This window comes from Meleagris gallopavo, chromosome 6, assembly GCF_905368555.1.
Source record: "Meleagris gallopavo chromosome 6, MGAL_WU_HG_1.1, whole genome shotgun sequence".
Taxonomy (NCBI): Eukaryota; Metazoa; Chordata; class Aves; order Galliformes; family Phasianidae; genus Meleagris; species Meleagris gallopavo.
Window position 1 is genome coordinate 32,360,654 of NC_139409.1, and position 126,360 is coordinate 32,487,013.

At 38.7% G+C, this 126,360-nt stretch overlaps 1 protein-coding gene across 1 annotated transcript; it reads right to left on the reverse strand.

Annotated features, from left to right (window-relative positions):
- Positions 1-40,590: 40,590 nt before the first annotated feature.
- HIBADH (3-hydroxyisobutyrate dehydrogenase) lies at positions 40,591-121,592 on the reverse strand. The gene is made up of 8 exons (XM_085226268.1): positions 121,388-121,592; positions 114,048-114,208; positions 109,538-109,647; positions 105,545-105,666; positions 53,532-53,665; positions 52,671-52,747; positions 46,030-46,186; positions 40,591-41,584 (listed from the first exon to the last, which is right to left on the reverse strand). Exons 1-8 carry the CDS (start codon positions 121,467-121,469, stop codon positions 41,426-41,428), a joined length of 1,002 nt encoding a protein of 333 aa, XP_085082394.1. The 5' UTR covers positions 121,470-121,592; the 3' UTR covers positions 40,591-41,425.
- Between the last annotated feature and the right edge of the window lie 4,768 nt (positions 121,593-126,360).

A 126,360-nucleotide genomic window follows, 5' to 3' on the forward strand; every position in this document is an offset into this window, starting at 1 on the left:
TCTTATTTGTAGCATCTCTTTACTTTTTGTTTGGTTTTCATCAGCCATGTTCTGAGTCACTACTGCAGTACTCTGCCAGAATAATTTTGACAGTATTAGACAGGGAAATAAGACTCACTTTGCAGAGGTTTGAAATAAAAATAAGCAAAAAGTAGTGCAAAATATTTATAACATAGTCAACATTGCACAGGAGACTATAATGGTTCTATTTTTTTTTTTTTAAATACCAGCATGAGTTCTGTTGTGTGTCTTGTACCCACTAATGGATTTTAACTTTATTACTATCCAGTTTTATTGGAACTAATCAGAAGACTGTAGGAATGAAAGGACTCCCACATTACTGAAACAGTTAATTTTTTTAAAGCCAGGCTACTGAAGTGCAAGTTAAAAGGGAGGAGCAGATCAAATCCATGTGCAGGTCATTTAAGAGCTCAGTCTCATTTTTGAGATATAGATTATCCTGGATAACAGGAATTCAGCTTTTCTATGTAATGTTGTTTCATTGATTGATCCCTTAGGCCAACAGGATTTAGCTGCAGATATCTAAAAATGAGTTTTAAAACTTTACCATCTTTTAATATTTTTACAGTCTGCCAAAAAAAAAAAAAAAACCACACCTGTCAGAGGATCTGTCTTTTCTCAGTTTCTGATATCATGGCAGAAGATCCTTAGCAGAAATGAGGTTTTTTTTTTTTTTTTTTCATACAGCTGAATGGTAGTTGCCACAAAAGCACACAGTGAGTCATGACTCCTAAGAAATTCCTGGATGAATAGTTGCAAAGGTGAAATGAATGGCTAACACCTGCCAAAACCTGCATGTAGAGTGCTGATGTCATCAGCAGGGCCATCATTTCACAGGCAAAGCCTCCGCTCAGGTCTTGACAGGTAAGGGTAGGAGGCTATGACCTTCAAATGGTCTATTTTAAGATGCATTTTCTGTGTGGTCCTTTTAAGTCTTGCTGAAGCCTGGGCAGGGCCCAGCCTTTTACTCATCAAGTCCTTATTTATGTTTATTTATAAGCTTTTCTATGGAGGTCATCCTGGTAGTACGCGAGTGCATTATGTATATTAATGGCCTTGTCCTCAAGCTATGCTGGGAGTGATGAAAGTGTGATGCCTCCTTTTAACCGCAGGGAACTGATGCATAGAGGGGTGAGGTGATGGGCCAAGGTCATGCACAGTGTCTGAGACAGCACCTCCTGCACCCCAGCCTCAGCCTTAACTACCATTCTCACTGTGTTAAGTTGCAGCTGTTCAGTTCTGTTGGAGCTGATGGCATTCATAACACTTCCCAGGGACAAGTCTAAAGTGGTTGTGATGTACCAGTAATGAGGTAGATGAACAGACAGACACACAAGCATGCCATACTATTTGCTAGGATCAAAGCCTCATGAAGAGTTTCACAGACAACTCTTAAGCTCTTCTGGCACATTCTATAAGCAGAATGGAGGCATTGTCATCTAACAAGCAGAACTGAGCATGAATCTCTGCCTTTCCTTAGGCTCAGCACAGGAGCATTGGAAAGCTGTTTAATTTCACAGCAGCATACTGTAAAACAGACATCCTGACACCGAAGCCAACTCACCAAAGCCTTTTTGAACAAAATATTCAGATTAAAAGCAAGAAGCAATCAACATTCCAAACATTTGTTATCCTAAAATACCAAAATGTGTGTTAAAAAACTGTCCAGTCAAGCACTGGGAATACGCAGTTAGCATCACAATGACACTTAATGCAGTTAAGTATCAGGAGTAGCTATAACAGCAAAGTATGATATTCACCCACTTGCCAAGACCACCATTTGGGACAGCCCTGCACATGGAACTAGTTAACCTACATGATAGTAAAACACTAGCAATTTTTATTATATTGACCTTAGTAACTAATCAAGAAAATGAGAAAACACAAAGGAAATTGCAACCTGCTCTGAAGGATACTGCAAAAAGTGTATTACTCTAATCTCTTAGAAGTCTAGTGCGTTGCAGCATCAGAACAGATAGCTCAGGCTAACCGGCAACAGATTTAAGGTTTCAGGACACACAGCAGCTGAAATTGAAAGTAATGTGAAGGAAGGTGATGTGTTTAGCCTCAGGAAGCATGGAATTAAACTGTCTGCTGGTAGGAGGCGAGAGGGGGAAAGGCTGGGAACACAGCAGTCCCTCATTTCAGCAACAGCAACCCACAGGAAGGTGGGAGGGGGAGGAAAGAGGGGGATGAAACCACAGCAAGTTTTCCCTTCGGTACACCTAGCAGGAGATTAACAAAGAATATGCTTAATTATTGCTTCCTGCCCACCTGCCTAGTTCCTTCAAGAACCAGAGCTCTCTCACTCAAATAACATACACTTCCTTGGCAAATGCCCTCTTAATGGAAGCAGTTACAAATTGACCAAGTCAGTTCACTTCTTTTAACTAAGAAGAATTCCAGTTACTATCCTTTTTTTATTTTCAAACAGACTTGCTGATAGATTTTCAGTTTTCAAGGATCACAATCTAGATGTCATGCTGGGGTAAATCAGCGTAACTTTTGTTCAAGGCAGCAGTATCATATCCATTTACACCAGTCAGTCATCCATCAGTTCTGGATGATCAAACTCACTGTCCTAGTTACTGCCTTCAGTAATTGTGTTATCCTAGTGGTGCTAGATTTATTTGGTTAATAATTCATGTGTTGCCTTCAACTTACGACTCTGTGTTACACAAGTGATGTGCAGTAATTAAGTACCTTTAAAGCATCTTGAGTGCTGTTGGCAGGAACAATAGCAAGTATTTAAAAGAATATTTAATATCACGCACTGCCGGCACGCATGCTGGGAAGCAAGCTCACATCCCAGAGCCTACCCTAGGCCAATCACAGGAGAATGGCTTAATTGGTTAATCATATAAATTACAGTCACTTAATCATTTTAATCACCATCAGCCAATTAGCTCAGAGTTATGGGCTCTGAGGTAACAGTTATGCAAATGTTTGTTCCACTGCAAGCTATTAGCAGCCATATTTTCTATATCAAGCTGACAGTGACTGATGTGAAGAGAGAAGAGAAGGAAAGTGAGCATTTGTTTCATATAAACTTCTCTCTGGTTAGAATGGAGCAAATTATGGGAATGACCTTAAAGCAGAGCAGTTGTCTTTTCAGCATAGAACATAGCCTCTGTAGATTATGCTGGTGTGGGCTTGCTGAGGTGCCCACCTCATTTTTTGTGGAACACTACGGTGATTGTCTCAGTGTCCTAGCATCACTATCACAATTAATGAACTGTTTCACTACTAGGATAGAAATACATGTTAGCATTCAGCTACTGGAAATCTACAATAATGAGTAGCTCAACAACACTGGACAATTTTCTGGGGTGGGGCACAAAACTTTCACTGTGTAAATTTGGGTTTCACCTGCTCTATTTCTATTAGAGTGACTCCAAAGTCTCATCTCCGTTAATGCAGTGGCACCATGCTGGCTTGAGTAGAAATACTACACATGGTGAGGATAAAAAGTTGGATACAGGCCTTTTTCAGAGGTGAAAATGGTATGGATGAGATTTTTCAGTATAATACAGTTCATTTGCACTATTTGGATAAAAACAGGTGACACTGCAAGAGCTCAGACACAGGACACACAGAACAAAAGGAGCATGATTTGTATAGGAAAACCCATGGTGCATCAGAGCTGGGACATGCAAGGTGTACATCAGCAGTATTAGCTTTGTTCAGATAATACATTATCCTTCGGTCCTGTTACCAACTCTGTCTCACTTGATACACATGCAGAAGTTTCAGAAATACACTGCTGTGATTAAGTTGATATGGAGAAGGAAAAAGTCCAGTGATACTATTTCTTATAGTAATATATTTATCAACCAAAACTACACATAGTAGATAACTACGGTGCAAATAACACGATTCTCTGAGGAAATGGAAGTCTCAGCTTGATTTGCCATTGAAGGAGTAACACATCTCTTGGAGAAACACTACGCAGCTGGAAAGCCTCATACAAAACTCTACAGATAACAAATGTGCAGCTAGAAGAATGGCATGGTTAGGATGGTATTTTACATGCTTATAGTTGAAAAGACTATCACGGTGGAAAGAGACAAAAAAAGTAAATGAAATACTCACCCATATCCTAGGCTCACAGTAGAGAACTCCACAGAAAAGAGATCTTCAGAAAGAGATCCTTCCCTAGTGGCAGGCAGCCCTTAAATGGGGTCTAGGAGAGCTCCACCCCTTCCGGTCACACAGCTGAATTGCCTTCACCTGTGCTCCTATGGCTGACTCAGTGCTTGCCTCAGGTGATCAATCAGTGGTTCAGGCCATGACTCAACAGTTTCCATACAAAAATGCACTTGTTATACTTGATGTGAGAAGCCACAAGCAGCCCATTTAAAAAAAAAAAGCCATGCTACAGTCAAGAAACTGAGATAAAAGTTTAAGGGCAAGTTTTCCATGAAACTTCACTAGCTTCCATAGCAACCATACCATTTTGGTTTGATTTTTGTTGTTGTTTCAAAACATTCTGGGTAGTAAAGTTCCATAACTGAGAGACTAAAAATAGCGATTACATACGTAAGTGTATGAAGCTCTCCATTGATCACTAACCAGTACAGGAACAACTAGTGACTGGAAGAGCTTTGCTTGGAGTGTTTCCTCTTGGGTACAAGGGAAGAGGAAAGAAATATATTTCAGAGTCTCAGTAATGCTGCTAATAAAGGTGCTATGCACGTATTTGAAATACCTCGAAGAACAAAGCTCTACGGATAGGTTGCCACCTCTGACATACAAAAATATCTGGCAAAGCTGGGGAAAAAATGGCCGATACCATTGCAGACGAGTCTGTACATGCAAAACAACTCTGAAGCCAACCAGTAAAGTCTACAGAACAGGCAGCCAAGCTGAATGGCAACCACCCAGAGGGTAATCCCATTCATAATAGCTCTGTGAGCTGGGAAAATATTTGCATACACGTTTTATGGAGGAAATTGAAATTGAGATTAAAGCCTTGATCTAATAAAAAGACTAGGCCAAACAGTGTTCTATGCCTGAGGAGACAAGATATATTTGTGGCACTGCACATACAAACACAGCCTGAGTGGCTGGGGAACCAGAGTTGCAGGAAAGCCGAGACCTGAGGCTCAATCCCAAATAAAATCAAGTTGGGAATAACACATCCTTTCCTTGCAAAGGAATGACATGCCTTATTTCACTCTTACAATGCCCCAGTGTTCCTGCATTTTTTGATAATATCAGTTAGGAGAAATCAGGTACTTAAATAATACTTTTACATTTCTGTCTTTAAGCAAAATCTTACCTTTCTGTAGCACCAGAGATGTTACCATTGCTGGCATTACCTTTCAGCTGTGTTGACAGGGTCCCCTGGTCTTTGCCATGCCCTCAGCAGAGAGACTTATGCCTGGTAAGCACTGCTTCCCGTCAAGGTTATTCTGCGGCTTCACAGACACACTGCCCGAAATAAATTAATAACACTACACACCTATCAATATTTATTACAATTACTTAGCAAGAATATAAAACAAAGGCTTCATCCACCGACATTGTCTCGTCAGACTTGTGCAATGACTCCAGGACCAGGCTCCCAAAAACTCCCCCTCCCTACAAACTATGTCATGTCCCATCAGAAGGTTGAGGTTGCTCTTCTGCTTCCATAAGGAAAATGGAGCACAGTCTAAACAGGAGATCTTCCCACAGAGGAATGAGAAAGCTGATAGGACTCTAGTTAGCCTTACAGTAAAATATTTCCTGGTGCCAAAGAGGATTGTTTTCAAGGATATTCATTTATTCTATCAGAGTGAAATACTCTAAAATCTTTCTAAGGCTGTAACTCGTATACAAAGCATATGCTCAAGATATTGGTTGTACAAAACCACTGCAGTTGATAACTAAGTGGTCACATTACAGAACATTGCTTTTCAGATATTAAGAAATAGGTACAGCTGTGATTTTGGGTGTGTCACTCTTCAACAACATTAAGGAGAAGAAGAGTTGTGTTATTTTTTTGCTAGTGTGTCAAATGACCATTACATTTCATATTTTGTGGCTGCTACTGAAAAAACACATTTCTCTGGATGCTTAAAAAGATGTCTTAGTGTCTTTAATTTTTCTTCTTTTCTTCCCCATTTCTTTATAAGCTCTATTGTTTCCCTGGTTCTTCATTCACTTCAACCAAGCAGTGCAAGAAGTGCTAGATCAGGCTTCCTGAAAATTAAGCTCAATTAAGCCAGGTGGCCTTTGATTGTTAACGATTGATTAGAAAGGAAAAGACAGATTTACAGCAAGTTCAGTCAATAACTGAACATTTTTTTTCCTTGGTAAAAGAGACTTCCTTTCTACCTATTGTTATTTTAGGTATTCTATTAAGATGCCTCTATTCATGTTGCTATGACTAGATAAGAAAGGCTTTTTTTATTCTCTTGGCAAACTTGTCACTTAGAAAAGAACATAATGCTGCTGGTGGTTTTACTGATTAGTGGTAGTGTTGACTATATTAAATATAGTAATGATGTTAATATATTGCTGTTTAGGTACACAGTGATGCTTGCTTTCTGCATGTAGGGAGGTCACACTCTACCACACTATTTGTTTTCATTAGTGTGGTGAGGGTGGAGAGGTACATCAGTGCGTAACCCCAGAGCAGGAGTAAACTGCAGGTAGGAACAGCACTGCAAAAATGTTTTCTTTCTGATATTTCTAGCCTTACAAAAAGTATGATGAATCTTTGACCTGACTTAAGCAACAGTGTGTCTAAGGAGTGGCTTGCATCACAAACTCAATATTTGTTTCAGGCATTTTATTCCAGACAGACAAGTTTTCTGAGGTTGTGAATAGCAGAAAATACAGGTGGATGGCTAAATCCAGGGAAGGGCTGTGGCAGCAATGCACAGCACCAGTGGCAGTTTAGTATCTCAGGGAACAGTGTCTTAATTTTCTGAATTGTAATTTTGGCCTGAACTCCTATTTGGATGCTGCTACATTTACAAGCCTTAGTATCAGTCATAATTTAAATTGCAAAGTACCTCTGAGAAAAATGATAGTCACTTCTAGTTTTAGAGGCCTAAATACTTTCGAAAATCTGATAATCAGCTGCACAGTAGAGCATCTTGCAACCCGCCGCCAAAGCTCGGGGAACAGGCATGAACAGGATTTTCTCTTTTCCTTCCTCTCTATCTGATCTTTCTGTCAGACATCCTCACAGGCTGCGGGAAACAATGAGCAGCTGAATTACATCCAAAAGCAAGGGAGGGATGCATGGAAGCAGATAAAGTAATAGGTAAAGAAAACCACTGGTAAAGTGTTTTATGATGAGAGTGAGTACCAAAACTCAAAAGTCTCCATCAAGCACCATCAAGTATGGCCTGCGTTTATCCAGGGCATGTCATTTTGATACAGTGCAAAGGCAGTGTACAACAGCAGTTTTATTGAGGGCACGGGGAACCGCAGATTCCCTACTGACTTTCTCCCTCTGCAGTGATTGAAAGTATGGATCTGAATGAAATCTAAGGGTGACAGGGAAATTAAGACAAAATCACAGCTGTACTGCTTAAGAAACTTAGGAATAGAAATGACATGGTCAAATTAATGGAGGTGTTCTGTTGTTCAGATCTGGGAACATGGAACACAAGCCAGGTCTGGGCAATGGATGTTAAAGAAGCAGTAAAATGGGTAGCATTAAAAGTATAAAAGGACTATTATAAACTCCTGATGTAGCCTTCTTAATAAAATCTGAAAACTGGCATTGCTTCCAGTAAGGGCTACTGAAAGTGTGACTGTGTTAGTTCAGGTGGGGCCAAGAAGAGGGAAAGGAAGAGAAAACAGAGCATCAGGAGAAAGTGTGTTTTTCTTGTCTGATTTTGGTTTTTATTAGCAGAATTTGTAATGGGGGGAAAAAAAAAAAAGAGTAGCTGGATTCCTCCACTTCATGTAATGAAGGGGAGCCTGAAGAGTTCCCACAAAGAAGGATCTTGTTTTTCTGACATGCGACCTTTTCCACCTTTGATTCCAGAAGTTTCAGGCCCCAGCTAGCAGTCAAGACAGAAGTTAAACTAAAAAGACAGAAGAGCTTCTCTCCTTATCTTTGTGCTGGCAGTAGGGAGACATCATCTGACTTCTCTAAAAACTCTTAGCTCATTGAGGCAAAGAAAATGACCTTGATTTGGCTATGGACTGGAAAAAAGTAAGCTACTGTTACCTCACAAAAGTCTGAGTCGCTCATCCTCTGGAAAGGTCCTTGTCTTTTTCCCCACTGACTGCACTAAAGCAACATGCCCAACAAGGCGCTGTGAACCTGGAGGCACTTTGTGACAAACCATGATCTCTCAGTATGCTGTGGATCATTCTTGCCAGTGCCAGTGCCACTTCCATCAAAGATAATGACTTCTTATTGTTGTGTGCTAAGTTTCTGGAAACGTGTCCAAAATTCAATTCTGGAGGAGTGTCCCTATCCCGTACTAGGGGCTAGAGGATTTATTCTTTGGTTATTACCGAGAGAACTCTGTTCTGTCCGTCCTTTTCTCATAAACTGTATTTTTAATTAACTAATGAATTTTCCTCTGAAAAACTCCATCTTCTTCTCATTGCTCTTACTCCTTTAGTCCTTAAATAATAACATGTAAAATGATTGAGAACTAGAAATAAAATAGATAAAAATGAAACAGCTGTTGACCCTGATCTTACAACTGTTCTTTTCAATTTTAGTTACTCTTGTAAAGATCTTTAATGAGGAAGACAGAGCAGTTTTATTATCTTAACTAATTCCAATCATTTTCTTAGTTGTGTCATGTAATATTCTGCTATTGATTGTGTTAAAGCAGATTTTTTCTTAGAAAGAAGTAGGTTGGATACATTTGTGACTCGTGAAGAGATTTGGTTTACTGTTGTTCTCTCTAAGTGAGAAAGTAAAGTAGAGAAATGATTGAAAGACCATTTCACACCAAGTTTGAGTTGGATAGTGGATTCACATTGACCTCAGTCTGCAGTAATGCAAGTGTGAATTAGGAGCACTGTATTTAATTAATTTCTGCTTCTTCAGTGAATGATAAAACATATTTATCTGCATATATTTATCCATTTACAGGATATAACTTCATGAACTGTCAGATCAGCTTCAGAGAAATCATATGATCTGATGACGTAAAGAATGAGGTAGGTGGCACTGAGTACATCCCCTCCCGCTCAGTGTGCAGCGTCTTGCAGGATTAATCCCAAACTGAGGGGTGTTATGGTTCACATTTATTAGAGTGAGCTGGTCATTACAAAAAACAAGACGCATTTCAAATTTTGATTGAAAACTAAATTGGTTGCTGGTCAATTAAGCAGAAATTAGATCATCATTCACTAGGCCAAGGCATCAACAGTATGTTGATGCATTTCTCAATAGCGATTTCTTGAAATCATTCTCAGCTGTAATCAGAGAAAGAAAGAGGTTAATTTCTCTGCTTTCTTGTAGCTCTGTCCCTTGTGAGTCCAAGATGTGGCAGCTGTGGTCACACTCTGGTGCATGGAAGCTCAGGAGATTTGAGGCTCTGCATAAGGAAGTCACATGATGAATGGAAGGCATGAGATGACAATTTGCAAAGTGTGGTTCCATACACACAGGGTCTCATGCCTCCCAGATTGGGAAAAAAAAAAGTGTTTTAAATAGACAAACAAACAAACAAAATAATCTCACCAACTATGAGGTAGAGTATGGAATAAGAGTAGGAATTTCTGTGGATTTAGCCCCCTGGAAATGAAAAGACTGGTAAGACATTACAGGACAAAATGTTCTAATCATTGCTTGAATTTTAACAAGTAACTATGGAAAGAGGTGAGGAATCAGCATCAAGGTCACTAGTGTAGTAAATACAGTAATTGTTCACTGAGGAATATAGTTATGTCAAGAGCACTTTGTAAAAGTCAGGAAAAGCAGCTGTTTGATCCTGTGTTCATGAGTAATACGTGTCTTACAGGTCTGTGACTGCTTACTATGCATCATACTCTCTGTATTTCCATTTTTATTTTACTTTAATCCACATAATTACAAATGGCTAATATTCCCACAAGTACAAAGCTACAGGGATGTACTTTCATCTCCTTCTGAGGGCTTTATGTCATTTTAAGAATAGGAAAACCTCCCACAACTGGATCAAGTGTTTGCTCTGGAATAAAATTATATCCATAACTATAAGAGAATGTCTCCCAGTCCGAAGGCTGTCTGAAGATTCCTCTCAAAGATCAAAGGACTGTGCAAAGCACTGTATGTGGGAATCTATGTGCACTTTAAGCTCTCTGCTGGATAACAAATGCTGAAGCACTGTTGCAAAAACTTAAAGATTTCCTTTTGATTGTGTTAACCTGGTTTGTACCTCCATCATCACCATCTTTCCTTTACTTTCAAATGAAATGACAAGAATCAGAGGTAGAAAAAATAATACTAGAGAATTGTTCATTTTAAAACTAGAGACATCCATTTCAGTAACATATTAAGTGCCTTGAAGATTCAAAACCATTTATCAGCATATTTACCAAAAAAAAAAAAATATTCAACCTCTGGGCTGGTGTTGGTCAAGCACAAGGTAAGGACAAAGGTTAAGTCAGCATAGTTCAACAGCAGAAACTGTCCTTTTTGACTCTATGGAGGATGAAGGAAGGTGGACCAATGTTTTCAGTACAGTGAATGTGGCATTAGAGGCCCGCAAGGAAATATGGAAAAGTACCCATGAAGACAATACAGTACAGAAGGTAACAAGTTGTGCAAGGAGTCAGGGTGTGCAGACTGAGAAAGAATCACAGGATGAGAGAAAGGAGACATCACATTGGTTGCAACATTGATCTCAATAGGCAATGAAAGAACAGGCAGATGACAGAAGTTGCCCATTGCAGTGAAGGTCCTGGGGCAGGAAGATTCTGCAATCTAACAGAGAGGCTGCAGGAGTCCTGGCCAAGAACCATGCTTTAGAAGGGGAGAAAATGAGGAAGATGTCTCCAGAGTCATAAATGGAACACAAGATTTTACTCCAAGCCTCCCTATTCCTCTGCCAGCACACAACTATGAGAACTGGTGAATATTCCTAGTACTGGTCTCGCAGAAGGATGCCCGCTTAGGACTACTATTGATTAATCCATGGGCTCACCTACTAGAGGTCTAAGAGTTCAGCTCTGCTGATGGCCCATAGAGGCATTAGTGTGTTGCCACGTGATGAAGTTTGTTTTTCCATGAGCTTTCCTGAAAGCCCTAGGAAATTACTCTCACAAAACCGTATTTAAAGGACTTTATTAATACAGCACAGCTAATCAGAGGACAAGCTAAGAAATGCCAGAAGTGCCACAACCAGTTGACTGTTACTCCTCTGGGGTGTCACGGTGCCCACTAATAAAATGTCACAACCAAAATTATAATAAAAAAAGCAATCAGATTCTCCTCCTTCACTCTCCAGTGCAAGAGTGCTCCTAAGGGACCAGTTAACTTCCGCATGTGTATGTACTGTTCTTTAGGTCACAGTACAGCAGACTGAGACACAGAAGTTCAAGCCAAAACTGTTTTGCAATTAAGAAAGTGTTGCAAGGTGAAGTTGTGAGGGGAAATAATAAAAAAGGAGGTCTTAAGTATCATATATATATATTTCTACTTCAGTGGGTCTGAAGCATATGTTTTACCCTAAAGTACATTCTTGAGAAATATTGTGTTGAATTAGGCCAGACACGGGTGTTTAAGAGAATTCATGAACAAGGAGCAAAGCCATGTATGCTACACATTGTTCAGTACTTGGCTTAAAGTTCTCCGGCTATCTGAGGACAAAACTGATATAAATCACATTAGAGACATGAAATATGAATAAAACTTGAGAAAGTACTGACTGAGGAGCAGCTCTAATTGCAGGCACCTTACAACTAATGGAGATCCTGCTATATCTCAAGGAATTGCTTTCCAGCAGGCCAGTGAGATATCAGCAGAAATTAAGAGACTTTTCCACTGTCTCAAAGAACACTTTGGATTGAACCGGTGTCTTCCAAGCCTTAGCCCAAACTTCACAGCCCTAAGCGGTTGTACGTAAACCCCTCAATCCTAACTATAAATAGGCTTAATACATTTTAAATGGAAAGATTTTGAGAATTGTGTTTTCTCAACAATACAGAACAAAGCAGAGTCCAAGATTAATCGCTCCAGCCTTGTAATTAAATGCAGACATACTGTACTCTGACTGTGATTCTTGAAAGCTTGCCACTTGATTTTTTTTCAGTGCAATAAAAAAGAACACCACCAAATTTTTGTTTGAGTAAATGCAGTTTGCAATAGCTGGTGTGACAATAGGTCATTGGCATCATTACAATTAGAAATGCTTTCATGCATTAGTTGCAAATAATAATAATAAAAAAGTCGGTAGTGAAGCCACTGCAAATTATTCCGCTTATTAACATCCAGTATTCTTTAAAAAGCAGTGAATGCTCATCTGTTTATTTTGTGGTTCTGTTGGGGAACAGCCCTTGGATCTGCTTTGGCGCATGCCTGCCCACATGAGCCCATGCTCATAGTTGGATGGATGTAAGCCTGTCTGGCCCAGAAGCCAAACCCTCCGATCAGAGTAGTATTGTCAGTAGTGGTGTGTATTCATCAGTCTGGAACAAAAGCCAGGCTATTTGCTCCCAAATCAAGGTGTCTGCAGCCAGAACCAATGTCAGTCTTCCTCCATTCATGCCCCATGATCAGTTTTTCCCCAGCCCAAAGCAGGTAGGTGCTGTTGTCCCTCTCCAGACCTGACCTTCACTGTTGGCTCCATCTAGGAATTAAATGCATGCTGAATATTTATGATTTAGCTGTGCCAAGATCAAGCCTTTACTTCCCACTAAAAATCAGGTGGATGGTTTAATAAACAAGAAATCAGTTCCAAAAACTGAATCAACACATTATATGCCTTCAGGGCTTGGACCCCCTAGGCTACCTTCTGCTTCTCTTTTATTTGCAACCTGCACATTTTCTTTGCAGACCTAAGGCATTCGGTTACAAACAAAGCAAAAGCTGAGATTTTCTTACAACAGCTTATGTATTCTTAAATCAGATATCGGATTTGATGGGCCACAGTAGCTTAAGGGCAATAATTTCCATTTTCAGGGCATTGCTTCCCTGACCACCTATAGGTTGATGAGTCCCCTGGGACAGCAAAGGAACCACAGTGCTCCTATTTTTGCTGTGGGGGCCCTCTGATGATCCCTGGGAAGCCCTGCCCAGCACTGAACCAAATTTTTACACTGTCAGATAATGATAAAAGAAAGGAGAACAGTTTTAAACTAAAAGAAGGGAGATTTAAATTAGATATGAGGAGGAAATTTTTTATTTAGGGAATGGCAGGGTGCTGAAAAAGATTGCCCATAGAAGCTATGAGTTGCCCATCCCTGGAGGTGTTCAAGGACACGTTGGATGGGTTCCTGCTCAGCCCCAGGACTACAATAAGCTGCCTCTGAGTAACAGCCAAGATCAGGCCAAGAGTTGGCAGTTATAGATCAGGGACTGGACCAATAAGGAACATGTCGTACTTGAGTATCCTCTGCTCTCTCTTCTTGTGTCTTCTGCTCCGTTTTCTTCTCTGAAATGCCTGTATATCAACACATGCAGCATATACCAACTGGAAGTATTAGAGATCTGTGTGCAGTCACAGGGCCATGTTCTCATTGCAGTCATGGAGACATGGTAGGACAGCTCAACGTGGTTGGAATGCTGTCATGGATAGCTAGGTATTTTTTAGGAAAGACTGACCAGCAAGGAGAGGTGGGGATGATGCTATGTATGTGAGATAACAACTGGAATGCATTGAACTCTGCCTAGAGATGAATGATGAACGAGTTGAGAGCTCATAGATGACAATTAAGGGGCTGGGTAATATGGATGACACTATTGTAGATGTTTAACATAGGCTGCCAGATCAGAAGGAGAAAGATAATGATGCCTTCTTCTGAAAGTAGCTGAATGTAGCCTCACAATCACAGGCACTGGTTCTCATGGGGGATTTCAACCAGTTTGATATTTGCTGGAAAAGCAGCACTTCCAGGCACACACAATCCAAGAGGTTCCGGCAGTGCATGGAAGATAACTTTCTGATGTGGGCGATGGAGGAGACAACGAGGAGAAGTGTGTGCTGCTGGGCCTTGTTCTTACAAACAAGGAAGGATTGACTGGGAATGCGAAGGCTAGAGGCAGTCTTAGATGCAGAGATCATGAGATAGTGGAGTTTAGGATTGTACATGGGAGGAACAAGGCAAAAAATAGGATTTCAACCCTGGACTTCAGGAGAGCCAATTTTGACCTCTTCAGGGACTTGCTTGGTATCTCACTGAAAGGTAGGGAGGTCCAAGCAAGGTGGCTGATATTCAACCAGCCTTCCAACCACTTCTTCCAAGCTCAAGGTATGTGTGTCCCTAAGATTGAGAAATCAGGCAAAGGTGGCAGGAGACCTGAATGGATGAGCAAGTTGCTCATGGAAAAACTCAAATGGAAGAAGAAAGTCTGCAGAATGTGAAAAAGTGGTCTGGCTACTTGGCAGGAATATAAAAACATTGTCAGGGCATGCAGAGATGTGACAAGGAAGGCTAAGGTCCACTTGGAATTAAATCTGGCAAAGTAGGTCAAGGACACACTTTGTTGAGTGTGTCAATAGGAAAAGGAAGATTAGGGAAAATGTGGTCCTGCTGCTGAATGAGGTAACAGAGGATTCTGAGAAGGTGGGGTTATCAAACTCCTTCTGCGCTTTGGTCTTTACTGCTAATGCTGCCTTTCAGGAATTCCAGACCCTAGAGGCAAGAGAGAGTCTGTGAAAAGAATGGTCTCCACTTGGTTGAGCAGGATCTGGTCAGAGACAGTCTAGGTAAACTTGACGCACACAAATCTGTGGGCCCCAATGGGATGCACCCATGAGTGCTGAAGGAGCTGGCAGAAGTGATTGCCAAACTGTTCTCTATCATCTCTGAGAGATCATGGAGAATGGGAGAGGTGCCTGAAGATTAGAGGAAAGCCAGTGTCTCTCCATCCTCAAACAGTGCAAGAAATAGGACCCAGAAAACTACAGGCCAGTCAGACTCACCTCCATCCCTAGGAAGGTGATGGAGAAGTGTGTTCTGGATGTCATCTCCAAACAAGTGGAAGAGAAGAAGGTTAGCAGGAGTAGTCAACAAGAATTCATCAAGGGGAAATCATGCTTGAGTAATTTGGTAGCCTTTTATGATGTCAGGACCAGCTAGGTAGATGAGAGGAGAACAGTGGATGTTGTGTACCTTGACTTTAGCAGGCTTTTAACATTCTTTCTCATAACATCCTCATAAGTAAGCTTAGGAATTGTGGGATGGATGAGTGGATGGTGATAGCTCAGAGGGGTGGAATGAGTGGTGCAGTGTCTAGTTTGAGGCCTGTAGCTAGAGGTATTCCCCAGGAGTCAGTAATGGGTCTATTTTTTGTTTGACATCTTCATCAGTGATCTGGATGAAATGATAGAATGCATGCTATGTAAGTTTGCTGATGATATCTTAAGCTTTACCTGGACTACTGTGTTCAGGCTTGGGGCCCCCAGCACAAGGAAGATGTGGGAGTGGGTCCAAAGGAGGGCCACAAAGATGCTCAGAAGGCTGGAGCACCTCTCGTATGAGGAAATGCTGAGGGCTTGTTCAGCCTGGAGAAGAGAAGGTTCCAGGGAGATCCCATAGTGGCCTTCCAGAATTTAAAGCATGCTTATAATCAGGAGGTAGACAGTCAGATTTTTTCATAGTCTGACAGTGATAAGACAAGGGGGAATGGTTTTAAACGAAAAGAGGGGAGATTTAAATTAGGAGTTAGGAAATTTTTCACTCAGACTGTGGTGAGGCATTGGCATGAGACGCCCAGTTTGTGGGTGCCCCACAAGGCTAGGTTGGGTGGGACCCTGAGCAGGATGAGCTGGTGGGCAGCAGCCCTGCCCACGGCAGGGGAGCTGGATGATCTTTAAGGTCCCTTTCAAACCAAGCCATTCTATGATTCTATGAAATGCATGTTGCCAGTGTGTAGGGCCACCTCTGTCCCCCACTTGCACCATCTGTCCTTTGACCAATTTACCTTCTGTCTCCGGATTCCCAGAGAGGGGCTAAAGCATTGCTACACTTGCATCCTATGCTAAACAGACTTTGTATCACAATGGTTTCTGCTATGCCCCTGCACTGGCTGGTAATTTGAAAGGTGCTTTATGATCCCTGCAGAGTGAAATAAACTCGTGAGAGGTAAAGCCTTGAGCCTGAATAGTGCCATAAAGCTGTTTAACTCCAGCCAGTTAGGCAGTTTCAAATAGTATCCCCTTGGGGGCTGAGTACATTCCTGCGGAAGAGGAGACAGAGGATCAAGATGTTCTGCAGGCACTGTGCTACTATCAGTGCTGGGACTTCTCCTGTCAGTGCAGATCATGCCCTTTGTTCCTCCATCCTTAGCCTGCTGGTCTGTACATCAGTCACAAAGTCACTCTCTAAGATTGTGAAGAGGTCTTCTGACTCTTACTTGGATTTTCAAAGCATCTCTAAATTTGATCTGATCCTTTGCTGACTATCCCAGTATACCTGCTATTTTTTTCCCCTCAGTATCAAAATATAATACAGGTAGTGAATTAATTGATGGTTTTTCTTCCCATAGCAGTACTGTCACATTTGCATTCTGCCTTAGATATTCATTATAAATAAGACACTAAAACTGAGGAAGCTGCTGGTGTTTTAGGGAGTCTCTGACACACTTGACAAATCCTCCCAGAAAAATATAAATTGTTTGCTTTTAAATTTATTTCAGATCAGAATAAAATCATTCTTCTGATGCTGTTAAATATAATGCAATTTCTAAAAAACTGTGGCATGCTCAGCCAAGATGCAACAGTATCATTCTGTATAGGTAAACCACTCCTGCAGAGTGTCTTAGACATCCTTTGAAATAAAAGTAAGTTCTTAATACCAGATCTATAACCAAACTGTTCCAGGCCCATAGGAATGCAGGGAGAGAGCTGACTTCTTCAGTGAGAGTTGCAGCCATTATTTTGGCAGCACTGAATCTAGATTTATGGTATTCCATTAAGAAGGAATGCATTAACTCTACAACTGTCACCACTGCATTGATGTCAAAGGAAGTGCTCTGCCTGGCTTTGCTGACTTGATTGATGGAAAATAGTATATCAGTCTAGTTGCTCTCCCTCTGATGAGAAAGGCAAGTATCCTGGATCCCTGAAGCTAAAGCAAAACTCCATTTTTTTTCCCCTCTCTTGGATAATTTTCATGCATTCTTTGGCCCTGGCCATGGAAAATGAAAAACAAGACTGTTGACTTTTTTTCACGTTGTCCAGAAAGGGAGCAACCCAATAGGCAGAGCAATGCAGTTGAGCCCTTTTCCTTTTCCACTCCAGTTCAGTTCCAAGCTTGCATGTTGCACCAAGCACTACCATGATAGCAGGCCAAATTGAAATAGTGAATTCTAGCAACTACAGATTCTAAGATAATCACAGGTTGAAACCCAGTCAAAATCTTGATTGTAGTGCAGAGATTTCTCACCACGTATCCACTCTCCCAGAAGGCTGTAAAAATATTGGATTCATCTCTGGCAAATACTTAAAATAGCACCTATTCCTGCAGCACATTAAAAAGGCATTTATTTTTGCAAAACAGGGAAGTCCTGCTATTGCTCTTGAGCAGACAGAGAATTAAGACACACAGGAAATGTCTAATAAGTAAAATAACCAGGGCCCATTCCCGGCCCCGAGGCCAAGCAGCACAGCTTGGTTCAGCTTTACATATCATGGTCTCTTCTTTCCCTTCCCCACCCCCTCAAAATGAGGGTATTTGAGTCGAAATTGCCTGCTGGGAGTAGTCCCTGGCACATGCTCTCCCCTGAAGCATGTCTGTGTGTTGTCTGGAGGAGCAGCAATCAACACAGCCAGAGCTCTGGTGCTGGTGAGTGTGCAAGCAATTAGAGAGCAGGGACAGTCACTGGCCTGTGTGCTGCCCTGCTCCGTCTGGCAAGCAGACAGCTAAAGGAGCTGTGAGCCCTGATATGGACCCATTAAGGACATGGCAACACAGAGGCATTCAAGTCCATGAATTTTGTTCTTGAAACTCTCCTCTAGTCCTGTTGGCTACATTTTGAACAGCAAACTGCTCCAGGTGGGTAACGTGTTGCGTTGGTGCTGTGGTGATCTGAGATGTTTGCCTTTCTGTTCTGAAAGACCTTGGTCTGGATGCCATTTGTTTCTCAGGGAACAGTGTACAGAAGAGATTGGATCCACGATGAGCTTGATCAGACCTGCAGATGAGATTCCCAGAGGTGTGCACACATGCATGCAGAACCCAAGAGATGTTGCCGAGTAAAACCTTTCAGATCCATCTAACAAACATAGGCAGAGAGTTTTTGTCCAAAACAGTACATAAGAGGTGGACATGGCAGTAGAACATATTTTTCTGATTATTTTTCTTTGCGTCAAAAAATAAATTCATATTACGGAAGATGTAATTTTATCAACATCTTGCCCATTGATGGCTTTGATTCCATCAGGATGTCTTCTGTTAGTTTTCTTCCTACGTTATTATTAGAAGTTGTCCCTGAAGACTTAAATGTTCTCTTTACAGAAATAATCTCCATAATTCATAATATTTTTGGCCTGAAATTAGACCTTCCACAAAGCCTTCCCTTCTCAGCTGAAAGATTAATCTCCCTACTGTCTTGTTTCACTGCCCTCTTCTGTTACATATCTGCTTGTACTTCTCATCCAGAGCTTTTGCAAAAGCAAGCGGCGTACAACGAACTCATTAATCAATGTTTCTGGAGTTAAGATGTAGGGAAGTCTCACCCTTGCACGTCCTCTCATCATTGCTGTGCTTATCATCATCTTAAATTGCTTTTTCAGACAGCCACTCACCTCACTTGCTGTTTCATGCTATGCCAGCATCACACCCTCTGTAAGAAATCACAAATAATGGCATGTAGCGAGGTTCCCATTCCATTCAGCCAAAATAATCACTTAGAATTGTTACCTATATTTCCCTTACAGCCTCCTGATCAAATCAGTATTTCTAACACACAAAATTTTACATTTTCTATCAGCCAGTTTTCATCCCAGTCTCATGCTTTTATTAAACTATGTTAGCTACTGAACTAATTTAGTTCGCTGAGTTATTTCATAAATTATTGACAAAGATCATTCTGAAAAACCGTCATCCCTTAATTCTTTACCTTCCAAAATGTATTTATATATTAGGTTTCTCTGAATTGCCCGAGTAAGAAGCGAGACTGCAGCTTTCTGATGGTGCTACTGGAAGAACACTTTTATTCACAGCATGTCAGATTCAGTACAAAGATCATAAACGTAGCTGTGCATAGAACAGTAAAAAAAAAAAGGTCCTTTCCACAGCAGGGGGCATTTTCTTTGTATTTGCTGGGCCACCATCTTGCCTTTTTCAATGCACTTAGTCATGACAGTTTGAGAGTCCCAGACAAAGTGATTCAGCAGTCTTAGGCAAAACATAGCACAGATGTGTTTGGTCAGTCTGCTGGTTAATTGATAACGTATCAGCTGGTAGCCTGAGGGGGAACCGGCTGCAGATGTCCTGTACTGAGAGCCATGTAGCTGTGATGACCATTAGGAGTGCTCTGAACTTCCAATTTTGTATTCTTGTAAAGAACTCTGATCACCTGATGAGCAGTTAAATATTCTGAAATAAATACGCTAAGCATCTTCTCGACTATTGGATTTTATTATCAAAATCTGCAATTTCCAGGGACTTGTTTTTAATATAGCCATAGAAAGTACAGATGGAATGAAGAAGTGAAAGCTTTATTTGATAATATATATTTTTAATTGTTTGCATAAACCCTTGTAGGAAACAACTCTGCACCAGCCTAGCACACACTCTCATCTTTCAGTTTGATTACAGGCATCCAAACAACCACTGGCAGGACTAGCAGAATGCAAGCATCTGCATGTCTGCATCAGTTTCTATCGCCGTGACAATTATTTGTATGAAACTGGTTCTTTACAATAATACGCGCTCTACCATAACAGACCCAGTCAGTTTGCTACAATGACTCTTCAGAGGATTTAACTTTTTATTATATCAAATCAAAAAGAAAGAAGCAATGTGACTGAATAACTGGCTCTTGATCTAAAACACGTTTTATCCATTCATTTTTCAGCAGGCTATCAAGACTGCGCTGCATAAAGTTTATTTTAGCTATCAAAAAAGCTATCAAGATGCGTTACTCATTTTAAGCAAATGTTCCTATTGTAGTGTCAGATTTACATGTTTTTCTGGCTTTGTCTGACTCAGATGAATTCTTCATGGAGATCAAAGTGATAAAGTTTCTTATATCAGAAAACACACTTAAATCAACTTTCAGTACTTCAACGAAAGCGAGTTTCCCTTGCTGGAGCAACTTAAAGTACGTACATACATTTTGACATTCCTGATCCCAGTCCTGTGATGCTCTCAGGCCCAAATACTCTGAGTGGCTCCAGAGACACAGAAAAAGTCATGCAAATATTCTGAATTTGTACCCATATAAAAACAGGTCACCATGTTGAGAGTTTGACAGAAACTGAAATTACTTAACTTTCCCACCAAGACCCCAATACATCATTCAGGATAATTTTTACTGTCTTCAGTGGGCTCTAGGTTGCATATTTAATGAGCTGTGTAATTTTTGGTATATCACAGCCACCTCCTATAGAATATTGCTGAAACTGTAACATATCTTCACACATACTCACCTACTTATGTAAATGAAAGAAAAATCAGGTAAAGAACTTAAAGACTGTTTTTAGTGGAAAAAATACAGATCAATCCATCAGAACATTTTGTGAGCAGTTGTCTTTTACACAAATACTACAAAAGTTGGAGGATCCAGAATGGAAATGGCTGGGTTTTCCTTGGTTACTGAAATGTTGTAAAATTCTGAGCTGGAATTTTTTTTCTTTCCTGTAAAATGGATTGAGGTTGAAGCCTCACTCCAACGTAAGACAAAAGCAAATGCCAAACACTTTTTTTCTTTCCCAGAATTTCTGTTTTCCATCCAGTCCTACCTGCACAAAAGTGACGGCAGAATTGACCCCTCCATCTTCTATTTGCACAAGCTCTTTGATTTCGTACCACATTATTTTGTTGGACAGTATTTCTACCTGAGTTGATCACTGTAACTCATGATTTACTAGTCAACAGTGTTTTCAAATAGCTAAACATTTCTTCTAACATCTTATTAGCAGTAATGAAGACTATGGTACAGCTGTCTGATTTGTCCTCAAATAGCTTTTTCCACCACATGCTCTATAACTTCTGGAGGGAAATTTTCTTGGACGCCCTTACCTAAATGGGGCTCCTTTTGCAATTGCCACTTAGCAAGCACTTCTGTTCTGTCGCAAAACTTCAATTTCTCTGCTCTAGATGCTACAGCAAATGGGCAAGCTTGAAGCACGTGGGATGTTCCATGCCATGATTAAAGATAATGTCGATCCACTGCTATATTGCTCAAACAAGTACCACCAGCCCACGTGACAGAAATGTACTGACCTGTGCAAAGACAAGTTAAGAACTTGGCAAAATGGCAAAGTTAGAAAGCAATGTGTTGAAGGCACGTGTTTCAATGGATTCCCAAAGTGCTAACTGTGAATGTCTTTAAGTGGTGCGTGGATAGTTTAGATCTAAGCCTAAGAACAGTCTAAGTACCTACATAGTTTTTCTTACCTACTGGCTCTTAAGAGTGACCAATGAGGACTTGAAAAATTAAGCTAAATAGGCATCAGTAAAGCTACTGGATGTTCTAAAACACTTTCTTCTCTGCTTCCAAACCTATTTCTACATCTGGCATTAAAACCAAGCCCCAGTGAGACTATCAGATATGAAACCCTGCCATCCAGATCTTAGCACTAAGTCTCATTCAAAGATATCTGTCTTTCACAACCTGAGGAGAAGCATCCCCTTTAAAGATGAGGGCAAATATGAGATTTGCAATAGAACAGATGATTTCATGAAACTTTCACAATGTTGAAATGAAATCTCATTGGAGACCCTTAGGGGATTTCTCTGCCTTTAAACCAGAATCTGAACCTCAGCCAAGGTTCAGCCTTTAACTTGAAATCTAAACCCTAATTTAAAGGTGATCTTGGACCACATCTGTTCACCATCTTCTGAGTTTACATACTAAAGAAATCTCAAGTTGGCTTTGTTCTTTGTAAAGGTGATGTGCTGCTGTTTGAAAGGTGAAGAACAGAGTGATTTCATTTTATTATTATAGTAACTTACATTTATATAGTATGTTTTCATCCCAGACGATCCTAAAGTGCTCTAGAAACTATACAAAGGAATCTCTTAATCTACTTCTGAAATACAGCACTTAATGCAATAACACATAGTGGTTGAGGAGAGGATGTATGCCAGAAATCTTTAATGACCACAAGCAGACAGGACCTTGGTTTTAAGTTTCACCCAAACACGGTAGCTCTATCAGCACAGTCTCTTAAACTCCAGGCTGGGTCAACAGTTCAATTCCGACTCCAAAGAGAGATTGCCACCTACTAAATCATGGACGCCATGTTCAGCAGCGCCGGCACATTCCACAGAACCCTTCTGCTCAAGCCCTCCTTGGCCACAAATCCCCTCTAACCTGTAAGATATGATATGCCTATGCTGGAAAGTGTAAGGAGTGGCAAAGCAGGGAGGAGTATCAGAGAAAAAATGTTTGCCACCCAATCTATACTTTTTTCTTGCCAGACTGGTCAACCTGCCAGATCTACTTTCAGTTATCTTGTTTATAAAAAGCACAGAAAGAAGCTTGCTTAAAACATAATACCACTGAGGCATAGTTGCTAGCACATAAAGGTTAATCCATAAATCACATTAATTCATGTATTGATCACATCATCATCTTTAAAAATAAGCATAACAGGCCCTCTGGTAATATAAAACATGAAGGAAAAAAAAAAGTATACATCTCAAATGGTACCTGAATTATCTCTCTCCCCAGAAAACCCAGATTCAACTAATACAATTGACAATTCACTGTTTGTTTTTCATAGAGTGTATCTGCAAAAATAAATTTCTGAATCAACATGCATATTTTGATGAAAGCTATCAAAAACATCTTTTAAGCACTGTGATACAACTCAGATTTATGTCCTAAATATTTTTTAATCACCAAACTTCTAGAAATATGCAGAGATGAAAAAATATCCAGGCAATACTTTTACAGTATATATGTCCTATCACAAAAGAGCAAATAATGAGAAAAAGTACTGTCATAATAGCAGACAAGATCAGCAAACAAGGCCAAAAGAGGTTTCAAGCAGCAAGGCTTACACTTACTAAAGCTAAAGACTAAGTTTTTCAAGACTAAGTAGCAGGTTGGGAATTCTCATTTTTGATTGCCCAACTAGGCAAAACTCTAGTTTTCACTAAAGATCTTGAATTTGGCACTCCAAATCACTTACCCTATCTTAATATTTTAGTTGGAAAGTGAAATAAAAGGAAAGAATGAACTGTTTTTGTGGATTTTATCTGTGATAAGAAAGTGGAAGAAGCAAATACATCTTAACAATTAACTGCAAGTTTTGAACTTGGCCATTTTCATTTCCCAAGTAGAAAGCCATGAGAATAATACAGGAATTGAATCTACTTGCACAAAACTAGAAGGTTACAACTACAATATCAGGCAAAGGCTGCAGAAGAAGGATCCAAGAGATAAGCAGGAATAATGCTGGAACTCAAGAACTAATGAAGTCAGTCTCATTTCATTCCCTTCAAATTGATCATACACTTTTCCTGTAAAGTAATTTCATAAGAACTTAGCTTGGCCCCTCCAAAATTAAGAGCATTATAATATAAGAAACAATATCAAGTCAGCTTTTTCCTTGGTAAACAATGCAAAACCTTACTGTGCTATTAAGGTACACAATCCAATTACTAAAATACGTAAAATTGAAATAATAAACATGTAGTTTTGATTAAATGAGGTTATAAAAATTGTGGTAGTAAAGTCAACATCTGAATCAATCATATTTATGAAAATTAAACTAGCAGAGCATGCATATTTTACTTAAGCAAGCTAGCATTACCAAAGGATTCAACATTTATTAGGGAAAGCTTTGTTTTCGTCTAAAATGATATCACCCAACACATGAGCTCCATCATTTCTTCAGTGCTAAGTAAGTGAGCTTAGTGGTAAATGCCTTTAGTAATTCTCATTGTTTACTACTTCCTATCATGGACATTTTCATTATTTTTGGTGCTGCAAAGTATTAAAATAATCACAATTTTACCCGAGCAAACAACGACTATCATTTTTGCACTCAGAAAGTGCAAAGGAAGGCCCATAATGCCGGTCTGCCTTACTCACACTGAACACAGCAATGCTCCTTCTGATCTATGAATACCTGTTTCTATGAGAGACTGCTTCTAGCTGATGCTGTTTGAATTTTAGCCCTAAAGCTTTCCCAGTTTCCAGACTTCTGCCTCAATTGGTTGCAACAGAAAAATAAAATTCAAAATCAAAATTTCAGGTTTGTCTTTGCATTCCATTTGGAAAAATGCATTCATAAAAATGTATATTTAGAATCTGAATGATCCAAAACAGATGGAGCGTGGATAATTTTCTCCCATGTGCTCCCATTTCTATCCCTAGTTTGCTTCATACGCAAGAGCAAAGGGTCATATATAATGCAAATGGTAGTAAGAAGAAATGCAGTATCAAGTCTTAGAACCCATCATGTGTAACAACACCTTGAGGGCCACTGTCAATTGCGGGAAGAAAAAAAGGGTGCCTGCTGCCTCGGGATGCATATTTGCTCCATTTATGGCCCTTCTGCTTCCTTTATTAGCCCAAATTGACACATTTTCCTTGATCTCTTTCTCCTGCTCCAGAGATCCATTCAAAGGTTATTTTCCCGATGAGGAAACAGGTCTTTAGGCAGATTTGTTATCCTGAATTTAACAACTATAAGGCTAATTCATCCCTCTTCGTGCAGAAGAGATATCTGTTCATCTGCTGGCCATCACAGTTGTTTTGTCCAACCCTTTCCTGTAGCCTCTGGCAACAGATTTGTGTCTCCAGTCTTCCTATCAGACACGTTAGACTATCTCCTCTAAACCTTGACCAGTGATGTCCAATTGCTTGAGGGTTTAAAACAGTTAAAAGGGATGTGTTTTTTTCTTTCTTCTTAGTAGCTGCTATTAGCCTTATCCTTATGTTTCAGTGAGTTTTCTTCCAGCAGGGAAACTGCCTGCTGCAGGGTGCTTTGTTGCTTTCAGAAATCTCTAATTAGGTCCCTATCTGATTTAACAAGAAGTCAGGCCTGTCCCCAGTCATCCTGAAAGCTTTACAAATCTTTGCTTTTTGAAGATCCCAGTGAGAAAACAGCTTCCCACCTATCCCACAGCTAATCTTTTCCACTTGCTTTGAAGGTGTTTACTAATACTTTACCCTCCTATCTAAATAAAATCAGAGCAATTACATAGGAAAACACTGTAACATAAATTTCCATGCTCAAAGGATGGCTGGGAATGGTTCCTTACCGAGGGTAAGGCCCTGAACTGGCAGTAACAGGGTTCATAAGGTAGAAACAGCTCCGCTACTGCTTTGGCAATGTCAGGATATTATTTGAACATCAGAGCCCTTGTTTTTCTTCTGCTTTTTTTTTTTTTTTTTCCTTCAAAGACTGATTTATTTTATTTTAATTTTTATTTTAATTTCTTTCATTTTAGTCACTCCTTGCCTGGGAAGTATGGGAGGAAAATGGAAGGAGCAGCTGTTTGAAAGCTGGAAACACAGTCTGGAAATTGAGACCAGTAGAATACAGGCATTGATTGTGTGCTTGAGATCCCCCTGGGCTTTTAAAAGGAAATGTAACATTTCCAGAGTCTGAAGAGATTATTTCTGTACATATAACACAAGTGGGATTAAGAACAAGATGTTTCTCTGATAGCAAAAACTGAAATAGCAATACTGATGTTTACCCCCTTAAACTTCTTTCATGGCTTTCATCCCCAAGGACAGTCCATCTTGGCTCAGTGATTGCCTATGTGGCCCACCTTTCTGTGCAGTTTTCAGCTCAAGCCACGGACCAGATAAGATTCTTTCACAAAGTCATACAAAACAACTTATGAGAGGTGCTGGGTGCCCTCATCTCACAGCGCCAGGTCCATAGGAAACTAGAAAAATGAGTATAAAACTCAGAGTGCAGGAGAGCAGGAAAAATGTCAGCCTGAGCTTTCCTTGTTGTCACATTGTTCCCTCCAGGTCCATCACTTGCTGCCTATGACTGGAGGCAGAGCAATAGAGTCAGACCTGATGTGGTGTCTATTCTTACACAAGACCACAATTCAAAGGGAACAATTTTGCATAAATTGTTTCACTGCAACTACACAGTCATTCATACAGAAAACAAATTGCTGTACTTACACTAATAGCCACATTTCCAAGTGCAAATTTTAAATTTTAAAAAATTTATTCTCCAGTCAATTCTACCAGCTCAGTTTAGTGCAAACAGGGAGGAAGAAGAGCTGGAGACACAGCTGAGAATACTGATTATATCAGAGAAAACTTCATCTCTCGACACCACTGAGAAGAAAGACCCAGAAATAGCTTTCATTGCTATGACATATCAGTAAATGCTGAAATCCATCATGAATACACCTGTATCTCACATCTAGCTATCACTGGGTATCTTGTACCATAAATTAATAGTACCAAAAGCTAAAAAAAAAGCCGCATACATTCTAAAGGACAAATGTATTGAATAGTTGTTATTGTGAAGTCTCTTCTCCCAGGTAACTAGTGATAGGATAAGAAGGAATGGCCTCAAGTTGGCCAGGGGAGGTTTGGGCTGGGTATTGGAACAATTTCTTCTCAGAAGGAGTGGTGATGTATTGGAAGAGGCTGCTCAGGGAGGTGGTAGGATCACTGTCCCTTGGAGGTGTTCAAGAATCATGTAGATGTGGCACTGAGGGACACTGTTAGTGGGCATGGTAGGGGGATGGACTGATAGTCAAACTAGATGATCATAGTGGTCTTTTCTGACTTATGTTCTTTGTAAGGCCAAAGCCCTTGCTTAATATTGAATTCAGATAAGACAGAAATTCAAGAATTCTGTCATCTATGACCCTGACTATGAAAACCAGTAGCTGAGTGACTGAGCTAGAAAAGGCTGTTAGATGCATTCCAAAGAATGAATTTGTCATTTTTCCTCATTAACTGCTTGATGCCATCAGAAAGCATTTTATTTGCCTCACTTGACTTCCTCAGGACTCTGTGCTGGTCACTGGTACAGAGCTCGTTCCTCTGCCAGGCTGCAGGGGCCACCAGCCTCGGTAGGCTCCCTGCCTTCATCAGGCCTCTCTTAGCCTCCTCTTTGGATACCCAGCTGATTCATGCTTCCTGAGCACATCCCTTACACGTGCTGTCCACGCACTGGGGCCACGGCCCTGCAGCAAGCACTGGGAGGCCAGGTGGGCTGTGTCAGAGGGGCCCTTGGCCAACACAGTGCTGCTGGCAGCCGCCCCATGCAGGTGATGGTCTGGCAGTGAACTTGTGCTCCATCTGATGTAATCTGTCACTCTGTGGCCGTCCAAAGACGTCTCTGCCTGTGAGAGAGCATGTGTGTGGTTAGCACCCTCCAGGCTGTCACTGTTAGCAGTAGTACTAATGTGGGCTCGGCACAGCTGGCCAAAATACTCCTGGAACTTTTGCCAAGATCATATCCAGCTTTCTAATGTGCGCATATCTCTAAATATCAAAGCTTATCCTAAAAGCAACACTGGGACATCAGCGGTGCTAAAGAGGACTGTGAAGACGTTGATGTGCAAATGAGCGGTCTGGCTAAATCTCAGGTTAACTCTAATTTGAAAGCTACTTGGTATAGAAATTGTTAGATGCAGCAGGTGACTCCTTCGGAGCTAGTTTCTGCATGTCAATACACAGCATGTGCTTGTGGTAATAACTGAGGAGGTAAGCTAGCAGTAAGCTGGCAGGTGGCTCTTTTGGGGAGGGTCTCCATGAGAACTGAGATTTAATTTTGGGGGGGTATGAGGTCTGTGAGTAAAGACATGGCAAAATTCCTGCATATTGAATGTGCAAACTGACAGTGCAGTACAAGTGAGATTTGTCACCTGGCAGTGTTTTAGAAGCACTCTGGCTACATTGCAAGGGGCTCGCACACATGCAAGTCAACCTTATGATCTAAATCAGAAGAAAAAGGCAAAGTATAAGGCTAGCTCATCAGCACAATAAAAACAAAAACCTGGAGACATATTCACACATTAAAGCTATACTCAAGTCACCTGTGAGAGTGATGAGCCAAAAAGAAGGGCTGAGAGGATATACTCATTCATGATGTAACATACGAAAGCTCTGTGAATGCTCAAAGAAAACAAGCAATCTATTTAAATGTATTGGGTCTGTTAAAAACTTGCATTCTGCATTAAGGTGATAACAGAAAACAGTGACATTTTGCTGCCTGGCTCTTGCCTCCTGCTAAGTACATTGTATTATTGCCAAACGGTGACAAACAAAATTGAACATTTCTCCAAAGGTCACATCTATCACAGCTTTTATTTTCTCATTTGATTCAGTGTATTAGGGTCTTGCTATTTATTCTATTTTATCTGCTCATTGAAGTACACCATTCCTTCTCTGGATAGAAACCAAATGTTATTTAGAGAGTTGAGTGAGTGTTTCACAGCAAATAGCCTATCCAGCCAGTTCAGATTTTCTTTCTGGTCATTATTTGTTTATGATCAGCTTGCTATTTGTTATCTCAAATTAGAGGCAGTACTTCAGCCTAGATCAATGGAAGATTTAGACTGCCAGGCATGAGATCATTGTACTTCAACAAGTTATGGCAAATGAAATTATTGCCAGTTGAATCTGGAGTATATTCTTCTGCATATTAGCAGAAAAGCCTCCAAACAGGACATTGCAGCTATACTCGGACTGAAGTCTGCATTTCACTTTGATTATGACTATCACTGCTCACAAGGCCACGCTATAAAGGGAAACAGACAAATTTGTAGCACCAAGTACAGATTCAGACAAAATCTCTTTCCCACAGTAATAAGCATTAACTTGATAGCTATACCACTGCATGCTGGGATGAATTTCCAACTTAGAGCCCGAGCTGTGTTCACTGTGACTCCTTTTATGTATCCTTTTTGGGCACCATTACAGATCTTTCACCTAGAGCCTGGATGTTATTTTTTTTCCGTTTAGTTCTGCTTATAGAATGAATAGTACAAGATCTTTTAGAAAGGAGGCTTGGTCTTTCACAGAGGTCTTGGGCACCTCTCTGGTTGTGTAGGCAGAACATTACAGTGAAGTCGTAGGTTTCTGATCTGACCCCAGGGCAGAGCAGAACACACCATCTCATCGCAGAGCAGCGTGCCTGACTGTCTGTGGGAAATGCCTCAGATGAGGACATGCAGAGAAGCAGGGTTTAGTCCTTGTTTCTCCCCAGAGAAACTCTGCCCATGGGAATTTCATCAACGTGTGCTTTTGGGGTGGGAAAACAGCGGGCAGTGTCTTCCATTTGGAGTTAGACATCGTTATTGTGGAAAACCAACAAAAATCCCTGGAGACAAAAGCTGGCTTATGAAACACCCACTTTGAGAAATTCAAAAATAAGTATCTTCTACATACAAAACGGTACAGCATTTTTACCCTGCCATCCTTAGACCAAGCCACATCCTAGCTGCAGAAACCACTCAGCAACAATCCCGGTTCTTTGAACACCAAAATGGGATCTCTTATGGGAACATTGGGATATTTGAGGTCATCAGTTTTCCAGTTATATGCAAGACAAATGCCCATCCATGATATGACTGTTAACAGCACCACAGAGCACTGACAGGTCAGGCAGCACAATCATAATGGTAGCAAGCAGTGACTTCACCTTTAGGGTCTCACTGATTTCTTCCACACACCTAAGGCTGCAGGGGATGACAAAACACTGCTCAGCATGGCCACATCTGCAAACGTCACCAACAGGTTGTTCTCATTTTCCTCTTCATCTGTGAAAAGTTTAAACTGCGCAGTTTCCTAACTGGGACCCTGCAAATCCTGACTTCTATATATTTAATATTAGGCCACCAACTTTTAAGTTGAGAAGATTTGTACCTTTGGCATTTTTGAGACATCCTATCACATGGTTATACGATGTAGAAGTCGACTTCATTCTTCATGTTGACTGTTTCCTCCAAAATTATTTGTTTTCATGGTAGAATCATAGACTCATAGAATCATTATGGTTGGAAAATATCTTTAAGATCACCTTTAGGATATGATTTTTATACAAAAATCCCAGTACTTCTTGTAACTTGAAGAGCCATATTCTAATTTGAATTGCACCCCCCAAAAAAGAAAAATCAGCCACATGTGAGAAAAATTCATGCCCTACTGAAATAAATTGCAAAATTTCTATTAAATCCGTAAGTACTCAGATTTTCTGAGTTGCTTGTGGTAGAAAAGTGCCCAAGTGGCACAACTCAAGTCAAAGAAGGAAAGAAAGATGTGCACATGTCAGTTGCAGCCACAGTGGTTTTTCTACTTCACATTCATAACAGTACAATACATCTCAGGTCTGCCTTACAGCACAGCTGATTAATATGCCTAATGCTGCCACGATTTTCCCATGCAAGGAAGGAGACAAGGAAGGAAATTCTTTAAGATAAGGATTTTTTTTCAATATTAAACACTTCTTAGTAAATACCTTGGCAATATTCCTTTCGTACAGTACAGATTGTTTGCATTTATGGCATGCAGTAAATTAGTAGGACCTATACACTGTTTTTTATTACTTTAGGTAGAAAGATCACAGCCTTCTCAGTGTAACTGAGCAACTGTAAATTACTGTTAACAACAACATGAGAGAGAAGGAAGTGGAAAACATTAATGCTTGCTTTCTATTCTTCCTTTGTGGATTTTGGGAAGGGAAGCTTTTAAATAAAATGAATAAATGAAATGAAAGAGAGACTAATAGGTTGGAAGCCCTGCATCTCTACCAGGGCTGCTGAGGACTTTGTAGCTCACCATCAAAGGAATTCTTTGCAACTTGTGCGGTTGTCAGCCATTATGTTGTTAAAATACATTTTTCACAAATGCAAATGTATTTTGAAATCTTTTAAAGTCTAGAGTCATAAAAACAAGGTCTCACAGAGCATAGATTTTAACCAAAGTTACTGTATCTTGTTTCCACAATAATAATCTGGTTATCTCTATTGAAATACAAAGCTTACTGGGTGCTGCAACTCTTCTAACAGAGAAGCAACTGGTTTATACTTAGGCTGGTATCAGCATGCTTCCCAGAGAGAACACTTACAAAATGCAGGATATGGTTTTGGGGACGATGTTTCACCAAACTGAAGATACGTTTCAGTTTGGATTTCTCTTTGGATGAGAGAAAAGAGAATCCCCACAGAAGTCCGTGAGTGTGGCTATATACAGAATCAGTGTCGATAAATGGAGGATCAGACCCATACTGCTGGAAGGCAAAGGCTTGCAATCTCACACTGATCTGAGATGGCACAGACAGATCTCAGCAGTTACAACAAACAGATTTTCAATAGCAGTGAAAAATCAACTTCTCTGGCAAGGAACTTCTACATTTCCAGCAAGTCTTGGAAGTTCAACAGTTGGTTTTGAGGAGCTGGTGTCCACTGTCCATGTATTTTATATATGGAGTTCTCTCCAGACTAATTGCAGTGTGCCCTTGGGTACAGAAGCCCCAGGAGGAAGTCAAAGTGCATGAAGCAGACCTTCTGTCTACTGCAGTTCTTTAAACAGACGACACAACATGTGTAACAGCTGTGTGAATATTAGGGATTGCAGAGTACAAGAAAACAGAAGTGCAGTTCAAATGGAACAGAAGGGCTAAGGGAGACAAAGCGTGCCAGTTAACAAGAAAATGGAAAGGAAAACCAAAATCAGTGGTGGCTGAATCTCAGGTTGGGTATTAGAAAAAAAGGAAGAACGGTGATGCATTGGAACAGGCTGCCCAGGGAGGTGGAGTCAACATCTCTGGAGGTGTTCAAGAAATGTGGAGACGAAGCACTGAGGGACATGTCAGTGAGCAGGGGGGGATGGGTTGATGGCTGGACTAGATTATTTTAGGTTTTTTTTTCCAGCCCTAGTGATTCTATCATTGTTTTTAGGGATGAGAGTGATGTGTCTGTGGATCACGAACATGTACATTTACGTGTGACAGAAGAAGCCAGAAGAACATATGTCAGACTGGCTGTGGGAGGAGGCAAGAAGAGATTGTATTTTTATAAACTGGTCCAGAGGCAAACAGCAAAGTTTGCCAGAGAGGGAGAAATGAGAATCAGCAATAAGATAAACAACAGAAAGCTTGGCTTATGCAGAGTACATTGAAGATGCTGCCTTGTCCACCTTGGAGGTGACATGAAGCAATATGAGCAGATGCAGACACCTAAGTGGATGAAGACAGAAGAGGGTTCCATGAAGCTCAGAAAGATGCATTTGTTTGGGTACTGAAGTGTGAAGCCACGCACGGCGGGGAGCCCATTGCTGCCCCTGGTTGGCCTCTGGAGGTTGGTGGGAGTTGGACAGCAGCTGCAGTGCTCAGGGGCAGGGCACCCCAATGGAAGGTGTCGCACCCTGCATCACAGCTGTGTTCTACTCAACCTCACTTTTCACCCTCAGCCATACTCAGCACTCAGAGCACCAGAAAAGCACAGACTCCAGTGCTTTGCAATGCACAGTGTGCTGGCGTGGTCTGAAGGGGCTAAAGACAAAATACATTTCTGCCTGCTATTTGTATCCTTAAGCGTAAGATTTTATTACAGCTTGCTGGATAGCTGCGTATTTTACCAAACCCTTTAAAATAATTCCAAGAATTTGACACATTGGTCTCCAAGAAGAAAGTGAAGAATTCCAAGAGGTGTTTTACATGCTGTGAAATTGCAGGTTCTTTCCTTTGTTCTAAATTTACTAGTAATTAATTTCCTCTAGCAATCCCATATTTGAATCTTGGCACTATAAAACGGAGGGGCTGAACACAGGCCTTCAAAGGCAGACAGCTGACGGACTAACGCAGAGTGCCCTGTAATAATGTAGATCTTATTTTTTGAGGAGGTGTTTGGGTAATGTTTCTATCGAAGCCTAAGTGAAAAACTAGCATCTGGCTGGTGAAATAAATAAATGAAAGCCAAGCAGGGATTTACAGGGAAGAGTTTATAACTATATTTAGCATGCTCGAGAGTATGATATGTGTTTTCCTCAGTCCAGCCTTCCACCCTATTTTTTCAGGCACAAAGACACTAACCTATGTTTACTTTTCAAGCAAAAGGGAAACAGTGTAAGCAGTGAAAAAACAGATTCATTGCGCTTACCCTGGAGTTACCAGGGTAAGGCAGAACTTTATGATTAACTTTCCCGTGTCTAACATAGGTATATTGTGTTCAAAACTACTCATATGCCTCCATGATACCCCTGACTGTATACCTGTCACCCCAAATTTTGTGAGATTGTTAATGCAGAAAGAATCTAGTTTATCATTTTTAAGATCTTCCCAGCTGTAGCAGGTTTACTCTGAAAGTGCTGACAGCAATTTCATCAATGCTTCATGGGTTCTATTTGTCCCAATTTTCTGGTTTTGTCTCCATCAGAAAAAGCTGTGGTTTTACTGCTTTCTTGAATAGCAAAAAGAATAGCAAACCATTGGCCAGGGTGAAATAAATGGAGAAGTAATGTACTTTAAAATGCAAACGATACTGAAGTACGGTGCTCTTCAATGCTCGAGGGTGAATCCCACCATCTGCTCTGGCTGTGGCTAAGGCTGACCTCCCTTTGTGTCAGGGAAAAAAAAAGTAACTGTGCAGATCAAAAGAAGTTTAAACAGGGAAAACCTAACTCCCAAATTCGCAGGCTGCACATGGCTTCTGCAAACAGAACAGCGAGCATCCAGGAGGAATTTATTTTATTCTGAGGTGATGAGTATTTTACAGCCTACAGAAATCCTCTTTGGCGAACCCTTCAGCCCCGGGATCCTTCTCATTCACACACCCATGTCTGCTTCACAATCCCCTCTATGTATCCTCTTCATCAAACCAAAGATGAAAGCCACCAGCAAGCAGAGAGAAGTCACTTTCTTCCGAATTTCCAGGTATGAGCTATTTGTGCAGTTCCCACCCTCCGGCATTTAAAGGTGCTCAGGAAACACACCAGACCGTTGGTCACCATTTGCATGTTGACATCTTTCCAAGGAAAGATGCTGTTTCTAAGTCATGCTCCCCCTTCTCACAAAGCAATTTTTGACTGAGACTGCTAACTAAAAGGAATCCAGTAGCTTTCCTGCAAGTAAATAGCTCGTTAATGCTGGGAGTAGGGCTTGAGTGCAAAGACTGTCCTATGCAAATCAGAGCTGATGAGCCCTTAACTAATCTGTTTACAGACCAGAGCTGCTGGGCAGGCCTCAGCGATTTTCTATCAAAGCAAAGAACCATTCTTTATGGGCATCTGGTTGTCCCTGAATTGGTAGTTTAAGCATATACCCTTGCTTCAAAGAAAGATCAAAGGATTTATTACTTCTAAATGAGTGCATTATTTCCACTTACTACTTTCTTGTTTGCAATGTGTTATTAACAGCACCATGGCAGGGTTACCTCCAGACTTGAGTCTCTCATAGATTCTAGAACGCAATTTTAGATGGTATATATAGCCAACAACATGCAGGCTGTTGCATGGATGGAGAAGAAAGAAGAAAACGTATTAGAGCAGCCAGTTATGGAAAATTGATTAAAAAAACAAAGCAGCTACAACTTAACATACAAAAATGGCAAATTATCATTTGAGCTTTAAAAGAACACAATGTATGTGTTTCAAAATGACAGCCACAGTTCTGCAGACAGAGCCAGTTCTGGCTCCTCCTCATATGAAAAGAAACACACATCACTCCTGCTCGCAGCAAAAGCCGAGATACCGCAGACATGAAGTAGCACAACGAAGGGTTCAATGAACAAATTCCTATTACCCCATAAATGCCTACCATCCCCATCCTTTTGGCTTACTGTTTATAGCTCCGTTTACTTATTAAGTCTGGAAGAAACAAGGGAGACACATTCATTATGTGCTTTCTGGCACTACTGGGAGCACATGGAAAGCAAGTAAGACCTAACATCTTATTTACACTCACACTGAAGGCCCACAGTTAGCTCAGGCACAGAGCTGAAAAGGGAATTTTCAAGAGGAAGTGCAGAAGTAGATTCCAGGCAGCAAGGGCCAAGGCAGACGCAGCTGCCAAAACTATAGCCACAAGCGGCCCATGGGAGAATTTGGAGAGGCTGGTGTGATGTTTATTGCTCAGACTTCAGCGTTGGGTGGTGCAATGGGGACAGGAACTGCATTCTGCTGCCTGGGAGCTCAGCAGCGGTATCTAGAGATATCTGTGGACTTGGCGTCTCCACCTTTATTACAGTGCCAGGGGGAGCCCATTGCAGTCCCTATCTGTTTTACAAGAGGCCACCTCACACTGATAGGGCTGGCAAGCCACACCGGCACAGGGTCTGCTTAGTTCTCCTCTTTTTATTACACCCAGACTCAGTTTGCATCCACATCAGCTAGCAGTTCCCTATCTAAGACAAGCAGAAATAAAAAGCTTCGTAGCACTGGGGGTTGGGGACACAACCTAGTGGCCTTGCAGGAAGAGCATCATGTTGGTTTTAGCTACTGTGATAGATGTAAACCTACTGATTTCCACTGGTTTAGGAGTGTTGTTCTCACTTTCTCCTGGCAGGGACCAGATGTTGGCTAATTTTTAGCATTAACTGCAAAAACAACCCCAGCAAAGCCAAAGGCAGTGATGGAGTAATGTAATAGCCCAGTTTAGTGTCTCCACCACAACTCACAGGAGTAAGAAACTCAAACAACTGATACACTGCAGGCTTCTGGTTCCATGCAATCCATAGCTGCAAACAAGCAGAGTTTGCACTGAAGCCTGACTGCAAAGGAATCCATGCATGTCTTAAATCCACAAATCTGAAGCTCCAGCCTCCATCACCATTGAGTGGCATCAGTTAGCCTTCCTTGTGGGTTGCAGACTGATTGGAAGCCTGATGTTATTATTACATAATACCAACAATTCACATCACAGTTAAACGTAACAGTCAGCAGACGTTTACCAGCAAAATCCTGTCATACATAGTACAGATAAAGATACTAACGCATAAAGGCACTGGAAATAGCTACTCACAGGCTAGAAGACTTTTTTTTAATGTACATAATTGTGTAGAGACAAATGAAAGTAGAATATTTAACCAAATACATATCAGTATGGCATGTAAGGATATAGCACTAAGAGACGTGATTTAGTGATGGCAGTAGGGAGGTCAGGTGGATGGCTGGATTTGATCTTGATGCTCTTTTCCCACCTACATGATTCTGTTCTATGGCTCTATGATTCTATGTAAGCAAACTGCAGCTGGCTCAGGTGTGTCTACAACCAGTGACTCAGCCCAGTTAACACTGTGGCACCATCTGGAAGAAGGCATTAAGAACAAGTATAAGATATATTATTGTAAGTATTCTTTAAGTTACTTTCCAAATCCCTTTCCAAATCACTATTACTTTTGTTTTACTTGTCCAGCTTTTCATTTGAATTTCAACAAAACAAAATTTCAATATACAATTAATTTTTTTTCTTAAAATACTGTAGGCATTGAAATGCTCTGTAACAATACTTGCTTTTCTTTCCAGGGTAGCTGTATTTCAGGTATGAGCAAACTTACCTTTGTATCAGTTGCATGATATATATCTGCACTCCAAGTTTTTTTGAAATCAGTAACATTCATAGAACATACGTTAGCATATTTATTATTTCCAGGCCTAACATTTAGTTTACTAAATAGAGCGCTGTTATCACCAAGGAGAGGCTCAGCAACACCGAATGAAGAAACACACTGAGCCATCTCCGACCTTAAATGAAAATCAAGATCTCATTTCAGGCCAAGGTCAAAAGAAAGAGTTGGGTGTCAGCGCAGAAAGAGCCAGACGGCTTTTTATCATACAGTTGCTATAAGAGGACATTTAGTACTTTAAAAAGGTTTATCCACCTGTTTCAATTTACTGCAAGTGCTCACCATCTATGATGAATACGACCACCAACAAAAAATCATTGCCATATGGATGCCTAATTCTATGTCATACATCTACTGAGTGCACCAGCCATAAAAATACTCATTCTCCGTCCACCTAAGAAAATTTTCTAACTGTTGTTATTATTCTTATTGGAGAAAAAATTATGTGCGACTGTGCCAGCGGACAGGACGGTCTGTGACAAATCATATATAGAAAGCAACAAATCTTAAAAACACCAGCAACCTTTAAAGACCATACATCCATTATGCTATTGCACACAATGTCAAACATGTCTTGTAAGCTTGCGCTTTTCTAAAACACTGCTTATTTGTTTGTAGACCTTGAATTAAATTTCACCCCCTGCAGAATTTTTCAGTTTTGCAAGGCTTGCAGCAAGGTCTAAGAACTTGATACAGATGTCAACAAAAAGGCTTTGCTTTACGTAAAGTCCTATGACTTTGAGAGGATCCTACCAATCCGTAAATCCAGAACGCCACAGAGGGCCCAAGCTCCATGCACTGCTTCAGTGAGCCATGAAAACACAGCGGAGACTTCTACTTTGCATCAAAGTTTCTACAACTTGTTAGACAGTTTCCTCTTGTAAGACAGAAAATATTCTCAGCTTTTCTTGAGCAAAATGGAATTATATCTGGTTTTATATGGAGAAGGAGACAGTAACGATGACACAAAGGCAAATCAAAAGCAAGAGGCACCACTCCAGTCTTAAAATACCCTTTGAGTAGGGTCTGGATAGTTTTGATCTTGCTGATCAAGATGGAGAACTAAGATTGCAGAAAGACATCGATTATATAAATATCATAGCCCTTGTACAACGGTTTTCTCTGCTCACTCCATGAACAGGCTCAGTCTTTATGTTCTGCAGATCATTTGAGAACATCCTTTCATGTCAGTTGTAACATTTATACAGCTGAAAAGATGGGCAGCTCTGTTCTCAGGCTGGAAGTGACAGCAGCTGTTCTGTGCTCTCAGCAGCTCTATCATCTGCTGCAGGACAAAGCTGGGACACAGGTTGGCAATATCACCCCCAGCAGCTCCAGCTGGCTCCTTCCTTTCACAGCCGGCACCCCAACTTTTCAGAATCCTGATGCCATCAATGTGGCACAGTCCCTGCCTGAGAGATGCCCTGAAGCTGCATCTTGGCCACATCTGCACTGGAATTACATCCCCATTCCAAAAATGCTGTGAAATCCTGGCAGTACTGTAGTTAAAGGCAACACTCCCATTGATTAAACCAGAGCCAGACTGTCACGTATAATACTTTTACTTGGTCAGAATGCCTCCTCTTCCACCTGAGGCTCGTAAGAGCCATAAATAAAGTTAAAGCAACATCATACTCAGCAGTTTTAATAGAAGGCCTCCTCTGTTAAACGACCACCAAAAACAGTTGCTTAAGATGGGTTATACAGAATCATAAATGAGAGAAGACTGCTTAGGTATATTTTTAAAAACCATCACTACTTTTATTGGTTGATACTGTTTTGCTGCTAGTCAATAAATGCATTTGATATAGGTGAATTTCCAAGAAAGCATGATGGGAGGGCTAGTTTAACATTCCAAACAATTTTAAAAGAAGTTACCTCAAGTTTCCCTTTGGGACATTTATAAAATACGCAGCTAATTTGCTGTACCTAATTTGGGTGTATGCACTGGGAAGTAATTAGTGTAGAAATTTAACCAATTTCACTGTCTTTCTGTTCAGCTCAATAAATTGCTGTTTTCAACGCCTGTTTCTGGCAGTGACAACAGTTTTAGTACTTGCTTAATTTCCATAGGCCAGAAGTATACCCCATGCAGAGCAAAAAACGCATTACACACACAGGCAGATGCAGAATAGATGTAGCTAGCATAAATACCACCACCACTATATGCATCCAGTAACACAGTATTTCCCTGCAGAATTAGGAAAAATATGTGTATTCTACCAGAAATTGTATTACTGGCTTCAGATATTGGATATTATTAAAAGTTTCAAGGCACTTTCCACAGTAAGATTTATGTTAAAAGTTGTTTCTAACTTTGCCAAACTAACTGCTTGGTCTAAAATTTTACATGCTGGCTGTCTGCCCTGAAGCTGGCTTTTGTTTGGTTTGGTTTTTGTTCTTAATTTCAGCCAAAATCCTCCTCTAAGAAACAGATCAGAAAACATTTAATTTTGTTGGTTTGCCAAGAAAGCATTCTGGCAGTCTCTACTCCAATGTGAGCTTCAGAGTAGGAATTTAAAATTTCATCAGTGGTTGTAGGAGAGGAGAAACGGACCCCAAGAAGACTGAATTAGCCTTGAGCAGAAACATACAAGTAACTCAAATTTTCACATGCTTAACAAAGAGTTTATGATTTCAGAAACTAAAAGTTTCAAAGGGTCTGTCTCACTGAACATATTCCGTTCCTTACGGCTCCTAACATTTATATCTGCATGTACCATATTAAGAAAGCAAATGATTATGCTTGCTGCAAGCAAATACATTAATAGAAACTGCTGCACCAGGCTGGGCTGGACACTAGGAGGATGCATCTATTAGAAATCCTCAGTAATCCTGCTACCAGACAGCTCTCCAAGTCAAATACAGAGGAGACTTAACCAGACCTCTCCTACCATTCCTTCTCTCATTCATTGTAAAACTGCCAAGCGAACAAGGATCCTATCAGCAAAAGCATCCCTGTAGTCTCAAATTCATTATGAGACTGGGTCATCCTTGTGCTGTGTGAAGCAGGAATGGTGGAAGAAAAAAGCCACCTCTATGTGATCTTGCAGTCAAAGGTTGAGCCACACACCTCTAACAGTGGTTCCACATTTGTGCATTTTCCAGCACTCATGCGGTTGACTTGGCAATTTTAATAGTTTTTATTGCAGATAGTTTTGTGTCTGATTTCAAGGAATGAATGGAATCAATAGCTTTATCAAATGAGAGAACAACAACTATTAAAAAGTAGGATTGCTCCTAGTAGTCTTCAACTCACACAACATTAACAAGCCCCTAAGCTCTGAATAACCTGGGATGTCATAGTCTTTGAAGCAAAGTGAAAGAATACCAGATCAATCTGTAGTTTAATGACTTCACATAATGTTAACAGGTTAAAATGTAATGTTCAAGTTAGTAGAAGTTACCAAATTAAGCTAATTCAAACACAAAATTTTCTTACCTGAACGTGCACATATAAAGGAATCTGTCACAGAACCAAAATTGGAATGTAAATGCATAATTGACCATTGACTGAGCCTAGAACCTGTGAGTCAGTATGGATGTGAGTACTTAAATTTATAAATTTAACTTTACACCTTTATTTTGCCAGAAGCAGTGAACTAGGCAAATATACTACGGTATGCATCACGCAGTCAAGAGTTCTTCAAAAGCCTGTTACTGAAAGATAATTTATAAAAACCCAAGCAAATTAAAAGACCACTTAGTATCTTTTTAGTGAATTGTGTGTGTGCAAGATTGCATCAAAGCTAAAAGCAAATAATCATAGAGCAAGTATTTACCAGCATAGATTTTTATTTCTTCTCAAAATAATGGGGTTTAGGTTTATATTACTGCAGTAGTCGCCTAAAGCAAATGCACACTTGGTTAGAACTTCTGGAAAGTGCTGTTTTTGAGCTCTGAAAACGTGTGACAGAAAACGTGTGACAGAATACAAGAAAATATAAAACTGGGTTAGCAAAATACAGTAAGAGTTTTACAGCAGAGACACACATACCATGTTATTTTAACTAAGTCTATCAGGCAAACATGCTGTAATAGCTCTCCACTTAGTAACATGTGCCCATAAACTTAATCTGCAACCTGAACCCCAGGTAAAATTCACTACATATCAATCCAAGGCTAGTAGGTCCAAGAAAAAAATAATAAAATCCATCTCAAGCTATGTTTCTTCATTGAAAAAGAAATCTTCCCTTTTTCCATACAGTATTCACTTTTAATTTTGATAGATCACTAGATATCATTAAATCACTATATAACTTTACTCTTCAAGATTCACCTAAGTTTGCACTCGTAATGTAAATTATTTTATATGCAATTAAGTGTTTAATAAAAAAAATATTCATTTATTTATTGCATCTAGTGAAAAAACTTTTGATGGTTCTTATAAAATGAAATCACTGTCTGGCTAGTTGCCAAACAACCCCTTCCTCTGGCTCACTTTTTCAAGAATTGATGAAGTCCCGGAGTTTGTTGTGATTTAGACAACCAAAGATTATTAGTCTGTATGAGATCAGTATGCACAGTATTTCATTAAACCCATGTATTTCTCAAATGAGCTGTAAGGATAAAAAAATGTGGTTTATTATTGTGTCCATTGCCAAAGGACAGCTCACAAGCTTTCCTCCTCACGTAAAAACTGGAACACAGCTGAGAAGTCTTTCAGGGCATAGCCTTTTGCACACATCATCCTGTAGATCTGATGTGCCTGGGATCCCAAAGGAACTGGTGTCTTTGTGTTGGTGGCAGAAATCTGGGCCAGGCCAAGATCCTGAGAGGAAGGAGAGAGAGGAAGAAGGCAGAGAGGAAGAAGGGAAGGAAAGGAAAAAAGTCAAGAAAAAGAAGACAAGATTATCAATAGCAATGTACATACAATATGTTAAATAACTTTCATCGTTAAGAGAAGTCTACTGTATAAGATTTCAGTCCTGGAAGAAAGAAGTCTTTGTTTAGTTTTTAATTTTGAAAACAGTAACTCAGTGTTATTCAATAGGAAAAAAACAAAACAAAACCCAACCCAAAAACCCAATTCACACACAGCTCTGCAAGGAAGACAACTTCCTTCAGGACAGAGGGAATTTTCTTGATCATTATGCAACCTGATAGCAAGGCTCAGACTTTTTTTTTCCTCCACTTTACTACACTATCTTCAAAATTAAAATTCTTCTGGATATTCACGTAAATATTTCACATATGTTTCGTATTATTTGAGTGAGACGACATTTTTCTTGCTAAAAACAGGTTAAAAACAAAGCTGGAGGTATTTGAACAGCAACAAAATTAAAGCCTCTCACTGTACTTACATTTACTCTAATGTGACCGTGCAATTAATGAAAGAATGATAGGTGTGAGCCACTTCGTGAATATAAATGTTCTGCAGCCTCACTGAAGGGATGTATTAAGGAATTCCCTAGGGAACTGTCCTGGTTTTGCAACAACTTGATACTTTCTGTAATGAGCGAAGATGAAGGGATATAGAGAATAATTCAATTGCATTTTTAAACACTAAGTTTGGGGCAAAAAATAAGGTTGTCAGGAAGAATAATTTGAAATCCTATCCTCCCAGAGCATTTGGTCAACTATATCTATAATCCAAAATAAACAGGAGAAAAATGAAAGGCAAGTACCAGCATAATGACTAACTAAAGTTAGTTAGAAAAAAAATCAGCTTCATGGTGGACAGAAATGATGAGTCAGGTTGGAGGACGTCTTGAATTTTAAAGCTGAATCAGACATGAAGCTCACTGACGAAAGAACAGCTAACAAGGGCCTGGATATAGAAACAGATCTCTTTCCAAGTATGACAGTAATGCCTGCTCTCAAGGTTGCCTTTATAAGGTACTGCAAGAGAATGGAACTTAATAATGAGGTCCACATTTTAAGAAAGCTGCAGAAATACTTCTCCAGTGTTACTAATGTGTGACTACATTTGCTGTCCATCCAAGACTGCGGTGGCTCATAGAATTTGCACCTTTATTGGGTTTAATTTAAAAATATATCTATATTTATGACAAATAAGAAGAACTGAGAGGCTGTAGTACTGCTGAGAGCACTTTTGGCTTCTCAAGAATGACTTACAAGACAGGTCTTTACTTTCTGTGCGTCCGTATTTGAATTAGCACAAGGAAATTCAAGATCTTACTCTATTCTCTAAATGTCACTTCGATCTGTAAATCGGCCCTATAAAGGTCATTCTGATACAAATCAGAATTATAGTTACTCTTCCTATTACCCTTGAATGACTTCAAGATCTAGGAAAATGGGAAAAACATACGTATCACATGCCACAGGATTCAGATAAGATTCCTCATTTGCATCACTGCAGATCATTCCTTTTTGTCTAGCAATGACTGATGACTTAAGTCTAAGAGCAGTGATTTCAGCCTAATTTACAGTAAGATATTCCATGATATAATCCTAATCTTGTCCAGCCCGTCTTTGAGAAATGTTGCCATATTGTCCACTTCATTCAAAAAATCTTAAATCACTTCATGTAATAGTAGAACAGCAAAATCATCCTGCTCCTAATGAAGGTCCATAGTTTCAGTAGTAGTGGTCTATTTTTCTCTGAAGGGGCTTGCACAAAAACAGTCCCTGAAAATTCTGCGCTAGCACAAGGACAATTTTATAAAGCAGGTCTGTTTGCTTTTACAATGAAACTTGGGCTTCAAGATGGCTGAAATATTAGATAGCATCTCAGCATTTACTTGAACGAGGACTCCTGACTCCAAAGTCAGGAAGGTCCTAGGGGTTTCTGTTTGTTTTTAAAATTTCATTCTATTAATTGGAACTTTGAAGGAATAAAAACACAAACTGTATATAAAGTTTAGCTTTACAATCTTTAGGTAAAAGATTGTAAAAGATTTTGCATCTTTTCTCTCAAAGCTGGAGATTCCTTGAATGAAATAGCACAAAACAGCTCTAAAGGAAATTTGTCATTTGCTGACCTTTCCAAAAAAGTGAAAATCAGAGCATAATTTACGGGTCCTCTCATACTCTACAAAGCTGATAAAATCTTGCAGATGTCTTACTGTACCACTATTTTGTTCACTTTTTCTCAGCTTGAAAAAGGGAAACAGATTCTCTTTCAGGAGACAGTTGCAAACTTATTTTTAAAAAGTAAAAGCAAACAACAACAACAACAAAAAGATCCATAAAAAATGGTCACAGTAGAAATGTGTGGTTCCTTAGACTTATTTTGGAGCTGATGTAAATGAAACTTTGTCATTTGCAATAAAGCACAATCAGTCAAGAATACTATGATATAAATCTTGCTTTTCTCAGGATTCAAGGACAACATTTAATCAGTAACAATGCTGCGAATGCGGTTGGCTTTTGCTTCTTGTTAAGTGGCAAAAGCATGCTTTGTACTTCCCAGACAAGAGTCCCCAACTCAACTTATATACTACATGATTTATCACATACCAGGATGAAAGGGATCATAGAAGTCCTCTGACAACTAAGGAGCAGTGTCTTAAAACTGGTCATACTTCACCATGTAACATCACAAACGTGATCAGCTTTCTCTTGGCTCCTTACTCATTCAACTAATTTTCTATCAGTACTAAAGAGGCATGAAAGGAATTTATTGTCTTTCCCTCTTACTAAGGCAGCCTATAGACTGTCTAGAAGACAAGATGGACAGGTGAGGCATCAGGAAAGGTGAAGAGCAATTAAAAATGTCTGAGAAACAATCCTCTTATGGGTTGATAATACTTTAAACAAAAGCTGACAGTTTCAACAAACAAGCACAAGCCAAACTGCCGTTCCTCCAATGAAGATCTTAGACAAAGGTCCCTCTTAGAAGCAGAACAAAAGGGAGAAAAAATTCAGCATTTACACAGAAAGTTAAAAGGGAGGGGAATATGTCCCATCCTATTTATATTATGAGGTTAATCAAGACAAGAGTAATAGTTAAGAACCAGAAGAACAGAGATTCCAGTGTGAAACAATGCACAACAGGCAGGACGGATTTTGAAAGCTGCATGTGATAGAAACGAGCTTTGAGACACTGCCAGGATCAGGTTGCTTACCTCCAATCAGTAACCCTGGCCAACCTCAAATGCATAATATGAAGCATTTTATAAATCAGGAATTCTAATAATGTTTTCTTGTCTCCTGTGTCCAATGACATGAACATCACATAAAAACTGCTGCTTTCCAGTATTTTAACACATCCCTCAAAGACAAAAGCTGCTGGCTGTTGTTGCATAAACTTAGAATACTGCACACCAGCCATCAAGAGATGAGACCAGAGTTCTCTTCCAGGGCTGATTTTGTAATTCACTTTAGGCAATCATTGTGTAAACGCAGCAGTTCAAAAGTCAGTGCCCTACAGTTCCTCCCTCCAACTGCATCCTCATCAGCATGATGCACAGCCCTGACCTCCTTGCCTACTTTCCTCTGGCCTCCAAGAGCTTTGCTTTCCTGACCACAGAGTGACTCAGGACCGTGCTTTTCCTTGAACAGCCAAGAGTGTGGCAGTAAGTGTACCCTCCTGGGATGGGATAGCTGTAAGTTACAACTTCTTCTTGCTGAGAAGGACCTAAAGCCCAGATCTCTCACTTTGCAGACAAGTAATTTAAATCACTGGGTTATTCTTTCTAAGAAGTATTACATTTGCCGCCACTGACAACAATTCAAGAGAGGTCACAGCACAGCACAGGCACCTGTAGAAAATCAGTCTGCAGAGGCAGTGGTTTGAGGCCTGTCTGCATTATGCATTTCACATGACCTTAGGCAAACACCTTAGGAACTGGCTCAGCAAGGAAGGGAATGCCAGAATGCATTTGTGGTAGCACAGCATAAGGTATCTGGAAGAGATTAGGCCAAAAGTTTTAGATGCTTTTGCCATTATGGGCAACTAATTCGTTCAGCAGGGTTTTCCTGAACTTGAGCTGAGGTTCTTAAGTTCCAGAGCAGTCATGCGAGAGCCATCTAAAAGGCTTGCTGAGCACTTGCCATACACACAAGTCCATCGGGAGCTCTAGGGCAACTGAGAACTGAGAAAGAGCGTATCATCTCATTGAATGGCTCTGCAACAAGACTAGCTAGGAAGAGGCTGGAGATTAAAGGAAAGCCCACTACACTCATTAATTCAGAGTAATAGGTTGAGATGTCCTCTGTCAATGCACGCGTATTTCCTTGTATTCATAAGAATGTTTGCTAGAAGCCCAGAGAGAAGCAACTGTACCTTTACATGTAAGTATTCCGTACCTTAGCCATGAGCGTTGTTCCAAAGCCACCTTGATAATTATTAGCAGATGGTACTCCTTCCATCACTCCAGGAACAGGGTTGTACGTATCGCTTGACCAACAGCGACCCGAGCTCATATTTAGAATCTTGGCCAGCAGCTTTGGGTCAAGCCCTAATCTGTCAAAGGTCAAGGAAGAGAACTGTTAATGTCAAAATGTGCAAGACATGGGTGACTTGTTTTATATTTTAGGACTCTGCCATCATTTCTCTCCCTTTACTATGAGCCATGAAAAATGACACAGTATTGATATTGGGGGTAGCAGAGCTGTATTTTAGATTAAAGACCATCAATCCACCATTTAAGCAGTAGGTTTTCAGGGCTTTTTTCCTTTGCACTAAGCAAAGTGCCTTCAATCTAGCAATTCCGAAAGTGCAAGCAAAATAAAGGCCTTCTCAGAAGTGCAGCTCCCTTCTAATTGTTATAAGGCATTCTGTTCTGCCAGTGACTAGATCACATACCTGTTCTTTGTAACAAAATTGTACTATCTAGAGCTGAACAAAGCAATTAATTGAGAAGCAAGTACCAAACCTGATACATTTCTAAAAATATATATATTACTATTATATACATCTCTATTTCGCTTTGCTGTTACTTGATCTTCATTACGTACTGTAGCTTATGAGGCAAGTCTGCCTCTTACCGTGACATATGCTATCTATTCACAAACATACATCATAGTTCTGGGTCAACTGTTGATAAGGTTACTGATCCTGGTAAAACAAAGCTTGGCCAAGTAGAAAATTTGTTCTAGAATGGTTCCATTTGTTCGAAAATAGAGCTGATGGCATAAACTGCTGCTCACTGTAGACTGAAAGTATATTAATATTTCAGAAAATTAACTGTTTTATGAATTTGTATTAATGCTGACATCAAGTTGCTAATATAAATATAAATATATATATATATAAAAAAATATATAATATATATATATACACACACACACACCTTTTTAGCATCACTGCTGTAACAGCCTTATTTATAACTTGCTGCACCAGCCCTTGGGACTGGGCTTTATCCTCCTCCCCATTTACTGAAGTCCTCTAAAAGCTTTCAATTGCCATTTCTTTAAAAAAAAAAAAACAACACGTATTTTCCAGCACCAATATGTCCTCACAGTATTTTAATTGTACTATTATCCTGTATAGCATATCAAAATCTTCATCGAGAACCTCTCAAAATAAAGGCCTTAATTGTTGTCATCAAAAATACCGAAACCAAATGCAACCGAACCAAACGAAGCAACCAAAAAACGCCAGATGCATTGGGAGCACACAATGCCTGAGCTTTCAAGCACAAAGCAGCTGCTTTTTGGCCAAAAGAAGTCTTTTGGTTGGTTTGTTTCTTTATCTTTCTTACACCCAGATCAGTATTTTTAGCAGTGCAGTGCCTGTGTGCAGCGATCTGTAATTACAGCTACAAGTACACTGCAAGGCAGAAAAGCTATTATTTCCAAATGCATATAACCCTTCCCAAAAATGCTCTCCTCACAGTGTACCAACTGCCTCTCTGTGAAAATACATTTTAAAAGATAACTGTGTGTCAGGCAGATATGTAAAATACCACCTGCATTACATCTGGCGTATTTTTGCTCCAGCAAAGGAAAAAGGCAGACAGCATCAGTTTAAATCCCTGCTCCTTCAAACTCCGCTGCTCTTAAAACATCATGCAGATTCTCTGCAGGAGACCTGAACCTATTTTTTTTTCTCCTTTGCAGCAAGTGTATCATTAATAAGAGCAAGTTAGAAGCGCTTTGCATTTCATCTTTCTGAGGATTCATCCAGTGGTGCATATATAACTGACAGTTAAAATTAGACATATTAAAATCAGTTACTGAAGAAGTCCTCTGTCTTCCACTGTGCCCAAGGCTTGTAATGGTCTGAAACTAGCTAGAATATACAGTAATTGTCATTCAGTGAGAGTCTATCCTAGAAAGTCATGCTTCAGTGGAGAAGACTGAGTTTCCATTTGAAATCAACAAATTAATCCAAGACAGGTATCTGAAAGGGCAAGTTTAATAGGAAGCAGCTACTGGGCTCTCAACCATGATAAAATGTTATTGCTGTTTCCCTGTAAATTGGCTGGGAACATATGATACTCTCTGCATAAGAGCTCCATGGCTGTTCAGGAGATATACTGCTCAAGCTATCAAAATGATGACAGTCTGCCAGTCCCTATAACAACTTGCCATTGGATGTGGCAAGAGCTTGTGCATGTGCGTGTAAATTTACAATTACCAAAATATTCTTCTCCCTTATAAGTAGAAAAGAAGTCTATGTATTAACTGAACTTCTAATAGAGCACAAAAGCAATTCATTGCCTCAAATTACAGGCTGTTCAGTAACATTCCTCATGAAATGAACAGCAGAAACTAAGCAATGAGCACACAAACAACAACAAAAAATGGTACAAGTAGGATCCCTTTGAGCCACTGCTTAATATTTAAGTTTTACTGAGCTTTGGCAAAATAACATACAGCATTTTTCACACATACCTCCAGGAGTTCAGTCTGGAACAGAGAGAGAAACTCACAAGACATTTCACAGAAAAGAAAAAAATACATGCCCTCGTATTATTGTGTATGTCTTATGTTATGGTATAACAACTGTAGTAGCTGAACTGTTGATTCACATCTCAAGGTGCTTGGGAGAAATACCATATAAAGTTGCAAAATATTCAAATGGAACCTTATGACCTTTCTACCAAGCTAAAAATAATCGTGCTATTGGTGTTTTAAACAAGGTAAGTGCTCTGAAGCATCTTTAGTAACCTTCAGAAGACTGAGATGAAGACAGCAGAGACAGAGTTCTCAGAGGAATTCAGTTTAAAGGCCTTCTTTCTAAAATCTGTGATGTGAATGCCCTCAGGGCTACATGCCTCAGGCTGGTGCACAGGCCTCTCTATGCTGCTGACTCCCATTTCTGCTCAACTACAACCCAAGGATGCTCACTAAAACCAGATCTGGAGGCTTGGCAACAGATGGCAAAGTTCTTTCACCATCTTCACACTTTAAAGATCTAAAAAAGCAAGGAAGTGCAAACTTATTATACAGTAAAACTGCTAAGGAAACAGCAGTCTTTTGACACAAATCTGGGTACCAGAGTAGTTCCTTCTAGTGGAGAAGACTTCCTTCCCTGTTAGAAGCCCAACAGTGATTCTGCAGTGCCAAAGACCACTTACTGCTGTCATGGTTCTTCATATCCCAACCCCATTAAACTACCTTGTACTGTCTTGTGTCAGCAGAGAAACCCTTCCCTGAACCTCTGAAGGGACTAAGCACTGCTTCCATCCAACCCAAACACAAACTTGTTATCATCAATAACTCATGTCCAAGCCTTACTTTGCTAGTATTAGACATTGCCATACTGAAACTCAGTAAGCTACTGACATTCAGATGAGAAAAAGAAAAAAAGAATAAGAAAAGCAGTCTTCAGTTCTGGATAGTTTCAACTAATGTTTTTATTTCTTATTTGTGAAGCTTACACATATTCTGTGCATTGATTTGACACAGTAATTCACTATGGCATTTTGAGATATGCACATTACTGAATGTGTTTAAAAACAGTTTGGATGTGGTGCTCAGGGACATGATTTAGCAGTGGTTTGTTAGAGTTAGGGTAGTATGATTAGGTTGTGGTTGGACTTGATGGTCTTGAAAGTCTTTTCCAACCTGAGCAATTCTATGATTCTATGATCCATAAAAACATGTAGTAAAATCTACTTATGTGAAAATTTTCACTATCATGCTAGAAAAACAGTAATACAAATGAAAATGTAAATTCATTTCCAGAATGTCTGCCACAGCTTCAAAATTTTTAAAGGCAACATTCATAAAGCATGAAATTAGTGGGAAAAAAAAAAAAAGGTATTTCAACGGTCAGACTTCAGACGGAATTTTTTTTTAATATTACTTATTGAATCCAAATCCAATAACTTCCAATGAAAGTGGACATCTACATTACTAAAGGAAGATGATATTGAGTAAAGTCTAAAAGCAAGCAAATATAAAAAAAAGCAATTATGTAGCAATATCACCTTTTTTTTCTGGGAGCTTATGGGGATTTTTTGTTCATTAATGCCAATTTTCCTTCCTCCGGACAATATTCTATTTGCTACTTATACTAAGTATGGAAAAATTCTGTAATTTCAAATATAAATAAAACAATAACAGATGTAATTTAAAAATCTGAAATGAATAAAGTGAAAATTGAGGCCACATGGTTAATGAAAACAATAGAGAAGTGGTTTATTAATAGTATAACGCCATACTGTTTTGAAGAAAGAACATATTGATTTCTGGAAGGTACTATAATATGACTTTCTAGTGACATCTAGTTCAGTCAGTAATATTTTGAATAACTGATCATCCAAAGTCCTTAAAACTCAAGACTAGAATACAGCAAATATGCGTGATGCATGACACAGAGATTTTATATTCTATCTAGAAGTTAAAAATAAGTACGAGCTCCACTGTATCCACTCTGAGGGTATTTTACAGGTTTCCAAAGTCCTTTGCTATTATTAGGTTGAGTCAGATTTTATCAGTTCATCTTCCAACTCTCCCCAGGTAGTCAAACCATTTCTCACTAGGTAGTCAACCCATCAACCACTTAAAAAAAAACAAAAAACAAAAAACAACTAACCCATTTAATAAAAATTGAAAACTTTTAACAATTAGAAAACAGTGACTTGCATGTTAGAAATCTGTACGCACCAAGAGTGGAAAGTTCTTATTCTACTTGTATACAAAAGTCATCTCCGGGACTTAATCCACAGCACATTAAAATCAGTGCAAAGATCCTGAATTGCTTTACATTACTGCCTACGACTTAATCTCGTTTAGCCCAAAACTGCATGAGGTTTCTGTGTTTCATATTATTCAGCTTACAATCAGCAGGTTTCTTCTACAGTAACTACAGTTTCCTCTTGACTACTATCATTGTAAGCAAGGAAGGTCAGTAAATCGTCACCTCTATAGAGGATTTTCAGTCACAAATACTGAATACAAATTCAGCCAACATTTTCAGTGGAAGCCAATAAAATGAAAAATGAAAATTCTAAAAATCTTACAGCAGTGGCTGCAGGCATCCATTTGTTCTGTGCACAGATTACATGCTCAGAATACCTGTGTTCCAAACCTCTTGACTTTATTCTTTATTTTTAATTTTAAACATAGTAATTTCTACAAATACAGACAAAAAATTAATGAAAAAATCAGTTGCATATGCCTTATTAAGTGAAACATGACTTAAACCAGAACATGATGAAAGCTTTACACCATACTGAATTACAAGAGTTGTATACAATGCCACTGTTTTTATTATGGCTTAATACAGACGTGCCTCTGTATCTTACAGACTCTCAATTTTAAAATGTAAATGGTACAGGATATTGATAAACCAATTAGCACTGATGCAAAGCAAATTCCTCTTTTATCTCAATTACAACATGACAACTTAATAGGTCAAGATAGTCTAACATCTGAGACAAGGGCAATTCAATAAAACAACTGCATCTTGATATGGTAATTAAGAGGAAATGTGAATCCATTACACTGCCTCGTGTATGTGCACACATGTAGGTGTTCTTTTTTATTTATTTAAGCATTTGATGCCCTCTTGTTGTTTTTATAGTGCAGCAAATCCACATGAGCACACGGTCCAAAGCCCAGTTGATAAGTATCTACACTACCTATAGTTTTAGCAGACCAACTGGAAGGATGCAACCGTGAGATGAAAAATTTGTGAAGAGCCCTTAAAAGATACACAACTGGAAGATAATCTCTTCAAACCTAACTGCATATAAATTTGCAAACGTTTTAGATCTGGCCAAGAGAATTTAGGAAGATTCAAATACTATGATACTGAAGCAGTACTTGCAGTTATGGTATTTAAAAAAATTCAAACAAAACAGGAAAAATAAATTGGTTGCAACTGGAGAGAAAGAATCATTTTGTTTCACTATACGGCTTCTTACAAGTCAAATGCATCACCTGCTAGAAATGAAACTTTTAGCACTGAAAAGAGCAAAGGTGAACATACTCCAGCTCTTTGAGAAAGCATTAGTTTTGGAAATTAGGTCAAACCACAGTGATAGACTCTGACAGAAAGGATGTTTTTTTATGCGCTGATCTTAATCTGATACATGCACTGCATAAGAACTTTTACTTTACAATATATTTTGGAAGATCTTGCAAAGGTAAACAAAGCCAACATGAGCCATATGAGAGAATAATATTCAGAATACATTGCACATTCGCTTAGAATCTGAATACCTATCTCTATATTACCCCCTATGCATGTGATGTAAGACAAACATTATTGTATAGAGCACTATAACAGAATAAACAAAGTCTTATCTTCAGATGCAGAATGTAACAACCTTTACAATCAACACAAGAGAATATTCCTGTATTCCTGTTCTGAAGTGCCCTACCTTAGTTAAGTAACACCTTTAGCATGCTAATGGCTTTTATAAGAGAATTTCTGGCAAAAGATTTTCTATGCCATCCAATTATCACTGTCTCAGCAAAAGTCAACTGTAAAACACAAGACTGTTAACACAGAGAAAACACCTTCAATCCGATACAAAAATCAAACAAACCTGATTCCAAGATTCATAGTCTCAGCAGTTCCAATCATACTGATGGCCAAAAGCATGTTGTTACAAATCTTTGCAGCCTGAAAATAAGTTTATCAGTCAATTAGTTTTTGCATTTTCTAATGAAAATGCATTACATTTATGCATAAGTAATACACTAAATTGGAGATAGTTTTGATTAAATATGCTCAGACAGCTCTTCTGTAAAGGTAGCATCAGTAAGCATAAATGTATAGCAGTACAACACGCCAATGAAAGGTGCCCTATGGTTCCTTTAGAGATTAGGAAATGTTTTTTTCTTAGTACAGTAGTTCAGCTAGTAAACATGGCAAGTGGGTGCTCTTTATCCTTCAGAACATTCAATAAATCTAAATTTAGAAGAAATAAAATAAAAATCGGTATCCTTTAACAAGTATAATTTAACAAGACAATGTGAAAAAGCACCAGGTCAGATGTTCTGGTACTAAGCTAACTTACAAGGAAGTTTTTCATACAGAGGATGGTGACACACTAGAACAGGTTGCCCAAGGATGTTGTGGATGCCCCATCCCTGGAGGCATTCAAGGCCAGGCTGGATGTGGCTCTGGGCAGCCTGGTCTGGTGGTTGGCGACCCTGCACATAGTACGGGGGTTGAAACTAGATGATCATTGTGGTCCTTTTCAACCCAGGCCATTCTATGATTCTATACAAAATACTGGAGAATGGTGCTGAAATACTATTTCATCATGGTTGAAGAATAAGGAAACAAGTGAGAAAACATAATACAAGGCATTTCATTTTGGAATAGAAGAGTAAATATCATTCAAGAAAAATAAAGTAGCCAAAATAAAAGTCTGAGATAACTCTTCATGCCTCAGCATTACCTGTCCAGTTCCAACCTCTCCACAGTAGACTACATTGGAACCCATGCATATTAGCAACTCTTTGGCAGCATCAAATTCCTGTTCCACTCCACCAACCATGAAAGTAAGGTTTCCAGCTCGAGCAGCTCCAACACCTGAATCAAGACAACATTGGATTTAACACCAGTACTTTTATTTAAAAGTCTTAACAACTTCACCTGATCAGTAAGGGTCCAGTGATGTAAAATGTATGCATTTGGTAAGTATATATAGTCTGAGTACTTACGGGATTGTATATCTTAATTCTCAAACACTTGAGAAGATAAAACCATCTTAAAGAAGGCTGTATCTTCAGCAATAATGGCGAACAAATAACTCATAAGAATTACAGAAAGCTGGCAATGTGACTTTTCATAATTTCATACGAAGGAACTACCAACCCTTCCTCTGATTTAGCATCATAAAATTCATTGTAACTGAATCACTACATAAAATGTCTGTGTTGCCAAACTGCTCTTCAAACATGACTATTCACAAACAGTTGCTCAAAGTTAGCTCTTGTTTTATCAGCTTTTCCAAACTCCAGCCTAGGTTTTTAATCAATGCTTGCTGGATAACTGAACAACTAAAAGTCACAGATGTGTGAAACCTACTGCTTGCCTCCTGAAACGCCACAGTTTATCATGTTCCTAATTAGAAGCAAAGTTCTACTATGTTTCAGAAACCTTATATTAGCTTTCTATGCATAAACATAACACATAGACAATCATATTAAGTACTATGTAAAACCAATGTAAAACAATTGACAGGCACACATACATACAAACACACTATTCCTGGTTTTATTCCAAAAAAATCTATCCGATCTTCATCCCAGATCAGTAAGAACATCCCATAGTTCTTGATCATATTCTTCTTAAGCACAGAAAGAGCACTTTTTTTTTTTTTCCCCATGTAATATTTAGCATCTGCATGAAGTGTTTCACTCCTTAAAAGATGCCTAATTCTAATCAAATTAATCTTATAATTTCGATCTCCTCAACACCAACAGATTTAATTGGTAGAGCTTCTAGGAAAATTTACCCTAAACTAATTAACACATCGGCTTCCCCACTATTTTTCACTTCACAAGAAGTATAACCAGTATAAATTTTCTATGTAATGCATCAAGCTTTGGCCTTTTAGGACGTACAGCTACAGGTTATGGCCACTTTGATATAAAATGCTGGTTTTATTTGAAATAATTTGAAATAAAACTAGTTAACAGTGTTCTTGCAAACAGAACATCCAAGTAAAATGGTTTGTTCTCCCTTTATTGGGTGGACCATTCTGCTTCTACATATGTCAGACTGTTCTCTAGCTATAATTTACAATTCTTTTTCACGAACTAGCTACCATCACATCCATAACAATCCTTATACTGAAGTAGTTTCCAGGCTGTAAGTGGAACAGGTGTAGTCACAAATTAAAATCCACTCCTAAAATGGAATTTCACGTATTTTTCTTTGCACTCATTACCTCTTGTCTTGGTACAAGAAAGATCTGCCTCTCTCCTTCTCATCAGACATTTCTATATAGTAACATCCCCTTGAGCTTTCTCCAAGCTTCACCTCACATGAAAGATGCTCCAGTCCCCTCATCATCTTAGTGGCCCTTTGCTGGACTCACTCCATTACTGGGGAGTTCCAAACTGGAACGTCTGGAAAAACACAGACCCAAAGCTTTCAACTGATACATACAAAACATGCTGCTCCTTGAAAAGCACTTTTGTACTGAAATATTGACAATGGTAAAGACTTTACTGCTCTTGTTAAGACACCCTATCTGCAGCCAATCCCTTATCTCACTTGAACAACTCCTCCCCAGCCAACTCATGTGGCAAATCCCGACAACTTGGCAAAGAACAGAGCCTAGATTTAGAACACAAACAGGTCATTGTCATCTTGTTGGCTACCAATTTACTATGTACATGACTGCAAAGATTGCTACATTAATAAACACAATGATTTTCATTCCATTCCTCCAGCTATTTTTATTCAAACCACATAATGGCCTTTACCACTAATCCTGTGATCTGACCTGCAGCAAATTAAGTAGACAATTTAAGTCAAAGCTTACAAACAAAATCCAGTACTATCCATCATAGGTCAATAGCCTTGTATCTAGATTACAGACTGCTAAATAGCTTCAGAGAGTCATTTATTAGAGCAAAATTAATGCTGACAATAGTTTTCAGCTGGTTAATCTTCTGACAGCTGCACTCTCTCACTTGTTCAAACACTTACATTTCAAGTAGAAAAAATAAATTAGCTAACCAGAAAAAAAAACAAAGAGCAATTTGTCGTATAATGCAGAAGGCTTGGAAACTTCTGTTTTTAAAAACAAAAGCCTATGTAGTTCACACTAAATTTTATCATTGAGGGTCCTCCCCAATTACTAGCTGTTTTATCAGAATTAAACAAGCAATGAACATCGGTAATTTCTGCAAGTTTAGGCAGGGAGGAGCAGAAGAACTGTAACTTCAGCTAAAAATAGAAAGTCATTAGACAAGAATACACTGCTTTATTTAAAAAAATCACAGATTCCTCACCAACAACACAGGCCAGTGAAGTATTCTCAGTTTCTAATGCTGATGAAGGCAAGGAAGAAAGCAGTGCAGCTCAATGTAATAAAAAGCAAAGCTAATGACTACTTTTCACGTTTTGACTTCTGTAAGATTTCTTACCACCGCAAACATCGCTTTGCGTACCATGCCAGGTCAAAAGTCCATATTCAGGATCTATTTGTTCTTTCCAAAATACTGAGAGCTTCTTCTTGTCCCTAGGGAGCAGTTTCTGAGAAACTGTATTAGTGAGTAGCATGTGCAAGACCTCCTCCTCTGCAAGGCAGGGCTACTGGAGCCCACGGCTGCAGCCCTGTGCTCAGCCTCTCTGTAAGTGCCCCCCAGCCCACATGCAGAATCCTCTAAGGAGGTCATGCCAGCAGATTGCACAGAGTAGCTCAACTCTGAATCAGTAAATCATAAGACTATCAGAGTGTTTCCCAGAGATATAAATTGACAGGAACAGGTTTGCAGATAAGAGAGCTAGCCAGTGGGAGGGACGCACGCACACACACACACACACACACACACACACACACACAAAGAATCTGGGAAAAAAGCACAGTGAGAAGTTCTAGAGTAGGTCTGCGATACGTATACCCACCTAGGGACAGGCTTTCCACTTGGGTACCAAAAGGTTTTGGACAAAATCTGGAAGATTAATGTCTCGTAATGAGAACAGGTAAATAGAGAACAGCTCCTTAAAACATCCTGTCACATCTGCCTGAGTCATTTGCAGGGCAAGGATTAGTGCAATTCATGTGGTTCTCACTCAACGCCCACAATTTGCCCAGTGAACCTGACATAGAGCAGCTCCTAAGTTCACAGTTTTATATGAAAAAGTGAATGGAAGCTTAGGGGCCCTCATGAGAGCAGCAACTGGCCACAGCTGTCCTGAGACAGTTTGGATTCAGACAATCTCAAGTTTTAGGCTCCCAGCCAGGCAGCCTATAGGTTCTCTAGCCACCAAGCACTTCCATATCCATTCTTCCTTGCTTATTACAGCTCCTGCAATATTTAGTACCTTGGAAACAGTCTTGTAATTTGCAACAGATGCCTCCAGCTCCAAAAACAAAGGCCCTACCCCTACAGCTACATCAGTAAGAGGAGTTTGTCTACAAGCAATTTGCATATTATAAAGAGTAGAAATTGCTAGGAAAAAGAAAGTTAATGAAGATGCTTCTAGTTTCAGTTGTGTTACATTTCCAAAAGAAGGGGAGGGCACAGACAAGTTAAAAAGAAGTGGCACTGCAGGGCTGTGCATTAGAGGAGGATTCCGGCTACACTGCTGAATACACACAGCAACCAACCATTCCCCTATGCCAAGACACTTAGATCACTGTTATGTTGCATCTGCAGATAATAACTTCTGCTGTTGACAAAGTTGAAAAGAAAAATTTAAATCGAACATGAATGAAGCAGCACTTAGCTGCTTTGAACAAGCTAAGGATGAGGGTTATAACATGAAGAAGCTCAGAAGGTAAACATCCATTTCAATGGTGACCTATTCAGCATACAGCCTACTGAGCAAGATGTAATTTCAGCAACTGGCTTATGACCCAAAACAGATGTAAAAATCAACAAGAGAAAGTAAAGTGTTAAAGTTTGAATTCTCTCCCTTATTTTACAGTGTTTTACCTTCAATGAGCAAGGGAACACTGGTTCCTTATCCCAATATTTTTTGCAAAACTGTAACCCAAGTGATTGTAGTTCCCCCAAACAAGCAGTTTCTTGTTGTGATTGCTCTCCTTCAGTTAGGATGAACTTAAGAGCCTGCATCTGTCTATGTGTGTACGTGCTTACAAGTGCAAAGCAGTGCCTTTTAAGTACCCGCCAGCTCAAGAGAAATATTTTGGCTTTTGCCACTCGCAAGAAGTTAAACCAAAATACACAAGGAAAGATTAACCAGAAAGGTTACTATTGTTCTGTTACACGTATAGATCAAAAACCAACTAAGAGGCAACTGCAGGTACAGGCAACCAACATGTATGGGCAACATCAGCTATAAATCCTTACTGGAAATAAAGGATATTTAAAATTATTTAAAAATATAATTTCATATACAATTAGAATTATACAGTATTATACAAATTATACAATACAATTATATAAAAATAATTTAAAATTATACCGTAAATGCAAAATAACCCAGAGGAAACTATCTATTTTATCCAATATAAATAGAAGGTCATTCCCTTCTAGTCGCTTCATAGATGAAGTGTTACGGGCTTAATCTATTTCTAAGAAATGAGTAAACAGAATGACCTCAGATAATTAAAAAAAAGCAAAACAACACAGAACAAAACCCCCCGCCGCTCCATGGGATCGCATTTCTCTCCCTATTACAAAAATCGGCACCAAAGGTAGAGCTATGAAGCTATTCTATCGCTGTAGAACCGAAACACAGTAAATCACTTAATTTGCTCCAAAGAACTTAAATGTTTTAACCAGTCTGCCATCACCAGAGATAAAGAAGAGGGCCGATGGGACCGGGCTGCGATGTGAGCCGTCTTTAAAATGCAATTGTTCTAATCATTTTCTACAGATGCAGCCTCACAAGGGGCTGCTGTCACAGGGACCATTTACGACTTGTTATGGTGTCTCTATTGTTTACCAGAGACATTCGCTAAAAAGGCGACAGCTGGGACAGAAAGCTGCTACTCAACGAACAATATAATCCCGTGAAAGTAATCAACAAATTTAAGGGTGTTAATTAACTTTACACTTTATCATGTTCAATTAGTTGTCCTTTCTCGAAAAGATTGCCGTGCACAATCGGTTTAAAGCGTGCCATGTTTGATTTGTAAGCGATCACGGTCTCTGTTCCTTAGCCCATGTCAGATGTCCTCTGGGGTGCCGGTGACACAGACGGATGGCTCTGCACATGCTGGGGGTGATGCGGTATAGCTGGGACCAGCAGCACGTCAGCCCGGCCTCGCACAACCGGAGCGGCACGCGTGCACAAAGCCCCTCTGCCGCAGCACAGGCAACAACCCAAAGTTTGGTTTTTGCCGAAGCACAAAGGCACAAATAAACGGGCAATTTTTCATCATTATATCCCGGAGCACGGGGCTTGTCTTTTAGGGGCACGCTCGGGATCATTTCCTCCCAGCAAGACCCTGAGTCGTGCCGCATTATGCGCACGTTCCTACATTTTACATAATGCACGGCCGCCTCTCCGCGTGGCAGCTGAGCAAATGGGAAGTTCTTGTGGATATAAAATTCTGCAGTGACTTTTAAATGTCCATTCTGCGTTTATGACGGCAGGGATTCTAGCAGAAAGTTAATTTAATTTATTACTAAAATCTGCCATTTTCCCTTGCACGCACCGGTTTTGCTTGCTAATGGGACAAGGCAAAGCTCATGATGAAGCGATGGCATACTTGGAATTACGCCTTAATGAAAGCCATTGCTACCTCACTCTTCTGATGAATAGAGCCTCGCACCAGCATACCTCATGAACTACTGATGTTTGAACAAAAATGGAAATGGAGGTTCAGGTCAGTGCTTTGAAGATTTATACAACGAGAGCTCAGTGCAACTCCAGGAGAAAAAGCACGCCTGAGGAAGTAGATGCATCCCTTTTACAGCATCACCCAATTATAAAAGCTGCAAAATTATGGCTGTGCAAAGAGAAAAAACGAATTGATTTTTATTCTGCAGCAACAGGCAAATTAAATGCACATTATCATAATTATTAAAGCAGTTACGTTGTACATAAAAACAAACTGAAAAAAGAAATACCAACAAAAAAAACCCAAAACAATAAAAATGAGAAGAAAGCCCCATGGAAAAGTTGTTAACTCTGAAAGCTAATAATGGACTAGGTTAAATATTTAAGAGGAAATTATAGGCTATATCAAGAAATAGCTGAAACCACAAAACAAAGCAGTAGAAAACATTAGTTTTCTGCTCTGAAGAAGATCTGCAGGGAGAAGGGAAGCGGTCGATAGATCCTTAAATTGGACGCAATAGCTGTTCTTCTATCCCAAGTTGGCAGCTGCTACATTTGCAGCCCTGGTTCATTATTTACCCATAATGACCATCAAGCTCCAGTCAAAGTCAGATCACAACAACTGTCAGCAGCTCTTTTAATTAGCCTTGTTTGAATTCAGATAAATATCACAATGGCCCAGCTTCTGCTGAAAAAGCAACAGAAGACTGCAAGGAGTAAGCTGCTTTGAATTCCAAACAAACAGTATCGTGAAGAAGTCTAGGAAACAAAAGTTTATTTTTTTAATTGAGGAAGGAATGATGATGTGCACGCTATTATTTCTCCCTCATGCGATATTCATATCAGAGCCCACCGTTCCTGTTTACGGGCGGATTTGTGCTTCTCAAATGCCAACTCAAAGCATCACTCCTCAACCTATAAGGTAAACTTCAAGAGATGGTCTACAATTACTAATTAAATCTCTAACCTCTGTGAAATTGTACGTTGTGAAAAACTGAATCAGAATTAAGGAATGCACATATTAACAGGATTATCCTCTCTCCTAATTTATCTCCTTCTGTTTGTTTATCCTCAGGGAACATAATCTTCTGTTGCATCAAGCCCCTCTCATTCTCCCTGTGTCAGCAGCAGAATAATAATTCCCTCCTCCTCCTCCACCCCTGCCTCCCACAAGCACAGGCAAGAATGAGGAGTGGATCAGGCTGTGAGCATCAGCACTAATGCTCCATGCAGCTATTTTCATAACAGTAGCATAGAGTGAAAGAAAGATGAGAGAGAGGTGAGCAATATGCTACCTGTTCTAGAGAACCCAGTGTGAGAGAGTAATTGAAAGCATTTTGCCTCCTAGAATAATATGGAGACAGAAGATGTGGCAGAGCACACTTTAATACCCGTTCTTTAGCACTTGTGTTGCTCTTGTGCTTGGCTATATTTTTGCTAGATGCTGCGCAAAGACAAAAGCCAGCACCAACCTCTCCCATTCCCTGTGGCAACCAAAGAGACACTAGTGTACATGCAAGGACCCATAAGGACATTGAGGGAACATGCTGAGGGAATCAGGATACATATATGTGAACAACAGGAACATACATGTGCTACAGTGGTTCAAGAGCACAGAAAAAAATATTTAAACATCATCAGGAAGGCAGTGTGGAGAGAATGATGAAGAAATAATAAAACAGGCAAAACAGTAATGAGAAGCTTTATGCTTTTAGAGGAAGCACTGAGTGGAATTCCGCAGGGATTACTGCATGAACTTGGCCATGGACACTAGCATAAAAATCTTCCATCTGATTTAGATGTATTACAGAAGGATGCCAAAACACAGAAAACAATATGTCCTCTCAATAAATCATGCAAAAACTGAGCCGAAGCTATTGTTAAAGAGGCTTAACATGAAGCAAATGCACCAGAAAAAATTATGAGATGGTATTAAGTAGCAACTGACACCTCCAAATGATTAGCCAAAAAAAATAAGTTGCAACAGACAAATGCACACAGAAGGTGCTTTAACCTTGTCAACAAAGTACAAGCTGAAAGAAAGGCCTGATGAGGCTGTTCTGTTGGCAGCACTGTGTTTAGTTCTAGTTATTGGAATGGCAAAGTGAAATACCAGAGCACCTGGAAAGTTACCAAGGAGAATGGTTCACAGCATTGCAGTAAGAAAGGAAATAAAGCACGATCGATTAAATTAGCAGCTTATTTTTAATAACCCAAATTCTGCATCAAAAACAGTTTTCAGCAGTAGTTCATGCCAGTTATCTCTCATATGCCCTCTCTTTAATCCATACTCCACCATAAAAAGCCCTGGAGAACAGGAAAAGCCCTTGGCTGTCCCTGCTGCAGTACCAGAGTTAGCTGTTCCTCAACATCTATGAGTATGGTCTAAATCTCATTTAGGGCCACAAGCCTATACAGAAATATTAAAACTTACCACCAACTGCAAACATTTACCATCTTGGGCTAACTGCATAGGGGTTAGCACAGTTCAAAGCAGGGATTTCAGTTTTTATCCCAACATCAGCAAGAAGGCTGGCCAGCCAGTGCACAACTGAAGTGGTATGTTCCAGGTATCCCATAAGCCAAGTGTTCCAATCAGACTTTGGGATAGTCCAAATGTAAAAAGCACACGGCACTAACCTATTTCGTTAACCATAGCTGTGTTCTGATTAAGCACAGCATAAATACAAAAGAAACAAAGAAAATAATCCAAGATCTTTGGCCAGCACTACTGTTTGAAATTCTAGGGCTTCAGTGAAGATCTGAAAATGAAACATAAACATGCACACGGTTTCTCAACCATGTGGGCCAGTGCTATCCTCCACACAACTGTTTTCAGCAGAAGGCTCCAGCACAATTCCCATGCTGGCTGGATTACGCATTACATCCTAGAAACAAAAGAACTTCTCAATCACATATTGCAAAAACAAGAATAGTTTATGTTTAGCATTAGAAAGATGGCAGAGCCTCATATTTAACATACACTGATGGCTCCACAACTCCTCTTTCTTCAGAATATTTCACACCGTACAGAAGATCAGCAACTTAAAAAAAAATACTGTTATGCAACAATATGAGAAAAAGCTGAAAGGGATGAGCATTTGCAGTGTCCCCTTCAGAAAGAGTAAAATGCTGGAAGAGCGATTCCATCTGCTCTAGCCAAAATCCACAAGCAATACCCAAACAAACAACCAAATCACCACATAAGCTTAAGATTTGTGTGGAACAGCAAAGGCCACACGCAGAACCAGAATTCCACCATGGCATCACAGCTTTCGATCTCATCAGCCTGAAGTGAGCACCATACAGCTGCTGTGATCTGCGACCAACAAAAAGAGACATTTGGCCACATTTGCTGAGCTCTGTAAATTATAGAAAGCAGTTTGCCATACGCCACCACGTTTGCAGATTTTGCTAGTTGGACGTGGATGTCTCTATCTAGAAAGCATGAAATACTCACGTATAATACCTTAGCTCAAAACAAAATGCAAACATGCTTACACTCCACTGTGGAACAGATACACTGCAGCCAAAACCCCACATTTTAACAGCATAACAAGGACTTTATGAAGGAAGAATAAACCAGGAAATATCATTTTTTATATATCAATACTACTGTATCAATACTACTGTAACATTATATCCTTTTACAAAAACAAAAAAACACTTTTGTCCTTTGCACTTTTCTTTCCTATGTTACTCAGATTGGCCCCCAAAAGCAACAAAACAGAGCAGCATTTTCCTTTTTCTTTTTTCTTCTTTAATGAAGAAGGCATTAAGCACATTGCTAAGAGAAAAAGAAAATTAAATCACACTGAGGCATGCATTTAAACTGCATTGCTCCACAGGTATGAGTTCTAATGCTCTGCTTAATAAAAGGTTCCCTTTTAAGAAAGCCAGCTGCAGAAGCATGAAGTCACACAGATCAATTTCTTTTGATGCATTCGTTAATTCTTTCTTGTCGTATAATAAAAACATTGCAAAAAACAAAAAATCAACAACAAAAAAGTATTAAAATGGGGGTGGAAGAGCACAGCACACCTAGCCCTAAGCATTTCTGGTTTATCTAAGAGCTGAAGATGTAGCAATGCCATAGTCTGACCCCAAGCAGTAGGAGCTCATTTACATTTACAAAATGTATCTAGTTTCGAACAGCATCAGTCTAACGAAATTCTGAACAACACTGGGCTAGACATAGTCAGAAAGAAGGGCTAGATGTTATTTTAGAACTATCAAATATTTTCTGCTAGATACTTGCCCAATCCAGAGTTTTAATTTTACCTACTTCAGGTACAATCTCTGATTGGACAGCCAATAAGGTTTTACCAAATGAAATTGGAAAGAAACACTTGGAAAAATAACAGGACTGAAGACCGCATAGAACATTTTTGAAATAACTTTTGGCTTTTGTCCGTTAAAGTGCTTTGCGTGGTATGAGGACCACAGATTTTTTCCATCAGGTGAGCCACTATCACAGCACATGGCTGCTGATGTGCTGAGCATTTCTGCAACCACCCTGTCACTGAATCTTAATGTAGGATTCAGAAAGAACCCATACCTCACCTTTCAGTTTCTCCTTTAAAATACATGATTATTTTTAAGCAAGCCTAACTTTATAACCATAGAGTAATATACCATTTTCTGCTGCCTTCTTTCAGCATATTCGTGGTTAATTCTAGAACTTTTATTCCATACCAAAAAGAAAATGCAAGATGACATCTGCTACAAGAGCAGATGAAATTGGAATGATCCAGACCTTCCAATTTAAGGCATCTTGTAGTTTTTTATTTTTATTTTTAAGGCTGTTCTCATATCTATTTCCTGTTTAGGAATCCTCTGCACATAATTCTATTATTATTCCTTTGCAAAATAGAAAATATGTATCTTCCGTAGAACTAGATTTAGCATTGCCCTCCAGCCTAAAATGTAATGTACCATTCAATGTTCTCAAATTTATTTAATGACTCTTACCCAATGAATTCAAACTCTGTAATTTAATTATGAGCCATACTTCTTTACATCACACTAATTCTAAGTTTAGTATGGAAATATTTTTAAAAAGAGACACTATTTATATTATTACTTTTATTGTTTCAGGAAGGACAAATATGCAATCGTATGGTTTAAATTTACCAATCTTTACATGCTCCAAATGCTGCATTTTCATGAAACAAAACACATTTTCACACTGAACTGTACAAAATGTCAGCTGAAAGAAATTCACTATAATTATTGTACTTTTTTTTTTCTTCAAGTAATTGCAACTATTCCAGTGCTACAACAGTTGCACAAAACCAAATTAACCTTTTTTCTCTAATGTAAAGGTACCTAAAGTCAACATGCACCCTGGTCTTCTATAAGAAGAAGAAAATAAGACTGCATTTTGCCTATGAACAGAATCAAGAGGGTAACAAAGTTAATTATTCCTCATAATCAGTAATTATGATTAGATAAGAGAGTCTTTGGTAATGAACTGCTCTAATGATGGAGGACCTCCATCCTAAGAAATATAATAGTACATTAACATAACTGTGTATGCAAAGTACATAGAACCACTGCCACAGTTAACTTGTCATTGAATGATTAAATAGGAATTCATAATTAGAAAAATCCACAGCGTAATTTATTGGCCTTCCCGACGGTTCTGGTTCATTAGAAGTTGATTACCAAACAGTGACCTCTAGTGGCCCGCAGGTCGGTCACGCTACCTTGTTTCTCTTAGCAGCTCCTAGCCGCTACTTCGCCCGCTAACCTCACCAGAAAGAGGCAGTTCGAGGAATTTAAAATGTTTCCCTCGGTAATCCATTTCTTACTTTTCCTAACGCCTACAGCGTGTTAATGGTTTCAAAAAAGGTTTCCCTTTCTGAGAGCAGTTATAAATGTATACGTTGACACAAGGTAGACAGATACAAAGGTACGTATGCTGGAAAACAAAACAGGCAAAAACCAGCTTCTCAATTTTAACGTTAATAGCAAGGCTAACATAGCTCTCGTGCTAATTAATACCGGTACACTGATTAAACTTCACGTTTTCTGGAGCTATTTGAAAACGTCCACACTTGCAGTGTTTGTTAGAGACCGTGATTAGCTCGGGGTACAGTACCTTGAGGCCAAGGGCCTCTGAGCAGTGCCTCTAAACGCTCACTCCTGCACTAAAGCAAACAATACTGGCGCAGACAGGCAGGGCAGAGGCAGAAAGCTCACGAGAAAATAAGCCCCGTGTTTCATAGTAAGTGCTGAACAGATGCCTTGCAACGCTTTCAACTCCCATTTCATTTACAAGAACACAACTTAAGTAAGATCCGCAGCTAATTGCAAAATCTTTGCAAGCATTAGAGGGTGGAATTTCCCCCTCACTCAACATCACAAACCCACTGGTAAGCTATTTGGGAAGTTTTTAAGTTTTCCATTAGGATATCCACACCTTTTTTTTTTATTTTTTTTGTAATAGGACAGCAGCTAATTTGCTTTTTCTTTTCTTTTTTTTTTTTTTTTATTTTTTAATCCAAATATTTTTTAACAGGAAAGAAGCACATCTGAAACTAATACAGAAGTCACTCAAACACAGTGTTAAACAAAAATCCACGTTCAGGCAAATCCAGGCAATTCCATTTCAACTGTTTTCATTTTGTATCTTGTTAGTGTTGGAAAACATTTTAGAAGCGACACACATGTAGTTTTCTTTGTCTTTTATCTAACACAGAATTGGATACAGAAATAATACTCTCCCATCAGGGAGAAGCTAGAAAATAAACTGCAGAGTTCTGTTTCACATGCAAACAGATTTCCCAGAACAACTCCTGTCCATCTCTCAAATGAGGTGGAGCTGATGGTGCCAGTGCGCTGGAAACCAGTTGCAATAAACAGAGGAATGGATAGAAATCTGCACCCCTGATTTTCCCATGCAAGAGTGAGAGAGTGCATGTGCGTGTGCATATGTGTCCACACGCTGGATTCTGGCTGTTTGTGGCGATGATTTAATATAGCGAGTGGATAATGAGCTGTGCTCCCCGCAGCAAGTGAATCACCATTTAATGCTATTATCAACAGTTCATGACCCACCGGCATGAAGTGTCAGCCTGATTAATCTGAACACCACTGACCCCGGCAAGGGAAAGCTACCTTATTGTCAGAATTTAATATATAATAAAATCACAGGCAGAATATAAATACCCAATAAAGCAAAGCTGGTAACAGAAAATACACTTTGTTCTGCTCTTCCTTCTGCACTTGTTAAGGTCCAGTTTATTTATTTATTTTTAAATAAATATTTTTTGTCTAGTCAAGCAGGAAGCAATCCATTAGGACCTATTATTTTGATGCACAACGAAATGTCTCAAAATGGCTGTCCAAACACAAACCCCAGGTTGATACAAATAAGAAAAAAATATTGAAATATGCCAGTGCAGTACTTGCTACTGTCAATTCATATCAGGAAATGATCAGAAATTGTTCGTGCTTCTCTAAGGTCAACGAGGCAATAAAAATACTGATCTGTAAACAGGAACGGTTTGTTGAGTGATGCTGTATGACTCATAGAAGAACACTGCCTCCACCAAATAAGACCAATATGCATCAGATAGATTAGAAACTTGTGCCAGTTATATCACGAATATCAGGGGAAGAAATAACCAAACAACTGACATTTACAGTGAAGATTTTTGCATATACAATTCATCATCATCATCATGAGCACCATTCAACACGATTACAAATTTAACCATTCTCCACAGATAATAAACCACAGAAACAAGGAAAGAAGCCCTATCACACATCACAAGGAGGCTAGCACAATGCTGCTCTGTCTTCTACACACTTCCTTCTAATTCAACCCAGTCACAAGTCTGATAAAATGTAGAACTATTAAAATGTCTTTTGTGACTCCTATATATCAGAAGATATAAATAACTTAGATTAAAGCTGGTGGGACTATGTGGCACTTATCTGTAAAATTACATGAACTTATGCAAGTACAGGAACTGCTACGGCTTACTGTTAAAATGCCCTACTGCAAAACAGGTGAAAACTACCACAATTATTTTTAAAATGAAAAACGATTGTTTCACATCTCACTTCCTACTGTTACCACCTGGTACTCTGAGGGTTATGGGATATTCAAGACAACGGACTGAAAAAGAACTGGGACCGAAATCCCCAGATCTACCCACATATGGATGGAATGACGGTGGGTGAGACAAGAGACTGATCATTCCAAGTATTAACGTATAACAATTGGCAGCCAAGTGAAGGGGAACATGTCAAACCGACTTGACTAAAACTTGGACAAAACAAGAACCTTGATGTCTAAGCTCCCAGTTAAAAGCTCTGCTGGAAATGTAAAGAAAGAATAATGGAACTCTGGACACTTATGCAGGAAAGTAACTTATGCTGCCAACACAGACATATGTTTAAGCTTCACTTTTCCATTCAGAAACCAAAACGTTCTTGTATGCCAGTTGACTAGTAAGAGTTGGCTTGTTTCACAGAGGCTGTTCTCAAACACACTGCTAGCTGCAGTGTGCCCAAATGGGTAAAGGAATATGAGAGCTGCTTAAAATCTCTTCTGAACCTCCTTTTATAATCTCTTTCTGAGTAAGTTTGCCACACAACAGCAGAGAGCCATGATGCACTCAATTCCTGGAAGTGTTGAACCCAGGAGTAAGGAGCCTTAACACAGAGAAACCGCATTTAGGTCTCCATCAGGGAGAGACTGTACATCTGTTTCCTAGGATGTCCAGAACCCTCTCATTTATCTAGAGCTGATGATTATATCCATGACCATGGGACTCTTGTAGATCAGCCCCGCTCTTGCAGTTAGCTGACTTCTGGTGTTAGAAGGCTCCGCGGTCTTCCTCTTCTATACAACACGTTTATTTCCATGGTTCCTCACTGTGCACTTGTTCTGCAAACCCCTTTAAAGACCCTGTTTGAGTAAACACAATTTTCACTGCATTTGCCTCTTGGAGAGGTGGAGGAACAAGGGAGCAAACATAATTTTTCCATAATCAGCTGCACGTTACAGCCAAGTCCAACAAGGGAGCACAAAGCAAACAAGGTGTCAACACCTTGCAAGAGTTTCATCTTCACAGAGGTGGGGAGGCATAGCTAGGTCTTATTCATACAGATAGAGAACAGTGTGGCATACTGCCCAGGTACACTATTGAAAGCAAGGACCTAAAATCAAGTAGAGAATCAGTAGAGCAATGACTGATTCTAAGTAAAATTAAAGAACAACGAAAGTTTAAAGGAACAGATGAGAGATCAGTTTTCAACTGGTGGTTGCATATACACTGGCACATGTATGTGCTCACAGATGAGGAAAATAGAGATAAGGAAGATAAATTATCTAGAATATGGAATCTCAAATTGATTTGTATCTTATGAAAACAAAAGCTGTAACTAGGAAATACAAACAGTACATATGAAGCAACTTCAACAGCACTAAATTAGAGAAAAATAAAAAAAACACTTAAATATGTAAGTCTGTTCCAAAAACAACAACAACAAAGAATAAAGGAAGATGGAAAATGTAATAGTAGACAAGATTAAATTGTTACTGCTCAGAGAGCAGTCCAAGCAACGAGGGATAGGCACCTAGTGAGGGCACAGAAACATTTCTTCCTAAGAAAAGAATGAATATTTGCATCAAAACCTAAATAAAAATGAATTACAAAAGCCACATGTGGAGAAAAACAACCTGATAACTAGTTAGGCTTATGCAATGCATGCATAAGAAACAGGCATCCTCCAGGATAAACTATTGTCTCATCTTGAGCCATGTTTATGTTCTGTTCTCAACATTTTACACACATCAATTACACCAGCAATGAACTGGTTCATACATACTGAAGAAACGCAGCTATTGGTAATACTGTAGAAGAAGTCACAGGGTTGTATCCCAAAACCTGTCACCTTCCAGTGTTCTCTAGAATACTTTGACACACATGTAAATTGAACAATAGACGGTTTTAACTTCCTCAATCAAAAAATATCATGAGGTAAGAACCTGGAATAAAAAGTGCAATTTCCTGTGTTTTGTACTTTGTTTATAGCTATCTATTAAATGCCCAAAAATGCTACTGAATTTATTTTAGCTACTGCTTTCTTTCTATTATGCTTTTTAAAAGCTCTTAAATCAGAAGAAAAAATAGAGAGATAACACTGCAGTTTCAAACTAGCTTTTTAATTACACCCTGAAATGAAGATGAAAAAGAAGTGCAGTTGTATGATAAAAGCATAGAAAAAAATGCTCGTAAGTGGTTGTACTGCGATCTTTCCGTGCTTATTCTTGTCTCAGAACACGTAACATGGAAGGTGCATTTATTTTTTTGTCCCCAGAGATCTGGACTTTCATTCATAAATGATGGGGAAAAATGGGAAGGTGAACTATAGTAACTTAATTCTGAATAGACTCTTCATTCTAATAAACATCCTTGAACAGCAGAACTTCCTAATTTTGGTACTGTCTCCTCTAACAGGAGAGAGACATGAGTACAGCTCTCGTCATGCTGTACCCCTTGTTAATTAGCACAATACACTTTAGTGGGCACTTTAGGGGTAAAAGTACAGAAATACGTTCATAGTAGTACTCAATATACTTGGCTAAATATCCAGAGCCTAAGGGGGAAGTTAGTCTGAGTTCTCTGCACACAGACATCTCAAGAGGTTTTGATGACATCCACATCACCTTTTTCCTGGAAAGTGGGTGAAGGAGGAAGGCAGAAAAGAGTTGTTGCCTGATAAACTTACAAAGCATATTTAATTCTATGTATATTTAAATAAATAATTGTTCAAAATGTGAATTGAATATTCTACATGGCATCAGAAATTTAATGCATGAACCAGCTACTGAGCAACTGGCATAAAAGCATCCACATCAGAAATTACTAACACTGGTGCAGATAATACACAGACAATTATCAGATCTGCTAAACACAGCCTAACATTACAGTCTTACCAGGGAAATTAACGATGCCTGATACAAAGTTTGAAATGCCAGCTCCTTAATCACTTTTGGCTAAACATATAAGGTGTACTTTTGCCTTTAAATAATAATTCTTAATTTCTGTGGAGCATTTTTTCAGACTGCATTCCTTATCTCAGTGCAGCCTCTATATCCATCTCAAGTAAGACTCCTCATGTTCTTTGTGCAAAAACAGGAAAGCAAGCAGATCAGAATCTCATACAGAATCCAAAGACGCAGCATTTTGTCGTAAAAAAAAGTTTTTTTACATATTGTATCAAGAGATAGCTACAATTCAATGTACAAAACAGTGAAATGATGTAAGCATTTGAAAATGTCACCAAAAATCTCTTCCTCAGGAAGCTGCTTAACGCGTCAGGAAAGCCTGTTCAATCAACAATACATCCCAAAATTTGATTCAATTCATGGGGAAAAAAAAAAAAAAAAAAAAAAAAAAGATAAGTGATCTAAAAAGGACGTCTCCAGAATCAGATAAAAGCACAGTCAAAGGTATTTATTTAGAATATAGGCTTTAAGGGAATATATATACATCAGACTTGAAGGCTTTTCCCATTCCAAAGCAATGTACGTAACCAAAAAATAAGGTGGCAAGGAATACAAGTATGTTCTCTCGTTTTTGGGATTTTTTTAAATCTGATAGACACAAATTAGTGATTTGCTCATCCATCACAGCTGTTTGAACATAAAGGTTTTGAGTTTACTGTTCTACAAGCTAAATCTTGCAAGTTTTGTATTGCAGCATTGCAGGAGTCAACAAAAATTGTAACTTGTAATGTCAGCTTGTTTCATGAACGGATACAAAAAATAATTAGAAGGCTCAATGGGACTACCCCATTTCTTTCAAAGAGAATTTTTTTTTGTAAACTACTTATTGCATACTAAGCATGTAGTAAATAAGAAAAAAATTAATTAAAAATGTCACAAGTCTGCAAAACAGAGTGGTCTTTATTTTGTCATTTTCTCTGATTTGTTCTCCATTCATGTGGGTTTCTTTTAGAAGAGAAAACGCTTTCTGGAGAGTCTCTGGAGTGCTATCACAATGCATTCAATAAAAAAAACCCTCCTCAAATCAAACAAAATAATTCTGAAGTGAAAGAAAGACCCAGCACTAAGTCAATGTGCTACAGCCAGCTCAAAAACTGGCTGTCTGGGATGGATCACAAAGCTGTTTCACACTGCTCTCACCAATACAAAGTCCCGTATATGCAAGGCCTTTCCTGCCAGTGACTGGCAGTCGGGTACAACATCCTCCTTCATCAAAGACAGCCTCTAGTCTGACCAAAAGCAGAGTGCTGAAGTGCAGACAGGGAACCTCAGCCCACCTGCTGAGACATGAACCATTACAGCAGTAATGCGGGAGTGCCTCTATTACCTTCACATTATAGAGTGGGTGGGGAAGAGCTTCCAGCCAGGTTGCCTTGAGCTGAGATTGCTAACAGAGCAAGGCCACAGCAGAATTAGGCATGCCTGTTATAGGTAGTGAAGTTTCCAGAGGTGGAAGGGTAGGGGTGGATAAAGGTCATCATAAGTTAAGTCATAATCATAAGTTACAGTACAAATGAAGTGATAAAGGCAGAAAAAAAGAGTACCAGTATCTACTGGTCATGTTTACAAAGGCTAAACATTACTTTCTAATAGAGAGTATAATATGAAGGAAAAGACTAACGTCCAATTTTGATATACTGCTTTTCAGAAAAATTGCAGAAGTTAGGGCTACTGGCTTGGCAAAGTCTTTGGATGATACCTTCTCAGAACAGCCCAAACTCTAATACTTGAAGAACAGTAGGAAACATCTCTCCTCCAGCCTTCCCAAATGAAAGTAAATTAATAAGTTTGATGAAGCAAAAAGATCCTTAAGAAGTTAAGACATTTTGGTATACTATGTCCAATGAAAATCTTAGTTCCCTCTGTTCATGGTGATTTGCACATATCAAAAAAAGGGAGCGCTTAAACCACAAGCCTACATGTTAAACAGCAGCACCCACTTCTGTCAGTTGTGGCACCTAGTAAGTGGGGAATGTAACACCAGTGGGGACAGAAAGGATAAGTTGATGAGACAGCACAGCTCTTGTAGTGGTTTTGTTCCTATTTGGGAAATGAAATGACCTGGACTCTAAACTTGTGGAGAAGTAGAACTTTCCTAATTTGAGAAGGGGACCAATTTTAAATCCAACATCTTGGTGCTTATCGTCTGAGGCTCAGGAAGATCAGAGTTAAGCAGCTTGGAACAATAAAGGAATAGACTTGATTTTTTGCATAATTTGATGGCGGATGACTGAGGAAGAGATTTCTAGAATCACATGTTCTTTTCCTACCTATACTAAATATTTTGTGCACACTGTTCAAGTAGAACAGTTGTTGCCTGGATTGTTACTAACATTTTCCTTTACAGCGTATTTCCACAAACTGCTCCCTTTAACTGAACACGGTAAATCTAGAATACAGCAGGATTAGTTCGGATGGAAGGAGTACAGGAGGAAACAAGCGCCAGCATTTCGTCTTACAAATGTATCAAGTCCATGAAATGCATTTATGTCACTGACGAGCTTGCTTGGTTAGATGCATAAATATTGGTATTGAAACCCAACATGTAGAAACTAACACCAAATGAGAGATTTCCAAACATAATGCTGGAGAACAAGTTTGTCCTGTCCTTGTTAAAGGATGGAAAGAGCTTTCAGGAGGCTCATTCTCAGCGGCACAGCAGCAGCCATTTAACAGAAGCAGGCTTCTGAAGCATCTTAACAACTCTCACTGGTGACTTGTTACATCCTCTCACCGGTCCCTGCAGGTCCTGTACCCTGACAGGCAGGATGAAAAGCTCCTCTAGCGGGGCTGCGGGCTGTCAGAAGCCACCAGCTGTCCTGCCAGGGCTCCGCCATCGCAGGGGCCAGCTGACAGCCTGGGTGTTGCTGGCCATGCTGAGAAACGTGCCACCCAGCTGCTGTGTGGTCACGTCCATCTGGAGATCTCCAGCCAGACAAATCTCTGGGCCTGTCAGCTCTCTTCAGCAAGCCTTGTTATGCAAATTCAATTACTCAAGTGTGCCCTATTACTGCTGGCTAACTGCTCCTAGAACCGATCTCACACTGACAGTCGGCTCACATTTTTACCCACCAAAAGTACCTCATTTATTCTTGCTCAACTACTCCCTTGTATCATTAAGGCAGAACAGACAAAGTCCACAGTACTGTAACCTCTCTGCAGCGTGTTACTATTCCTTGCAAAGAGCTTAGAGAGAAATTAATTTGAAAACATAAAGCTTCTAATCAAACACGAGTTAAAGTCACACTGTGGACATAACTTACTACTGGAAACAAGAGCTAGTAAACTCCGACAGAATTCTAGTTCATGTGGCAAGTATTTTAAAAAACAAACAGATAAACATGAAACATTACTGAGAAAGAAATGAGCTCTGTTTGAGGTATTTACTTTAACGTATGGGTACAGGTAATGAGAAGTAGAATTTCTCATTTTCTCTAGCACACCAGTGTTTGGATTTGTTCAATTAGTGGGACTGCTGCAGCAATAACCACCTACTTCTTTCACATATTTATTTATGGAATTTAATTTAAAAGTAGTCTGAGCTATTGGAAGTTTTCCCCAATGCAGAGATAAGAAGGATTTCACTTAGAGGACTCATAATGTAAATATGACAACGTGTAATAAAAAAGTTAGGTGAAAAATTGGAAAGGAAGAGTATGGCATCATAGTGTACACTTTCCCCATATATAAATAAAAGTTTCAACTCAAAATATTGTCGTGACATTGCATGTCTTCGTTTAGAATAATTACTCAAGATCTGTCATAGGAGACTGTGGCAGATAGTGAAGGTTACTACAACAAATGAGTGTGTCTATATCTAGCATATACCCACATCTCAAGTATTTGTTTTCCAAACTGCCAACAAGCAAAAGAAACACTGTTAGTGAGCAATAATACTGACGGTATTTTCTGAAACAAAGAATTCAACTGTAACCAGTACAAAGAGACAGTACGGTTATTTGGCTAAACCAATAAGCTGATTCAGATCTCAGGGCAGAAGACAAGTCAAGCCAAGTTTCTCTGATCTGCGCTCTTCACCTTCACAGGAATAAAGTTGCATTTCTAAGTGTTGATCTATCTCTCGATGCCTTTCAAAAGTGAATTTTTGGTGAAAAACAAAGGATGAGGGGAAGACATGCTTTGAAAACTTAAACATCTACACTCAAATGGCCTTGTCTTTAAAAGCAACTGCTAAACAAATTTAAAAAAAAATCAGTGTTGGAAGACCATGGGGAAAATATTGAAATGCAATTGTGAGATTATGAGTTGACTAATACCTAGGAACTTGAGGTGTTGTGAGCGAAGTTATGAGTCAAGCTCTTGGAGAATCAGGAAAAATGCCACAGCACAGTGTGCAGGCAGAATGCTTGGCATGAGCGAGGGAGATAGGGAAAAAGATACATTTGAGAGATAAGTATTGTGTTAAGTCTTGAAAGGTAAAGATATGTGATGCAGACAGAGATCAAAAACCAGGACAAGGATTTCAGGAACGTATTTAAAGCAGTTTTCAAGAAATGCAGACTTTAGGTTAAAGATAATAGAAGGGAGTCAAGGGAACATGAGAGGCCAAGAAAAAACTTAAAAAAACAGAACAAAACACAACACCCACAGTTACCAAGGTCTGAGATCCATGGTCATATCAATATATGGGAAGATTCTAAAACAGATCTAGGTGAAATTTCAGCAATACTTAAAACATAACCAACTTTGCGGAAGAAAGAGAAACTCTAGTCACATTTGGTAGTGAGACTGGACTGTGAATGGGAGTACTAGTGACTATGGAACAGCAAAACCTTTCTAAGACTGCAAAGTGGTGGGAGGGAGACAAAGATGTTTGTTGCAAATCAGAGCAATTAATAAAATAAAACATCTGCAAGGACACTGGAAAATGGATATCTGAATTCAGAATAAAACTGATACTAACAAGTGATTTTGAAAAAAGCTGTTTTTGCTTGAATTTTTATAAAGGCATCCAAATTCAATTAAGCAAGGTGACTGAAGCATAAAATTAACAGCAATAATGAAGGGTCCTCACAAATGGTGTGAATAACCCCAAAGAAGTCAAAAGGATTACCATTCTCAGAGATTATTTTTGTTGATTTGGGCAGGGTTAGTATGAGACAAAGAAAGAAAAGTAGAATGGAAATGCACATCATTGACACATCTGGTTTTGATTGAAGATCATTGCTTTTAAAGGAGATTTAAAAGCCTCACTCCTAAGAAGCCAACTATATTCTGAAAATCAACGGAGGGATGGGCACTGAACTCACATCCACCTCCTCATCCTCTCCTTCTTAAAGAGACAGCATGAAAAAGCATTTGTTTTTAAAACAGTCTGAGAGAAAACAACATCTAAAATGAATTTAATTCTGCCAGTTCTTACACACGAGCTTATATTCTATCACCAAAACTACATCTCTATTCAGAGATAAATTAGCACTGTGGGAAAGTTCAGTTTCATTGACACCTTCCAGATAAAACAATGACAGCTCTGATGACATCACCCCCAGTCTACTGGCGTCTGACAAAACCAAGCCAACTTGATATAAAGTTTCTGTAACAATAATGCAAATACTGCAGCCAGACTCAATCTATTCTTCTTGATTTACGTGACATTAATACTTACTTCAAATCAAAATGCAACTGTATAAATGGAAGCTGAAGAAGCAACCCTAAGACACATTCCATTAACAATAAGACAAGGACAGATAATCCAAAGAAAAATATTTCAAGAAAATAGAGCAAATATCAAGTCAACTTACTTGTTCACCTGAGAAGCTGTGGTGATTTCACATCAGTAGATAGCTAAGCTCCAACATGTTGTTTTTTCACTTCTCTTCCTCAAAAAGGCAGGGAGAGAAAATATGATAAAAAAAAAAAAAACAAACAACAACCTTGTGGGTTGCGATAAGGACTGGGAATTCACTCACCAATTACTGTCATGGGCAAAGGAGACTCAACATAAAGGAGATTAATATAATTTATTACCTATTGATAACAGACTAGAGCACTGAAAACTAAAAGCAAACTAAAACCATCTTTTCCCCATTTACCCTCTTCTACCTTCTCCCCTCCAGCAGTACAAGGGAACGGGGGCTGCGGTCAGTCCACAATGCTTCACCTTTGCTGCTCCTTCATGGTCACTCTCTGCCTCTGCTCCATGGGGAGGTCCCTTCCATGGGATATCCTTTCAAAATTGATCCCAACATGGGCTTCCCCCAGGCTGCAGCTCCTCAAGCGCTGCTCCAACACACGGCCACATCACAGAGCCCATCCTGCAGGAACCACTCCAGCAAGGGTACCCACAAGCGACAACTCCTCTCCTGTCCCACCAAGGGCCTATCCTCACAGGCTGCAGCTCTGACCCAAGACTGTTCCTGTGGGGGCTCTCCATGGCCTGCAGTCTCCTTTTAGCCACATCCACTGCTGCACAGAAGGTTCCTCCAAGGGCTACAGGGAACTCATGGCTCAGCTCTGGCCAGCAGTGGGTCTCTTTTGGAACAGGGGCAGTTGGCTTTGGTCTGACATAGGGCAGTGTTGGACTGTGCTCATAGAGGCCACCCCTGCAGTCCCTCTGCTATCAAAAGCTTGCCATGTAAGCCCAGTACAGAAGTACCCTCAAGCCAAGAGGATTCTATGTGGCTTTCTGTTTCCCCAGTCATGGTGTGCCTTATAGTATGGGCTCAGGGTAGTTATTATAACTACCCTGTAAGCCAAGCTCTTAACTGTTCAGTTTCTTGCTAAGAACAGGGCGTAATTATTTCCCTACCAACAGAAGAAACGTAAGTAGTAATAATAATCATAAAAAAAAGTACAAGTAGACAGAATGAAGGCATGCAGAAAAACCTCCTTTTGTTGACTTTTTCCTCTCTTACCTCCTTCCTACCAGAAGCTAGAAGAGTTGCACCACTCAGGTATCTCTAGATCAAGCTACAAAAGCCCCATGCCTTTCCTTCAAAAACGCAAAAGAAATCATGAAGTCTGTTCATGAAATTCTCATGGCAAATTTTATCCCTGCATTATGCAAAATTCTGTGCTGATGTTCATTAGAAATACAGCTTTAAAGCTCACACAGTTCAATGTTCTCATTTAAAGCAACTCAACTGCTCTCTCCCTTACATACATTCAAAGATTCCAGAAACAAAAAATGCTGAGATCTTACATGAGAATAACATGAAAATTATTCATTCTTAACCTCTGTCATTTCCTGGGCTTTTGATGCAGTGAAGTATGAAAATGTATATGTCCCAACAATTTCTGTTTAATTGTGTCTAATGAAGCTGTAGGCGTTCTTGGCAGCTGTATATACTGATTTAATTCTTCAATCTAACAAGCTTCTGCCCCAAATGATAATTTATGACAGTATGTTCACTCCATACATTAAAACTACACTGAATTAGAAAAAAAAAAAATAATTGTTAGTTTATTGCCTTTCAGTTGTCCCAATGTCCTGTTATCATCATATCTTTAGGAAAGCCAGACATATATGAGCGTTTTATTCAGTCCATGTACTCTTTATATACTTCTGCCCATGTACACTTCTGGAGATGCAATTTTGAAAATGAAACTATTATTATTTTCTTCCTTTTCCCATGTTTCAAATTCTATTGCACCAGTCTGAAAGTCTCCTCCATTTTAGCTGTATCCTTGTGAAAGCATTACAATCAGAATATGTTACACATAAAACTGGAGTGGCACATCACTCATTACTACAGTAGAATTACATTTTAGCATTACTTTTTAGGACTTGCTTCTCGTACGCACCAACATTTATTTGTTTTGTATGCTGATCAACATTAAAAAGAAGTTTTTGCTAATTGTATGCAAGGATAAAGTTAGTGGCGTGAAACAAAAGAAAATGTCTGAAGTGCACCCAGCTAATTCAAAATCAGGCACCATGAGGAGGTGTTTTTTCCTTAGTGATTACCAGTTTATACATATCAACATTGAACTGTATTTGACTCCATGCTGCTTGATCACGTATCTTAATTTATTGCCTTACAATTTAATGTAATGTACTTTTGTCACCTTATCTCCCTAAAAGCCAATGTATCTTGCTATTTTTTATTCTCAAATGATCAGAGTAAAAGTCTGAGGGACTTGTAAGATTTATCTTAATTTTTTCCCCTCAACATAACTAGTTCACAAAATAGTGGGTTGTGGGCAAAGAAACTGTAATATTTTTAGACCGAGTGGCAGCAGGTGGCAAAAGGTGCAGAGCAGAAATGAAGGTTAAGTCAGCTGTAGTTTTCCTATTCTGAAAACAGAAACAGATCTTAAAGAGATTAGAGAAATAAATCTCTCTGTAGATCAGAATTAGTTCACTTAGGGTCACTGTCAATAATTAAGGGGCACTTTAAAGGGTTAAAAAGAGTACCCTTCCTGTCTAGCCAGACTTTTCTACTCGTCCAAGCTGCCAAAAAAGTTTGGACTTTTTTTTTTTTTAAATAATTCTACTTGAGTACTTATCCCGTCACACCCACTTGCTGGTAGCCAAGCTGAGTTTTTTTTTCCTGGGCTCACTGAGACAGTGCTGTGAGATAAGAGATCATTTGCATTGAAGCTTATTTCTGCTTGGTGTTGTGATCCTTTCAACAGCAGCTGTTGGGCATCTGTGGTCTCCCACATTCCTAGCAACTACCACACTTCTCAGATACTATTCTCGTAAAGGAATAAGAGTAGATCCAATTCACAAATACTATACTAAAAGCAGACTTCCAATGGGCCTAGAAGAAAAGAACATATGCGTGTAGTCCTGAATGCAAGTATTTTAGTATTTCATTTGGTACAACCTGGCTCAACTGCTTCTGCAAAATGTTATCCATTTCTATCAAAATACAAATCAAAAGAGAAAGAAAACAAAGCAGAACACATACTTTCCTTGCCTTAGTTCATTATGAGCAGAGTTCTGAATGTTTTCTTTGAAAACCATTCCTTTATGTACGTGAGATTAATAATGGAGTCTGTAAGGTCATTCTTCAGCAATTTTCAAGTTCTCTGAAAACCGAAGTGGTCAAGTCAGAAATATAATCAAGTCAGAAACAGAAGGATGTCTATGACAAGTGTTCACCTTGTAAAGACACTATGACAACTAATTTATTCCAAAACAGATGGGAGCTGTTATTTCCATATAGCAAGCTTCCATCTAACTCGCATTAAAAAAAACAAAACAACAAAAAAGGAACAAATATAGTTAATCTGCAATATTTTAACATACGTGATGAATGAAAAAAATATATAATAAACACTTTCCAACATTTCATAGAACTTGTCAAAAAGTGAACTGCAGACCTGAGACTTTCAAAAGAAAAAAGAAATTGCAGACACAGGCAAGGATGTGGTCTAATGGAGGCACCTGTGAAGTGGTGACAATAGAAATCTTTGGATTATGCAGTTAAGATGACAAAAACCAATGTTACAAGGCTAAACCTCCAAAATATACAACTTTTTGACTATGTGAAGCTTCTTCTATCATTAGGTGAAAATCCAGGGAAAGGGTTTTTTTTTTCCCCATTGTACTTTTCTCCACGAAACTTGATATTTACCTTCCATTCCACCTATATAAAATAAACATTTAAAAAGACCAACACACGAGTAGAACATTTACTATTGAAATATTATCTGAGGATAATGATTGTATTACAGTAGTAAATATTTCACAAAAGTGCACTACAGTAATGGAGATCTGCCTGGTGAAATTCTGAACTTGACCGTTTGTGTCCCAGACTTTCATTTGTGTAATCTGATGTGATGATACTGTACCACTGAAACTGTTTCACTACTTTGTTAAAGAAATTCTGGTCAAGAAATAAACAAATCTCTGTACACAGATTTCTTTCAGCACTGCCTTTCAGTTTCACATTTAAATACCATCAAGAATGAGTAATAGAGACTCCATAATCATATTGAACTATTTTCCAGTTTATAACCTTGTGTCAGTGTCCCTTCATTGGAGTTTTGTGCATATGTACAGCAACTTCTACACTTGTGCCAAATAAGCAAGCCAACTACAAAACAAGTTAACATACACAGAATGTAAAACCAACGCAACAAAGTTCCCATTCCTTTTTACAGTTAACTCAGGTATTTGTGCAGTAGAACAGTTTGATATCTAAGTACAATTTCATTCTACCATCAGTAACGCAGTCAACCAACAACTTCAGAAAAATTATCTTGAGAAAATTCTAATTCTGCTCAAATCACAAAGGACAGAAGATCAGACACAATGGAGACACGAGAGCACTCCTGATAGCAAAAATTAGTTACCACCTTGATGAAGAAAGGAGAAATGATATGTTACTCAATTACAAGGCCAATACCAATCATAAACACTACCTTCCATATGTTCTCTGGAACAACAAATCCCTCAAGCAGCATCTCTAAGGTCACATATGAAATAAGCTTATGCCAACCAAATCTAAGAAATTTGGATTTGGCACTTATTTTTCTTTTCTGTGCTAAAAGTCACATTTTCCTTGACAAGTTTGCTTTGGCAAAATGGATTACTATTTGAGATTTAAATTTCAACCATTTAATGGACAGAATTATGTCAGAAGGTTTAAGTGAACCATTACTGGTATATTCTCAGTTCTGACAAGCCATCTTTTCTTTATGACAAAATAAACTCCTAGTTCCCTCACCGTGCCTAGTACCTGCTACTGTACTTTGATGAACTGCAGAAAAGAAGTTATAACATCATGGTAAGATCTCACCAAGTTTTACGTCACAAAACCTATGAGTGAGGAGATAAACATTCAATGAAAGATGACAGCAAACCCCATAGATGGCGTTAAGTAGTTTTGCAAAAAGGAAACTGGGAGGAGGAAAGTACAGTCACCCAGGAGCCTCAAGTCACAACTAGAGATCTACAATGAGATTCATTGTACAGGAAGTTTTTCTTGCCTAGGAGAAGAATGTTCACTTGAAATATTTCACTAGAGGAAGTTAAAATGAAGCCATATGGCCACCTGGTCAAAGCAAGGAAGAGTGGGCCAACGGAGGGCTATCATTAATGAGGTCAAGAGACACACACAATTAACCTGTCAAAGTGATAGCTGTGCCACAGATAAGATAACCTAGTAGAAAAAAGAAAAAAGAATGGTGGATCAGAGAATTTAATCTTGTGGAATGACAGGCAGGAACATTTTAGTCACAGTTTTCAATCATCCTAGATAAAGAAAGCTTCCTTCTGGTACCTTGAATGGCTTCTTTGCCATTTGCTTTGTCACTGTTACGATCAGTTTTTCTACTCTAGCTGCTTCCATTTTACTGTGGGGTATACAGCCTGCTGCATCAGTTCCCAAGCAAAATGAAGTTCTACAACAGGCTCATCGTAGCTTCAAAGCAGGAAGCATTGTATTAAATTTATTGCCACTTAATACACTCCCTTTTGAAGTTTTGCAGAAAACACAAACCAGGGGTCACAGATTCAGGATAGCAGTACCATGCAACAAATCATGTGCCAGCCTCCTGCAGTTCTCCCCAAACCTCTACCAGAGAAGGTCCATCACATCGGTGGTCTGATAGCACTCCTTTCACCAGAACAGTCAAATCTTCCTTCTTGTCTTGTAACTCTGTTCTCTTGACTATGTTGGTTAAGACTCTACTCTCGTTGCAATAGCTGAGGGATCCAATAAAAATTATAGATGCTCCAGCCAGGCATCCCACAGCCACTCTGGATACACTGCTAATTGCAACAAGTGCAAGTGGATGATAATCACTAGAATAAATACTCTCCTGCACTCCTAGAAAGGACAGAGATGGAAACAGACATATTTAATTACTTTTTTCCTTTCCTTATCAATAGCAACATTACAAATCTGCCTGCATACTGAATTGATATCTCTTATGCATAAAGACTTAAACTGATAGCACTGGTCTTGGTAATGATGTAGAGATATTGCCAAAAGAGGAAACAACAGGAGCATTTCCATAAACATCTCCCCAGCCAGAGAAGGCAGCAGACAAACATCAATACAGTCCACCTCAGTTCCTACAATAAAATTGTATTAGTTTACTCAAAAGAAGGGTGCTTGTGTCATAGTTACTTTGGAAATGATGCTAAATGTCAGGTATCAGAACTAAAGAGTATGTCAGGAGAAATGAAATATTTCTTAAGGTTCATCACCCGAGTGAGTCACAGCATTCACCCAGTCAATATTTCTCCAGTAAGTTTCAAACCTCTACAGCAAAGTTTTCTTTACTGGAAAGAATCTCTGTATCTATGCATACCATTGATTATATCAAACCAAAGAGGCATATAAACTCCTTCCTACAGATCTGCTTGGGAGATTATTTCCCATGAGAACAAGATGTATTGATGTCACCAAACCAGTCAGATATCAGTTCTTTTCATCACAAGGTATGAAAAAACACCTCTATGATCTGTACTTTATCTGGAGTTGGAGATGGTCCACGAGTTTCATCCTTATCTCCTATGTTTTGTCCCTCTCACTGAAAAAGGTACTGGACATTTACATAACATGTTTAATGTCACTCTCTGAAGCTCTTACACAGCTATTTTTATGATCTCTAGGAAGTCATTGGGAAAGCCAATGAAACCACGTGGGCTGAAGCACTAGGAATACGTGAAGGAAAGCTCAGAACTACATCTTCTTTGTATTTATTCTTAACAATTACCAATCTTTCCCAAGTCAGCATCAGTACTCAAATAAAAAACAGCTGACTGAAAATAAATGCCACTATCAAGAAGTATTAATAGACATCAAACTGTGGAAACGACTTGAAGAACATGCACTCTGTGTTATCAGTGTAGTGATAGGGACAAATAAAGGAGAATACCAGATCTACAAAATTCTGCTACACTTCTGGCAGCGGAATATATGCACCTAATGCGTGGCTAGCTAGAAGTCTGTCCATCTATCAGGCTTTGGACACACTGTAATTAGTGCAGATACAAATCAGGCAAGAATTCCTACTACACAGAAATGAGATGGTGAAGGAGAATGAACAATGTCCAGAATAGCCACGGAAAAAAAAGATGAATCCCACCACACAGCACAATTCATGAACTTCAACCAATACCAAAATACATAGTATCACTTCTATAATAGTTTATGTAGAAGCATATTCACTCCTATCCTTATAAGACCCCAGCACATTAGTTCCCCACTGAACTGAGCTGATTTCACAATCCTTACCATTTTTTCTGGAGATGCTCCTATTGTGGATCTAGCTAACATAAGACATTCATTCCTTTTGGTAAATAAAGCTCCCAGCAAACACCACTGAAGTTCACCAACACTAGATGTACACACACAAAATAGAGAAAATGTATAGCAGTTGCTCTAAGATTATGGATGTCAATCCTGTGAAAACAAAAATAAGTATATCAAGTGATACACTATTTACAATACATTCTGAGCTAAAACAGATTGTGTGGTTTTCCCCACATGTAAATAAGAATCTTTATAACCTAAAGCTTAAAATGTAGACAGTTAATGTATTTTCTGCTTTAAAACTAACGAGAAACAGCTCAGTTATTATGGCAACAGACAGAAAAGGAAGGTCTGTAACACTGAAGTTTAAAAGCTAAGTAATTATGTGCCCATGTACTGTTTATAGTCAGAAAAGGGCTTGACTATTTGACCTGTAGCAAAATATATCGGTATTACTGATAAGACTGGTAATGCATACATGCTTTCTGCAGACGGCGTCTCTGTTGATAAATTATGCCAGACATTTTTCAGAATTGGCTCTTATAATGTTTTACCTTTAGCCCAGTCAAATTATCAGTTTTCAGTTTCTGGGATCCTACTACTAGAAGTGCTCCCAAGTACCTTTTATTATTATTATTTTTAATTTAAAATATTACTTTTATCTAGCTTGCATCTAATACTCACGTGCCAGTTCACGAAAAAAGTTATTCCTTTGTTCATCCATTCCTAGAATACCATCAGAGATGGGATAGTAATAACTTACATAGCAGGCCTCCAGGGCAGTATTTTTACTTAATCTGGCCACTTAATATCTTCTAACAGTTTAAAAGGTCTTAAAAAAAAAAAAAAAAAAAAAAGTATTAAACAGCTCAACATTACTCTGGCAGAACAGCAAGGTGCTTACTAAGTGCAATATATAATTAAGTGGAAAGCAGTACAGCATAATACAATTTGATCTCATTACGTTTGCTCTCAGACGGGAAAAAAAAGAAAAAAGAAAAAAGCAGCAAACTAAATTTCCAGGGAAAGATAATATACCATAGTTCTTAATATCCTCATGTTGAGAGGGTTACTGAAGTATCCCCTCAACATATGTAAAAATGTGGTCACAGTGCCATAAATTCAGTATGTGGGAAGTGTTGGTACTAATTACTGGTATAGAACCTTGACATTACACATTGCAAAAACTAAGCATCAACTAGACCAGCTCTCTGACAGCAAAGAGATAATTATTAGGCTTCTATTCTCACAGAATTCCCAGGTGTTATTAATGCCAGTGTGTGCACAGACACACAAAACTCAAAAGAATGGAAGCTTCTCTCACTGTGATATGATAATCCACTTAAAAAAACAAAAACAAAAGAACAACCAACACACAGAAAATAACTCCTTTGTTATGGGCTTATTCATGGCTAATCTGAACAGGTTTTTTTTTGTTTGTTTGTTTTTTGTTCTGTTTTAATTTTCACAGGAGCATCTACGGATATGATTGACTAGATATGCCAGCAGTTCCTTGCAGGCTGCACACTTTTGAAAGAGATCTATTTGTTACCTTTCCTTTAGGATGGATAGTGACAAATACAAGACAAAGACAACCCAGCAAATTTGTGACTCAATCTGTTTGTTCACTCAAATTCAGTGAAAATCACGTGCTCAGAGAAGTTGTAGGAGAAGTTGATACATGAACCCAATTCTGGATCCCACACACATCCCAAAGCCTGTTTTAGAATTAGTTGGATAATACAAATATTAAGTCCAACACATCACTGGATCACTGTTAGATACGTTAAGAACAATTCTACAGATGACGCCACACACAAGCAAGAAAATTTTACGCTAACTTAAAGCTTCTTGGACAGCTAGGCTGATCTTATTTAACCTTCCCTTACAATTTCTTTAGAGAATCTTCTTCCTTCAATACAGCCTCCAACATTTTACTTGCCTGTCCATTTTTACTGGCAAAATACTGATGTTATGTTGAGAACACAAATATCCCTCATTCAACACATTATGTGGAACAAAGGGCTTATAATAAAGCAATTTCATAGTTTTTTTTTTCCAATGTCTAATCACACTAATCTGCATTTTTCATAACACTTTAATATATATATATACACACATATATATATGTTATTTATATATAAATAATTACAAAGTCCTCTCAGTACTGTGAGGCATTGCAGTGTTGTAAATTTTAAACATCAAAAGACTGTACATGGACACAACAATTGAGATCACAACGCAATTAAGTTACTGACAAACTGAAAATCTATCAATTCTCCTTTCTGTAAACGTTTATAGTTGCAACAAAAATTAATTCACTGGATAATCATTAATGTAGCAGAAATAATCCAGCAAGAAAATAAGGTGCACACTACTACAATTACTGTCATTTTATGGCTTCGACACATATTTGTGTGGAAGGCTGAATGCAGTAAACACAGAGAACATCTTATTACCCAGTAATGCACACAGTCAACTACCTCATTGGCATTATAAAATTGTTATTTTGGGTTCCTGTTGTTGTAAGGAAATTTTACACTTTTTGTTATTCATTTTATTGGCTCATTTCTGATGTGTACGGTAGGGCAATGTAAGATAAGAGAAAAGAACAGGGACATAAATGCACACATGCATACTACTTAACTTGCCCTACATACTACTTAACTTGCCCTACATATACCAACACCTAAAAAAATATAGTTCATAGGTGAGAACTTTAAACAGTTTATGAGCACTAGTACTAGCTTTAAATATTATTTCTGACATCATTAAAAAGAGTCAAATGGGAACACAAAATGATGTACTTAAAATAAAGCCTGAACCATTTTTTTTTTTAACCAGTTGTCACCCTAATTGGTGTTTTATTTTTAAGAAAACAAAAAAGTACAAAAGTGCTTATATCAGCAACATTGTTTACAAACCCATAAAAGACAGAAATGCTTGTTCTTCCAGAATGTATATTGCTCCTTCAGAGAGGAAACCCTTTGCCTGTTGCCTAGGAGAATATTACTGCTTTTGCACTGTAAAACGAAATTAGTACTTGGATGCTGAACAGGTTGATAACATCCTGTTCTATGATGCAATCCATTCCTCTCCCTGTGAACCCTTCCATTTATTTGTGACAGCAGTCATCCAACCATTTGTACTAGGCAAAGAAAAACAAATTTCCAAGAACCACATAGCTGAGATTTTTTTATTATAGTTATTCATTGTCCTGAGAGGAATAAGATCTGCAGTCTCACCACAGTGTGCCCAGCCAGGTACAGCCCTCAACAAAGCAGAAGAATTTAAGTGCAGTAGAAAGGCTGTAACAGGACTTACTTTGGGATAGTGTTCGTAACTATTCTCAGTAGTACTCTATTATACAACCAATGTCAGTTGGGAATCCCGATTTGAAAGCATGTTCTGCAGATTTCGTTTCTGGAACTGGTGAAAGCTTCTTAGCTCTTGCCTTGTTATCAGTTTACTGGTGTATTTTACACCTGGTTTGCAAAATTATGATTCTCTAATCCAAAAAAAGGTGAAGGCAATAGTCTTGGGCATCTGCTATAAAAGCTGGAGGATGTTTTCTACATAGGTAGCAGTAATTTTGTTCTCTACATTTATTTCTAAGCATGTATCACCACGAGTATTAACCACAGGTTAGAAATTTAACATGGTACCATTAATGTGATATCTATGTTTACCACTAACCAATGTTGGGCTAAAAAAGATAATTGGATTTCATTTTATTTTAGCAGTAGGATCCCAGTGCATCTGTTAAGGATTGAAGAGTCCTTGGCAGTGTACAGAATTTTTTTTATTCCCCTAAGAAAAGACCTTTCTGTACTTTTTGAAAATCGTGTAGGGGCAGAAAAAAATATTTCTGGGAACATCAATTGCAAAAAAAAAATCATATGCACAGACACAACCTTATATATATGTATTATTATATATCTTATAAAATCCCATTTCTGCCAATAAAGTAGTTGAACACATATTTTCTAAAGACCACATGTTGCGTGCTTAAGCATTTCCATTTTTACCAACCCAAAAGCTAAAAACTTCTACAAACAGAAAGAAAAAAAATATCAGAAGTGTCTACGTAGGAAATAACTCTTGTAAAGTTTAAAGCAGTAAGTATCCAAATACTATAAAATCCAGCCACTCTAAAAGGGTGGTAGGTGTAACTGATGACAGTAATTAAACGTTCCCATTATACACTGTCATTGAATTTTCTAATTTAAAATATGTTTTATCAAACTACTTTAAAAATGGGCAAAGCAATACACAACATTAGCACCTTTTTGACTCAATATGCATAACATGCGTTACTATGTCAAATGAAAAGTCAAAGAGAAATCTCTTTTCTGAAGATGTTAAAATCCATTTTATTAGTTCGTTCTTCTCCCCTTCTCACTCAATCCCTAATTTTTTTTTTAACCAGGCTAACTCAGTTAGTGCAGGGGATCTTAAAATATACTCATATTGTTTCTTCCTTTAATCCAGACATTCCTGTTTTTCACCTCTGCTCTATGATTCTCATTATTGCTCCCAGTAGCAGTGGTGTCACACCAGACTGAGCTGGCAGACACAGAATCAAAACTGTGTTATGATTAAACAGGTCTATAAGAAAAACACTCCAAGTTACAGAGATTCTTTCCTCAGCAACCATTATTTTTAATGAGGCCAGTTTACTTTTGGAATCTTGGCAAAAAACAGTCATTTACTCTAGTCCTAGAGCAATGACTGCAAACTGGGCAAATATAAAGATTACATGCAATGTAAAATCTGCATGTGCATATCATTACACAAGGAAAGCACGATGTAATGGGAAAGAGGCCTGTCAAGCTATCGTGTTTGTTAATGAAAAGAACAGTTTTATTCCAAAACAGTCTACTGTATCAGATTTGATAGAGCAAGTGTTAACTAAATGTTGTGCTTAAAAGCTTTGATGAGAAAATCTAACACGTTAAACCAAGAAACAGTTCTTCAAGGACAGCAGGAGGCAATTCCAGAACACAGGCACAATCTATAAAGGCAAAGTACCTCAGCTTTTTGATGTTAAGTAAGTAGCAATATCAGTATACAACAAAGCTTAAAAGCAGACTGTTGTATCAAGTTTAAAAGTTTAATATCCAGGGTCAAAAGCCTCAATTACCTATTCTACTACTACTCCTCTTAGCAAACAGATCAATGTTACTTTTAAATACTTATTTGCTTCAAGCATTACCTGAATGATCATCTTTTTTTCTTATTCTCTCAGTATCTGGATATTTAGTATTTTCAGTATGCTGCATCTCAGACACTCAGACTAAGGCAAAACATGTATGTTTGGACTTGAACACGGTGGGAGGTCGGAGACACTTAATTTGAAAACATACATTTCTTAAAATGGGCTGTGTCCACTAAGAAAAAGGGCAATAGAACAAGAGGAGTGGCACTTAGTAAAAATGCAGGTAAATTACTGCAATAGCATTTAGGCTGAAAGCATTAAAATACACATTCAAAAAAATACAAGATTGGAAAAAAAAATCCCTTTATGCAGACTAGGGATTTATTACACTTTTGTCTATGCTATTGTATTAAATTTGTCAAACGGGCCACATGACACATGTTATTAGCCATGTAATAATTTAGTTAAGTGATGAAAGATTATTTCCTAGTTATTTGTAATAGCCATGTGCTTTCTTTTATCTGTTTCTAAAACAGTATGGAGGGTATGACTAAATAGTAACTAGAAAACATTTGTAAGGCAAAAGAAGATTCAAAAACAATTTCATAAATTTGCTTTTTCAATTTTATTTTGGAGATACCAAGATAACTTCACACTTGATACAAGAAACCATACGGATTCCTCTACATATACTCTTATGCCTCTGCACTCCACAGCTTTTAAGAAATTAGTGTGAGCATCCCAGCAGACAAATCTAAGTTCATTCATTAACATATAGGAACACAGTTCTGTTGTTGTCGCCTTACCAAAGACTAAGTACTCTGGTATGGTAGTTTTAACACTTCTTAATGTTTGTAAACAAAATGTAGCACTAAATCACTACTGTTTAAAGGAATATTAATGAATTACGCCCTAAAACCTAGGGAAAATAAATAAATGGAGTGAAGGGGAGAATTGTATTCTGTACAAGTTTTCATAAATTATCAAGTGCTCATGTTGAGCAGGCTAGGCTACAATGCCACCTGGTGGCTTAGAAAACATACCAGGATTCTGCATGAACAGCGCTTAATGGTTTGGAAAATATGCAATATTCTATAAAAATACCAAACACAGCAACAATGCTTAAGTTAATTATTTGCATTTCTTAGCTAACTAGTCTTTTTTCCTTTATTGTGTTGCTTCTGTTGCAGTGTTTTATATAAGTTTTAAAGCTTTATAATGTCCAGATCTAACCAGCTAGGATTTTACAGTTGTTTTAAATAATGAGTTGAACTTGCTGATGAGTATATTACACTGTACACATACACACAGCCTCATTCACACAACCCTTAAAATTGAATTCTTCCCCATTTGAGGAAAAATCAGATGCAGCAGAAGTCTAAAAGGAGGGTTACCAAAATGCTTTGTAAAATTACACTGTATAATTAATTCCATAGTAAGAACGTTTTTATGGTGTGTGTTGGTGACCTTTTATTACCATCAAGTTCACAATGCTGGTGGGCTGCCTTTTAATCCCTCCGCAGACAAAGGCCCTAAATAAACACAGATTCCTTCCTGGGAAAAAGTCCTCTCTGGTTAAATGGTAAGGAAATGAGTAAATCATTAGTAATCTTTAAAGCCAAAGCTATAAACTCAAGTTACCTTAAGTTAAAATGAAAGTGTCCTGCAAGAGTTTCAAAGTTCTGTCACAGATAGAAATCTCCAGCTCTTGACTCCAGACTAGGCGCCAGCTGATAAACAAACAATTTAAGTCAAGAGCTGGAGAATTCCCAGCTTTTTCATTTAATGGCCTTGGCCAAGAGTATTTATTGCCTCCAGTTTTATTCTCACTTAGCTCTAAGAGGAAATTTAAACTCATCATTATCTTAAAGCCCCATATGGGCCACAGTCAACTCACCTGATAGAGCTCCTTTTACTCTGCACAAGTTCTACTCCCCACTAGAAGTGATGTAATAGTGTAAACTAATTAAAAGTAGTTTTAGGCTGACTTTTTAACAGACTAAATAAATTTTGTTCAATATGGTTTATATTCCCACTTTGGGCAGTAACGATTCCAAAAAGTTTAACTTCACAGTTTCAAATCTAAACTACTAGTAGTTTATTCCATAAAAGACAACTGAAACAAACAAACAATCTTTCGTACAAGAGCATCCAGGTGTTAAAATGAACTCTTTTGGAAATTCTTTGCCATAAATTGATTCCCTGGCACCAAAAGATAGACAGAATTGTGAAAAAGCAGACTGCGTAACATTTTTGACACTTCTAACAAAACATTTCAGGAATGCAAAGTTGTATGTAATTAGAACACTATATTTAGTATCTGTTCCAGTTTTAGAATGAAAATAAGCAAAAATATGGTGGTAGAAATTAAATTTTAACTAGGCACTGGTGGTTAAGCCAAGGTGTTGAATGTGATGAGCAAATTCAACATGGAAATACTTTGTCCTAATAGAAGAGGAAGATAACACAATCCTGTGTCTCAGACAACACCTTCTTTCTGATCTAAAAGCATATATAATACAGGAGGAGGTTAGGATTCCTTAGTAGAGATTCTAGAGCTTATTTCACTCCAGAGATTTTTAAATCTATCATCAATTAGGCTCAGCACTTGCCATCTCACATCTCAGACATCTCCCCCAGATAAAACACATTGGTCTTACATATAAAGGTTTAGAATCTTCTAATTAAGAAATCAATTTCAGAATTGTCAGAGACAGAGAACCTTACTTAGCAGAAAGTCTACCACTCCTAAAGGGTTAAGGGAAGTCAAACTTGAAGCCAGAAGGTTGTATTCTCCTCCCACCCAACCCCCTCCCCCAAAAATACTTTCCTAACCTGACTTGGCTGAAAAAGGCAATTAATTGTTCCAGTGTCTGCCAAGACTTCTTACTCCTTTAAAAATGCGGATAGTGTTTGAGACAGCTGGCTATTCCAAACCCAGGTAACACTCCTAAATGTGGAAAGAATGAGGGAACATGAATTATGATTAGTATTTTAAATGGATTTAAAACAGAGAGACTGACAGATATCTTAAAGCTACTGTATTTCCAACATGTATTATTTAAAAAGGAAAAGATGTTATCTAAATGTCTGCTCAGCTTCACTAAGTATAAGGAAGCAGTTTAATGCAAATTGCATTAAAATGTGTAATTAGTTTTTCCATCTTTGTTAGGAACTAAAAGCGCAGACAATTTAAACACATGCACACAAACAAAGCAACCACAAAGTGACACACAAGAACCCTTCCGAGCCTGAGCCATTGCAATTCCTACAGAAAGTATTAATTTTAGGTCAAGTTGAGGTCATTGCAAGGCAGAGAAAAGAAACCCTGAAGACAGTAGTCTGCCAAGTATCTGGCTTAGTAAAGAACAGAAATGCAATTAAATCCTTATTTGTTTTTCTACAATAGTAAGAACTCTAAAAGATACCACAATGCTAGGGAAAACAACAGAAAATCCAGAAAATTCATCTTGCAGCATTTCTGCTAATGAAGAACCTCACAGTAAGAAATTGCTGGCTGACCAACTGCACTTGGAGTCAATGTAATAAGGAACACTAATCGCTTGCATAATAAGGTGAAACATTCAAATATTATTAATTAATAGCTAAAACACTAATTTATACATAGCATATATAATTTATATGAAGTTATGATTATGCTGCATTATTGTAATAATAGAAATTACTTTTAGAAGAGGCAGCAGTTACTTTTATCTCATGATAGTACTTCCATTATCACCAAATACAACAGATTGTCTTTTTGTAACTTCTGGTTTATAGGACATACAAGTCACAGGATGTATTTTTAAGAAATAATCTCCTGTTTGAATAAACAGGGATACCAGCCTGTAATTCTTTTTGTGCACTTTTCAATAGTCATTCTATTCTAGACATACAGCTCACAGGTTAGATGTGAGCCAATATTAGTAATTCCTAAATGCTGGAAGAAATATTAGAGGGTTTTACAAATGTGAGAACTAGCACAAAATAAATAAATAAATAAATAAGGCACATCCTTTTATCCTTTTCTTAGTTTGCTTGCTTTTATTTGCTTAAGAAAAAAGTCAAGAGTGCAACACTTAATACAGTGGCTTTACGCCTGAACTAAATTGCTCCCTCTCTACCCTTGATTTTCATGCAGGTTAAATACACTGGAAGCTACAGAGCTCTATCTCATTATAGTACTTATTCATATTGACAGTTACATTTGTTGGTTTCCACAGGGACTGTGTGAGGCAAAGTAATCAAGTGCTGAACAGATCACCTCCCAAATTTTACCATATACACATTATAGTGCTGTCAGAAAACACATCCTCGACTTGGGAAAATCAGAAAAAAAACATGCAGGATTCAGTTGAAGCAACACATGCAAGTGACCATGATTAGGTAGATAGCTCCCTAGAAACTTGGCAAAGTTGCAGACAAAGTTGTGTAGTTTCAGCAACCTACATGAGCATTAGGAACAGTAAAATCTCCATGCTAAAGCCACACACCAATAAAAGAAACACTCCTAGTTGCTTCTTTTGCAACTGCAGTCTGTGCCAGGTACTTACAGACAAGTACCTTTCAGCTAATAAACCTTCTCCAGTTCTCTTTCTCCCATGAAGTGTTGTATCATTGGAAATCCAGGGCAACATTCAGAATTTAGAAAACGTGCTTTATTTCATCAGCCAACGCAGGAGATACTCAAGTCATTATAGAATCAAGTAACAGAGACTCAAGAATGCTCATTCCCAGTTGTGACCTCATTACAAACAGCAGAATACATAACACAGAGGATCAGGGAAGAATGGATGTTATTTCTGCTTCAGTTATAGAATTAGGAGGTGAGGGATTTTAAAATGAATCCAATAGTGCCATGCTGAGGAGACATGAATACAGTAGTAAGGAAACATGGCTTGTCAAACACGATTCCGCTTCAAGATCACATTTGCAGGAGACACTGCTTTGAAAATAACCATAAAACTGTAAATCCATACTATCCCATTTCCAAGAAAGGCAAAAAGGAGTAGAAGGCATTGTGTCAAATTATATTTTGACAAAGTTTAAATTATATATCAACAAGGCTAGATATGAAAAACAGAAAACAATAAATCCTTGGATATAAGTGACACCAAACAACAATCCTCTGTGTATAGTTCAGAATGAAGGATATTTCCAAATAATTAATACTCTTAGATGTACTGATCCCCTCATTGCTGAACTACTCAAAAAAAAAAAACAAAACAACAACAACAACAACAAAAAACAAACCAGAAAACAAACCCTCAGGTTCAGATGCTTCAAGGGTTTTACGCTGCACTGGAGCTTTACAGTTGTAAAGTTGAGTTGTAGGTCACGGGCTCACCTATAGCTACTTCTAATGATAGGATCCCATGACTGCACGTAGCTTAAATTTCTTGATTATAAGCAGTAAAGAAATATCAGTGACAACATTACTTAGCTTTGATAGTGAACTGATAATACACCTTGTGACATTTGCTGCTTGAGGAAGCTTCTGTTTCCAGAGTACAAAACTGAATTTGATGGGTTTTAACATATACCATAATTTTAGCCTTCAGTGCTTTTAAACATTAATGCCAGTGAATTAAAAATAAACTAATAAAATTTGAAATGAGTTGACTGTAAAACATCCAACATTTGGAACACTTAGGAATTTGTCAACATCTGGAGCCAGGAAAAACAAAAACAAACAAATTCTCAAATACTTCAGTGGGATCCAGTGGCCCACAGTTCAGAAAGCTGCTGATACTTGCCTCCACAGCTAATTTTACCTTTGTCTTATTGACGAGAAAGAAAACAAAAGCAGATGACAAAACACAAATCAGTTTTATTATGTGTTTGTCCAATCAGTAAGAATTACTCTAGAAATCCAAACGTAGTACCTGAAATAGATGACCTCAAAATGATGAGGACTCAAGAAGTTGCCAAACCACATATCCTCTTCCCACTTTGTTTTCCATTCAGTAGCTTTTTCTTCTGTGTAATTCAATAGGAGAGGGAAAAAAAGCTATTGTACTTTGCTGCTTCTTGCATAATGTGATGAAAGAACTGACTCAAAGACTTGTTTTCTATTTTCAACTGTATTATTTGGTCTAATAAAAGCTTCTGTCTCTCTGTACACAGTCCTCCTCCTTTGTATTCTTAAACCACCATGTAAAAGAACACTGGCACTGCGTTACTATGAGTGCTACTGAGTCATTATAGATATGTTATTTGCGTGGCAAGAATTTAATTAGCATAATACTACAGTACTTTGGTAAAAATTTATTACTAGTAGGAGCCAAAATGCCTCTGTGGTTCAGCATCCAGGAGCATGTGAAACTGGTAATGCACACCACTTTTAGACTGAGAGGATTAGTGCACCCAAGTAGTAATTCACACGCATCCCACAAGCAACAACAGAGCCATGGCAAATGCCACTCTTAGCCGCAAAGGGCTATATTTGACTGACAACTGCACTTGGCCTGTCTTTTTCCAATTAAACTCCATCTGTTTGCTCTGCTATACTGGCTGGCTTCAGGCTTCTCAACAGAACATCCACAGTATGTTACTGCATCCACTTCCCCTAAACTGTTTGATGCCAGAAGCCTGGAGATGCTTCCTCGAAACACGCTGCTGGGAGAGGCAAACAAGATGGGCGTGTGGGTGGGAAAGGATGTTTGGCATGTGAGTAGTGGGAGTGACTTGAAAGAAAGCATGGTTTTAATAATTTTGGCACATCTACGGAAGGGTTAAGGGCCTACCAGAAAAAGGTAATAAAAGCACCATTTTTCTTTCATTATATAGCCTGACCAAAAGATTTCTGAAACCAAAATTAAATGTTATGATCCCTTCCGTTCCCCAACTTTTACACTCAAAAATAAAGAACGACCAAAATGATTTAAATGAAATTCTGTACAAGAATTTGTGCTTGGATGAAAATGGGGCATTCGAGCCTGAAGCAAAAGTAAAACCACCAAGTTATAAACCTCTCAAAGGGAAAGTTTATAATGGATATGCCAACAGACCCTTAACTATAGTGGAGCTGTTAGATGCCAACATATAAATAACTTTAGTTTTTGCAGTCACCTAATGATAAATCAGATAAAGTGCAAGTGGATACAATAGGGTTCTGATTCAGTAAACAGTAAGGGCCAAGAGCGCACATTTGGATTTTTAGACAAGTATAGTACAGATTTAATGCTGGCACTGAAACAGCCTAAAAGGGACATTTGGACTTTTAAGTAGTACACAAGCCATATTCTGAATTCTTGAGGGCTTGTAAAATATAACCTACTTAACAAGCTTTGCTGCCTACTGTTTCAACCTTCTAAGAGTCCTTTAACCATGTTACCAAAACATGCTTCACTCAAATTTGGTATAACTACCTGCTAAGGAAAACAACATGCTAAGTAGGTATACATAATCACCTTCACTAGTATGAATTGCTAAGCATACTCATACAGTGCAAAAAAAAAAAAAAAAGTCAGTGACAGAACAGTAACAGATTTGCCATCTTCTTTATTACATGTCAGTTACTTCATCACTAATAGAAACGCCTTCCTACAGCCCAGTTCTGTTCAGCACTGGAACATCTGTGTGTGCAGGTATATTTGTGTTGGCCCTGGGAAACATTTATTGCATTGTTCCACAGCAGTGAAGCCTTACATCTTATGACACATGAAGGCAGTGAGTGATGCTGTTAGTGTTCACTGTGGGACTTCCATCTTGGAGCAGGTGGGAGCACTCAGAAACAGCCAGGATTCAGGCCACGGATGAGAGGATGCTCCAGCTCAGGAAGTTCTCCTGTTTGCCAGATCCACATCAGCTTTTCATTTGGTCTTCCACTACAAAATCTTCACAGTGCCCTAGCATCACGCCTAGCTTCCCACTAATGTAAGCACTAAGATGAAAATCTCTAGGGATAGGAGAGCTCTAAAAGAAAGCTCTATTACAACAGGGCCTCGTGCACAAGCAATGCGCAAGCAAAAAGGTTCCCACCCCCACCTGCCAATTCAATTCTCAAGGAGAAAGAAAAATATCTATTCTTTCACCATATTGAACTCATTATTCAGGGAAAAGATTACATAGCTGATCTCTCATGCAGTTTTCAGGCCATTATCGATTGTAACAATTCGGGAAAATAGATTCATATCAGATAAACATGAGACATCAACCAAATCTGAAGATCTAACTATATATAGTCATATACCTATCTGTAGTTAACACGTGAATTTATGTTGATTACTGAGAAGTCATGAATTTAAGCAAAACCAAGAGATCTAATAAGCGAAAGACAAGAAGCACACTCCTCAGCTCAAATCCAAGTGATCTTCTCTATACTCACTGCAGCAAGTACACAAACAGCCGCAAGCCATGCCCTCCTACTATATATTCTCAGAAAGCAGATTGAAAACAGAAAGACAGCAAAAACCACATTTCTGACTGCATGTTTGCAAAGCAACCGGGATCTAATAGTTTACAGCAACTCAAATTTAAAAAAAAAAAAAAAGAATAATCATGCCAGTTTAGTATTATTGCCAGTGATCTAAATTACATATTAAAAAAGCCCCAGAAGTTTATGAAGAGTTAAATACCATATAATGATTTGATGCTATCGTTATGTGATTTAAAATACATAAAGGACTTAATAAAGTGATACACCATGTTTTACATGTCCAATTTTACTGGAGACAAATTCAATATTCTTCCACAGTTGTTCTTCAGCTAAATTAATTACAAAAATGAAAGAGGTAACTACATTTTAAGAGTTAAAGTTGAAGGTCAAACACAGTATAGCAAGTCATTTTGTTTCCACTTTGGGTTGTATGCTGTGCTTTGCATTAAGAGAATCGTAATTAGAAACTATCTTCCCAGTTCAGGAACTCATTTGTCCTCTGCATTTGAGGAGATAGGAGAGAACTAACAGGACTAAATACTGTTGAAGACACTGAAAGGTGAACGTTCACACAGTTTGTGTGCTCACACCTGAACTTTAACTGCCTATCAACAGTGAGAGACCATACTGTTTTTCTTATGCTTTTGTTTCATCATACAAATCACAGACTTTTTAAATGTGGCCAAAGCAGAAAGTATTAAGAAATCTTGTTTTTACCATGTGCTCTTTGAGAGCTAATCAAGAACAAAAGTTTAAGCTGCTGAATTGTCTCAAAGCTGGCAATACTAAAACAACATAAAAATTGAGTAATATTCAGGTATTTGTTTAAACTACAAAGGAAATACCTTTCCCCCCCCTCTTTTTATTGGCACAACTCAAGAAACCTGTCAGAACAAAGATGCTCTCCACTACAAGACAATTTTCTACAAGCTAGCAACTTACAATGATTTTTCCACCTAGACCCCCATCTCACCCAACTCATGACCATGATTTTAAAAACAGAAGTAACTCATAACACTAACATCATTCAGACAAGGGGCAACTGAAGATCAACCTTCCTTTCTTCCTATTGATCTTGGATTCAGGGTCAGTGAAGGCTGTACTTTCAAAGACCAGCCACAAAGGCCTCTGCACCACTGATGAAGGGCAGCTGATCCAACAGCAAAGTTTCTCCCACCTGTTTTATTCCACTCCTTTGAAATAGCGTCTGTTTAATGGGGCTAACAAAGGAATCCTCTTCAAAAGAGCAGTTTGCATGAAAGTATCCCAAGATGCTGGTTCAGGTACTTAGGATGTTAATGTTTCTTCTTATGTGTTCAGTGTAAGACTTACTGATTTGTTTTGCAGAATAATACAAATTAAAGCTTGCAATTTCAACTCTTCAGAGGCCAAATCTACTTAACCAAGTCAGGTTTCTTTGGATTGGTGTGGGATTATTTTATTTGTTTAAACAAGAGGAAGTTGCACCAGCAAACTGAAAGAGTACACTGAAGGCAACACTGAATTGTTGCAAGTACAACAGGTTTTAATTAAGATCAGAATAAGCTGCATTTTCTCTAAGGCACCCCCAGTGCTTGTAGCTGGTGAGGAATGTCCGAGGTGAAGGCTGCAGCGAAGGCATAGCCTATGTCCAGTTCTGCTCTGTGCTACCTGCCCCACTTTATCCATCTAGCTCCAGTGTGCTGTGGTGTTGGGCTCATTCCCGATGTGTGCCATCCACACCTAGTGCAGTACAGAAGTAGGATTCAAAGGGAGACGGTGTTATTAAGAGCTGGTGCTGATCATCCCTACCATCCCAAGCACAAGAGTCATGCTAAGTTCCTTAACAAGATGAAAAATACACTCTTTGAACAACACACTACGTAACGACCAAAAATAGAAGACTATGCTCATGGATATTTAAAAACAGAACAAATCTGGTAGAAAGCTTCAGAGTCATCAATGCATTCCAGAAACATTTCCAAACATCACCTGCACCTCCTTAACTTCAGAAGTTCCCTAGAAGAAGCAATCAAATGTTAAAAAAATATATATATTTAAAAAAAATAAATTAGCTTTCACTTCCTAGGACTTACGACTGCTGAAACTTGAAGATCTTTCTTACTCTGTATCTCTCTCTAAATGCTTGATGGGATGAACCACAAGTAAACAGAGCAGCTATTATGAAGTCAGTAACAGTTTACATGCAGCCATGGATATTAGAAGCAGTTTTATTGAGAAAAGGAATGTTGGCTATAATTCCACAGTTATCCCTTGCTCTTTTTCAAAGAGTGCCACAGGGATTTTCAACTTCCATCTGGACAATTTTCTTTTAACTGTTTTTGAACACCGTGTGAGTACACAACTGAATTGTAGACATTAGAGATGGAAAAGACCTATCAGATCATGTAGCCATTCCTCTACCAGTTAACAATTTTTCCCTACAGAACAGTTCCTAGCACTTTGCCCAGTACTATTTAAAGCACGTTGAGATGCTTGGCTTTAACCATCCCCTTTGGAAAGTTATTCCACAGAGTGTGAAGAATGTTGTTAGGAAGTTTTTCCTGGTAGACACAGCATGCATTTTTCTTTTCTTAATAATTTCCAAGCCACTATTCCTGGTTGTATCCCACTGGGCCTGCCTGAATAACTCATCTTTACACCTTCGAATAAATGGAGACAGATATGTTTCCCTACACATGGGTCACTAGTTGGCCAGACTACACATGCTTTCAAAGCCAAAATATACACTGTACTTTAATAAAAAAAAAAATAAAAAAAAAAATCAGTCATTCCATCCCTTAAGTCATTGCAGGAATGATTATTCTCTCCACCCCAGTAAATATTTTCAGATGACACCCTCAATAAATCTGTTTATTCTTGGTTGGTTATATACTATCTTTATTTCCATTTTATGGCGAATGCAAAGAAGTGTAACGCCCACAGAAGAAAAATACGCTCAAAGTCAGCACATCACTAATCATAAGGACTAATCCTTCCACAATGGAAGCTACTGCCAACAAAGTGATTTCTGCACTGGGTTTATACTTCCTCAGAGTCATTTTGACAATGTGTATACTTCAGATCATCACTCCTTTCCCTCTTCTCTCCAAGGAAACAGATTTCTGTTAAAGAAGTTTTATTTTGACAAAACTTGTTAAATAGTTTCAAATACTGTATAGGTATCAGAAGCTTTTTAAACATCTCAGATTTCAAAAGCATTTCTTTGTTGTCATTTCAGCCTCCTTCAATGACATTTAGCCTGATACTTCTGTCTGTTATCAGTTACTTCCTGCATGAATTTAGCTTCATATGTTTCAGAAACTCAGTAACATTTTCCGTAATACCTTAATAGTAAAAAGTTGGGACAGTAATAAAAATTCCGTGTGCAAAATCACAAAGCTATGCAAAAAAATGATTAAGATCAGAAACATCTGGCAAGAATGTAAACAGAAACTGAGAAGCAGAGGAAGCAATGAGGTAGAAGTTCCATACTTGGGAGCAAAGAGAACATTGTGGCAAACATGAATATGCATATAAGGGATTTAAAACTAAAAGCGTAAATCCAGAAATAATGATGCAGGGTTTTTCTTGACAGTGTTTCAAGGATTGTAACATATTCCAATCACTGCATTAATTAGGGCAAAAAGGGAAGTACTAACAAAAACTCCCCACCACTGAATACAGAGAATGCCTTCTTTCATATCTTCCATTTGGTAAAAAAAAAGTACATGATCTCTCAAGTTAAAGATGTTACAATCATAGAATCACAGCATGGTTGAAGTTGGAAGGGACCTCAAGAGCACACCCAGTTCAACCTACTGCCATGGGCAGCGTTGCCCTCTACCAGATCAGGCTGCCCAGGGGCCCATCTAACCTGGCCTTGAACACCTCCACGGCGCAGACTGCTCAGAAAAGCTCTGGATGTTTTAGCATCTCACCAACCTCTCAATGAAAAATCTGACATCTAATATAAATGTCACGTCCTTTAGTTTAAAACTGCTCCTGTTCAATCAACTAACCAACTCTCATGAATTCATAATATTGAATTTCTCTTTAAAAATGCATAAAGCTCAAGAAATATAGAGGATCCAACCTGAGAAATCCAGTTTGAAGAGCAGTTCTATTGAGATTCTCCAACAAAAGAGAGATGTATTAAACCAGCTTTATTATGACAAATCTATCATTGATGCTTCATTAGAAAATATTTTATAAGCCAAGAATTGCTTGAATTGAGTGATTTGAATCACTCATTTACATTTTAAGACAATTAAAAACATCTTACAAATAATCTTTGCAAGCATGAATGTACATAGACATACTCCTAACCTCTAAATCTCTGCTTCTGTTGGAGATGACACTTCAGTGCATTCAGTTGCAATGATCCTTCAGTGTTAGAGCAAGAGAAACATTCAACAATTTCTAATTGGCCTGTTTCACCTCTTCCATCATGCCATAAATTACATCACTTCTCCAATTTTGAAATTGTGTCCCTATTCTTCCTTAAAAGAATAAAATCTTAGAACAACAACAACAACAAAAAGATCTCCACAGCATTTCTGAACATTGTTTTACTTTGCTCCATGTTAAGGATAAATCCAGCTGAACATAAGTAAGCCTGCATCTCATTCTTCCAGGTCTCACATTTTACTCCATTATCAGACACCAGAAGTCTCAATTTGTCAGTGTTTTTAGTAATATTCCTTCCATCACTTAGCAGTTAGCTGGGGCTTATGGAAGCACTACTGGAAGATGAAATAATCTGAAGTGACAGCTGGATTAAAAACTCCAGCCCATGGTTCCTACAAAAATGTGTTTATTGCCATTTTAGCACAACTCCAGTTCTCTATGACAGCTCTTATTAACAATTAGCAGCCTGACATTTTTATTGATTCCTACCTGGGCGAACGTAGACAGCAAGGGGAAAGAGCTATCTAAGTTTCTAGAGAACCATACCTAAACAGTCTTCAGTTTCGTACCTGTAACTTCAAAAACATAAAAGCTAATCAAGCTGATATATTTTTTTGTGAAGTTCCAGCAACGTGCAGCGCAACATATTTTGGACCAAACAGGAGCTGACAGACAGTATCTGAACAAAAATAGTGCTTAAAGTGAAGAAGATTACACACTGAAAAATAAAAGCAATAATCCACAAACATTTTATCCACTGTACTTTATACAATCTGTATTTTGTGTACTAAATTCAGACAGAGACTGATGTTACAGTGATATCTGCAAAAAAAAAAAAACAACAAAACAACACTATAAAAGTTTGCTCTGAACTGCACAGTGAGAATTAAACTTTCAGCGAGAAGACTAAATTTGACCCAGATCTCCAAGTCTAAATTTAGACCTCTTGCTTAGCCAGTACTCCTTTCAGTAGCAACGGAAGTCAGTTTTAGATATGACTGATAATTTGTGCATTAAAAGCCTTTTACATGTACAAAGTTGCAGAATCTAATTAAAAAAAAAAAAAGAAGTTTGCTGCTCTAGATTTAAAAAATATGAAACTTGGATTATGAAGACATCTCATTCACATACATTCACAAAGAGTTCACAAAGCAGGACGGCATTGAACTGTGACACAGTTTTCTCACAGGGACCAAGGGATCCTAATCCCAGGACAAGCAAGTGTTATCTCTAAACAGCATTAGTAGCATAATCTGCATGCACCTACTGGGATGAGAAGTATTTTCCAAAGTTAGACAATACAAAATAACACTACAGAACGAGGTACATTAGCTTCCACTTAATGGGTCTTGACTGTAAGCTGCAGGTAAATTCTATAGGCCAATCATGCGAATAGCACAGTATTGCTATATTGGTAGCATAAGCCCACCTGAAAGAGATCAAGAGGAAGAATCTTTCAGGAGTAAGGATGCAAACAGGCTACTGTAATCTGACTATCTCTAGGCCTTAAAACACTTTGTTTGCAGTGTCAGAATAGGAATAAAAATCACTAGTATTTCTCCACAAAGTTAATAGACAAAGCTATTTTCAAAATATTATTTGGTTTTTGAAACAGTTTCATTACAGTGCAGATTAACACTAACGTCCATTAGGCATGCCCCAAATACTTGAATACACAAGTCGAATAACCTGCCAGTAACTAGTAAGCTCACAGGTTAAAAACGACAGTTAGGCTCACTAGTTCCTTTCACCCTACACATTCCCTCATTGATGCTCTTGCCAAGGCTATTGCATTTTACAGTAACAGAAAAACGTCTGCCCATTTTTAGGGAGCTGAGCATACTTCATCCAGTGTTTTGTCTAATGACCAACAATGCAGTCAGGACACACAGAAATACCCTGGACGACGAGATGCATTAGGTCCTGAAAGATATAAAAACCCAAAACATAACACTGAAGATTTAACCTCCAGTTTTCTAGCAACTGGCCACTCTTTAAACATGATATGAACAGTGTGCTATTTGGCACAAAATTCTTTCTCCCTCCTTCAGAATATCACTTAACCTGAAATTCACATCAAACAGCAAATAATTTGTATTTAGATGAACCACTGAACACCAAAACAGCTATGCGTATTCAGACTAGTCAATGGTATTGTGTAATATAAACCCAGTCTCAGCACTAACATTTCCCAAAGAAACAAAACCCAAAAGACAGCTAGAGTTGCTCTGGAATAAAAAAAACCAAAACTTTATTCATAGATACAACATAATCAGCCTTTAAGCAAAAAAATTATCAGTAAAAACAGATTACAGATGTGTCCAAAAAAATAATAAAAAAAAAAAGTAATTCCCTCAGATAAACAAGATATTTGGGGGGAAAAGGGATTGAAGAGAACCACATAAAAGATGTCAGAATTGCCCAAGGAATAAGAATAAAGCTATGCTATATTTAGAACAGATCAGATATAAACACATGCCACCCACAACATGCATTTCTCTGTGCCTTTCATTCCTCTGCAGAGAACTTATTTAACTTTATAAAAGAACATCTAATATTTTGGCTGTGAGCAAGAGTCTCGTCTTCCCCACTGATCTTGAATATCCTTTGGCTCTTCCTACTTTGTTTTCGCATTAGAATTGAGATGAATATTTTAATGACTAATATGTTGTCAAATCCTACCTCAATTTTCACTCGAAGATTTAAAAAAAAAAGTTAGGTTTTGATCCTCATCTGCGCTCATCCTGATGATCAGCTGTACACTTTCTATCTTGTTCATCATGCTTTTGATAAAAAAAACGTAAAACCAAATTCTCTCATACCTCCTGCATTTTTATTATTTCAGGTGTAACTATCTGAATCATCTTAATTAAGACAGTAAAAATAAAGAAAACAATTATTATTATTTTTTTAAGAGTGAATTGTGAAAAACATCCACAAGATTTTCTCATACAAAATGAATTTTCTTCATCTTCTAATTCTAGGAGTTTCAGATAATAATTCAACAACAACTAGCTATGGTTCTGTTTTCAAAACCTTGATTTTATGCTTCTGCTCTCCTTCATCCACAAAATGAAAGACTTCCCTACTCTAAATTATTTTTTACAATAGATGCAGTACTCAGAAATCAATAGTTAGCAATCTCCAGCTTCAAGAACACACACGCACACTTCAACCATTATGAACCCAAGGAAACCTCCTACTCTCATTCATTGAGAATGAAATCCTCTTTTCTCCTTTCTCTTAGCTTTAATTTACACAAAATAAAAGAACTGCCCAACAATAACCAAATAGCTTTGCCCTAACAGACATAAATACATGGAGACTGAAGTGATGTGAACACCTGCATCATAACACAACTTTCTGAAGGAAGCTAAATTAAAAGGACCACATAATTTGTGAAAATTCAGTTATTCCAGATCTATCACAAAAGCAGATTCCTACAGGGTAAAAATACTCCTAAGCAATTTAAACACCAAGCTTTCTCAACTGCTCCAAAGTCTGTAGTACAATCGCATCAAAGAACAAAAAATACACTGCACTGGAAGATCTGGTTTACCAGCCTGAGATTTTTAACTGCTACAGCACTGCCTTCAGCCAAGAGATGACAAACAGAATTGTGCCTTGTTTCACAGAAAGCATTAAACTCTTATTACCACAGAGGTAAATATCTGTCCATGACATAGAAAACAGACATCATCATCATCTTTAACGTAATGAAACAAAAAAGAATAGTACACATACAGCAAGAAAAGCAACCCGTGCTAACAAGAGTGCAGAGTGGCAGTTAAGATTGCTAACAAGACAAGACATCCAATGAGGTAAACTGTTAATGAAGACTTACCTCCAGAAACTGGTGCATCCATGAAAACAGCTCCCATTTTTTCCACTGCTTTAGCCAATTCTTTCGAAACAGAAGGGTCTATAGTACTGGAATCTATTAATAATGAGCCTTTCTTCACTTTCCTAAAATAAAGATTAATTACTATTAAATATCTGGTGCAATTACCATGGCAATGACTTTTCTCAGCATGATAAATACACATTTTTTGTACACTAGTAATTAAACAGTTTTAAATTCCACTGAGCAAGGTCTACTCAGCATACATACTGTTGAGCGTATACTGCACTAGTCTCAATGACTCAAAACACAGTAAGATCTAAAAAACACACAGGCACGCAACAGTAATTTTTTTTTTTTTTAATTTAAAAACTAAATACTACATAAAAAAAACCAAACCTACACAAAAGGAGTTCCCTAGGAAAGCCTGCTATCTTATAAGCTTTAACAGTTCATCATATACAGATCACTGAAGATACATTCTAAGCAATGGAACTAAATGCTGATATTGCTTAAAACTTTAAATACCTTACAGTTTTCTTTTCATATACAGTATTTTAAGCATCTTACCAGAATAGTTTGATTGCATTCTTTTAATTATTTTCACAATTTATTTTACATAAAGATCGCACTTGAACATCAAAACCCCATTACAGACTTAAAAGCAATACCTGTAGAAAAAATTGCCATGCTGACAACTACTAATTTTATGCAGATAAGTTGTATCTCAAATGGTGGAACATAAAAAGTTGCATACGTCATTAAAAAAAGGCAATTAACATTTAAAATGCCTTCAACAACAACAACCTTCTATACTCTTAGCCCTTCTTCCATTCAATTGCACTATTATTTAATGTCCACTGGACCCACAAGCACTATGAAATCTAATAGCATAATTTTTAAGTCATAAAAAGGTGAGTAATTTAAAGCTACATGTTACATTAGACAAAGAGCCTTTCTGCATCTGGAGAAGAGGCTCAGGGGAGACCTTATCGCTCTCTACAGCTTCCTGAAAGGAGATCGCAGCAAGGTGGGGCTGGCCTCTTCTCCCCAGTAACTAGTGATAGGACAAGTAATAATCAAAGCATTGTAGAACAGCTAAGGTTAGAAGGGACCTTCAAGATCACTGAGCTCCAACCTCATGCCATGGGCAGGGCTGCCACCCACCGGATCAGGCTGTCAAAGGCCCCATCCAACCTGGTCTTGAACAGCTGCAAGGATGAGACATCCACATCTCCCCCAAGCAGCCTGCACCAGTTCCTCAACACCCTCTGAATAAAGAATTTTTTCCTAACATCTAACCTAAGTTTCCCCTCTTTTAGTTTAAAGCCATAGAAGAAGTGAACTTCCCTTGTGTCAGCAGAAATGCCTAACACTTCAAACCTTAAATTTCAGGTTGATACCAAGAAAAATTTATTCTAAGAAAGAGCGGTGGCTCATTGGAACAGGGTGCCCAGGGAAGTGGTGGAGTCACCATCCTGGAAGGCATTCAAGAACTATGTAGATGTAGCACCTGGGGACATCATTAGTGGACAGAGTGGCAATGGGTCAGTGGTTGGACTTGATCTTAGAGGTCTTTTCCAACCTTAACGATCCTATGACTCTATGATTCTATACAGTGCGCTGTGGAACAAATCCCTGGAAACAGCAGGATGACTAAATTAACCCTTAGATGTTCCATAACACCAATATTCTCTTCAGAAAAAGCTCAAAAAGTTAAAAAAAAAAAAAAAAAAAGTCAAACCAGTTGTCAGTGAAGAAGCCACTCAGAGCAACAATTAAAAACTGCTATCAAATGATATCAAATGACACTTTCTTCTCTTGAATATGCAGACTGAGAAACTACATGACAGCTTTCTGTATCCTGTTTCTCTCAGTATTAGGTACTCAGAAGATTAACTGTATTAACTGGTATAATGCAGGTAGTAAGTACTGCCAAGCAGCCTTCAAAGCACTGCCATCCTGGATACAGTTCTCTCACAGCTGTTTGCACAGATTTGTGGGACTGATCCAATTACCCTTCTTCCCTGAAGGGTATAAGCTACAGAGACTTAGATCTGCTCAGTCCTGCTTTGTGCAGAATTAAACTACAGACAGTAAGGGAAGAAAGCAACTACTACTTCCTATGTTGAAATGGAGAGCAATTTTTCTTTCCTGCTTTCATTTTCTAGTCATTACTCCTTAATATAGCCTACAATCAACAACTATAATTTTATCAGTTTTAGAAGACCTACTGTATTTTTCTCATCTGTATGTATGTTTCTTCCTCTACATTATTAAGACGGATAGCAGTATGATCCTGCAAGATCTGGGTAGTGAGTAGTCATCTTGCTAGAAGCAACGAGCACATGGCAGAAGAGGTTTTAAAATACTATTCATTTATTAATTTGGCAAGCCCCGAAACTATTTCTATTACTAGAACTCTGCAAATAATGGATTTTAGGCTCAGTTGGAATCCCTCCACAAAAGCTAATAAAACCACTGCTAAAGACTAAACAAACTCTTCAGGTATTTTCTTGATTAATAAACAAGGAAAGGCAAGCCAAAGTGAACAACTTTCTTCCCAGATCCGAAGACTGAAGCCTACCTGAACTTGGAAAATAATAGCAAAGTAAAACTGAGGTATCAGACAAATTCTTACATTTTTTTCCCCAGTCAAAGCAGTCAGACACAACCCTGGTAATCTGAAGCTAATCATCTCTAAAACAGACCCATTTCATGGTTTTTGGAACAGGAAGAGCATCTCCTTTTTCAGGAACCTTATGGCAAAACATAGGGTTCCTTCAAGATGCAATCTGACCTACCGTCCACTACTTCTGTGCAAAATCCACTAAAATCACTGAACTCTGGGTCAAGACCTCAAGCTATTCAGAACACAGTTATTTTTAACAGCGTTGTATATAAAAGTATTTTTAATAAGCCAAAATGAGAAGCTGATTAACTCACCTTTTATACTCAGAAAAACCTACTATCTCTAATAAAGTAAGGAATTGACTGTAACATTGATCTTCACTCTTAAGTATGAACAGACACAGATGTTACTGTAGCTTAACCAGCAACACAGGTTGGTTTTGTGTGATATACAACACTAAATTCAAGAATTTTCAGTGATCCTTCCTGTTCATTTTTGTATAAAAATTCCAGAATTCCTTTATCAATAGTAAGGAGTCTGCCAAGAATACAAACAATAAGAGTGAAATTAGAGAGTCTTGACAGCTATTCTATGTTAACACAGTTTTAATACAAAGAGAAACAACTACATCTTTCAGAGTATTTCATTTATGAGATCTGATGTCAAGGAGAAGAGTAAAAGTAATTGCTGTCAGCAATTACTATACTTTCACTTGTCTGCAGTGCATAACCTTATCTGTAAGAGACACGAGCATCTGAGAAGTTTGGTAAGTCAGTTGTCTTAAAGTCACATAAATTGTTATTCCACTAGAAATAAAATTAGATTTTAGCCACAAGTCAAAACAATCACAGTTTAAGAGTTCTCATGTAATTAGAAATATCAATAATAAAAAAATAGAGTACCAAATTAAGCATGTTGAAAGCACATTAAGAGTCTCAGCAATAGTTATGTAGCACAATAGAAAGAGCAACAAGACAGCAAAGCAGCAAGGTCCAAGGCCACAGCAAGTAAAGAACCATTCAGATGCAACAGCAACAGAAATAAGGGAAAGAAGCTGCTTACCTTCAGAAAGCCTGTAAAGCCCTCAGGTAGGAAGGGATCTCCAGTATACTACCCTTGCCTTCCCTGCCAAACCTTAAATGAGGTATGCAGAGGGGTGGATCCTGGTTCTATCCCTTCTGGTCACTCAGGTGCATTGTATTGCTTGCACCTGAGCTACCCTGGGTTGGCCCTGCCTTCTCACCAGATGCTCAATCACTGCTTCAAGCCCTGACAGCATTTCCACTAGAAGCTATCATGTGACAAACACTGTAACAGCGAATTGAGTACAAGAGGGAATTCTTTAGACTACAGTAAATTCTTACTTTAGAATTCCATTTGCTCCTGTGTAAACTTCTATTGCATTGGGACTTGAAGGCAGCATGGTAATAATTCTGTCTGCTTTTTCAGCCACATCTGCTGGGGAATCTGTTACCTTTAAAAGAAAAAAAAAAAAAAAAAAAGAAAATTTAAGTAAGCTTTCCCTTTTTGAGAAAGAGCTGCCAAACATTTGCAGAGTTTAAGTATTTGCAATTCATTAGTAAAAACTAGACTAGGTAAAAAAACTAGAAGGCAAGATCTGCCCTTATAATGGAAATGTCAATTAATTTGAATTAGTAACATAAAAATTAAAATAGAAAAATAAAATAGAAAAGGATGTTCTGCTTCTCCAGAACATCCATCAGTGGAAATGTTTGTAATCTATTCATGAATCTTCAATTCGCTCTAAAACATGCCTCTAAAGAAAATACTGTTCTACGTTTCTAAGTAGGAACAACATTAAGAATCACAAAAATCTCTTTTTTTTTCTCAGATTCCAATCTTTTGGAATTTTTTGTTCTTGGATTCCTCTAACTGAGAGAGGGAGACTGAGGAAAAAAGAAAAAAAAAAGACTTACTGTATCTCCAACCTCACCATAAATAACATCAAATAAACTAAATGAAGTTTATCAAAATATTATATTGACATTTTTAAAGGAAAAAATTACCAGCTCAAGCATCATTCACCAAAATGTCTGAACAAATTGAAAAATACATTGTTAGAACTTTTAAGAAATATTTGAAGTACAATTTTATATGCATTTATTACTCAGTATGAATAAATCAGAATTTCCATTCCACATGGCATTAGGGTTTAAGAAATTGCAGTTTAAAAGCTTTCTAAAGATTGATTCTTTTCTCTAAGGTATACAAATGAGCAAAGAGATTATCTGGTTTCACCATTCCCTATTTGTTTATACCTACAGGTATTTGTTAACTTTTTGTGTTAGTTTTGATATTAAAGGCACTTATGTGAATATATTATCTTCTAATATACAACGTTTTTTTTAAGATCTTAGCACCAAAGAAAGCATTTTTGTACATGTCAGGAAGAAATGATGAGTAACATCTTAAATGACTCCTGGAATTCAAGATAAGCTTCTTGACTGCTACTGTTGTGAAACAAGTGAAAGAAGGGAAGACTGTATATTCTAAAGTTCTAAAATAAAAAAGGACTTAAAAACTTGTACATTTTGTTTTGAAAGTGTAAGTTTAATACTATATAAAATATCTGGTATCATGCACAGATAGAAAAAGAAAACATATCCTAGCCCAAAGAACAAACATTAGGAAGAATAAATGAGGCAATTACAAGCAGAAAGGATTCTATACCTGATTAGTTAATTTTATGACTTGTGTATGACACTTTTGCCTTTAGTTCAGAGTGTCTCTGGTTCAGTTCAGTCCCAATGTGTATTATTAGAGGAGTAGAGAGGAAATGTGAAATTAGAACTTGGATTTATATACATCTTCTTACTTGAAAATATTACCTCGAGTGTTCTCAAAGGTTTGCAAGCTATCAACTGAAGTTCCTGTGGTCCATTTTAATCTTTCAACGAGTTGAAAAATGCAATATTTTGCACACAAATTAAAAACTGTAACAGCCTCACATTTCCACTTGGCTTTACAGATAGGATGAAGCTGTTTTATTGTAGCCTGGCAGATATAAAGAAAGCTCAGGCAACACAGATAGAAGACATAATACAATAGTCATCTATACAGAAATTCATTTTTCCATTAATATCTTTCAAAATGTGACAATTTGCAATTTATAATTTCAAATTACAAAAATGTATCAGAAAGGAAAAAATGAGACTAAGAATGCACACTAACTGTGACAGCGCTTCTGCAATCACACAAAGGAAAATCATTTTGCCACCTTGAAGTACATAACAAAAAACATGAAAATCCAAATGGGAATTGTTATTCTTGATTTTTTGGTACAAATATAATTAGCAATTCTCAGAGGAAACCTATCTAGTTCTTCCAACATGCAGCATGATTTTTTTTTTTTTTATTTGGAACTTTACGTCTCAGAATTGTAAGTTAACCTGAATGATTTGGACGTTATTAAAAAACATTAAGCATTTGAAGTTACTATGAATATGGATGTAACTCTGAAAAAATAATACCAAATACTAATTGCTGACTACTAATATAGAACATAATAGGACAGACTGGCAGCCCAAGTTCTATATATCTTCTGACATAAGTCAGTTCAAGCTAATTTTTGCAGTATGCAATTGGATAGGCTCAGACTTTTCTTCACACTGGTCATTATTGGCTTATGTCCTCCAGCATGTACATCTGCTTATATTTGTTCTAAAATACTTCCCTATTTTTTTCTTTATACTTACAGTGAGTCAATTAGCAGTTGGCTGATTAGTGCCATTCTCACTAAATACACTGAAAAATGCTCCATGTTTATGCTGCTTCACTCATCAACTGACTTCAGTAGTTTTTCCAAATTTGAGATATGATTCAAAGATACATAAACTGAGGCAAAGTAAGTTTAATATATATGCACAGCACTGTGAGAAAGAAAAGGTTAAATGTGAGGAAAGCAAAAATACAGTAGAGAACAAGAGCGCAGGAAGTTTGCTTGCTCACAGTACTACTCATTATTTGTAAACCTGCAATTTTCACCCCAGCTGCTAGAGGGGTGAATAACTCCCACTCAGCCAGTTTTTCCCTTACCAGTCACTATCAGCAGGCAGGTGACTGCCTCCTTACATATACTACCTCCTAGTCCTTACTTCAGAGGATAAGGAAACTGGAGTCATACAATATGCAGTCTTTATAATCAAACAACCCATCTACCCTGGCAGTAGCACTGACTTTAAACAATGGACATTTGAGGACATTTACTGTCTCCTGGGGAGCATCCTTTCATGTCTGTAACATTCCTGATAGTTTTACCCCACCAGCCAGATGAAAGAAAAAGCAGTCCTGAGAGCCCAATGTTCCTTCTACATCAGTTTCTACAAGGCCCCTTGGACTCACAAGTTTCTAAGTCCTGAGAAAAGTGTTGAGGTAGGATTTACACTTGTAGATCAAAAAGAGGAAGTTATGTTCTAATATTTTCTTTAAGTGTGTTTTATTTGTGTTTAAGCCTACTCACGTATTCTATTAGTGATTTACAATCTTAAAACATACGTTTGGCTCTTAAAGCATTACAGTTCATCTATAATATCACACATGAAGTCTTGCAGTGGACGCTAAAGATTCTATTACTGTGGCAATAAGTTACCCAAATGGGTAGGCACGGTAAAGAGATCTCACTGCAGAAAGTGAATTTAGAACACAAGCAATTGTTCAAACCATTTCATCCATGCAGCCTCTTACTTCAGGATCCAGTTCATCACTGAGAGTCTCACCAACTTCAATGAAATAAGAACAGCAGTTAGGAAAACAAGCTGAAAAGCTTATTTTCCCCCTTCAAGCCAAGATTTTGTAATTATTTCCAGGGAACTATAATTAATTATCAAGAGGTGCATTTTACTGTTTTATCTGTCATTAATCTTGATGTTATCTCATTATTTAAAACAGCTGCAATTAGCTCCAAAAGTTTAGACTTTCATGGCATACAGTTCTTCTATCTAGATTTATCTAAAATTTCCTTGCCACTGATGCAAAATTTCTTCCATGTATGACTTCTGTATTGGTTTCTCCTTAATCAAGCACATTCTTTATTTCCATGTTCTACGTACCTATCCTTCATCCACAACTATCTGAACTGCTATAGCTCTGAAGTACGTGAAAGCCACACAAATACGTTTCAAACATACAGAAAAGAAGCCCCAACCACGTGAAAAATGAAATGAGTTTCTGGGTGCATTAACAGACTAACAAAAGCAATAGCACTGGCTGGAACACGGCCAAGATTTCACAGGGTATATGGCAGGAAGGTAAGCCTCCTTAATGTGATCAATTTCCTTCCCCCCATTTTCCTTTTCATTTCTTCCTCTTCTCTCACTATAACCTTCCTCACCTCCAAGAAAATAAGCACTTAAATAATTAGGTTTTTCCCCAACCCATGAGGACTGCACCTTGAAGCAGCAGGAAAGCTCATATGTCCCTATAACCCTTACAGCTATGCCAGCAGGAATTTTTAACTAGGGTCATCTAACCTGAAAAGGTCAAAGTAGGAACCAGATGAAAAGTAGCTCACTGGCCATCTAGACCTGGGGGAGGAGGAAGCAACAGAAAGGAGGCGAAAGAACAGGCCATCAACTTACACTCATAAAAGAACATACAACAAAAACACACAAAAAATCAAAACAGGTAGCAATTCTGGCTGACAGTATGAAAATTGCTTAGGGTGGAATTGTGTCTTTGCTCGACGTAAAATCTCACAGATTGTGATTGTATTCGCTAAATTGTTTAGTTCTGAATAGGATCTTCACCAAAACAAAACAAAAAAACAACCCAAACAGATTATTTAAAAACCATTACATGTAAACACCACTGAATACATACAGTTATTGTCAGAATACAGAAAGTGTACTACTATACCTGAGCACCCAGGTCTTGAAATTCCTTGCAAGCTTCTGGGAAAACATCATATGCAATTACTGGATATCCATGTTTTATCAGGTTTTTCGCCATTGGATTTCCCATGTTACCGAGACCAATGAATCCAACGGGAGTTTTGGAAGCCATTGCCCTAGAACACACTGATTTCAAAACAATAAATATCAATATTTCCATATCTTAAAGTGTGATAATAACACAACAAAAAGCACGATTTACACAACTTAAATATTTAAGCTTAAAAAGTGTGGAAATGTGAATCCTATTTCACATAATTTAAACTGTAAAGCTTACACTGAACCACAAATACCATACCAGAACGATTTTCCTACTTGTCAGATAAAATTATTTTATTGGGGAAAATGTAGATGCTTCAAAAAGCATAGTAATAATCAAACTTTAGCAACATCCCTGAAAGCTAAAATCAGAGTTTCAGTCTGAGAAGAGGACTTAGAAGCATGTGGGCTTTTCACTGTTCCGTTATGTGTCTAAATCCTAAACAGGATAAGCAAAATCATTTTTTATATATATTTTACAGACTTCTTTGCAACCTTCTTGGCTACAGCCCTGGGATATTGCACTTGTTCTCTAGAAGTGGCCTGAGGCTGCCACTTTATTTCCTGCAGCTCCTAACAAAAAGGCAATAACCAGACTATTCTGATCCTGCAGTCAGACATAAAGCTCAAATCTAAAGGTGAAATTCTCTGTAATAAATCACTGCCAATTCTTCGAGCCACGGAATCACTTGCACTACAGTTTAAAAGCAAATATTGAAAAATAGAACAAAATACAGTATAAATACAAAATGATTAAATTTTTACTGAAATGTGTGCTGTATTCTATTTGCTCTGCTACCAAGGTAGAACTATAAAGTATATTCAATAACCAATGGAAAACACTGCACTTTCAGCCAGCTACTTTTTACAAGTAGCTAGTGACTATCAAATGCTGGATTACTCACTAGTTTTGCAGGTCTCTAGCATGCTGGATAGAAAGTACTGTTGCAGGCATTCACATACTGCAAGCAATGTTTCACCACTTTTAACACTCCTGACCCAATGCCAGCAAATTTGGTGGCTCCTAGATTTCTTTGTTGATTACACAGGATAATTTCTCCTTTACAAGAAAGGAAAAAGTTATGCGGAATAAACGCTAAAGCATGTGGCAACAAAGCAAGCAGAAACAAGGCTAGCTATGGAACTACTGCAACTCAGAAGCACACATACAGAAGTGCTTAAGCTGGATCTGGACTCTAAGAGGTCTCAATGCTTAGTGAAGAATCCTCTCTAGGCCAATAACACTTGATTAATCATTTTAAAGTCTTTCTGACTTTAAGCTCCTTAGCCAGCAATGGTCATGCTCTTTCATCTCCAGCACTATTTTGGAAGTGCCACATTTAATAGATCAAGTTCGTTGAGAGAACTTTTGGTCTGAGATGGTTTCAGCAGATGCCTGCAATAATTACATAGCTACAGAAGTAGCACAATTTAAAATAAAAATGTACTGGGAAAACACTTAGTGCAAACTGAGATAAGTCACAGAAAGAGCACTCTGCTTTTTTTAAGAAGCGCTACATGCCAAATCTAGGAAACAAATGAACAAAGAGCTTAAAACACCACCATCAGTCATGGAGATCAGCTTGAAGTCCCTTCTTCTCATAGTTTCTATGAGTCAGACTTCCCCACTTCCATTGACCTAAAACTACTCTGTTTGCTAGCCAGCAGCTTCCAGCTTACTGCAGAGGTTCAAGTCCTGGTTTTCAGCATCTTTCTTCTATATCCCGTAATACCAGGGGATGTTATTTACCTTAATTCTAGGAAAACCTTAAGCACATGTGAGATGCAGCTTTTCTCTCAGTTATGCCAAACCTTGGCCACTTGCTTCAATGCATGCAATTTTGTCTTGTCCTTCAAGGAAATACTGGGAACTGAGAAGGACATTTTGCTCACGCTGCTTTGTGCCATTTCTTCACTTCACCCTGCCTTGCTTGTCTCCACCATCACCATGCCACCACAGAAGTCTGCTTTGTTTTAATGACTTCCCATGATTGCCTATCATCACATTCTACGATTAAGATACGAAAAGCCTCTGGCAATTGGGCCATAACAACAGACCTATTGCCAACAAGTACTTCTATGACTTCTCAAGGACCCTCCTCAGTGTAAATGTCTATGAAGCTAACTCATTCTACTATAATGCCTTCCTTAAGGCCCATTATTTCACAACATCCGCAAAAGGCTTAGATATAGATCAGCCGTAATATGAGGCAACATCCCCGCCAGTCCTAACAGTTTTGTCTCACCATGTTCTACTGTTTCCCCTTTTGGCTACCTCTGTGGTTATCTTTTTTCTTCAAAGTTAATGAATCAGGTGTCATTTCCTTTTCTATGCTAATTAATATTCCAATCTACAGGAAACGAGACTTCTTAGAGTAATAGTCCAATCCCTGACTTAGCTTCTGTCTTCTTCATTAACTTTTCACAGTCCAACATTAAATCTGCCACTTCAGTATTATATAATTTGATAACTTTAAGAAACCTCCAGATCCTCAGGTACTCAAACACAAGAAAACTGTTTTAAAAGATTGATAAAATTACCTTACAAACAAGCATACATACCAGTGCTGATTTCAATCACATTTTAATCAACTACTTCTAAAATCCTGGCACATAATATAACATAATGACTGTTTAAGCCAATGGGAGGTTGCCAGACAGACTCTTCAAGATCTGATTTTTTGGACTTTCATATTAGATGAAACTCCACAGGTATCACCATGGAAAGTGATATCCAGCTTGAATACCTAGGTACTGTTTACATTACAGTTCTGAATACAAGGCACACACTTGGTTTTTTTAAGAAGTGTATAATTCAAGAACCTCTGGATTCATACTCTGCAAATCCACATATATATATGCTTAGCCAACCCCATCAATTGTGAAGCATTTGCAGAAATTGTCCTTGTGGCACTGAGTCCATTTTACTTTAATGAGAAAATCAACTGCAGTCGCATAGCTGAAAAAATGCTCAGTTCACTTCCAACAACTAACAGAATACAGAACATCAATAACAGGAGCAACAGAAGCTACTTTTGAAATAGTTGCTGATACCACAAGCAATTAATTTTCCTTCACTGGAAACAGGACTAGTAGCATTAGGTTAATTTATACACGAAATTAATTGTTAGCAAAGCCAGCTACAGCTACACTAATTCAAATAATTTTGGCTTTTTCTGGGAGAGTCTTCATTATTATTGAAGGAGTTTGTGCTCATGGAATCCTGTGCCTGTTAAGACTGCACTGATGAGGATCTACTCACAATCCTCCCACCATATTAGGGGCTTACACACAATACAGATAAATGTTTTGCAATGACAAGTTATCCTATAATATATATGCTTGATTAAATCTGTGTAATTGCACAAGAATTTTCCCTTAAAAATAATTTCAGAAAGAAAATCAGTACGAGTTCATGAATTTCAAAATGCTTTTTCTTGAACAACATACATCCAATAAGAAAGGAAAGTCAGAAGTGCACAGACAGCAACCTGTCTTTAATCCTGTCCTTAGAATACCTGGCCTGTCAATGACCTCAAAAGCAAGTCTTTTCTAGCTACTACAGACTATTTAAAGTAACTTTCTTTTTGAACCTGAGCAATGACAGCTACAAGTTTAAAAGATCACTTCACACACACTTCATTTTAGATTGTTTCCTGAGTTAATAATTCTTAGAGCTTTAAGAAGAGATTTCAAATCCATTGGTGCCTTGAATTCACTGTAAAGAGTAGACTGCACAGACAATATGCAGTGCAGAGTCCATCTTCCTCTATTCAAAGAAAAAAACCCAAAAACTAGTGGTTGGCTAGGATCACAGACAGTATGGCTGGAAAAGGTCCAGTCTGCCTATACTCTAAGGCACAGACTAACTGGCCAAGAGCAGGCCCAAGAAATCAGTGATTTTTCAACTGTAATTTCAGCTCTTTTACTTACTTTTCGGGTGTAAAAAATACATCTTGAACTATGTTCACCAAAAGTGCCTAGCTCCTGAGCTGGAATTCCTAGCTTCCATGCCAAACATGGTAAATATAACTGGCACAAAGGATAAGAACTCACAAATTCATCTCTGGTATGAATTCCCTAACTAGAGTGGCTGGGAGTCATACTAACAATCCTGATCCCTCTAGATCACTGAATGTTGGGTTCTTTCCCATCCAGAAAGATGAGAATTAACAGGAGTATGGGAAGATGCCCATAGTGAGTTGAAGCTGACAAAGAAGGCTGTTCTTTTTGTTTGGGGTTGTATGAGAAAGTACAGTTGAAGTTGAAGTGAAAGTACAGAAGAACAGTTGAAAGTGAAGAACTTTGACATGGACAGGGAAGCATGACAGCAGCTCAGTATGAGCCACTAAATGAAAGCCGTTGCCCCGATTCAGTATATGGAGCTTTGGTACAACAAAAAACATCACCCTTTTCACTTTCCTGCTTTGAAAACAAGGATAGAGAGAGCTTCTGTATTTTGTGCACAGTCTCTACAGAAACTGCTACAGTCTCTACTGAAGTAGATCCTGGAGGGAAACAGATGAAGAAACACAGAAGTTAGGAAGATTAGCTGTACTCATGTAGCATCAGGTCTCTCTGCTCCTAGAAGCTTTGCCAATGGAATTTAAATTGCCCAAGGGTCACAGGCTTTTAAAGTTTACACAATGATTTTGTGAACTGCACTCTGCCAAAATCATAATTTAAGATTACAAGACTCTAAATTTGGCCAGCTTTACATTGAAAATGTCCCACTTGGTTCTCCTTGCCTCTGTAAAGTTTTGCTGATGAGAAACAGACACACTATCTTCTAAGTGTCAGTATTCTTACATCTTACATTTTTCTTTCCTGTAGGTATAACTCATTAAATGTTTGTTAATGTAATAAAGGCAAAAACATGTACTAAGTATTTTCATCTAAAAAGAACATCAAGTGTACACTTGATCTCTTAACTAAGTAATGTGCTGGGCTTTAGAGCAGTAGGTCTTTCAGCTGTAATCCCTGCTTAGTAATTAATGCTTCTCTGCACCAGAGCATGGAATCACCTAACAGTTCACACACAGCTAGTGCATCAACAGAAGTGCTATTAAACTGTTAAGTTAAATGGGTTCCTTTTACTCATCCAGAGCTATTGGCAATGACATTTGCACTCTCTAGTAGGGTATCATCTTCTTTGATGAACAGCTCCCTCAGATGATGCATTTCTTTCACCTGTAAATCTTTGTCAGCCACAAACATCCCTCTTCCTTCATCCCTACTAGCAGTCCCCAGGAAGGATTTATCTACACCTAGCCCAAAAAAGTACTTTAAGATCATGAACACCCTCTCCAAGAAGCATCTTTGTCAGCAACATCACAAGACAATACCTTCTCTGTCAACTATCCAGTTTGCCAGTACATGAACATACATAACCAAGGTGCCTTCATCTATTTCCTCCCAGAAGATTTAAGTCTCTAGTACATATAGAAGAAACAACCCACCATGGTTTGTTGTCCAAGAGCAATTAACAAACTAAGGAACATTCTGTAAGTGAATGGCAAGAGACCACTGACAAAACTGTTATGTTGGACATGCTATGTTGTGTTGGACAGATTCGTCAGAGCGGGCAGAGCTCCTTCTCTATCATGGTGTTTCATTCAGAACAATGCTCATTGAAAACTCTAATCAAAATACAACTTTTAGTCTACTGAAAGCCAAAGAAAAGAGTTGCAAACCTAATAAAGACATTAGATATGAGGACATCTAGACATGTAACAGTGCAATAGAGCTTAGCAGATAAGAAAGCTTAATTTTCTTCATCCCATGAACAGTTTTCAGAGTCAGAAGGACTTTCAGTGCAGTCACTACTAAGTCAATAGTTTAAACACTATAGGTGAAAATTTGTTCTGTGGGAAATTCCAGAGAGACACAATTTCTCCTTATAGTCAGTTTCTTGATCAGGTCTTTCAATCAATGACAAACTGTATTTTTCAACTTAAAGAGTCAGTGTGGTGGTTTTGGTTGCTTTTTGCAGCTGCGCTCACCACCAACCATCTTCATGTGTGTTGCATTCTTAACATGAAACATGGAGACCAGGATATTGATCAGAATGGGATGTCAAAGCTCTTATGCAGATATTCCTGATGACTACCATATACAGAAAATTCAAAATGCACTGGAAGCTGTTGCTACAAAATTGGCAGCGTCACTAAAGGTACTAAACACACAAGCAGGAATCTTGTATTTAACTTTACTAGCGCATGACTGATACACCTGTTGCACTTGAGCTGTTACCTGGCATAAAATCAGAGCTGCAACCATGAAGAAATATCATGCATTAGTAACAGAGATAAAATTGAGCAAGATAACACTGAAAGCTAATTTCAAAATTAAGTGTTATACACTTTTCATTGATCTGTTTAAATGAGGTTTGAGGCCAAATCAGAATTTAAAAACTTAAAGTAATGATCTGAGTAATTCCCAAATCTCTTTAAGTGCCATTATTTTAAAAGCATATACCACATAAAATAATATCTCTCTTCCATTTTACTACTTGAAAAGTCTTCACCTCCTAGTCTGTTGGGAGCCTAACATGACATACGTGAGCTGCTACTGATATTGGCTGGTTACATCACTTCCAAAATGACACTGAAAATGCTGCTGAGGGAATGCTTTCAGTTATCTGCTTCAGCGGGTAAAACTGTGATGCTGAAGCATGCTTTCAAGGCTCAGAGAAGGAAAAGATTTGGGCACCCGCTCTGCCAGAGCATTCCTCTTCCCCTAGCACTGAGAGGACACTGAAACGCAACCCTCCCTTTCACTACCAACCAAGCACGTGTGGAACTCTCACGGGAAAAACTGCTGGGTCTGCCTTCAGGTACGGGAAATAACTTGGTGCAATGATTAAGACGGCTGAAGAGAACAGATCCAGATCGCTGGTACCGTTAACGTGTCATTGGTTCCGCAAAGAACACGTGTGTGTTCTCTCACTCTCCACGCATGCTATTTGAAGTAAAAGAGGCAGAACACTGATGCAGTGAGGCCACTCCGAGCCCCTGAGGCGACCTTCGCAGCGGACCTTGGGCAGCGGACTTCGTGCGGCCGCACCGCGCCGTGACAGCCCTGCCGCGCTCCCGGGGGTTCCATTCCCTCGGCCGCCGCTCGGCGGGGCGACGCGGGGCCCGCGTGGCGCGGAGCCGCCCATGACAGCGCGGGGACCGGCGACGCTGCCCGGCCGAGCCCCGAGCCAGGCCCGGCCTGCCCGCCGCCCGTGTCAGCGCGGTGCCGCGGGGAGAGACAGGTCCTTACCCATCGCCGCGCGAGCGGCACGCACCCCCCGGTGCCAGCGCCACCAGCCCGCCGGTCCCCCGAGCACCACAGCCGCGGCCATGCTGCGCACAGGCGCCGAGCGACCTCCGGCCAACCGCCACCCTCCCCGGCGCCTCCCCGTCCGACACCGCCGCCGCCTCGCGAGCGGCAGCCGCGGTAGCCAACCACGGCCGACGCACGGCGGAGCGCAGCCCGTGGCTGCGCAGACTCCTCCCCGTGACCGCCCGGCTCCGCCCGCCACTCGTTGACGGCCGCAGCGTGCCCGCTCCGCGCTGCCAGCTCTCCGCGGCCGGTGCCAGGAGCGGGGCGGGGTGGAGGCTGGGCAGGCGCTGGGGCGCCGTAGTAGGGTAGCGCAGCTGGTGGTGGTAACTCAACTCCGCTGCCCGCGGCGGCGTTCCAGCGCTTCTCGCCGCTGCCTTCTGTGCGAAGGCCGCTCCCTGAAGAGAGGGAGCGGGCCGCGCTGTGGCAGTGGGCCACGGAGGCGTTTGCCTTTCCCCGGGGCGGGGCGGGCAGCCAAGCTAGTGGAGCCTCCCCAGGCCCGCGGCTGTGGGGTGGCCTGTGAGAGTCTCCCGAGGCGGGCCCGGGTTTTGTGGTGGGTAGGGTGTTGTTTGAGGCTGAGGCGACACACGGTTTCGTGTGGGGCACTTCTTGTCCCTGTAACATGAAAACACATGAAACACATGTGTGGTGTTCATGGTGCCCTGGCTGTGAGGAGAAAGGCCTTTTCCTCATCTGAGTAGAAAACAGGTGCTGGCATTCGTCATATAATCATTAAACTTGGAAAAGACCACTGGTCTTTTCTAGGCATCTAGTGTGACCATCTACCCATTGTCACCATGCCCACTGAACCATGTTCCTCAGCGCCACATCTACATGTTTCTTGAACACCTTCATGGGTGGTTGCTTAACCACATCCCTGGACAGCCTGTTCCAATGCTTCACCATTCTTTCTGATTTTTTTTTCCTGACATCCAACCTGAATCTCCCCTTGTGCAACTGAAAGCCACTACATCTCATTCTGTTGCTGTTACCTGGGAAAAGAGGCTGACCCCCGCCTCACTACAGTCTCCTTTCTGGCAGTTGTAAGGGGTGGGAAGGTCTCCTGAGCCTCCTTCAGACAAACAACCCCAGTTCCCTCAACTACTCCCATCAGACTTGTGCTCCAGACTCCTCACAACTTTGTTCCCCTTCTCTGGACACTGTCCAGGGCCTCAATGTCTTTATTGTAGTGTAAGTCCCAAAACTGAATACAGTACTCAGGGTGTGGCCTCGTCAGTGCTGAATACGGAGGAATGATCACATCCCTGCTCCTGCTGATTATACTGTCATACAAGCCAGGATGCCATTGGCCTTCCTGGCAATCTGGGCACACAGCTGGCTCACGTTCAGCTGGCAGTCAACTAACACTCCCAGATCCTTCTCCTCCATTCAGCTTCATGACCAGCTTCATTGTGTTGTGATCCCAAGAGCAGTTCCAGAAGATCTGACCACCATCAGTTAGCAAACAACTAGCGAGAACTGTGCTGTGTCTCTGCGGTGTGGGATCCAAAGGGGCCTGGTGACCTACAGACGGTGTGGGGAAAGCCCCAGACTGGGTGCAAGGGAGCAGAGCTGGGCTCTAAGGATAGAGCTGTGCAACTGACACATCTCTGTCTCATGAACAGAACAGTTACTCTCTTTTCTTGAAGGCAAAACTTGCCTTAGCTTGTTGTGGTGCCACTGTAGAGGAGCGTTGGGTACTCCTTTAGTCATTAGGGTATTCGTATTATGTCAGAGGGTGTTGTGTGTTTTTCTTTTTTTTTGTAACTGTTCCCCAAGGAACGTAGTTATCAGGAGACCTCAGGTCTCACAAAGTCAGGTATTCACTCAGTTATGCGTTAGCACAGAAAGAATAGGCTCTCTCTCCCTACATAAATACGCACTGGGCTCTTCTGTCAGTATCATAGTGTATATTTGTATACTTGCCCCTATAAAACAGTGGATGATACACAGTTAAATTAATGCAGCTCAACATAAAGGCATCTTGTGGGCAGGAAACAAGGCTGTGGTTATACAATTGCTTTAATCTGGCATGTGTCACCACTCCACAGGCTGATCTCATGCCTTCACTCAGTTGCTGCTTCTTGATTCCTACAGCTAAGGCATGGGAAAGAGACAGAGAAACAGAAACTCTTTAACTTGCTAGCACTTCGCAAATTTTTGAAGCTCCAGAGACTCATACATGCCAGTATTTTCATAAGCTCACTTGTTTCTTCCAGCATGCCATTTGAAGAGTGCCAAGTGAATGAAGCTACTGAGCTGTGTTTACTTATTTTCTCAGTGGTGATGAGGCTAACAAACATCTTAGCACAAATTCTGTTGAGATGAGGTGTGACTCCTCATCAATACTGCTATGCTGGCAGAAATCTGTACTAGTCCAAATAAGGTCTTTGAAAATCATTAAAAACCTGAATTCTACATACAATCACATGTGACTTTCACTCAGCTTGTTAATGTGGTTTTTACCTTCCTGCCTGATTCTTCACTGCCTTGCAATTTTAGAGTCATTTATCTTTTTCCAGCTGGCTGCAGACTCCTACTAGAGCTGAACTGAGTTAGAAAATGATTGATTTGATGTTCTGGGGGGTGGGGACCAAGCAAGCAGAATCTACTGATATCACTCATTGTGGTAGTCACACACAGAATTTTAATTCTCATTACAAGACACAGCTTTGCCAGAACTGCTGCACCTTTCCTAGAACCTTATCATGTCCAAGAGGGTTTTATTTGTATAGGTATATGAGATTCGTACTAGCAAAATATAAATACAGCACAATCATTTCCAAACATAGCATGAGAAACTGCAAAAAGGAAAGTCCTGATGCTAAAAGTATAGAAGACTGAGGCTTACATTGCTTTGCCAGCACACCTGTGAATAAACTCTGTTGTCTATTGACATGTTCGCTCCTATCTTACTGTGCTTTTTACATTGCTTTTGTACAGAACATGATTTTATAGATGACGAAATACAAGAAATTTTATTAATCTCTGCTCACACACTGAGCAGTGATACAACTTATACCAGTACTTTAGAACTTCTAAGATAGACACTATGAGAAGAAAACATGTAGTACTAGATAGTACGGACTAAATACTGCAGAACATTTATAAAAAAAACAGACTAAAATGAAATCTAGCTGCTTTTTTTGTCCCCTCCAAAATGCCCTCCAGTGATGTTTGAACTTTTAGCAGGCGTATAATAAAGTTGGATCATTTTGTTAAAAATAATTTTGCCTTTCATAAAAGTTGATCTCATTATAAATTAAGCCTTGCTAGTTAATTTTATTTTGTGTGTTTCTTATTTCTTTCCCAACCTAATCACATTCTTTCCACGCAAAATGAAGAAAAAAAGCTTTGTTAAGATTGAAATAATTTAAAGTAAATAGCCATGAAAGCTTTTACTTACAATAAAACACAGGATAAAAATGTTCTGATTTTTTTTTGTTTTGTAAAGCAGCAGTATCTCCTTACTCACACCTACTTGAGAGTATTTCATAAAGATCTGTACGAGATGATTTCTTAAATTGTTAACTAGTTAAAATGCAGATAAACAAATTATTGTTTGTACAGTTTATTTCTACAAATTAAAGAATATCTTTCCCATGTGTTAAAATGTGGATACATACCTCATTTGAGTGCATAAAAGCCCTACTTTTTAAAGTAAAATGCTTTAAATTAATATGAGCAAAGTCTAAAATTGCCTATAAAAATAAATTCATTAGATATTTCAAAATATTTAGAAGTGCCAAAAAAGCTTTCCAGAAATCAGCGATTGCACTACAAACATGCCACAAAGGGGAACTGTTAACAAGTGTTACTTTGCCAGTGGTAGGAAGATTGCCAACACTTAATTGGCTTTAAAGTTTTGTTCTATCAATGGTGTATTGTATCTTAAAAGCATTAATACCAACCTTACGATTTAGGCATGAAATGGGACCTCAAAATATCTGACTGACTACGGAAGGAACTATTTTCTAAAGGCAAGCTAACTGGTCTCCTTGTTACTCTACTATTAGAAAACAGTTCATTTTTTAACACAGCAAAAAGGGTATCAGAAAAATAAATCATATGTGAGAATGACAAATAGTAAATATATAACCAGTATGTATCTGTTTTCATCAGTAGATTGATCTTACAGTGCTTTATCAAAGAGTATGGATGCCATTTCAGAAACTGATCTGTTGGCTGCCAGATCAATCTAAGTCAGCCTTGCTCCGCAAACCCAGGTGGATCCCAGAGGCTCTTCTCTCTCGAGATCATTGAGCCTCCTAGTGTTACACAATCCATCAGTGACAGCAAAGGGGTACTGAAGAAGAAATAAAACTTTCTTGATTGTCCTTATTGTATAATCATACCATGCTAATTGCCACTATTTCCACGTTCAGTAAGCCACATTATCTTGCTATTATTAATACATAGTTGCTATTATCACCTTGCTGTGTAGACTGATATGGGCTCATTTCTGCAGAATCCTAAGAAATGCAGAGGAAAAGATACGATGCCTTGATACTGCACAGTACAGTACCCTGCTGTCATCTGAGCATCTTAGATCATCAAAAACTTCTGTGTGTTTATTCACATCACACCCAAAGGATGCTAAATCAAAATCGTTGTGTTTTAGTGACCGACATGTATTTCTTCCCCTGAAAGAAATGTGTGTAGGCCTTAGGTGTCCTCCATGGTACTTGTGACATTGTACCATGGAAGTTAAAATATGAGAACTGGCAGAGCACTTACAATACAGAAAGCAGATGCTATTTATACACTGATAATGTACTTGTTGGTACATCATGCCCACTAAGGTGTGGGATGTGTAAAGAGATATAAGTAAAAAGAAACCAATGTGAAGAAGGCTACTTTGTATGTTCTTTGTGTTGAAAATATGGGCATCTCAATTTGTTTATAGATCTAAT

What these genes read in the sequence shown, in the direction of transcription:
- HIBADH (XM_085226268.1), bottom strand. Translation starts at nt 121,469, where the DNA reads ATGGCCGCGGCTGTGGTGCTCGGGGGACCGGCGGGCTGGTGGCGCTGG. An exon ending in TTCAAGACCTGGGTGCTCAG is followed by an intron (nt 109,648 to 114,047) that starts GTATAGTAGTAC and finishes TTTCTTTTAAAG; the next exon opens with GTAACAGATTCCCCAGCAGA. An exon ending in GAGAGGTTGGAACTGGACAG is followed by an intron (nt 52,748 to 53,531) that starts GTAATGCTGAGG and finishes ACTTATTTTCAG; the next exon opens with GCTGCAAAGATTTGTAACAA.